The sequence below is a fragment of the Staurois parvus genome, unplaced genomic scaffold (genome assembly GCF_062004578.1).
Source record: "Staurois parvus isolate SC_StPar_1 unplaced genomic scaffold, SC_StPar_1.0 ptg000746l, whole genome shotgun sequence".
In the NCBI taxonomy this organism is placed as follows: Eukaryota; Metazoa; Chordata; class Amphibia; order Anura; family Ranidae; genus Staurois; species Staurois parvus.
Genome location: NW_028318542.1, coordinates 124,911 through 269,089, shown reverse-complemented (window position 1 = coordinate 269,089; position 144,179 = coordinate 124,911). Strand labels below are relative to the sequence as shown.

At 40.5% G+C, this 144,179-nt stretch overlaps 1 protein-coding gene across 1 annotated transcript; it reads left to right on the top strand.

The window, feature by feature from the left end:
• Positions 1-29,077: 29,077 nt before the first annotated feature.
• Positions 29,078-136,497, top strand: LOC149445087 (major histocompatibility complex class I-related protein 1-like). The gene is made up of 14 exons (XM_089654226.1): positions 29,078-29,188; positions 97,447-97,499; positions 97,573-97,727; positions 103,019-103,062; positions 106,666-106,767; positions 109,082-109,186; positions 118,265-118,408; positions 118,751-118,861; positions 121,210-121,473; positions 122,370-122,645; positions 125,993-126,265; positions 131,327-131,454; positions 135,504-135,614; positions 136,399-136,497. Exons 4-14 carry the CDS (start codon positions 103,035-103,037, stop codon positions 136,495-136,497), a joined length of 1,641 nt encoding a protein of 546 aa, XP_089510352.1. The 5' UTR covers positions 29,078-29,188; positions 97,447-97,499; positions 97,573-97,727; positions 103,019-103,034.
• The last annotated feature ends 7,682 nt before the right edge of the window (positions 136,498-144,179 follow it).

Sequence of the window (144,179 nt, the reverse complement as noted above, 5' to 3'; positions counted from 1 at the left end):
TAACACCCTGTTTGTCTCTTGGAGTTCCTCTCTCAGTTTTTTTAAGAAAACACATGTGGTTCTACTCACAAACTAACTGAATCACAAGGTTGTGTAATCACAGAATTCCAACAGTAACATTAGGCGGACCTGAGGACTCTGAGAAAGAGGGTATGTCTCTTGAAATGCCTTAGTACTTGCTTCTGCCATGGAGTATTGCCCAGGTTTGCCTATTAAAAGACTGATAAGCACGTTAGCCACTGGTCTTTCACACTTTAGCGCTGACATTGTGTATTCGTGTTCCTCCAAGTAACAGGAAAAGTGCAGCGCAAAAACAAACAGTCCCAAACAGAAGGTATAGCTATTTCAGTCCATATAAAACAAGGACCACCAGTGCAGAAAATCCAGTGCAAATACGGACCACCCATAAGTATAAAAAAGAGTGATGAATCATACATTTGGTAATTAGCTTATGCCAATGAAGAAGGTGCTAGATCCCATCATCCAAAGACACTCTTGGCTGCTCACCTTATAAGTATGACCCCTGAGCTAACAGGCAGGTCATACAACATTTTCTCATAAGGGTAGGAACTTCCAAGGGCACCTGTGCTGGTCTGGACAAACAATTCCTCCGATGTATGGTAATACCAAATATAATAAAAAATCAAAATGAATAGTGCTCTCTGCTATAGATAATAAAACTTTACTGAAATAAAAGCACACTCACAAGTAGTAGCATTTGCGTCCAAGTGCAAGAAAATTCTGAAGGGCCCTCTGCACACTGGTATATACCCTTTCAAGCAGATTTTGCAATAAATAGGGATATTTAGTTCACACATATTGCAATACATGTTTAAGCTGGCCAACTGCGTTAAAGCAATCCCTCTATGGCCAGTCCTACTCTGCCCTGCCTACGCAAATGCTACTGTGGACACAATGCTAGCAGAGGGGAAAAGACAAAGTGGGGGAGAGCTACCAGGTTCAGGTCTGGCTACTGACCCAACAATACAACAAATAAGAGATCCCTGTGCTCAAATCCCAACAGCTAGTGCATGCATTTATCCATCAGGTGCTAAAGGGGTGCAACCACATATTAACACTAGAAATTCTGAAGGACCCTTTGCACACTGGTATATACCCTTTCAAGCAGACTTTGCAAAAAATACGGACATTTAGTTCACACATATTGCAATACATGCTTAAGCTGGCCAAATATCCCTATTTATTGCAAAGTCTGCTTCAAAGGGTATATACCAGTGTGCAGAGGGCCCTTCAGAATTTCTAGTGTTAATATGTGGTTACACCACTTTAGCACCTGATGGATAAATGCATGCACTAGCTGTTGTGATTTGAGCACAGGTATATCTTGCTTGTTTCAAGTGCAAGAAAAAGCACTTGTGTACAAACACCATCAGAGACAAAGTCACAAGATGGGTGACCAGTGACGTCAGCGGGCATGACTCCTTCTCTTGTACATGTTACGTCTTGGGCGGGACTTCATCAGCGGGGATGGAGCCAAGCTACCACCTGCAAATATACCCAGTGCTGCCGTTGTGGAGACCACGATGCCAGACAGTAAAGTAATAAACCAATAAAAAACATATCAGATGGCAGAAACTGCTCATCAGAAAACATAGCATTTATAAAATAATTTGAAAAAAAAAAAAATCTTGCCTAAATCTCTGTGAAACCAGAAGTGGCACTATACGACCCCCAAGGAAGCAGAAACTGATAAAAGCACCTATGGAGACACAAATAAATCTAAATAAAATCATAATAAAATATGAATGACATGCTGAAAGACCTCCACAGCCATCTCATAACAGACTTAAAATAAAATAAAATAAAAAAATTTCACAACATTGATAACCGCTAATGATCAGAAATTTAAATCAAATTCAACATTCAAGCCAGCAGGGGCGAGAACCTTCATCTCATATATCCAGAACGATTGTCTGATAAAATCCCCTCCTCCCCGCCAATGTGCCCCTAGGGTCCCTGTTATGACATAGCCAAAAATGTTTAGAAACACTATGTGTTTTGAGTCCAAATATTTTTAACATGTTCTCCCAGTCTAATATGTAGGGATGTAGATGTCCTCCTAATATATTGTAGACCACAGTCACACTCCAGCATATTGACTACTCCCTATGTGCTGCATGTGATCAAATCATGTATTTTATCATTCGTTCTAGTAACTGTAGATACAAATTCATTTCATTTCTTATTATTGATTTTAGAATGTTTACAAGCTGTGCAACATCCACAGGCATAAAACCCAGACAAAAAAGATAATAACCTATTCTTGTTTTGTAAAGGGTGACCTACTACTCCTTGTGCTATTAAATTTCTAAGGAGCTTTCCTATAGATGAATTGCAGATGGGTAGGAAGATCAGGACCCAACGCTTTGTTTTTTTTCAATATATCCCAGTGTTTAACAATAATCTTCTCCAGTTTTCAGTATTGTACATTATAATCAAGAGTCATTTTAAACTCGTTAGAGGTTGTACTTCTAGAGGTTTGGAAACTAGAAACTAAAACACTCCTATCCATAACCCTGACCTTGTCAATCTCATTATCTATAACCAATTTGGAATAGCCTTTTTGCTGAAATCTGGTTGCTAGAACCTGGGATTGTGATTAAAAATCCTCTACTGATGAACAATTCCATCTAAGACGTATAAATTGAGCAGCTGTCAAAGGGAATATACCCATTATGATCAGTAGGTTTGAAATAATTAGGGGTCATAAATTGTCCATTTTCTTTATAGATTTCAAGATTTAAAAAGACCATAAAGTTGAGGTCGGTATTCCAAGTCAAAGTAATATTTTTATTATTATTCAGTCTATGCATAAATACTTTCAAGCTAGCCATTTCACATTCCCAAACCATAAAGAGGTCATCAATATAACTTTTATAACATACTAACTGGGTAGGGCGATCCCCGAATATTACTTCCTCCTCCCAGTGTGCCATGAAAAGGTTGGCAACGTTGGGAGCAAAATGGGCGCCCACAGCTACTCCCCGTACTTGTAAGAAATATTGTTGATAGTACCAAAAGTAGTTCTTACAAAGACAAAATTCCAGACAATCCAAAAGATACCTCCTATGTTTCCTAGTCATGCCGGAACTTGATAGAGCCCAAATGACAGAGGTTAAAGCATCCTCATGACTAATGATTGTATATAACGAGCTGACATCCGCAGTAATTACTATACTTGACAGAGTGCTCACTAAAGTATCAAAGATCTGTATGATTTGTTTAGTGTCATTCAAGAAAGCACAGGTGTCTGATACCAAGCATGCAAAAGTCAATATACTGGCCTAATCGGGCAGAAACAGATTCAATGCTGTTAACAATAGGTCTACCAAGAGGGCATTTAGTATTTTTATGGATTTTGGGCGAGAAGTATATAATCGGTGTCCTACAAGATAAGGGATCCAAGAAAAGCGCCTCTTTATTATTTAAGATCTTTTTCTTCTTGAATATTATAATCAGTTTATGTAATTCCTCTTTGTATTGTACTACAGGATTATTTCTCAATACCTGATATGTTTCTGTGTCCCCCAATAGGCAATTCATCTCTTTCTTGTAGTACAATTTGCTCATAAAGACTAAACCACCACCTTTGTCCGCCGGGCAGACAATGACATTTTTTTTATTCTCTAATGCCTTAATTCCTCTTTTAATGGAAACAGGGTCCCTCGCCCTCTTACTTTTAAGACCATCCAGGTCGCTAACAACCATATTTTTAAAAACCTCAGCATGTTTGTAATCCAAGTTGGGAGGATTAAAAGTGGACTTGTTCTAAAGATTAGAGTGCGTCCCCTCAAAAGAGGGCAACACCCGACTACCTGGATTCGCTAAGAAATATTTTTTAATATCAAGTGTTCTCACAAATTTCTGAATATTAATATAAGTCTGAAATGTATTCATATTGCGAACAGGGGTGAATTTTAGACCTTTATGAAGAACTAGTATTTCATCATCGGTAAAACAGTTCCCCTAAATTGTAAATCCCAGTACCTAACGGGGTCTTTTTTTCTTAATTCTTCTCCCTGCCCTTCTTCCTCTGGTTCTCTTTTTTTCCCCTTTGGCCACTTGCAACCGGTGTTAATGGTGGTGCTTCCCCTCTCAGGGCTCTCTGCCCCCCTAAAAAATTCCTCCCAGACATTTGTCCTTGGTCCTGTAATAGAGAATATCTGTTGTAGGTGGCATTTGATTATTCCCTCGATAAAGAAAACCTCCCCTCTTAGGCAAAAACTCCTCAAGGACCCATTCCTAAAGTGCCAAGGGTCCTCATCCCAACGAGGGGGTATATGATAGGAATTCCCCTGATGGGGAGGCCTATAAGAAGAGCAGAAATGGGGTTTCATTGGACCTGTCAGGAATGGACTGGCCAGCAATGGTGGGACTCACCTGCCTTTTGATCTGCAGTACCAGGGCTGGCCAGCGGGTGCTCCCAGCAATCAGAGACTCAACCTTTCAGCCAGCTAACACCTGGAACTGATGATACTGGTGTATTTAAGGGATGGCCAGACTTGCAGACTCTGCCTTGGTGTGTGTTTGTCCTGGGCCCTGTATCTGTCCTGCATCCTGTTTCTGTTCCTTTGCTACCTGTTCTGATCCCTGGCTTGTGACCCTGACCATCCCTCTGCCTTACCCTCTGTACTACGCTGCTTGCTACCTGTTCTGATCCCTGGCTTGTGACCCTGACCATTCTCCCCTTGCTCCCCCTGTACCTACCTGCCCAATTGATATTGACTCGGCCTGCCTGACGACGCTTGCTTGTATGTACTGTTATCTGTGGGTGGTTTGGTTGGGTTTGTTTGCACTGTATTATGTTTAGTATTGCACTGCGTTTATGTTTGTATTGTTAGTGTTAATAAATTACATTGTTAATCACATATCTGAAGTCTGCGTTTCCCTGCGTCAGTCACACACCTCTGGTCATACCTGGGAGCCCTGACATTACACCAAGGCCAATCCTGACCAGAAGTGGCTGCACAGGGAAGCCATCTTGGCTTGTTGATGGGAAGGATGGATCTGGATGAGGTTGCGTATTTATATCTGCTAGTGTTTGATGACAGGGAGTATGCTTATCAAACTCTGAAGGAGTATACCCGGGATGAACTGCTAGAATGTATACGGCTCGCTCATGTTCTAGTAGATCAGGGCACAGAGTTCTCTGAGGTGCAGCCTTTGATTGAGGTTTGTGCAGAGTTGGTTTCATCTGGTTCCCCCGAATGCAGAGATGAATTTTTGCCACCATTTAGTGCAGACCAGGTAGAGTCCCTGGTGTGGTTATTAGAGGATGATGTGGGTTACTTTCTGGAGCGTTATTCCACATGTTCACCACAGACACTAAGAGATTGTATAAACGCAGTGCAGTCATTGACCAGACAGGCTTTGTGTAAGCTCAGCTTTGTTCAACCCATACTGCAGACATGGACAGACTTGTTGCACCCAGCCTCAGTCAGCTTACAAAGACCCAGTCCTGCTTCTAACTCTACTCCTGTATTCCCAACAGCTCCTCCAGTTACAGCCCAGTATACTTGGCTATCTACCGCATGTCAGTACCCTGTTCCCACTCGCTGCACCTATCCTGCCTTTAACCCTGTAAAAAAGCCCTCTGTAGCAACTGCTCCCTCTCCTGTTCCATCCTCCAGTTCTTCTCTGTCTCCAGCTGCTCCATTCGTTTGCAGACCTGCGTTTACTTGCAGTGCTCCAGTAGTTAAAACCAGAAAAAAGCGAAAATTCTTTCCAACCAATACCATCCTGCCAGTATCCAAACCGGTGAGCCTGCCTTCCGTGGTTCAGCCTGAAGCCTCTACTCAGCCTGAAGCCTCTACTCAGCCTGAAGCCTCTACTCGGCCTGATGCCTGTACTCGGCCTGATGCCTGTACTCGGCCTGATGCCTGTACGCAGCCTGATGCCTCTCTTCAGCCTGATGCCGGTACGCAGCCTGATGCCTCTCTTCAGCCTGATGCCTCTACTCGGCCTGATGCCTCTACTCGGCCTGATGCCTCTACTCGGCCTGATGCCTCTACTCGGCCTGAAGCCTCTACTCGGCCTGAAGCCTCTACTCGGCCTGAAGCCTCTACTCAGCCGGACGCCGGCATTCAGCCTGATGCCTCTACCCAGCATGATGAACTGATCCAGCCTGACGATCCTATTAGGCCAGTTGACTCGATGCCCGCTGTTGATCCAGATGATCCGGTACCTGATCCGGTGCCCGCTGTCGTGCCAATTGACTCAGAGCCCGCTGTCGTACCTGGTGACTCGGTGCCCACTGCCTTGCCAGATGACGCGGTGCCCGCTGGCGAGCCAAATGACCTGATGCCTGGTGACCCAGTGCCCGCTGTCATACCTGGTGACCCGATGCCCGCTGTCGAGCCAAACGATCCAATGCCTGGTGACCCGGAGCCCACTGCCTTGCCAGATGACGCGGTGCCCGCTGGCAAGCCAAATGACCTGATGCCTGGTGACCCAGTGCCCGCTGTCATACCTGGTGACCCGATGCCTGCTGTCGAGCCAGACAATCCGGTACCTGATGACCCGGTGCCCGCTGTCGAGCCAAATGACCTGATGCCTGGTGACCCGATGCCCGCTGTCCAGCCAGACGATTCAATGTCTGCCCCAGTGCCCGCGGTCATGCCAGTTGACTCGGAACCCACTGCCTTGCCAGATGACGCGGTGCTCGCTGTCAAGCCAAATGACTTGATGCCTGGTGACCCGATGCCCGCTGTCCAGTCAGACGATCCAATGTCTGAGCCAGTGCCCGCGGTCATACCAGTTGACTCGGAGCCCACTGCCTTGCCAGATGACGCGGTGCCCGCGGTCGAGCCAAATGACCTGATGCCTGGTGACCCGATGCCCGCTGTCCGGTCAGACGATCCAATGTCTGACCCAGTGCCCGCGGTCATACCAGTTGACTCGGAGCCCACTGCCTTGCCAGGTGACACGGTGCCCGCTGTCGAGCCAAATGACCTGATGCCTGGTGACCCGATGCCCGCTGTCCAGCCAGACGATCCAATGTCTGACCTAGTGCCAGCGGTCATGCCAGTTGACTCGGAGCCCACTGTCGTGCCTGGTGACTCGGTGCCCGCTGCTCCGCCTGGGGGTCCGAGACCTGTCGCTCCGCCTGGGGGTCCAGCGCCCGCCGCTCCACCTGGGGGTCCGGCGCCCGCCGCCCCGCCTGGGGGCCCGAGACCTGTCGCTCCGCCTGAGGGCCCGAGACCTGTCGCACCGCCTGGGGGTCCGGCGCCCGCCGCTCCGCCTGAGGGCCCGAGACCTGTCGCTCCACCTGGGGGTCCGGCGCCCGCCGCTCCGCCTGAGGGCCCGAGACCTGTCGCTCCACCTGGGGGTCCGGCGCCCGCCGCTCCGCCTGAGGGCCCGAGACCTGTCGCTCCACCTGGGGGTCCGGCGCCCGCCGCTCCGCCTGAGGGCCCGAGACCTGTCGCTCCACCTGGGGGTCCGGCGCCCGCCGCCCCGCCTGGGGGCCCGATGCCTGTCGCCCCGCCTGGGGGCCCGATGCCTGTCGCCCCGCCTGGGGGTCCGATGCCTGTCGCCCCGCCTGGGGGCCCGAGGCCTGTCGCTCCATCTGGGGGTCCGGCACCCGCCGCTCCGCCTGAGGGCCCGAGACCTGTAGTTCCGCCCGGGGGCCCGAGGCCTGTCGCCCCGCCCGGGGGCCCGAGGCCTGTCGCCCCGCCCGGGGGCCCGGTGCCTGCCCCGGTGCCTGCCGCTCCGCCTGGTAGCCCGATGTGCCTCTGCCCGGGGTCCTGCCCGATGTGCCTCTGCCCGGAGTCCTGCCCGATGTGCCTCTGCCCGGAGTCCAGCCCGATGTGCCTCTGCCCGGTGTGCCTCTGCCCGGCGTCCAGCCCGATGTGCCTCTGCCCGGAGTCCAGCCCGATGTGCCTCTGCCCGGAGTCCAGCCCGATGTGCCTCTGCCCGGAGTCCAGCCCGATGTGCCTCTGCCCGGAGTCCAGCCCGATGTGCCTCTGCCCGGAGTCCAGCCCGATGTGCCTCTGCCCGGAGTCCAGCCCGATGTGCCTCTGCCCGGAGTCCAGCCCGATGTGCCTCTGCCCGGAGTCCAGCCCGGTGTGCCTCTGCCCGGTGTGGCTCTGCCCGGTGTGCCTCTGCCCGGTGTGGCTCTGCCCGGTGTGCCTCTGCCCGGAGTCCAGCCCGATGTGCCTCTGCCCGGTGTACCGCTGCCCGGAGTCCTGCCCGGTGTGCCAGTCTTTGATATCCCGCCAGTTACCAGACCCGGGCGGTGGAACATTTTTCCCAGCTAGGACTGTTTGGAGCGTCCTGAGGCCGCTCCTTGAGGGGGGGTACTGTCAGGAATGGACTGGCCAGCAATGGTGGGACTCACCTGCCTTTTGATCTGCAGTACCAGGGCTGGCCAGCGGGTGCTCCCAGCAATCAGAGACTCAACCTTTCAGCCAGCTAACACCTGGAACTGATGATACTGGTGTATTTAAGGGATGGCCAGACTTGCAGACTCTGCCTTGGTGTGTGTTTGTCCTGGGCCCTGTATCTGTCCTGCATCCTGTTTCTGTTCCTTTGCTACCTGTTCTGATCCCTGGCTTGTGACCCTGACCATCCCTCTGCCTTACCCTCTGTACTACGCTGCTTGCTACCTGTTCTGATCCCTGGCTTGTGACCCTGACCATTCTCCGCTTGCTCCCCCTGTACCTACCTGCCCAATTGATATTGACTCGGCCTGCCTGACGACGCTTGCTTGTATGTACTGTTATCTGTGGGTGGTTGGTTGGGTTTGTTTGCACTGTATTATGTTTAGTATTGCACTGCGTTTATGTTTGTATTGTTAGTGTTAATAAATTACATTGTTAATCACATATCTGAAGTCTGCGTTTCCCTGCTTCAGTCACACACCTCTGGTCATACCTGGGAGCCCTGACAGGACCATAGGCCCCATGCATTTGTTCCCTCTGACCTCGAAAGGGAGGAGCCTTATAAACACCCCGTTTAATCTTAGTTGAATGCATACCATTATTATATTGGTTGCTGTTAGGATAAGGGGAAGCATGAAATGAAGTGGGTACAGATGAACCTTCCAACGAAGTTGGTATATGGATGTTGGGCACATTCTGATTATCAACAATATTACTCTGCCACTTATATATCTCATTTTTATTAAAATCATTATAATCCCTTACAAAACTTTTCCTTTTCTTTTCTTGTGCCTCCTTATTCCATTTAATAAGCTTAGTTTTAAGATCCCCTGATAATTTGATAAATTCCTGATTATCCTTAAATGGTTCAATCTAATCTTTAATATATTTTATCTGTGTCTCTAATTACCGCATCTTCCTTTGTTTATGTTTGAGCAAAATATCCATCAACTCCAACCCTTTTTGGTTGAAAAATTCACACCATTCATGGATGCATGATCCACTAACTCATCCACATTGATTTATTACTTTATTTAGTTCCGGTGTCTGGCGCCCTGGTCTCCATGGCGGCAGCACTGGGTATATGCATGTGCCTGTGGTAGCGTGGCTCCATCCCCGCTGACGAAGTCCCACCCAGGATGTAACGCATACGGGAGCAGGAGTAGAGGAGAGAGCCCTGATCTGCTCTGCCTCCACTGTACCTGGCCACACTTCAGTCACAGCTTCTGAGAAGAGGGTGTGTGGGGAAATTGTATCCAGATCAGCCAGAAGCTCTGTGATGCTTCTGAATGTGGCAGTCAGCTGGGGACCAACCATGTGTGCCTTTCCTTTCCCCTTCCCTTTCCTTTCCTTTCCTTCCTCCATCCCCTACCTTCCTTCATTCCTCTCTCCCCTTCATTCCTTCCATTCCCTTCCTTTCTTCCTCCCCTCAACTCCTTTCCTTCCTTCCCTCTCTCATTCCTTCCCTCCCTCCTTCCTTTCTTCCTCCCTGCCTTTTTTTTCCTTCCTTCCTTCATTCCTTCCTTCCTTCCCTTCCCTTCTTTTCCTTCATCAATTTTCTTCATTCCTTCCTCCTACCATTCCCTCACCTTTCTTCCTTGCATTCTCTCTCCCTCCCTCCCTTCCTTCCTTTCTTCCTCCATCCATTTCCTTCCTCCCTGTCAGGAATGGACTTGCCAGTGGTGGTGGGACTCACCTGCCTTGTGGGCTGCAGTACCAGGGCTGGCCAGCGGGTGCTCTCAGCAACCAGAGGCTCACTACTGCAATGAGCCATCACCTGAAGCTGATTACAGCAGGTGTATTTAAATAATGGCCAGGCCTGTGATCAGGGCCTTGGTGTATGTTTCCCATGAGCCCCTGTACCTGCATCCTGTCTGCTTCCTGCCTGATCCTGATTCTGCATGAACTCTGCCTGTCCTGACCTCGGCTATTCCTGACTACGCTTCCGCCTGCTCCATGTACCTTGCCTGCCCGTTTGCTACCGACCCGGTCCACCCGACTACGTTTAGTATGGTTCTTATTGTTATCTGTTGGAGGTTTGGTTGCACTATGTTTATGTTTAGTCTTGCACTGCGTTTATGAATTGTTTAGTCTTTAATAAATTGTATTGTTTATACTATACCTGGAGCCTATGTTTCCCTGTGTCAGTCCACACATTTCTGGTCATACCCGGATCCCTAACAGAACACCAAGGCCTTTCCTGACCAGAAGTGGCTGCACAGGGAAGCCATCTTGGCTTATTGTTGCTGGGAAGGATGCACCTTGATGAGGTGATATATTTGTCTCTGCTAGTCTTTGATGACAGAGATTATGCTTATCAGACTCTGAAGGAGTATACCCGGGATCAACTACTAGAATGCATAAGGATCACTCATTGCCTAGTAGATCAGGGCACTGAGTTCTCTGAGGTGCAACCATTGATTCAGGTTTGTGCAGAGTTGACTTCATCTGGTACCCCCGAATGCAAGGATGAATTTTTGCCGCCATTTAGTGCCGACCAGGTAGAGTCCCTGGTGTGGTTATTGGAGGATGTGGATTACTTCTTGGAGCGTTATTCTGCATGTTCACAACAGGTGCTAAGAGATTGTATAAACGCAGTGCAGTCTTTGACCAGACAGGCTTTGTGTAAGCTGAGCTTTGTTCAACCCATACTGCAGACATGGTCAGACTTGTTGCACCCAGCCTCAGTCAGCTTGCAACGTCATTCCTCTGCTCAAGGCGCTCTTCCTGCATCCCCGACAGCACCCCCAGTGACGGCCCAGTATACTTTGCTAACTACCACATATCAGTCCCCTGTTCCCACTCGCTGCACCTATCCTATCTTTAACCCTGTAAAGAAGTCCTCTGTAGCAACTGCTCCCTCCTTTGTTCCATCCCTCAGCTCTTCTCTGCCTACAGCTGCTCTAGCCACTTACAAACCTGCGCTTACTTCCTGCGCTCCAGTAACTAAAACCAGGAAAAAGCGAATATTCTTTCCAACCAATACCATCCTGCCAGTATCCAAACTGGTCAGCCTGCCGTCTGAGAACCCGCCTTCCGTGGTTCAGCCTGATGCCTGATGACCCAGTGTACCCCACCCAGCTTGATGTGCCTACCCAGCCTGATGGTCCTATTATGCCAGATGACTCGGTGCCCGCTGTCGAGCCAGACGATCCAATGCCTGATGACCCGGTGCCCGCTGTCGTGCCTGGTGACCCGATGCCCGCTGTCGAGCTAGATGACCTGGTGCCCGCTGTCGAGCCAGATGACCTGATGCCAGATGACCCGGTGCCCGCTGTCGAACCAGATGACCCGGTACCCGCTGTCGAGCCAGATGACCTAATGCCAGATGACTCGATGTCTGCTGTCGAGCCAGATGACCCGGTGCCCACCGTCGAGCCAGATTACCCGATGCCTGATGACCCGGTGCCCGATGTCGGGCCTGGGGACCCGATGCCTGATGACCCGGTGCCCGCTGTCTTGCCAGATGACTCGGTGCCCGCTGTCATGCCAGTTGACTCGGAGCCCGCTGTCGTGCCTGGTGACTCGGTGCCCGCTGTCTTGCCAGGTGACTCGGTGCCCACTGTCTTGCCAGATGACTCAGAGCCCGCTGTCCTGCCAGTTGACCCGGTGCCCGCTGTCTTGCCAGATGACTCGGAGCCCGCTGTCCTGCCAGTTGACCCGGTGCCCGCTGTCGTGCCAGATGACTCGGTGCCCGCTGTCTTGCCAGATGACTCGGTGCCCGCGGTCTTGCCAGATGACTTGGTGCCCACGGTCTTGCCAGATGACTCGGTGCCCGCTGTCGTGCCAGTTGCTCCGCCTGATGGCCCGGTGCCCGGTGCTCCGCCTGATGGCCCGGTACCCGCTGCTCCACCTGATGACCCGGTGCCCGCTGCCTTGCCTGCTGCTCCGCCTGATGGCCTGGTGCCCGCTTCTCCGCTGATGGCCCGCTGCCTTGCCTGCTGCTCCGCCTGATGGCCCGGTGCCCGCTGCTCCGCCTGATGGCCCGGTGCCCACTGCTCCGCCTAATGGCCCGGTACCCGCTGCTCCGCCTGATGGCCCGGTGCACGCTGCCTTGCCTGCTGCTCCGCCTGATGGCCCGGTGCCCGCTGCTCCGCCTGATGGCCCGGTACCCGCTGCTCCGTCTGATGGCCGGTGCCCGCTGCCTTGCCTGCTGCTCCGCCTGATGGCCCGGAGCCTGCTGCTCCGCCTGATGGCCCGGTGCCCACTGCCTTGCCTGCTGCTCCGCCTGATGGCCCGGAAGCCCGCTGCTCCGTCTGATGGCCCGGTGCCCGCTGCCTTGCCTGCTGCTTCGCCTGATGGCCCGGTACCCGCTGCTCCGTCTGATGGCCCGGTGCCCGCTGCCTTGCTTGCTGCCCAGCCTGACGTGCCTCTGCCTGTTGCCCAGCCTGACGTGCCTCTGCCTGCTGTCCCGCCTGACGTGCCTCTGCCTGCTGTCCCGCCTTACGTGCCTCTGCCTGCTGTCCCGCCTGACGAGCCTCTGCCTGTTGTCCCGCCTGACGAGCCTCTGCCTGTTGTCCCGCCTGACGAGCCTCTGCCTGCTGTCCCGCCTGACGAGCCTCTGCCTGCTGCCCAGCCTGACGTACCAGCTCCTGATGCCCAGCCTGCTTCTGGAAATCCTCCAGCAATCTGCCTTCCTGCAGTCTCCTACAAATAGATAGGCCTATCAGCAGGAGACCCAGCCAATCGCTTGATTCCGGCAGTGGGATGTCTATCCAGTTGCCGGACCCAGGCGGTGGAACATTTGGGCCATTACGGACTGTTTGGAGCGTCCTGACACCGCTCCTTGAGGGGGGGGGGTACTGTCAGGAATGGACTTGCCAGTGGTGGTGGGACTCACCTGCCTTATTGGCTGCAGTACCAGGGCTGGCCAGCGGGTGCTGTCAGGGATCCCCGCGATCCGTCCCTCGATGGTCCCGGCGCAGGCGCACTGCTCCTCCCAGTACACGGGCACTAGGTCCGGGCCGGCCGCGGCGTTCGAGTTCGCGCATGCGCAGTAGAAGCCGCGGCCGCCCGCTGGGCACCAATGGCAGCGCAGGGCGGGATATTTAAAGGTCCCTGAGCTGTCATTTCGTTGCCTTCTGGTCTTACCTGCATTCCTGATCCTGTGAACCTGTATCCTGTAAGTTATTGACCCGGATTGCTCTTGACCTTGCTGATTTCTCCTGCCCAGACCCTTGCTTGCCTGACCTCTCTCCCTGGATGCCCCTCTGTAGATCTGACCTCCTGTTGCTGACCTGGCGTGTGACCCGACGATTCTCTGCCTGCTCCCTTGTACCTTACCGTCCTCTACATTACCGACTCGGCCTGTCTGACTACGCACTTGCTCAGCCATCCATCCATCCCATCAGGGTCACCCGACCTCCTCACATTTGGCTCTCCCTGGTTGGAACCCCTGGCGGACACCCCTACCACTGACAGGTGTGCTCAGTAGAGGCGACCTGGTCTCAGGGTACTACAAGTCCATCCCCACCATCAGGGGCCCTGGTGAACAAGTACCCTGGGGCTTAGATTCCGCGCTCTGGGCACGCCTGACCGGTGGAGTGCTAGTGGTGCCGCTCGGCGGTCCCTCACAGTACCAGAAGGCCATGACTGAGCCTCGAGGAGGACTCACCCCGTTGGACGAGGTGTGCAGGCACCTGTCTACCCTGACGCAAGCTGTAAACACATTACAGGACAGATGTCTGCAGATCGAGAATCGGTTTCAGGCCTGCACCATATCTGTTCCTGTTTCACAGGCCCCGGCTCCTGCACCTCCAGTCGCAGCAGCCCACGAGCCGGCTCCTGGGCCTCCCACATCACTCCCTATGGCGGAACCCCGAGTACCCTTACCCGAGCGCTTCCATGGGGATCGCACACGTTTTCGGTCATTTCGTGACTCTTGTCTGCTCTTTTTTGAACTACAGCCACGGACCTTTTTGACAGAGTCAGTGAAAGTGGGGTTTGTTGTCTCCCTGCTGCAGGGTGAACCCCAAGACTGGGCCCACCGACTAAGGGGAAACAATGACCCTCACCTGGTTTCGGTCGACAGTTTCTTTAACGCTATGGCCATCTTATATGATGACCCACAACGGGCGGCCTCGGCCGAGGCCACGTTATACGCACTCCGACAAGGTCGGCGGACGGCTGAGGAATACGCCTCTGACTTTAGGCGCTGGATGGGTGACACTCGTTGGAACGAGTTCGCCCTTTTACACCAGTTTCGTATGGGCCTATCTGAGGCTCTGAAAGACGAGCTCGCCCGGGTAGAGGTGCCCGAGATATTAGAGGACTTGATTGCACTCACTATTAAAATTGACCGTAGGCTACGGGAGCGCAGATTGGAGAGGTCTGGTCAGGGTCGCGGAAATCCCTGGGGGTCATTTCAGGGATCCGGTCAACATACTAGGCCAAGCATCCAGAACCTGCCGGCTGAAGATGCCCCCGAACCCATGCAGCTAGGCCTGGCTCGGCCTAAACTATCGCCTGAGGAACACCAGCGCAGACGCTCCCAGAATCTGTGCCTGTACTGCGGCGAAGCTGGTCACATGGTGCGTTCCTGCCCGCAGAAACTGAGTAAGTTCACTTCATCTTCTTTATCTGTTGGCGATATGACCCCGTCCCAGTACTTAGTTGTTCCCCTCTCCTTTCAGCTTTCCGAAAGGACCGTGGAGGTGTCGGCCATAGTTGATTCGGGGGCATGCAGCTGTTTTGTGGATATCAATTTTGCTCACCAGCAGGGTATTCCCCTCCGCCCAAAGGAGAAGGGGTTTCATATCTTTTTAGCTGATGGTTCCCGGATAAAGTCAGGAGTAGTCAACCAGGAGGCCCCTTCCATTATGACTTCCATTGCCGGTCAGCACCGGGAACTCCTCCGCCTGGATGCTATTGCATCACCCCTTTTCCCAGTCATTCTGGGGCTCCCTTGGTTGCGGGCCCATAACCCCCAAATTGACTGGGAAACTGGGGTTGTCTCGTTCCCTTCCCCATATTGTCGGGAACTGTGTCGAACTTCGGGCCCGGGGGTCCCCCAGGTTCTTCTGTGCTCTGAAGGGGATGACAGCCTGAAACAAGTGGTTCCTGCAGCCTATCACAAGTTCCTTGACGTGTTCAGTGAACGGGGAGCAGATGCTCTACCCCCCCACCGCCCATATGACTGTCCGATTGATCTGTTGCCCGGTTCTGAAATCCCGTTCGGACAAATTTTTCCCCTTTCTGAGCTGGAATTAGGGGCCCTGAAGGACTATATTGAGGATAGCCTCCGTAAGGGATTCATCCGTCCCTCCACTTCCCCAGCAGGTGCAGGGATCTTCTTTGTAGAAAAGAAGGACAAGACTTTGAGGCCATGCATTGACTATCGGGAGCTGAATAGGGTCACCATTAAAAATCGTTACCCATTACCTCTGGTACCTGAATTGTTCCAGAGCTTAAAGGCTGCGGTAGTATTCACCAAGTTAGACTTAAGGGGAGCCTACAATTTGGTTCGCATAAGGGAGGGGGATGAGTGGAAGACGGCCTTCCGCACCCGATTCGGCCATTTTGAATACCTGGTCATGCCTTTCGGGTTATGCAATGCGCCAGCCACCTTCCAGCACTTTGTAAACGACATCTTTAGGGACTTCCTGGACATCTTTGTCATCGTCTACTTAGACGACATTTTGATTTTCTCATCCTCCCTGGGGGAGCACAGGGTACATGTAACAAAGGTGTTGGGGCGGTTGCGGCAGCACGGGTTGTACGCTAAAGCAGAGAAATGCTGCTTTGAACAGACTAGCGTTACATTCCTGGGTCTGATTATCTCCACCACGGGGGTCGCAATGGACCCTCAGAAGGTCTCAGCGATCCTAGATTGGCCTGAACCCACGGACAGGAAAAGTGTCCAGCGTTTTATTGGGTTCGCAAATTTCTACCGGAAGTTCATCAAGAACTTCTCGGGTCTGGTCTCCCCTATCACTCAATTAACTAAGCTTGGGACGCGATTCAGATGGACGCCCGAGGCACAGGAAGCCTTTGAGGCACTAAAAAGGTTATTTACCTCGGCACCCATTCTGGGTCATCCCGACGCCTCCCTGCCCTACATCTTAGAAGTAGATGCATCTGAAAACGCGGTTGGCTCCATCCTTTCCCAGCGGAAGGGCGCCAAGGAATTACTTCACCCAGTAGCATTCTTTTCACGGAAACTTACCCCGGCGGAGAGGAACTACGACATTGGGGATCGCGAGCTACTGGCTATCAAAACCGCTTTAGAGGAATGGAGGTACCTGCTGGAAGGTGCCTCCCATCCCATCCTGATATTCACGGACCACAAGAACCTGGAATATCTGAGGACGGCCAAACGTCTACGCCCACGACAAGCAAGATGGGCATTGTTTTTCTCGAGGTTCCAGTTCCACATCACATACAGGCCCGGCTCAAAAAACACGAAGCCTGACGCATTGTCGCGCATGTATGAGGACACCAAGGAGATCCCAGTGCCTGACACTATTCTTCCGGCAGGGAATTTCTTGGCCCTTCAGACAAACCTTCGCTCCGAGATCCTGAGGGCGTCCACAGCAATGTCTACCTCCGATGGGGCCCCCCTCCAGAACAAGGAGGGACTCCTATGGAGGGAGGACCGGATTGTGGTGCCAGAGGATGCCCGAACCTTAGTCTTGGGACATTGCCATGATCACCCACTGGCAGGGCATTTTGGACCGGTCAAGACCCTGGAACTTCTCCGGCGTTCCTTCTGGTGGCCGGACATGGCCAAGGATTGTAAGATCTACGTGGGCTCCTGTGCCATCTGCCAGCGGAACAAGCCTTCAAGGAACAAGGCATGGGGCCTGCTACGTCCATTGCCCATCCCTGAACGGCCCTGGCAGAGAATCTCCATGGACTTCATAGTCGAGCTCCCTCCTTCGCTGGACCACACAGCAATTCTCGTGGTTGTGGACCGCTTATCCAAGATGGCCCATTTCATCCCCTTACGGAAGACTCCATCTGCAGCCGAGACGGCACAAGTCTTTATTCGAGAGATCGTTAGACTGCATGGGGTTCCCGAAGACATCGTCTCGGACCGAGGGGTGCAGTTTACCTCGCGGTTTTGGAGGGCGCTGTGCAAAGCCCTGGATATCAAGCTGTCTCTTTCCTCGGCATTTCACCCTCAGACCAATGGCCAGACCGAGAGGACCAATCAGACCCTGGAGCAATACCTGCGATGCTACACATCATTCTCTCAGGACGACTGGGCGCCACTCCTCCCTTTGGCAGAATTCGCGTACAACAACGCTTGCCATTCAGCAACTGGGCAGTCCCCGTTCTTCGCCAACTATGGGTTTCATCCGGTCTTCCTCCCGGACTTGGTCCCGGAATGCCCGATTCCAGCGACGCAGGATGCACTGACCTTCTTCACCTCCAACAATAAGAAATTACAGGAAGCCATCCGTCAAGCCCAAGAAAACTACAAGAAGGCTTTCAATAGGAAGCGAAGAGGGAACCTGGTGTTGCAGCCCGGAGAGAAGGTTTGGCTGGCTACGTCAAACTTGAGGATGCTTTGCCCGTCGAAGAAGTTGGGACCTAAATTCATAGGCCCTTTTTGCATCAAACGGATGGTCAATGAGGTGGCCTATGAACTTGTTCTCCCTGACACGCTCAAGATCCACCCTGTCTTCCACGTGTCCCTGTTGAAACCGGTAGTCCCTGATGCCTTCCCGGAACGGGAATCCAGGCCCCCGGAGGCCATAACGGTTGAAGAGGAAGAGGAATTCGAGGTGGAGGCAATCTTGAAGTGCCGTCGAAGGGGGGGCCAGACCCAATTTCTCATCAAGTGGAAGGGCTACGGCCCTGAGGACAATTCGTGGGAACCAGCCCATAATGTCCATGCACCTAGGCTTGTCCGGAGGTTTCTTTGTGATCACCCGTGGTGGAGAGATCGGGTGGGCATCCGGAGGTTGCCCGTAGGGGGGGGGGCAATGTCAGGGATCCCCGCGATCCGTCCCTCGATGGTCCCGGCGCAGGCGCACTGCTCCTCCCAGTACACGGGCACTAGGTCCGGGCCGGCCGCGGCGTTCGAGTTCGCGCATGCGCAGTAGAAGCCGCGGCCGCCCGCTGGGCACCAATGGCAGCGCAGGGCGGGATATTTAAAGGTCCCTGAGCTGTCATTTCGTTGCCTTCTGGTCTTACCTGCATTCCTGATCCTGTGAACCTGTATCCTGTAAGTTATTGACCCGGATTGCTCTTGACCTTGCTGATTTCTCCTGCCCAGACCCTTGCTTGCCTGACCTCTCTCCCTGGATGCCCCTCTGTAGATCTGACCTCCTGTTGCTGACCTGGCGTGTGACCCGACGATTCTCTGCCTGCTCCCTTGTACCTTACCGTCCTCTACATTACCGACTCGGCCTGTCTGACTACGCACTTGCTCAGCCATCCATCCATCCATCCCATCAGGGTCACCCGACCTCCTCACATTTGGCTCTCCCTGGTTGGAACCCCTGGCGGACACCCCTACCACTGACAGGTGTGCTCAGTAGAGGCGACCTGGTCTCAGGGTACTACAAGTCCATCCCCACCATCAGGGGCCCTGGTGAACAAGTACCCTGGGGCTTAGATTCCGCGCTCTGGGCACGCCTGACCGGTGGAGTGCTAGTGGTGCCGCTCGGCGGTCCCTCACAGGTGCTCTCAGCAACCAGAGGCTCACTACTGCAATGAGCCATCACCTGAGGCTGATTACAGCAGGTGTATTTAAGGAATGGCCAGGCCTGTGATCAGGGCCTTGGTGTATGTTTCCCATGAGCCCCTGTACCTGCATCCTGTCTGCTTCCTGCCTGATCCTGATTCTGCTTTAATCCTGACTCTGCATGAACTCTGCCTGTCCTGACCTCTGCTATTCCTGACTACGCTTCCGCCTGCTCCTTGTACCTTGCCTGCCCGTTTGCTACCGACCCGGCCCACCCGACTACGTTTAGTATGGTTCTTATTGTTATCTGTTGGAGGTTTGGTTGCACTGTGTTTATGTTTAGTCTTGCACTGCGTTTATGTATTGTTTAGTCTTTAATAAATTGTATTGTTTATACTATACCTGGAACCTGTGTTTCCCTGTGTCAGTCCACACATTTCTGGTCATACCCGGGTCCCTAACACTACCATCCTCCATCCATTCCCTCTCTCCCTTTTCTTCCTTCCCTTCCTTCCACCATCCCCTTCCTTCCTGCCTTCCTTCCTTCCTTTCTCCCCTTCATTCCTTCCTTCCATTCTCTTCCTTCCTCCCTTCCTTTCATCCCTTCCTCCCTCCCCTCCTTCCTTCCTTTCATTCCCTTCCTTTCTTCCTCCCTCAACCCCTTTCCTTCCTTTCCTCCCCCCCTACTTCCCTCCTTCCTTTCTTCCTTCCTACCTTCCTTCCTTCCTTTCTTCGCTCCCTCCCCTTCCTTCATTCATTCCTCCATACATTCCCTCCTTCTCTTTTCTTTCTTCTCTTCCTTCCACCATCCCCTTCCTTCCTTCCTCCCTTCCACCCCTTCATTCCTTTCTTCCTTCCTTTCTCTTCCTTCCTTCCTTCCTTCCTTCCCTCCCTCCCCTTCATTCATTCCTTCATTCCTACATCCATTCCCTCTCTCCCTTTTCTTCCTTCCTCTCCTTCCTTCCTTCCTTCCTTCCTTCCTTCCTTCCTTCCTTCCTTTCCCTTCATTCATTCCTTCATTCCTCCATCCATTCCCTCTCTCCCTTTTCTTCCTTCCCTTCCTTCCACCATCCCCTTCCTTCCTTCCTTCCTTCCTTCCTCCCCTTCCTCCCCTTCCTTCCTTCCCTTCCTTTCTTCCTTCCCTCCCCTTCATTCCTCCATCCATTCCCTCTCTCCCTTTTCTTCCTTCCTTCCCTTCCTTCCACCATCCCCTTCCTTCCTTCCTTCCTTCCCTTCCCTCCCTCCCCTTCATTCATTCCTCCATCCATTCCCTCTCTCCCTTTTCTTCCTTCCACCATCCCCTTCCAACATCCCCTTCCTTCCCTTCCCTTCCTCCCCTTCATTCATTCCTTCATTCCTCCATCCATTCCCTCTCTCCCTTTTCTTCCTTCTCTTCCTTCCTCCCTTCCTTCCTTCCTCCCTTCCCTTCCTCCCTTCCTTTCCCTTCCTTCCTTCCTTCCTTCCTTCCATTCCTTTCTTCCTCCCTCAACTCCTTTCCTTACTTCACTCCCTCCTTCACTCCCTCCTTCCTTCCTTCCTTCTTCACTCCCTCCTTCCTTCAATCATTCCTTCCTTCCTCCATCCATTCCTTCTCTCCCTTTTCTTCCTTCCTGATGTTAAAAAAAAAAATACACACACCAGCCCAAACATTTAATGCAAATCTACACTGTATCTGTAAATCACAAAACAAGAATGCTATTTAATTCATTTTTAGTATTTAAAGCAAACTCCCCCATCCATCCATGTCTCCATACTTTATTTTGCTAAAAAAATCACTTAGAAAAACACCCCCTAGCATTTTTGGCAGTGGCCATCTTGGGTAAGGGTAGATGATTCATGTAGTATTTATTCCTGGAATTCCTCTGCACTTTGTTCAGGCACTCAGGCAGGAGAATGTGCTTAGCTGAGAAAGCCCCTCCTCCCATCCTGAAGGTTCCTGGGATGTATGACATAATTTGCCTCGGCATAGAAACCAAGAAGTAACTGTAGAAACGAATATAAAGTTTAAAACAAGTAAATATAATATACCTTCCTATCTATGTACTAATGAGAGCAGCATAAGGATTAAAAATAGTCCCTGTTGATTGAGAGAGTGAAGTTCCACTTTAATGTCATTGGTGGAATTGACTTTGACTTACTTTACATTCACTCCTCCCATTGCCACAAATATCTGTGCCAAACCCCAGAATTTCTTTTGATTTTAAATTCATTTGTGGCTCTAACATATAAATCTTTTATGTTGCTATTTGATTTCCAGGATCTTGTCACAATGAATATATATTTTATACAAATCAGCTGTTTATTATGGCTTTTAGCACGCAGAATCATCAAGTACATGGGTGTTTGGTAAGTACCTTTTTTTGCTTTCAGTTATGTTCTATGCCCATGGGAATTTTCTAGCACATGCATATGGCCCTTTCTGTTCTTCTTTTTCTTAACACAATACAATTTAACCCTTTGAAGCCGTTTTGGAATAAATCTGTTTCTGAATAAAAGCAACATAAATCCATGGTTGACCTCACCAACACATATGTAATTGGAGACTACAGTAGACTTAACTATCCAGCCCTGCAATTAATGTACCAGAAGCTAAATCCATTGGAGGCCTTTCACATCTATTGAACCAGGAAGGTCATGCCATAATCAACAAAACTAATCAGAAATGGACGCATGGTTAAAAAAAACTGTACGTAATAGCAGAATTATTTAATGTCATGGGTGCAACTGACTTTAACTTAATTTGCATTCACTCTTCCCATTACCTATACCAGGGGTCCTCAAACGTTTTATACAGGGGGCCAGTTCACTGTCCATCAGACCATTGGAGGGCCGGACTATAGTTTAAAAAAAAAAACTAGGAACAAATGCGGACACAGTACAGGAGATGACCAGAGACTGCGGACATACAACGGCGGCGGGAATACTGGGCCGGCCGCTCCATAAGACGCACAGACATTTCCCCCAAGTGTGTCTTATGGAGCAAAATATACGGTAAATGCAGGACATCTTCATTTGTGTCAGCGGGAGGAACAGTGCCCCATCATTGGTGTCAGTGGGAGGAATAGTGCCCCATCATTGGTGTCAGTGGGAGGAATAGTGCCCCATCATTGGTGTCAGTGGGAGGAATAGTGCCCCATCATTGGTGTCAGTGGGAGGAATAGTGCCCCATCATTGGTGTCAGTGGGAGGAATAGTGCCCCATCATTGGTGTCAGTGAGAGGAATAGTGCCCCATCATTGATGTCAGTGGGAGGAATAGTACTCCATCATTGGTGTCAGCGGGAGGAATAGTGCCCCATCATTGGTCTCAGTGAGAGGAATAGTGCCCCATCATTGATGTCAGTTGGAGGAATAGTACTAGTAGTAGTATAGTAATAGTAGGGAGAGATATCATTTCCCCGGTACAAATCATTAGTAACACCTCATGTGGAATATGCAGTTCAGTTTTGGGCACCAATTCACAAAAAGAACATTGGGGAACTGGAGGAAGTACAGAGAAGGGCAACCAAACTGATAAGAGGCATGGAGGAGCTCAGCTATGAGGAAAGATTAGAGGAACTGAATTTATTCTTTCTAGGCAAGAGGAGATTAAGAGGGGATATGATCACCATGTATAATACATAAGGGGGGATATGATCCCCATGTATAATACATAAGGGGGGATATGATCTCCATGTATAATACATAAGGGGGGATATGATGTCCATGTATAATACATAAGGGGGGATATGATGTCCATGTATAATACATAAGGGGAATATGATCTCCATGTATAATACATAAGGGGGATATGATCTCCATGTATAATACATAAGGGGGATATGATCTCCATGTATAATACATAAGGGGGGATATGATCTCCATGCATAATACATAAGGGGGGATATGATCACCATGTATAACACATAAGGGGGATATGATCACCATGTATAATACATAAGGGGGGATATGATCACCATGTATAATACATAAGGGGGGATATGATCACCATGTATAATACATAAGGGGGGATATGATCACCATGTATAATACATAAGGGGGGATATGATCACCATGTAAAATACATAAGGGGGGATATGATCTCCATGTATAATACATCAGTGGCTCATATAGTGCACTCGGTGTTGAGTTATTCATCCTGAGGTCATCACAGAGGACAAGGGGGCACTCTTTACTTCTGGAGGAAAAGAACTTTAATCTCCAAACACGGAAAGGTTTCTTCACAGTGAGAGCTGTGAAAATGTGGAATAGACTCCCTCAAGAGTTGGTTCTGGCCAGCTCAGTGGATTGCTTTAAAAAAAAGTCCTGGATTCTTTCTTAGATACACAGAATATAACTGGATACTAACATTTATAGGTAAAGTTGATCCAGGGAATATCTGATTGCCTCTCGAGGGATCAGGAAGGAATTTTTTTCCCCTGCAGCAGCAAATTGGATCATGCTTTGCTGGGTTTATTTTTGCCTTCCTCTGGCTCAACTGTGGGTGTAGGATTATAATTTTTTTTTTTTTTTTAATGGATGAATTGGATGGATTTTTGTCTTTTTTTCAGCCAGACTAATTATGTAACTGTGAGGGCGCTGGTGAGCATCCTCATAGTTCATTTGTTCCTCCTGCTCTTCAGTAACTGTCTGCCCACATGGGATGTACAGGCAGGCAGCTGTACTGACAGTCTGCAGAAGCCTGACATTGCAATCACGTTCTGCTGGCTGTGGGTGTAATGCTCTGTAAGCTCCAAAGATTAAAAAAAATAACTAAATGCACATTTTTACCTACAAAAAAATGTGCATTTATTTATTTATTCTTTTTACAAAAGTGAACTTATCCTTTAACTGCAGCTAAAAAAATCTATCACTGGCCATACAGATGGTGATTTTCAAAAAATTTCAACAGCCTTCTTCTGCAAAAACTTTGTGTTGAAGTTATGTAATTATCATAGAGTAGCTGTGTGGTGTAGAAATAGATCTTAAGCTATTGCAGCACTTGGGCTGCTTGGCCATTTTATCTGGTTAAAGAAATGAGACCTCTCTTGCACATTTATGATTGCTTAAAAAGAAATATTTCTTCACATCGATTTAGTAATTTACCCCTTTGTGTTCTGTTCATTTACCAAAAAAACATTGGGAAGTATCTTTATGTTAATCAGAAAATCCTTTAACAGAAGAGCTTATGAATAATAAGGATGAACTGAAATGATAAACTACATACCAAAAGTATATCAGAGGGAGACTCATAATACCACCATTAGGCCATATCTACCCTCAGCACTTTCTATTCCGCCGTAACAAAATTGGAGCAAAAAAAGTGGAATTTAATGGCCATATCAGCCTTTTATTACAAAGTATAGTTACAATTAATAAATAATAATGAACAATAAATGTAAACAGTAGGTTAATGGTCCTTGAAGGCCCCTGAAAGAAACATTCAACCAGAACATTGTATCTGTCACCCAAATTCTGTTAAGTGAGAGGCCCCCAGCTGTACAACAGCACCTCAGGCACAGTAACAGAAACCTACCCCAGAAAATACATCCATGGAAAGAAAATATACACTCACTGGTTACTTTATTAGGTCCACCTGTTCAATTGCTTGGTAGCACAAATTGCTAATCAGCCAATCACATGGCAGCAACTCAATTCATTTAGGAATCTAGACGTGGTGAAGACAACTTGCTGAAGTTCAAGCCAAGCATCAGAATGGGGAAGGAAGGGGATTTAAGTGACTTTGAATATGGCATGGTTGTTGGTGCCAGATGGGCTGGTCTGAGTATGTCAATAACTGCTGATCTACTGGAATTTTCACGTACAACCATCTCTAGGGTTTACAGAGAATGATCCAAAAAAGAGAAAATATCCAGTGAGAGGCAGTTGTGTGGATGAAAATGCCTTGTTGATGTCAGAGGTCAGAGGAGAATGGGCAGACTGGTTTGAGATGATAGAAAGGCAACAGTAACTCATGTCAATATAGACCAAAATCTCTGAGGAATGTTTCCAACACCTTGTTGAATCTATGCCATGAATAATTTAGGCAGTTCTGAAGGCAAAAAGGCATCCAATCCAGTACTACCAAGCAGGGCTACTGTTATAAACCACAGGGCCCCATACATCTAAGCTGACAGTCTTGATTTAACACACTGAGTGATTGGTACCAATCACTCATTGTGTTCATTCGGGAAAGACACATTTACCAGTCTTTTCCCACACTCTACATCCTGCAGGATCTGATTGTGTGCTTGCAGCTATCAGTGAGAAGGAGAGGAGGGAAGCCGGCAGTACTGCAGGGAGGCCTGGGCAGCAGGTGGAAACATATGGTGCACAGGGAGGGTGATTGGTGCAGGGGGAGCGGCTATTACTGGAACTGATCCCCTGTATGGCTCTCCCTGCAGCTTTCAGCAGCTGCAGAGAAGCCATACAGGGGATTGCCCCTCCCCCACCGAGCTCATCACCATCCCTGCCCACGTCCAATTCACCCAGCTGCATAGGCCCCTCTGCTGGCCTGGGCCCCGTACAGGATGACTGGTGGTACCCCCTTATCCATGGTCCTGATAGCAAGGTGTACCTAATAAATTAGTCGGTGTGTGTCTGTGTATGTAAAAACAGAACATGAAACAGTATAGTCGGGGTGGGAGGGTTGGAAATTCTTCAGATACTGGGCAGCTTGACAATGCCACCACCTCTCTCCTTCCTACAGCTTGGTTCCGAAGAACCCATTCACCAATCCAGTAAGTACAATTTTCTGTTTAACTATTGCCTTAACCATCTCAGTGCCTGGCACCCCTTCTACCCTGTCATGTGGTCCCTTTGTTTAAGTCCTTACCTTATTTTTCAAACAACCTTTTTACAGAATGCAGAGGATTAACCCCTTAGGTTCCACAGTGAGTATATCAAGCATGCTTTACTGCATATACAGACTGATTTTACTGTCATGGGATTAGTAACACTTTAAAGCTGAACTGCAGGAATTCAGCCACTTTGTAAAATATGCAGGATACTATGGGTTAAGTCCAAAGAGGTGCAGGTCACCTCGCGGACTTACTGTATGTCTTTTATTTACATCTGACAGGTTTATAAAGCTCCAGGAGGAAAGCTATCTTAACACTCTTGGAGCTCTGACAGAAGAGGTGCTGTCATCTCACACACAGCAGCTCTGCCCACCCCTACCCTCTGCTGCACATTCAAAGGAGCCTTTGTATTTTAGGAATGAGTTCACATGATACAAATCATTCCATGATTGAGCAGGAGGAGGGGAGAGACAGGCACAGCAGCTGCATGCAACTTTGCAGCTGAAAGAGCTGAGATCAGCTGGTTCATCATCGGAGCTCCAGAATTTTTTTCCCGAGTCATCTTCTAGGACAGCTTCACTTGAGAGATAGGGCTCCTCCCAGGAAACACCCGCTCCACCTTTTTCCCCCTTATAGGTGTCCTCTCCCCCAGTATTAGTGTTTCCTCCGGCCAGGACGGAGCTACGCCCGTTTTTTGTTTTTTCTGGCTCCCTGGCGCGGTACAGAGGGTCCCTGGCTGAGGCCCCCCCCCTACCTCCTTTCCCTGAGCAAGGCAGGGGCCTTGTGGGGGCGGCCTTCAGCCAGATTTATCCCATGTTTAGACCCTTCGGGGTGGGGGTGACAGACCCCAGATGGTCCCAGGGGGGCTCTCCAGGGGGGTAGAGCCCGCTCCGCCGACCCGGGCAGTGGTGCCTTTCCCTGGGAGGGCTCAGGTAAGTCCTACCTGCTCCTGGATCCCGGCAGCATGACCAGATGGTGAGGCTGCATGGGGTTAGGACGCCGCGACCGCGTCACTTTCAGGCGCCGGGGGAGGCGTCACTTCCGGGCGCCGAGGTCACTTCCGGCGCAGGGAGCATGGAGCGGCCACCGCCATGCTGGAAATGGGCGGCGGACCGCGGAATAAGCCCGTGCCACGGCCGCTTCTCCACCGGCGGCCGTGAGAGGGAGGTCGGCGCGCAAGGACCCCAGGGAGGGGGCGGAGCCCCCAGTCCCTGAAAAACCGCCGCACCGAGAAGGAGTTTGTGGCAGGATGGAGGCAGATCTGTCAGGGCTGGGGGAGGCCTGCGGCAAGGTAAGGGCCTTCTTCTCACCTCCTCCCCCCTCTCCCTCCCCCCCCTTTCCGGGATCCTTGAGCCCACACACACACACGCACCCCCCCCCCCCACACTGCTGGCCCTTTTTATGGTGTTGGGGGGGAGTGCTTGGGGGGCTATCCTGGGGGGGGGGGGGGACTCTACTGTTGACGAACACCTGTGTCTCCTTGTCCCCAGATGGGTCCACAAGAGGAGGACAGAGGGAAGAGAGAGAGAGAAGTTCCTTGCGAGCCAAAAAAGAAGTGCGCCACTCGCAGGAAGAACCTTTGGACTTAATAACTGGTTGACCCTCCTTTGGCAGCAATAACCTCAACCAAACGTTTCCTGTAGTTGCAGATCAGACCTGCACAACGATCTGGAGTCATTTTGGACCACTCCTCTTCACAAAACTGTTTCAGTGTAGCAATATTCTTGGGATGTCTGGTGTGAATCGCTCTCTTAAGGTCATGCCACAGCATTTCAATCGGGTTGAGGTCAGGACTCTGACTGGGCCACTCCAGAAGGCGTATTCTGTGCTGTTGCAGCCATTGTTTTGTTGAATTACTTGTATGCTTTGGGTCATTGTCCTGTTGCACCACCCATCCTCTGCGGAGCTTCAGTTGGCGGACAGATGGTCGTATGTTTTCCTGCAAAATGTCTTGATAAACTCTGGAATTCATTTTCCCATCAATGACAACAATCCGTCCAGGCCCTGAGGCAGCAAAGCAGCCCCAAATCATGATGCTCCCTCCGCCATGTTTTACAGTGGGGATGAGGTTTTGATGTTGGTGTTCTGCGCCTTTTTTTCTTCACACATAGTGTTGTGTGTTCTTCCCAAACAACTCAATCTTGGCTTCATCTGTGACTCACGGAAAGGTCCCGATCTCCCACTGCTGATCACGTGATGTGGTAAAAGGCCAATCACAGCGGCCTTTCACCCCGTGATCAGCTGTGTGCAATGACACGCTGATCACAGGGAAATGCAATTGCCGGTTCTCGGCTGCACTTTTCTCACGCTGTCAGATCGTGAGGAAAGTACTGCCGAGAACCGGCAGTTGTTAGAGCAGGGATCGGTGATGATCAGTGCCCTGATGATCAGTGCCAGCAGTGCCACCCACCAGTTCTGCCCACTTGTGCCCAGCAGTGCACCCACCTGTGCCCAGCAGTACAACCACCTGTGCCCAGCAGTGCCCACCAGTGCCACCCAGCAGTGCCACACACCTGTGCCCACCAGTGCCCACCAGTGCCACCCAGAAGTGCCACCTACCTGTTCCCAGCAGTACCACCCACCAGTGCCCATCAGTGCAGCCCAGCAGCGCTGCCAGTCAGTGCCACCAGTCAGTGCCCAGCGGTTGCGCCAGTCAGTGCCCAGCAGTTGCGCCAGTCAGTGCCTAACAGTGCCACCAGTCAATACCTAGCAGTGCCACCAGTCAGTGCCCAGCAGTGATGACAGTCAGTGCCACCTATCAGTGCTGTCTATCTGTACCCGTCATCAGTGCCGCCTATCAGTGCCACCTCTCCGTGCCACCTCATTAGTGCTGCCTATCAGTGCCGCCTATCAATGCCCTTCAGTGCTGCCTATCAGTGCCCATCAGTGCTGCCTCATCAACGCACATCAGTAAAGGAGAAAAATTACCTGTTTGCAAAATTTTATAATAGAAACAAAGAAACTTTTTTATTTTTCAAATTTTTTGCACTTTTTTTGTTTATAGCGCAAAAAGTAAAACACCCAGTGGCGAGTAAATAAAACCAAAAGAAAGCTCTATTTATGAGAAAAAAATGATAAAAATTTCATATGGGTACAATCTTGCATAATCGCACAATTGTCAATCAAAGTGAGACAGCGCTGAAAGCTGAAAATTGGCCTGGCAAGGAAGGGGGTATAAGTGCCCGGTAGGCAAGTGGTTAACTAATATACTGAACATGTGGTTTGTTTTTGCGGTATAGATATTTTCACTGTTGAGCATGCAGGAAGTTTCCTCCTTCGGTTATCTAAACCACATGCACATAACTTTCTGAGAAGCTATTTCTTGAGATCGTTTAACTGTTTCTTGTTGTCGCCATCATGGAGGACTGTTTCCTATAAGGTATATGTCTATTGTTTATTGTTCCTTGAATATCATGTGTATATTTTCTATTGGTTCCGGGGACTAATGTCTCATCCCTTTTCTCTAATGTATATAAGCTGTCCTGACCTGAATACAGTTGAATATAGACTGAGTGATCATATGTGTCTGAAGTCTTATTCCCGAGCGCTCATTACAGGTTGAATGGAGGCTGGCCAGCAAAAGAGTACCTACCGAAGGGTACTAACCTATCTGGGCGGTATTGGTAGGTTGGCTTGGGTTGGGACCAAGGGACAGTGCTCAGAGGTGGGTAGGGGGCTGAGCTGAGAAGTGACTATTCTCCTGCATAGAACGATCATATAGGATTTCTGAGGACATTTTACTGACTGGTAAAAAACATGAGAAAGAACCACAGAATGAATATTTTGTTCACTTTATGGAACCTTTTTTACTTTTTGCTTATTAGTTTGATTCAATAATAACTTTGAGTTTTTTTGTTAAATGTTTATTTTATATTAGATTTGCCATAGGCGCTTATTTAGATTTATTTTGTTTAGTTGGGCATCACAAAAAGCATATTATCAATGTAGTGCTACCCCCATAGAAGCCACTGTAGATGTACACAGGTTCTCTCTGTTATCAGTGCATGGCAGCCAGGCACACAGCAACAGTTCATCCACTCTGCCTCAATAAACAGTCTACGGGCGTCTTTTTGAAGTTTATTGCTAAGTAACTAGTAACTTGGGAGGACAATGGGGTATGAGATACTCCAAAATGCTTGATGCACAAACTGCAGAGGACTCTTCCCTTTCTCTAATCAGCAGCAATACAGTCATTCACTCCCAGTTGAGGACCAGGACAAATTGCTGGGCACATGTAGCAGAACTAGGCTGAAGTAGTCTAGATTCTTGTAGCTGGGAACCATAAGATATTGCAGCACAGGGGTCTGGCTTTACTCACAGATCCTGGCAATGATCAGTCCAGAGAAGAGAGTCATCCAGCTGCCATTCCAAGAATGGGGGGCAGGAACAAGTAGTCCCCCTTCCCATGAGCATGTGTATCGGTCTCCACAGGAAGAAAGGCAAGAACTTTCAGGGTTCCAGACTATTTAACAGTAACACAGCCATCCTCTGAGCACACCTGCCCAGGGATTGGCTAGATCCTGCTAAATATTTAGACTGGGGATTTGAATCCGCCCTAAGCTGTAGAAGCTTCTTCTAGAGGCGGGGAGAAATAACCAAACTCCCAGAATGTGAAAGCATGGACAGGCTATAATCAACCATTACTGCTTCTATGACAACAGAAGAAGCCAAAACATTTGCCTACCAGCCTAGTGGGATGGGTGCTACATAAGTATTTCAGGTGCATTTGTCAGGGATCCTACAGCGGTAGCCTCTAGCACTCCACAGACCGGATTCCCCCAAGGCGCGGAATCTAAGTCCCTACCTGCTTGTTTCAACAGGGCCCCTGATGGTGGGGATGGACTTGGAGCAGGCCGAGACCAGGTCGCGGCCCTTGAGTTCACCCAGCTGTGGTAGAAGCACCGTTGGAGGTGTATAGCAGGTGAGTGTCTGATGTGAGGAGGTCACAAGAGCAGCGTCAGGCAGGCTGGGTCGGTAACAGTGGTGGCAGCGTGGTACAAAATCAGCAGGCAGAGGAATAAACAGGTCACAAGCCGGGTTCGTTAACAGGAGATCAGAACGTGCAGGGTTAAGCAGGAGAATGGTCAGACAAGCCAGGGATCAGAGCAGGAGAAGACAGCAGTATCAGGAACAGGCTGGGTCGGCAACAAGGTATTCAGGAACACTGGATCAAACAGGAACACAGGTAACAGGTAAGACCATACGGCACTTGAGCATTGCAAGAGCTGGGTTTAAATAGGCCGCCCAACTCCTGACAGGCGCTCCTGGGTCCTAGTGCCTGCCTGCATGTCTTGTCAGGATTCTACGCATGTGCAGATTCGATTGCCGAGGCGATCTTCCCATTCCCTGACATTGCCCCTCCCTTACGGGCAGCCTCCGGATGCCCACCCGATTCCTCCTTTGTGGCTGGCTATGACGGAATTCTCGTACTAATCTGGGGGCATGGACATTCTGGGCTGGTTCCCACGAATTCTCCTCCGGCCCAAAGCCTTTCCACTTGATCAGGTATTGTACCTGACCACCCCTCTTCCTACAATCCAAAATTGCCTCCACCTCGAATTCCTCCTCCCCGTTGATATCTATAGCTTCTGGAGGTCTAGACCTGCGGTCTAAAAAGGGGTCTGGAACTGCAGGTTTTAATAATGATACGTGGAAGACTGGATGTATTTTGAGGGACTCGGGGAGAGTCAGTTTAAATGCCACTTCATTAACCTTGCGTTCTACTGGGAAAGGTCCCACAAATTTGGGTGCCAATTTTCTGGATGGGCATGTCAGTTTTAGGTTGGCTGTTGACAACCAAACCCGATCCCCAGGGTGTATGACCAATTCTCCCTTCCTCCTCCTGTCACAGAACCTCTTACTGTCTTCTTGGGCCTTAGCCATTGTTTCCTGTAATACCTTGTTATTGGTAGTAAAGAACTCTAAGGTGTCCTGGGCTGCCGGGACTGAGTTCTCAGGAACCAGGTCTGGCAGGAAGGTAGGATGGAACCCATAATTGGCAAAGAATGGGGATTGGTTGGTGGCGGAATGATTCGCATTATTATATGCAAATTCTGCCATTGGTAGAAGTGTCAGCCAGTCATTCTGCAGGAATGATGTGTAGCATCTCAGATATTGCTCGAGAGTCTGATTGGTTCGTTCTGTCTGCCCGTTTGTCTGTGGGTGAAATGCTGACGAAAAAGATAACTTAATCTCCAGCCCCTCACATAGCGCTTTCCAGAATTTGCACGTAAATTGCACCCCCCGGTCTGAGACAATCTCTCTTGGCACTCCGTGAAGCCTCACAATCTCTCTAATGAACACTTGGGCTGTTTCGGAGGCAGATGGTGTCTTGGCTAGTGGAAGGAAATGGGCCATTTTAGAAAGGCGATCCACTACCACAAAGATCACGGTGTGATCTTGCGAGGGTGGCAATTCTACAATAAAATCTAAGGAGATCATACTCCAGGGACGGTCAGGTATTGGTAAAGGTCTCAATAGGCCCCAGGCCTTGTCTCTGGTAGGTTTATTCCGGTTGCAGATGGGGCAAGATCTCACGTACGCTTCACAATCCTTGGCCATGTTTTGCCACCAAAATGTGCGTCGTGCCAGATCTATAGTCTTATGTATCCCAAAGTGCCGCGCTAGGGGATGGTCATGGCAGTAACCTAACACCAGGGACTGGACCTCCTTGGGTACCATGATTTGTTCCCCCTTCCAGAAGAGTCCCTCCTTATTCAGTAGTGAGACTCCAGGCAGGTCAGAGACCCGGGTGGAAGCAGCCTGCAATTTAGACAACAGCTCAGATTGAAGCAGTAGGAAGCTACCTGCTGGCAGGATGGTGTCTGGCTGGGGGTTCTCTCCAGGGTCCTCAAACATCCGGGAAAGAGCATCTGGCTTAGTGTTTTTGTACCCAGGACGATACGTTATGTGGAGGTTAAACCTTGCAAAAAACAATGCCCATCTGGCCTGGCGTGGACGGAGGCGTTTAGCGGTTTTCAAGTACTCGAGGTTTTTGTGGTCGGTATAGACCAGAATGGGATGTGGGGCCCCCTCTAGCAGATATCGCCATTCCTCCAGAGCGGTCTTAATGGCCAGTAATTCCCGATCCCCAATATCATAATTCCTTTCCGAAGGGGAGAGCTTCCTAGAAAAGAAAGCCACTGGGTGCATCAGCTCCTTGGCCCCTACCCTCTGTGATAACACTGCTCCTACAGCCACTTCCGATGCATCTACCTCTAGTATGTAGGGCAATGATGCATCAGGATGGTTCAGAATGGGAGCCGTTGTGAATAGCTTTTTCAATGCCTCAAAAGCTGCCTGTGCTGCTGGGGTCCATTGGAAACGTACTCCCACTTTGGTGAGCTGAGTAGTGGGTGCTACCAGGCCTGAAAAGTTCTTTATAAATTTTCTATAAAAATTGGCAAACCCAATAAACCTCTGGACGCCCTTCTTATCCGTGCGGGCAGGCCATTCCAGGATGGCCGAGATCTTTTGAGGGTCCATAGCGATCCCCGTGGTGGAGATAATTAGACCAAGAAATGAGATGCTTTTCTGTTAAAAACAGCATTTCTCAGCTTTAGCGTAGAGTCCATGCTGACGGAGACGTTCTAGCACACTCCTAACATGTCCCCGATGTGCTTCCAAAGACGAGGAGAATATCAAGATATCATCCAAGTAGACGATTACAAAAATGTCAAGGAAGTCCCTGAAAATGTCGTTGACAAAGTGCTGGAAGGTGGCTGGTGCATTACATAACCCGAAAGGCATGACTAGACACTCAAAATGCCCGAACCGAGTGCGAAACGCCGTTTTCCACTCATCCCCCTCACGTATCCTTACCAAGTTATAGGCACCCCTGAGATCCAGTTTAGAAAAAATGGATGCTGATTTTAACCTCTGAAACAACTCTGGAACCAAAGGAAGGGGGTAGCGGTTTTTGACCGTAATCTTGTTGAGGTCCCTGTAGTCAACACAAGGTCTCAGGGATCCGTCCTTTTTCTCAACAAAGAAAATCCCTGCCCCGGCCGGTGATGTGGAAGGGCGGATAAATCCCTTACGGAGGCTCTCATCAATGTATTCTTTTAGTGCCCCTAGTTCTCGCTCAGATAGTGGAAAAATGCGGCCAAAAGGGATTTCTGAACCTGGGAGCAGATCAATGGGGCAATCATATGCTCGATGTGGGGGAAGAACTTCTGCCCCCCGTGGACTAAATACATCCAAGAATTGGTGGTAGGCCGCAGGCACAATTTGGGCTAACTCGGCATCAGGGCTTACAGCCAGTAGGGCCTGTGTATTTAATGATAACTTAGATAAACAATGTTCCTGACAGTATTGTGAGGAAAACTGGACTGACCCGGTCTTCCAGTCAATATGGGGGTCGTGAGCTCGTAGCCAGGGGAGCCCCAGAATAACTGGAAATAGGGGGGACGCGATGGCGTCCAAATGGAGGAACTCCTGGTGATGTCCCGCCACTGTGGTGTGTATGGGAGGAGTCTCCCGATCTACCGTCCCCGATTTTATTTGAGACCCATCTGCCAAGAAAATATTCAACCCATGTTCTTTGGTGAGTAACGGTATCTGATGCTGGGTAGCAAAACTGAGATCAACAAAGCAGCTACATGCCCCGGAGTCAATAATAGCCGTCACCTGTATGCTTCCTCCTGGGAGCTGAAAAGACACAGGTACAGCCAAGTGAGTGGGGTTGCCTGTGCACACAGTAGATATATTAGAGAAAATAGAGGACTTACAGTATTTCTCCGGACAGGAGCGCACCATATGACCCGCTGCTCCGCAGTACAGACACAGGTTGTTTGCCCGACGCCTCTGTCGTTCCTCAGTAGAAAGGGAAGGCCGCATCAAGCCGACACTGACCCTTGGCATGACTGGTACTCTTGGCAGCATCCATGAGGTTCTTTGCCCCTGGCTGGACCTCTCCTGTCTCCTTTCCCGCAGTCTGCGATCGATTTGGATCGCACGATCTATTAGACCTTCCAAGGAGTCTGGAACCCCTATTCTTGCCAACTCGTCCTTCAGTGGTTCCGACAGTCCCAACCGGAACTGGTGGCGCAAGGCTGCGTCGTTCCATTGTGTATCTCCACTCCAGCGCCTAAACTCCGCAGCATAATCCTCTGCAGCCCGGCGTCCCTGTTGTAGAGAATAGAGGGCTGCCTCAGCCGAGGCAGCTCGATGCGGGTCATCGTACAGCTGTGCCATTGCCTTAAAGAAGGTGGCCACAGTGTTCAAATGTGGGTGGTGGGCCTCCATCAGGCGATGGGCCCATCCCTGAGGTTCGCCCTGCAACAGGGATATAACAAATCCCACCTTCACCGATTCTGAAGAGAAGGTCCGGGGTTGCAGGTCAAAGTATAGCTGGCAGGAGTTTTGGAAGGCCCTGAACTTTCCTCGATCCCCACTGAGCCGCTCAGGGGTCGGTACTCTTGGTTCTGGCGGAGGAATTGTAAATGCTGCTCCAGTGGAAGGCCCTGCTGAACCCGTGGCGGGAGGTGTTCCCACTGAGCCCAATGTTGTGGGTGTTGGTGCGGCCAGGCTCTGAACCTGTCCCTCCAGGTGCTTGTATCCCTCTTCCAGGGTCTTCACCGCTCGTGTGAGTGCTGCCAGATGTTGGCACATCTCTTCCCAGGGTGAAGGTCCTCCTCCAGACTCTGTCATGGCCGTATGGTTCTGTCAGGGATCCTACAGCGGTAGCCTCTAGCACTCCACAGACCAGATTCCCCCAAGGCGCGGAATCTAAGTCCCTACCTGCTTGTTCACCAGGGCCCCTGATGGTGGGGATGGACTTGGAGCAGGCCGAGACCAGGTCGCGGCCCTTGAGTTCACCCAGCTGTGGTAGAAGCACCGTTGGAGGTGTATAGCAGGTGAGAGTCTGATGTGAGGAGGTCACAAGAGCAGCGTCAGGCAGGCTGGGTCGGTAACAGTGGTGGCAGCGTGGTACAAAATCAGCAGGCAGAGGAATAAACAGGTCACAAGCCGGGTTCGTTAACAGGAGATCAGAACGTGCAGGGTTAAGCAGGAGAATGGTCAGACAAGCCAGGGATCAGAGCAGGAGAAGACAGCAGTATCAGGAACAGGCTGGGTCGGCAACAAGGTATTCCGGAACACTGGATCAAACAGGAACACAGGTAACAGGTAAGACCATACGGCACTTGAGCATTGCAAGAGCTGGGTTTAAATAGGCCGCCCAACTCCTGACAGGCGCTCCTGGGTCCTAGTGCCTACCCGGCGCCGTCATCGGTGACAGGCGCGCCTGGGTCCTAGTGCCTGCCTGCCTGTATGTCTTGTCAGGATTCTACGCATGTGCAGATTCGATTGCCGAGGCGATCTTCCCATTCCCTGACAGCATTTCTCACTACTCTTCTAGTGGGTTGTGTTGCAGTTCACAGTGGATGGTACCACAACGCACTATGTGCACTACATTACCACAATGCATAAGAGTAAATAAAAAATACAGACCTTATTTGTGAAGCATTATTTTGACAGCAGGCAGAACCATAGCATTCCTGCTATGAAAATTAGTCCCATCAGAAACTATTAGGGAGGGACTAAAGTGCAGAGTAGATAGACTGACTCTGAGTTCCAGTGTCACACCAAAGTTCCTGCTAGTGAGAAGCTGAATTCCAGGCTGGTTGGACAACAGTTGGAGGATCTCACCATCACTGCTGATCTTGTCTTGATCTTGTGGGCAGCACAGTGGCTAAATGGTTAGCACTTCTGCCTGGCAGTACTAGGGTCGTTGGTTCAAATCCTACCCCGGCACCACCTGCCTGGAGTTTGCATGCTCTCCCTGTGCCTGCGTGGGTTTCCTCCAGATACTCCGGTTTCCTCCCACACTCCAAAGACATGCTGGTAGGTTAATTGGATCCTGTCTAAATTGTCCCTAGTATGTATATGTATGAATTTGAGTTAGGGACCTTAGATTGTACACCCCTTGAGGGTTAGGGACTGATGTGAATGTACAATATATATATATGTGTAAAGCGCTGCGTAAACTGACAGCGCTATATAAGTACCTGAAATAAATAAATCTCCAACACAAAGACAGATGCCACTTTATCCTCAGGGGGCCCTGCAACTGGAATTTGCTACAACATTCATCTGGAGGTATCTCTATTAATAACTATATATACCTGGGCATATGTACACAATTCCACCTGGACTCCTATACAGCCTTTTGCTGTTTCAGGATGTTAGAACAATTAATTAAGTCAGTGATAACAATCATTTAACTGATGTATGGCAGTGCCTCCAATATGAAAATAAAATATTTTAAATAATTACACTGATCAGTGAATTATTCCTGAAGTTTGTTGCTCTATGCAGATATAAATGGCATAAAAGTATGAACTACGAAAGTAGCAATATAAATTAAGATGTATTCTACAATCACTAACAATAACAGATAGCAGTCAGAGTGATAGTGGAAAACAGACACTGAAATTATATTCAACAAATAATCTTTAACTTTAAATGGCTACACAGATATAGATACCAGGAACTTATACTGTATTGCCAAAAAGAATTTGGCCCCCTGCCTTTACACACACATGAACTTTAATGGCCCCCCAGTCTTAGTCCGTAGGGTTCAATATTGAGTTGGCCCCGCCCTTTGCAGCTATAACAGCTTCAACTCTTCTGGGAAGGCCGTCCACAAGGTTTAGGAGGGTGTCTATGGGAAGGTTTGACCATTCTTCCAGAAGCACATTTGTGAGGTCAGGCACTGATGTCGGGTGAGAAGGCCTGGCTCACAGTCTCCGCCCTAATTCATCCCAAAGGTGTTCTATGGGGTTGAGGTCAGGATTCTGTGCAGACCAGTCAAGTTCCTCCACCCCAAACTCGCTCCCCCATGTCTTTATGGACCTTGCTTTGCGCACTGGTGCGCAGTCATGTTGGAACAGGAAGGGGCCATCCCCAAACTCTTCCCACAAAGTTGGGAGCATGAAATTGTCCAAAATGTCTTGGTATGCTGATGCCTTAAGAGCTCCCATCACGTTTATAAGGTAAAGCCTTGTGAATGAGCTGTGTTTTTACTGCCCCCAAACCACTCCCTCTTTTGCTGAAGAGAAATGGCTGGGGTGTACACATGCAGCAACTGCAACACTTTGCTTTGTGTCTGCGGCAGGAACTATACCTCCTGTTGTGCTCAGTGGGCACTATTATCCAGTAACACAACCCATTCTAGCGAGTGGAGCCGCTCTGCAACCACACTGCAACTGCACAAAATGTCTGCCAATTAGGCGGTTAAAATAAGTGATGAGGAGGTGATACAAAACCTCCACACTGCCTTTCAACTGCTCACCAAAGAGCGATCCAAATGCAGATTGCTCTTCATTCAGCAAAACAAGTGTAAATGAGTAAAAAAAAAAGGCATTGTTCATGTGTCATACAAACAAATGATCTATGCTGGTATTGATAATTCCATTCATTTCTAGTGAAAAAAAGTTGGAATTCAGCTTTAAGGCCCCATCCATTCATCCCAAGCGATCCATTTCGTCAACTCCTCAGGGTAACTAATAGTATAATAATATCTAGATAATATTTGGTTCGTCATTCCTGGTGACGCATGTCTGGATGCCGCGGCCATATTGGATTCCCCAGTGCATGCAGATTTACCCATAGGTTGTGGTAAAAACGCTTGTTAACCAAGAAGACCATGTGAGTGTAATTATTTGTGGTATTTTACCCTTTCTTAATAAATATACTACACTATGGAAAGTTTTATGTCTTTCTATGATTCTGAATAAGAGAGGAGGAGAAATAAGGAGTCTGCCAGAGGAGATACACCACTGAGGTGGAAACTGCTTTGGGGCCCTTTGTGGGTCAAGGAGGGGAGGTGAGCAGGCATTGCTGCCATTTGGAGGAGATTATTTGCACCTAGAAGTGGAGATCACGTGTGTTTTTCCAAAAGCACAGAGTCACATGCATGGACATTTTTTCTTTTTCACTTATGATGTATATGAAATGTGTATGAATTAGGCACCATTTTATGTGGATAATTAATTTCATATTCACTAATTTATTCACATTTGGTTATGTATTGAAATTTGTTATATGCACGGTATAATAAGTTTTTTTTTATAGTGTGTGTTGAATCACTAAAGCTTAATTACATTCGATTGCACTATTTTTTTCTCCCACCAGAGGGAGGTATTAGTGTTTATTATATAGATTTGTCACACAGGAGTATCAGATTTATATTAATTAATTTTTATTAATTCTTTTTTGAATGCACTTTATTTATTTATGAGATATAAGCGCTTCACTATTTTTTTCTTTTTCTTTTTATCTAGATAATATTTGTTTCATTTAATATTACAATTGGAATAATGTTTGTTGGGTTAATTTGATATTCTGCTGGTAGTAACATAACCTCTAAGGTTAGATATTCTTTTTCCCTATTATTTTTAAGTGTTCTTGCATAGCAAGGAACACTTATTGTTATCTCACAAGTATATTCTTATTCTTATTAAGTGTTCTTGCATAGCAAGGAACACTTATTGTTATCTCACAAGTATATTCTTATTCTTATTAAGTGTTCTTGCATAGCAAGGAACACTTATTGTTATCTCACATATATATTCTTATTCTTATTCTTATTATAGCCATATTTGCCACGCTAACTCCTCCCACAGTTTTTACACTACAAAGACAAGTAATATATCAAAACGTGCGCATTGATCCCGATCGGATTGCTATTACTTTGTAGAACGTTTCGCCGAATCGTTCAAGAAATATCGCGGTTTTTGCGGCGAAATTTTCCCATAGGAATGCATTGAGCAGCACAGCACAGCTAGAGTGTGCAAAGGAAAAATCAGAAAAATCAGAACATGATTTGTAAACTGCCATCACTCTTTCATTTTCAAGCTCACCTACACATATCTTATATCAAAACGTTCAGCTAACCCTGCTGTCACTAAAAATGTTCACGGCTAAGCCATACTCCTGATAGTTTTCAGAATATGACCATTTGTTTGCACATCACCCCTCCCATTGACTTTCATTGAAACTCCACTCTAGACACCAGACATTTTAAGGGACGTTTTTAAACTGCGACTGTGCCTTCATTTTTTATCTTTCAGAGACATACTATACATCAAAATTTAGGCCTTTTTCTTGTGATTGTCGCAATATAAGCCTTTTCACGGTAGCATTTATACTTTTAAAACTACAAGCGTTTGAAGATGGCAATCGCCAGTGAACTTGGCAAGTTTAAACAGCCTGTTTAGAGCAGACCTTCTCACACACCTGTGACTGACTGAGGTAACAGGTGCAAGCAAAGGTCACTCAGGGGGCAGCTGAGTCACATTAGAGTGAGAAAGCTACAGTGTGAAAGGAAAAATCAGAACATGATTTGTAAACTGCCATAACTATGTCATTATCAAGCCCACCTACACATATCTTATATCAAAACGTTCAGCTAACCCTGCTGTCACTAAAAATGTTCACGAATGCCAGTAGTGTACCGCGCTCCAATATATTCTACCTTATGTGATATAATGAATTCATAAGTGTACCACCGATAATCAAATAATTACATCAATTAATTATACTTAAATATATGATTTGTGTAAATATATAAAATAAATTAATTTATCAATGTGAAAAAACAAAAACTATGAATGCAAAATATAAATAAAAAATAAAAAATATTTGCAGTGGGAATGACAGTTCCTTCTGTATAAATGAGATGGTGTTATTATTCAGTCTGGATAAAAATAAAATAAAATTAAAATAAAAAAATAAAATAAAATAAAATTAAAATAAAAATAAAATTAAAAATTAAAATTAAAATAAAAATAAAATGAAAAATAAAATAAAAATTAAATTAAAATTAAAATAAATAAAAAATATTTGCAGTGGGAATGACAGTTCCTTCTGTATAAATGAGATGGTATTATTATTCAGTCTGGATAAAAATAAAAATAAAATAAAAATTAAATTAAAATAAAAAAAAAATAAAACTAAAAGTAAAATAAAATTAAAAATAAAAATAAAAATTAAAATAAAAAAATTAAAATTAAAATAAAAAATTAAATAAAAATAAAATTAAAAATAAAATTAAATTAAAATAAAATAAAAATAAAATTAAAATTAACATAAAATTAAAATTAACAAAAAATTAAAATAAAAATAAAATTAAAATAAAAAAAAAAATTATATTAACATAAAATTAAAATTAAATTAAAATAAAAGTAAAAATAAAATAAAAATAAAATAAAATTAAAATTAAAATTAAAATAAAAAAAAATTAAAATAAAAATAAAATTAAAATAACATAAAATAAAAATAAAAATAAAATTAAAATTAAAATAAAATTAAAAATAAAATAAAATAAAAATTAAAATTAAAATAAAAAAAAATAAAAATTAAAATTAAAATAAAAAAAAATTAAAATTAAAATAAAATTAAAATAACATAAAATAAAAATAAAATTAAAAATAAAATAAAATTAAAATAAAATAAAAATTAAAATAAAATAAAAATAAAATTAAAAATAAAATAAAATAAAAATAAAAATTAAAATAAAAAAAAAATTAAAATAAAAATAAATAATTGATATCCCGGATAAGACACTATGTTTCTTTTCTTTAATATTTAATTAATACTAATTTTAGCACGCAATTGAACTTGGCAAGTTTAAAAAGCCTGTTTAGAACAGGCATGCTGACATTCCTCTCAGAGTGAGTTGTCATAGCAACCCAGCTGTCTCAGCACAGTGAGCCTACTCCGCCCTCTCCAGGTGCAGCAACCAAAGGTCACTCAAGAGGCAGATGACTCATGAGGCTGGACTGTGAGGTTCAAAATACAAGCTGAAATGCATTTCTCACTATCAGGCTTGCAATGTGCACTGCTTACATTTCATCAATCATTTGGTAAAGGTTGCGGCAAGAACACTTTACACAATTTCCCCAGAAATTGTAGATTGTCTAGTTAAGTGTTCTTGCATAGCAAGGAACACTTATTGTTATCTCACAAATATATTCTTATTCTTATTAAGTGTTCTTGCATAGCAAGGAACACTTATTGTTATCTCACAAATATATTCTTATTAAGTGTTCTTGCATAGCAAGGAACACTTATTGTTATCTCACAAATATATTCTTATTCTTATTTTTATTCTTATTCTTATTATTATAGCCAAATTTGCCACGCTAACTCCTCCCACAGTTTTTACACTACAAAGACAAGTAATATATCAAAACGTGCGGATTGTTCCCGATCGGATTGCTATTACTTTGTGGAACGTTTCGCCGAATCGTTCAAGAAATATCGCGGTTTTTGCGGCAAAATTTTCCCATAGGAATGAATGGTGCATCTAGAGTGGCAGCAGAGCACAGCTAGAGTGTGCAAAGGAAAAATCAGAACATGATTTGTAAACTGCCATCACTATGTCATTTTCAAGCCCACCTACACATATCTTATATCAAAACGTTCAGCTAACCCTGCTGTCACTAAAAATGTTCACGGCTAGGACATACTCCTGATAGTTTTCACAATATGACCATTTGTTTGGACCTCACCCCTCCCATTGACTTTCATTGAAACTCCACTTTAGACACAAGAAATTTTAAGGGACGTTTTTAAACTGCGACTGTGCCTTCATTTTTAATATTGCAGAGACATACTATATATCAAAATTTAGGTCTTTTTCTTGTGATTGTCACAATATAAACCTTTTCACGGTAGCATGTATACTTTTAAAACTACAAGTGTTTGAAAATGGCAATCGCCAGTGAACTTGGCAAGTTTAAACAGCCTGTTTTCAGCAGAGCTTCTCACACACCTGTGACTGACTGAGGTAACAGGTGCAAGCAAAGGTCACTCAGGGGGCAGCTGAGTCACATTAGAGTGAGAAATCTACAGTGTGAAAGGAAAAATCAGAACATGATTTGTAAACTGCCATAACTATGTCATTTTCAAGTCCACCTACACATATCTTATATCAAAACGTTCAGCTAACCCTGCTGTCACTAAAAATGTTCACGGCTAGGACATACTCCTGATAGTTTTCAGAATATGACCATTTGTTTGCACCTCACTCCTCCCATTGACTTTCATTGAAACTCCACTTTAGACACAAGAAATTTTAAGGGACGTTTTTAAACTGCGACTGTGCCTTCATTTTTAATATTGCAGAGACATACTATACATCAAAATTTAGGTCTGTTTCTTGTGATTGTCACAATATAAGCCTTTTCATGGTAGCATTTATACTTTTAAATCTACAAGCGTTTGAAGATGGCAATCGCCAGTGATGTCAGCAACTTGGAGCAGTTTGTTTATAACCATGACTCTGCCCTTGGTGTGGAGGGAGTTGCCATAGGAACCCAGCTGTGTGAGCAGGAAGCAGAGAGACAAAAGCTAACCTGCCCACTCCAGTTGTGTGGAGGCCAGAACACCACACAATTTCCACAGAAATTGTGAAAACGCCAGTGAAGTGAGCAATTTGAAGCAGTTTGTTTTTAACCGCTCTTCTCTGCCATATTTGAAATCTAATTCTTATTCCTATTATAGCCATATTTGCCACGCTAACTCCTCCCACAGTTTTTACACTACAAAGACAAGTAATATATCAAAACGTGCGCATTGATCCCGATCGGATTGCTATTACTTTGTAGAACGTTTCGCCGAATCGTTCAAGAAATATCGCGGTTTTTGCGGCGAAATTTTCCCATAGGAATGCATTGAGCAGCACAGCACAGCTAGAGTGTGCAAAGGAAAAATCAGAAAAATCAGAACATCATTTGTAAACTGCCATCACTCTGCCATTTTCAAGCCCACCTACACATATCTTATATCAAAACGTTCAGCTAACCCTGCTGTCACTAAAAATGTTCACGAATACCAGTAGTGTACCGCGCTCCAATATATTCTACCTTATGTGATATAATGAATTCATAAGTGTACCACCGATAATCAAATAATTACATCAATTAATTATACTTAAATATATGATTTGTGTAAATATATAAAATAAATTAATTTATCAATGTGAAAAAACAAAAACTATGAATGAAAAATATAAATAAAAAATAAAAAATATTTGCAGTGGGAATGACAGTTCCTTCTGTATAAATGAGATGGTGTTATTATTCAGTCTGGATAAAAATAAAAATAAAATAAAATTAAAATAAAAATAAAATTAAAAATTAAAATTAAAACAAAATAAAAATTAAAAATAAAATAAATATTAAATAAAAATTAAAATAAATAAAAAATATTTGCAGTGGGAATGACAGTTCCTTCTGTATAAATGAGATGGTATTATTATTCAGTCTGGATAAAAATAAAAATAAAATAAAAATTTAATTAAAATAAAAAAAAAATAAAATTTAAATTAAAATAAAATTAAAAATAAAATAAAAATAAAAATTAAAATAAAAATAAAATTAAAATTAAAAAAAAATTAAAATAAATAAAAAATATTTGCAGTGGGAATGACAGTTCCTTCTGTATAAATGAGATGGTATTATTATTCAGTCTGGATAAAAATAAAAATAAAATAAAAATTTAATTAAAATAAAAAAAAATAAAATTAAAATTAAAATAAAATTAAAAATAAAATAAAAATAAAAATTAAAATAAAAATAAAATTAAAATAAAAATTAACATAAAATTAAAATTAACATAAAATTAAAATAAAAATAAAATAAAATTAAAATAAAAATAAAAATAAAATTAAAAATAAAAATTAAAATAAAATTAAAAATAAAATAAAATTAAAATTAAAATAAAAATAAAATTAAAATTAACATAAAATTAAAATAAAAATAAAATTAAAATTAAAATTAAAATTAAAATAAAATTAAAATTAAAATTAAAATAAACATAAAATTAAATTTAAAATAAAATAAAATAAAATAATAAAAATTAAAATTAAAATAAAATTAAAATAAAAAAAAAATTAAAATAAAAATAAAAATAAATAATTGATATCCCGGATAAGACACTATGTTTCTTTTCTTTAATATTTAATTAATACTAATTTTAGCACACAATTGAACTTGGCAAGTTTAAAAAGCCTGTTTAGAACACACATGCTGACATTCCTCTCAGAGTGAGTTGTCATAGCAACCCAGCTGTCTCAGCACAGTGAGCCTACTCCGCGCTCTCCAGGTGCAGCAACCAAAGGTCACTCAAGAGGCAGATGACTCACCAGGCTGGACTGTGAGCTTCAAAATACAAGCTGAAATGCATTTCTCACTATCAGGCTTGCAATGTGCACTGCTTACATTTCATCAATCATTTGGTAAAGGTTGCGGCAAGAACACTTTACACAATTTCCCCAGAAATTGTAGATTGTCTAGTTCTTATTCTTATTCTTATTATAGCCATATTTGCCACGCTAACTCCTCCCACAGTTTTTACACTACAAAGACAAGTAATATATCAAAACGTGCGCATTGATCCCGATCGGATTGCTATTACTTTGTAGAACGTTTCGCCGAATCGTTCAAGAAATATCGCGGTTTATGCGGCGAAATTTTCCCATAGGAATGCATTGAGCAGCACAGCACAGCTAGAGTGTGCAAAGGAAAAATCAGAAAAATCAGAACATGATTTGTAAACTGCCATCACTCTTTCATTTTCAAGCTCACCTACACATATCTTATATCAAAACGTTCAGCTAACCCTGCTGTCACTAAAAATGTTCACGGCTAAGCCATACTCCTGATAGTTTTCAGAATATGACCATTTGTTTGCACATCACCCCTCCCATTGACTTTCATTGAAACTCCACTCTAGACACCAGACATTTTAAGGGACGTTTTTAAACTGCGACTGTGCCTTCATTTTTAATATTGCAGAGACATACTATACATCAAAATTTAGGCCTTTTTCTTGTGATTGTCGCAATATAAACCTTTTCACGGTAGCATTTATACTTTTAAAACTACAAGCGTTTGAAAATGGCAATCGCCAGTGAACTTGGCAAGTTTAAACAGCCTGTTTAGAGCAGACCTTCTCACACACCTGTGACTGACTGAGGTAACAGGTGCAAGCAAAGGTCACTCAGGGGGCAGCTGAGTCACATTAGAGTGAGAAAGCTGCAGTGTGAAAGGAAAAATCAGAACATGATTTGTAAACTGCCATAACTATGTCATTTTCAAGCCCACCTACACATATCTTATATCAAAACGTTCAGCTAACCCTGCTGTCACTAAAAATGTTCACGAATGCCAGTAGTGTACCGCGCTCCAATATATTCTACCTTATGTGATATAATGAATTCATAAGTGTACCACCGATAATCAAATAATTACATCAATTAATTATACTTAAATATATGATTTGTGTAAATATATAAAATAAATTAATTTATCAATGTGAAAAAACAAAAACTATGAATGCAAAATATAAATAAAAAATAAAAAATATTTGCAGTGGGAATGACAGTTCCTTCTGTATAAATGAGATGGTGTTATTATTCAGTCTGGATAAAAATAAAATAAAATTAAAATAAAAAAATAAAATAAAATAAAATTAAAATAAAAATAAAATTAAAAATTAAAATTAAAATAAAAATAAAATGAAAAATAAAATAAAAATTAAATTAAAATTAAAATAAATAAAAAATATTTGCAGTGGGAATGACAGTTCCTTCTGTATAAATGAGATGGTATTATTATTCAGTCTGGATAAAAATAAAAATAAAATAAAAATTAAATTAAAATAAAAAAAAAATAAAAATAAAATTAAAATAAAATTAAAAATAAAAATAAAAATTAAAATAAAAAAATTAAAATTAAAATAAAAAATTAAATAAAAATAAAATTAAAAATAAAATTAAATTAAAATAAAATAAAAATAAAATTAAAATTAACATAAAATTAAAATTAACATAAAATTAAAATAAAAATAAAATTAAAATAAAAAAAAAAATTATATTAACATATAAAATTAAAATTAAATTAAAATAAAAGTAAAAATAAAATAAAAATAAAATAAAATAAAAATTAAAATTAAAATAAAAAAAAATTAAAATAAAAATAAAATTAAAATAACATAAAATAAAAATAAAAATAAAATTAAAATAAAAATAAAATTAAAAATAAAATAAAATAAAAATTAAAATTAAAATAAAAAAAAATTAAAATAAAAATAAAATTAAATTAACATAAAATAAAAATAAAATTAAAATAAAAATAAAATTAAAAATAAAATAAAATTAAAATTAAAATTAAAATAAAAAAAAATTAAAATAAAAATAAATAATTGATATCCCGGATAAGACACTATGTTTCTTTTCTTTAATATTTAATTAATACTAATTTTAGCACGCAATTGAACTTGGCAAGTTTAAAAAGCCTGTTTAGAACAGACATGCTGACATTCCTCTCAGAGTGAGTTGTCATAGCAACCCAGCTGTCTCAGCACAGTGAGCCTACTCCGCCCTCTCCAGGTGCAGCAACCAAAGGTCACTCAAGAGGCAGATGACTCATGAGGCTGGACTGTGAGGTTCAAAATACAAGCTGAAATGCATTTCTCACTATCAGGCTTGCAATGTGCACTGCTTACATTTCATCAATCATTTGGTAAAGGTTGCGGCAAGAACACTTTACACAATTTCCCCAGAAATTGTAGATTGTCTAGTTCTTATTTTTAAGTGTTCTTGCATAGCAAGGAACACTTATTGTTATCTCACAAGTATATTCTTATTCTTATTCTTATTCTTATTATTATAGCCAAATTTGCCACGCTAACTCCTCCCACAGTTTTTACACTACAAAGACAAGTAATATATCAAAACGTGCGGATTGTTCCCGATCGGATTGCTATTACTTTGTGGAACGTTTCGCCGAATTGTTCAAGAAATATCGCGGTTTTTGTGGCGAAATTTTCCCATAGGAATGAATGGTGCATCTAGAGTGGCAGCAGAGCACAGCTAGAGTGTGCAAAGGAAAAATCAGAACATGATTTGTAAACTGCCATCACTCTGCCATTTTCAAGCCCACCTACACATATCTTATATCAAAACGTTCAGCTAACCCTGCTGTCACTAAAAATGTTCACGGCTAAGCCATAGTCCTGATAGTTTTCAGAATATGACCATTTGTTTGCACATCACCCCTCCCATTGACTTTCATTGAAACTCCACTCTAGACACCAGACATTTTAAGGGACGTTTTTAAATTGCGACTGTGCCTTCATTTGTTATCTTTCAGAGACATACTATACATCAAACTGTAGGTCTTTTTCTTGTGATTGTCACAATATAAACCTTTTCACGGTAGCATTTATACTTTTAAAACTACAAGCGTTTGAAGATGGCAATCGCCAGTGAATTTGGCAAGTTTAAACAGCCTGTTTAGAGCACAGCTCCTCACACACCTGTGACTGACTGAGGTAACAGGTGCAAGCAAAGGTCACTCAGGGGGCAGCTGAGTCACATTAGAGTGAGAAAACTGCAGTGTGGAAGGAAAAATCAGAACATGATTTGTAAACTGCCATAACTATGTCATTTTCAAGCCCACCTACACATATCTTATATCAAAACGTTCAGCTAACCCTGCTGTCACTAAAAATGTTCACGGCTAGGACATACTCCTGATAGTTTTCAGAATATGACCATTTGTTTGCACCTCACTCCTCCCATTGACTTTCATTGAAACTCCACTTTAGACACAAGAAATTTTAAGGGACGTTTTTAAACTGTGACTGTGCCTTCATTTTTAATATTGCAGAGACATACTATATATCAAAATTTAGGTTTGTTTCTTGTGATTGTCACAATATAAGCCTTTTTACGGTAGCATTTATACTTTTAAAACTACAACCGTTTGAAGATGGCAATCGCCAGTGATGTCAGCAACTTGGAGCAGTTTGTTTATAACCATGACTCTGCCCTTGGTGTGGAGGGAGTTGCCATAGGAACCCAGCTGTGTGAGCAGGAAGCAGAGAGACAAAAGCTAACCTGCCCACTCCAGTTGTGTGGAGGCCAGAACACCACACAATTTCCACAGAAATTGTGAAGACGCCAGTGAAGTGAGCAATTTGAAGCAGTTTGTTTTTAACCGCTCTTCTCTGCCATATTTGAAATCTAATTCTTATTCTTATTATAGCCATATTTGCCACGCTAACTCCTCCCACAGTTTTTACACTACAAAGACAAGTAATATATCAAAACGTGCACATTGATCCCGATCGGATTGCTATTACTTTGTAGAACGTTTCGCCGAATCGTTCAAGAAATATTGCGGTTTTTGCGGTAAAATTTTCCCATAGGAATGCATTGAGCAGCACAGCACAGCTAGAGTGTGCAAAGGAAAAATCAGAAAAATCAGAACATGATTTGTAAACTGCCATAACTCTTTCATTTTCAAGCCCACCTACACATATCTTATATCAAAACGTTCAGCTAACCCTGCTGTCACTAAAAATGTTCACGAATACCAGTAGTGTACCGCGCTCCAATATATTCTACCTTATGTGATATAATGAATTCATAAGTGTACCACCGATAATCAAATAATTACATCAATTAATTATACTTAAATATATGATTTGTGTAAATATATAAAATAAATTAATTTATCAATGTGAAAAAACAAAAACTATGAATGAAAAATATAAATAAAAAATAAAAAATATTTGCAGTGGGAATGACAGTTCCTTCTGTATAAATGAGATGGTGTTATTATTCAGTCTGGATAAAAATAAAAATAAAATAAAATAAAATTAAAATTAAAATAAAATTAAAAATTAAAATTAAAATAAAAATAAAATTAAAAATAAAAAAAAATTAAATTAAAATTAAAATAACTAAAAAATATTTGCAGTGGGAATGACAGTTCTTTCTGTATAAATGAGATGGTATTATTATTCAGTCTGGATAAAAATAAAATAAAAATTAAATTAAAATAAAAAAAAATAAATTAAAATTAAATTAAAATTAAAAATAAAATAAAAATAAAAATTAACATAAAATTAAAATAACATAAAATAAAAATAAAAATAAAAATAAAATTAAAATAAAAATAAAATTAAAAATAAAATTAACATAAAATTAAAATAAAATTAAAATTAAAATAAAATTAAAATGAAAATAAAAATAAAATTTAAAATAAAAAAAAAATTAAAATTAAAATAAAATTAAAATTAAAATATAATTAAAATAAAAATAAAATTAAAATAAAATAAAAATAAAATTAAAATTAACATAAATAAAAATAAAATTAACATAAAATAAAAATAAAATTAACATAAAATAAAAATCAAAATAAAATTAAAATAAAATTAAAATAAAAATAAAAATAAAAATAAAATTAAAATAAAATAAAAATAAAATTAAAATTAACATAAAATAAAAATAAAAATAAAATTAACATAAAATAAAAATAAAATTAAAATAAAAATAAAATTAAAAATAAAATAAAATTAAATTAAAATTAAAATAAAATTAAAATAAAAAAAATTAAAATAAAAATAAAAATAAATAATTGATATCCCGGAGAAGACACTATGTTTCTTTTCTTTAATATTTAATTAATACTAATTTTAGCACGCAATTGAACTTGGCAAGTTTAAAAAGCCTGTTTAGAACAGCCATGCTGACATTCCTCTCAGAGTGAGTTGTCATAGCAACCCAGCTGTCTCAGCACAGTGAGCCTACTCCGCCCTCTCCAGGTGCAGCAACCAAAGGTCCCTCAAGAGGCAGATGACTCACCAGGCTGGACTGTGAGCTTCAAAATACAAGCTGAAATGCATTTCTCACTATCAGGCTTGCAATGTGCACTGCTTACATTTCATCAATCATTTGGTAAAGGTTGCGGCAAGAACACTTTACACAATTTCCCCAGAAATTGTAGATTGTCTAGTTATTCTTATTCTTATTATTATAGCCAAATTTGCCACGCTAACTCCTCCCACAGTTTTTACACTACAAAGACAAGTAATATATCAAAACGTGCGGATTGTTCCCGATCGGATTGCTATTACTTTGTGGAACGTTTCGCCGAATCGTTCAAGAAATATCGCGGTTTTTGTGGCGAAATTTTCCCATAGGAATGAATGGTGCATGTAGAGTGGCAGCAGTGCACAGCTAGAGTGTGCAAAGGAAAAATCAGAACATGATTTGTAAACTGCCATCACTCTGCCATTTTCAAGCCCACCTACACATATCTTATATCAAAACGTTCAGCTAACCCTGCTGTCACTAAAAATGTTCACGGCTAGGACATACTCCTGATAGTTTTCAGAATATGACCATTTGTTTGCACATCACCCCTCCCATTGACTTTCATTGAAACTCCACTCTAGACACCAGACATTTTAAGGGACATTTTTAAACTGCGACTGTGCCTTCATTTGTTATCTTTCAGAGACATACTATACATCAAACTGTAGGTCTTTTTCTTGTGATTGTCACAATATAAACCTTTTCACGGTAGCATTTATACTTTTAAAACTACAAGCGTTTGAAGATGGCAATCGCCAGTGAATTTGGCAAGTTTAAACAGCCTGTTTAGAGCACAGCTCCTCACACACCTGTGACTGACTGAGGTAACAGGTGCAAGCAAAGGTCACTCAGAGGGCAGCTGAGTCACATTAGAGTGAGAAAGCTGCAGTGTGAAAGGAAAAATCAGAACATGATTTGTAAACTGCCATCACTATGTCATTTTCAAGCCCACCTACACATATCTTATATCAAAACGTTCAGCTAACCCTGCTGTCACTAAAAATGTCCACGGCTAGGACATACTCCTGATAGTTTTCAGAATATGACCATGTGTTTGCACCTCACTCCTCCCATTGACTTTCATTGAAACTCCACTTTAGACACAAGAAATTTTAAGGGACGTTTTTAAACTGCGACTGTGCCTTCATTTTTAATATTGCAGAGACATACTATATATCAAAATTTAGGTCTGTTTCTTGTGATTGTCACAATATAAGCCTTTTCACGGTAGCATTTATACTTTTAAAACTACAACCGTTTGAAGATGGCAATCGCCAGTGATGTCAGCAACTTGGAGCAGTTTGTTTATAACCATGACTCTGCCCTTGGTGTGGAGGGAGTTGCCATAGGAACCCAGCTGTGTGAGCAGGAAGCAGAGAGACAAAAGCTAACCTGCCCACTCCAGTTGTGTGGAGGCCAGAACACCACACAATTTCCACAGAAATTGTGAAGACACCAGTGAAGTGAGCAATTTGAAGCAGTTTGTTTTTAACCGCTCTTCTCTGCCATATTTGAAATCTAATTCTTATTCTTATTATAGCCATATTTGCCACGCTAACTCCTCCCACAGTTTTTACACTACAAAGACAAGTAATATATCAAAACGTGCGCATTGATCCCGATCGGATTGCTATTACTTTGTAGAACGTTTCGCCGAATCGTTCAAGAAATATCGCGGTTTTTGCGGCGAAATTTTCCCATAGGAATGCATTGAGCAGCACAGCACAGCTAGAGTGTGCAAAGGAAAAATCAGAAAAATCAGAACATGATTTGTAAACTGCCATCACTCTGCCATTTTCAAGCCCACCTACACATATCTTATATCAAAACGTTCAGCTAACCCTGCTGTCACTAAAAATGTTCACGAATGCCAGTAGTGTACCGCGCTCCAATATATTCTACCTTATGTGATATAATGAATTCATAAGTGTACCACCGATAATCAAATAATTACATCAATTAATTATACTTAAATATATGATTTGTGTAAATATATAAAATAAATTAATTTATCAATGTGAAAAAACAAAAACTATGAATGAAAAATATAAATAAAAAATAAAAAATATTTGCAGTGGGAATGACAGTTCCTTCTGTATAAATGAGATGGTGTTATTATTCAGTCTGGATAAAAATAAAAATAAAATAAAATTAAAATAAAAATAAAATTAAAAATTAAAATTAAAATAAAATTAAAAATAAAAATAAAATTAAAAATAAAATAAAATTAAAATTAAAATAAAAATAAAATTAAAATTAACATAAAATTAAAATAAAAATAAAATTAAAATAAAATTAAAATTAAATAAAAATTAAAATAAATAAAAAATATTTGCAGTGGGAATGACAGTTCCTTCTGTATAAATGAGATGGTATTATTATTCAGTCTGGATGAAAAAAAAAAATAAAATAAAAATTTAATTAAAATAAAAAAAAAATAAAATTAAAATAAAATTAAAAATAAAATAAAAATAAAAATTAAAATAAAAATAAAATAAAAATTAAAAAAAAATTAAAATCAAAATAAAATTAACATAAAATTAAAATAAAAATAAAATTAAAATAAAAATTAAAATAAAATTAAATTAACATAAAATTAAAATAAAAATAAAAATAAAAATAAAATTAAAAATAAAAATAAAATTAAAAATAAAATAAAATTAAAATAAAAATAAAAATAAATTTAAAATTAACATAAAATTAAAATAAAAATAAATATAAAATTAAAATAAAAATAAATATAAAATTAAAATAAAAATAAATATAAAATTAAAATAAAATAAAAATAAAATTAAAAATAAAATAAAATAATAAAAATTAAAATTAAAATAAAATTAAAATAAAAAAAAATTAAAATAAAAAAAAAAATAAATAATTGATATCCCGGATAAGACACTATGTTTCTTTTCTTTAATATTTAATTAATACTAATTTTAGCACGCAATTGAACTTGGCAAGTTTAAAAAGCCTGTTTAGAACACACATGCTGACATTCCTCTCAGAGTGAGTTGTCATAGCAACCCAGCTGTCTCAGCACAGTGAGCCTACTCCGCCCTCTCCAGGTGCAGCAACCAAAGGTCACTCAAGAGGCAGATGACTCACCAGGCTGGACTGTGAGCTTCAAAATACAAGCTGAAATGCATTTCTCACTATCAGGCTTGCAATGTGCACTGCTTACATTTCATCAATCATTTGGTAAAGGTTGCGGCAAGAACACTTTACACAATTTCCCCAGAAATTGTAGATTGTCTAGTTCTTATTATTATAGCCAAATTTGCCACGCTAACTCCTCCCACAGTTTTTACACTACAAAGACAAGTAATATATCAAAACGTGCGGATTGTTCCCGATCGGATTGCTATTACTTTGTGGAACGTTTCGCCGAATCGTTCAAGAAATATCGCGGTTTTTGTGGCGAAATTTTCCCATAGGAATGAATGGTGCATCTAGAGTGGCAGCAGAGCACAGCTAGAGTGTGCAAAGGAAAAATCAGAACATGATTTGTAAACTGCCATCACTCTGCCATTTTCAAGCCCACCTACACATATCTTATATCAAAACGTTCAGCTAACCCTGCTGTCACTAAAAATGTTCACGGCTAGGACATACTCCTGATAGTTTTCAGAATATGACCATTTGTTTGGACCTCACACCTCCCATTGACTTTCATTGAAACTCCACTTTAGACACAAGAAATTTTAAGGGACGTTTTTAAACTGCGACTGTGCCTTCATTTTTTATCTTTCAGAGACATACTATATATCAAAATTTAGGTCTGTTTCTTGTGATTGTCACAATATAAGCCTTTTCATGGTAGCATTTATACTTTTAAAACTACAAGCGTTTGAAAATGGCAATCGCCAGTGAACTTGGCAAGTTTAAACAGCCTGTTTAGAGCAGACCTTCTCACACACCTGTGACTGACTGAGGTAACAGGTGCAAGCAAAGGTCATTCAGGGGGCAGCTGAGTCACATTAGAGTGATAAAGCTGCAGTGTGAAAGGAAAAATCAGAACATGATTTGTAAACTGCCATCACTCTTTCATTTTCAAGCTCACCTACACATATCTTATATCAAAACGTTCAGCTAACCCTGCTGTCACTAAAAATGTTCACGGCTAAGCCATACTCCTGATAGTTTTCAGAATATGACCATTTGTTTGCACATCACCCCTCCCATTGACTTTCATTGAAACTCCACTCTAGACACCAGACATTTTAAGGGACGTTTTTAAACTGCGACTGTGCCTTCATTTTTAATATTGCAGAGACATACTATACATCAAAATTTAGGCCTTTTTCTTGTGATTGTCGCAATATAAACCTTTTCACGGTAGCATTTATACTTTTAAAACTACAAGCGTTTGAAAATGGCAATCGCCAGTGAACTTGGCAAGTTTAAACAGCCTGTTTAGAGCAGACCTTCTCACACACCTGTGACTGACTGAGGTAACAGGTGCAAGCAAAGGTCACTCAGGGGGCAGCTGAGTCACATTAGAGTGAGAAAGCTGCAGTGTGAAAGGAAAAATCAGAACATGATTTGTAAACTGCCATAACTATGTCATTTTCAAGCCCACCTACACATATCTTATATCAAAACGTTCAGCTAACCCTGCTGTCACTAAAAATGTTCACGAATGCCAGTAGTGTACCGCGCTCCAATATATTCTACCTTATGTGATATAATGAATTCATAAGTGTACCACCGATAATCAAATAATTACATCAATTAATTATACTTAAATATATGATTTGTGTAAATATATAAAATAAATTAATTTATCAATGTGAAAAAACAAAAACTATGAATGCAAAATATAAATAAAAAATAAAAAATATTTGCAGTGGGAATGACAGTTCCTTCTGTATAAATGAGATGGTGTTATTATTCAGTCTGGATAAAAATAAAAAAAAATTAAAATAAAAAAATAAAATAAAATAAAATTAAAATAAAAATAAAATTAAAAATTAAAATTAAAATAAAAATAAAATTAAAAATAAAATAAAAATTAAATTAAAATTAAAATAAATAAAAAATATTTGCAGTGGGAATGACAGTTCCTTCTGTATAAATGAGATGGTATTATTATTCAGTCTGGATAAAAATAAAAATAAAATAAAAATTAAATTAAAATAAAAAAAAAATAAAAATAAAATTAAAATAAAATTAAAAATAAAAATAAAAATTAAAATAAAAAAATTAAAATTAAAATAAAAAATTAAATAAAAATAAAATTAAAAATAAAATTAAATTAAAATAAAATAAAAATAAAATTAAAATTAACATAAAATTAAAATTAACATAAAATTAAAATAAAAATAAAATTAAAATAAAAAAAAAAATTATATTAACATATAAAATTAAAATTAAATTAAAATAAAAGTAAAAATAAAATAAAAATAAAATAAAATAAAAATTAAAATTAAAATAAAAAAAAATTAAAATAAAAATAAAATTAAAATAACATAAAATAAAAATAAAAATAAAATTAAAATAAAAATAAAATTAAAAATAAAATAAAATAAAAATTAAAATTAAAATAAAAAAAAATTAAAATAAAAATAAAATTAAATTAACATAAAATAAAAATAAAATAAAAATAAAATTAAAAATAAAATAAAATTAAAATTAAAATTAAAATAAAAAAAAATTAAAATAAAAATAAATAATTGATATCCCGGATAAGACACTATGTTTCTTTTCTTTAATATTTAATTAATACTAATTTTAGCACGCAATTGAACTTGGCAAGTTTAAAAAGCCTGTTTAGAACAGACATGCTGACATTCCTCTCAGAGTGAGTTGTCATAGCAACCCAGCTGTCTCAGCACAGTGAGCCTACTCCGCCCTCTCCAGGTGCAGCAACCAAAGGTCACTCAAGAGGCAGATGACTCATGAGGCTGGACTGTGAGGTTCAAAATACAAGCTGAAATGCATTTCTCACTATCAGGCTTGCAATGTGCACTGCTTACATTTCATCAATCATTTGGTAAAGGTTGCGGCAAGAACACTTTACACAATTTCCCCAGAAATTGTAGATTGTCTAGTTCTTATTTTTATTAAGTGTTCTTGCATAGCAAGGAACACTTATTGTTATCTCACATATATATTCTTATTAAGTGTTCTTGCATAGCAAGGAACACTTATTGTTATCTCACATATATATTCTTATTCTTATTCTTATTCTTATTATAGCCATATTTGCCACGCTAACTCCTCCCACAGTTTTTACACTACAAAGACAAGTAATATATCAAAACGTGCGGATTGTTCCCGATCGGATTGCTATTACTTTGTGGAACGTTTCGCCGAATCGTTCAAGAAATATCGCGGTTTTTGCGGCGAAATTTTCCCATAGGAATGCATTGAGCAGCAGAGCACAGCTAGAGTGTGCAAAGGAAAAATCAGAAAAATCAGAACATGATTTGTAAACTGCCATCACTGTGTCATTATCAAGCCCACCTACACATATCTTATATCAAAACGTTCAGCTAACCCTGCTGTCACTAAAAATGTTCACGGCTAGGACATACTCCTGATAGTTTTCACAATATGACCATTTGTTTGGACCTCACCCCTCCCATTGACTTTCATTGAAACTCCACTCTAGATACCTGACATTTTAAGGGACGTTTTTAAACTGCGACTGTGCCTTCATTTTTTATCTTTCAGAGACATACTATACATCAAAATTTAGGTCTTTTTCTTGTGATTGTCACAGTATAAACCTTTTCACGGTAGCATTTATACTTTTAAAACTACAAGCGTTTGAAGATGGCAATCGCCAGTGAACTTGGCAAGTTTAAAAAGCCTGTTTATAGCAGAGCTCCTCACACACCTGTGACTGACTGAGGTAACAGGTGCAAGCAAAGGTCACTCAGGGGGCAGCTGAGTCACATTAGAGTGAGAAAGCTGCAGTGTGAAAGGAAAAATCAGAACATGATTTGTAAACTGCCATAACTATGTCATTTTCAAGCCCACCTACACATATCTTATATCAAAACGTTCAGCTAACCCTGCTGTCACTAAAAATGTTCACGGCTAGGACATACTCCTGATAGTTTTCAGAATATGACCATTTGTTTGCAAATAACCCCTCCCATTGACTTTCATTGAAACTTCACTCACAGCCACCTGAAATGTTAAGGGACGTTTTTAAACTGTGACTGTGCCTTCATTTTTAATATTGCAGAGACATACTATACATCAAAATTTAGGTCTGTTTCTTGTGATTGTCACAGTATAAACCTTTTCACGGTAGCATTTATACTTTTAAAACTACAAGCGTTTGAAGATGGCAATCGCCAGTGAATTTGGAAAGTTTGAGCACTGTGTTTAGAGCAGAGCTTGTCACACACCTGTGACTGACTGAGGTAACAGGTGCACCAAAGGTCACTCAGGGGGCAGCTGAGTCACATTAGAGTGAGAAGTGAGAAAGCTGCAGTGTGGAAGGAAAAATCAGAACATGATTTGTAAACTGCCATCACTCTTTCATTTTCAAGCCCACCTACACATATCTTATATCAAAACGTTCAGCTAACCCTGCTGTCACTAAAAATGTTCACGAATGCCAGTAGTGTACCGCGCTCCAATATATTCTACCTTATGTGATATAATGAATTCATAAGTGTACCACCGATAATCAAATAATTACATCAATTAATTATACTTAAATATATGATTTGTGTAAATATATAAAATAAATTAATTTATCAATGTGAAAAAACAAAAACTATGAATGAAAAATATAAATAAAAAATAAAAAATATTTGCAGTGGGAATGACAGTTCCTTCTGTATAAATGAGATGGTGTTATTATTCAGTCTGGATAAAAATAAAATAAAATTAAAAAAAAAAATAAAATAAAATTAAAATAAAAATAAAATTAAAATTAAAATAAATAAAAAATATTTGCAGTGGGAATGACAGTTCCTTCTGTATAAATGAGATGGTATTATTATTCAGTCTGGATAAAAATAAAAATTAAATTAAAATTAAATTAAAATTAAAATAAAATTAAATTAAAAAAAAAAATTAAAATAAAAATAAAATTAACATAAAATTAAAATAAAAATAAAATAAAAAAAAAATAAAAATAAAATTAAAATTAACATAAAATTAAAATTAAAATAAAATTAAAATAAAATAAAAATAAATAATTGATATCCCGGATAAGACACTATGTTTCTTTTCTTTAATATTTAATTAATACTAATTTTAGCACGCAATTGAACTTGGCAAGTTTAAAAAGCCTGTTTAGAACAGGCATGCTGACATTCCTCTCAGAGTGAGTTGTCATAGCAACCCAGCTGTCTCAGCACAGTGAGCCTACTCCGCCCTCTCCAGGTGCAGCAACCAAAGGTCACTCAAGAGGCAGATGACTCACGAGGCTGGACTGTGAGCTTCAAAATACAAGCTGAAATGCATTTCTCACTATCAGGCTTGCAATGTGCACTGCTTACATTTCATCAATCATTTGGTAAAGGCTGCGGCAAGAACACTTTACACAATTTCCCCAGAAATTGTAGATTGTCTAGTTCTTATTTTTATTCTTATTCTTATTATAGCCATATTTGCCACGCTAACTCCTCCCACAGTTTTTACACTACAAATACAAGTAATATATCAAAACGTGCGCATTGTTCCCGATCGGATTGCTATTACTTTGTGGAAGGTTTCGCCGAATCGTTCAAGAAATATCGCGGTTTTTGCGGCGAAATTTTCCCATAGGAATGCATTGAGAAGCAGAGCACAGCTAGAGTGTGTAAAGGAAAAATCAGAAAAATCAGAACATGATTTGTAAACTGCCATCACTCTTTCATTTTCAAGCCCACCTACACATATCTTATATCAAAACGTTCAGCTAACCCTGCTGTCACTAAAAATGTTCACAGCTAAGCCATATTCCTGATAGTTTTCAGAATATGACCATTTGTTTGGACCTCATCCCTCCCATTGACTTTCATTGAAACTCCACTCTAGACACCAGACATTTTAAGGGACGTTTTTAAACTGCGACTGTGCCTTCAGTTTTTATCTTTCAGAGACATACTATACATCAAACTGTAGGTCTTTTTCTTGTGATTGTCACAATATAAACCTTTTCACGGTAGCATTTATACTTTTAAAACTACAAGCGTTTGAAAATGGCAATCGCCAGTGAACTTGGCAAGTTTAAATAGCCTGTTTAGAGCAGAGCTGTCACACACCTGTGACTGACTGAGGTAACAGGTGCAAGCAAAGGTCACTCAGGGGGCAGCTGAGTCACATTAGAGTGAGAAAGCTGCAGTGTGGAAGGAAAAATCAGAACATAATTTGTAAACTGCCATCACTATGTCATTTTCAAGCCCACCTACACATATCTTATATCAAAACGTTCAGCTAACCCTGCTGTCACTAAAAATGTTCACGGCTAGGACATACTCCTGATAGTTTTCAGAATATGACCATGTGTTTGCACCTCACCCCTCCCATTGACTTTCATTGAAACTCCACTCTAGATACCTGACATTTTAAGGGACGTTTTTAAACTGCGACTGTGCCTTCATTTTTAATATTGCAGAGACATACTATATATCAAAATTTAGGTCTTTTTCTTGTGATTGTCACAATATAAACCTTTTCACGGTAGCATTTATACTTTTAAAACTACAAGCGTTTGAAAATGGCAATCGCCAGTGAACTTGGCAAGTTTTAACAGCCTGTTTAGAGCAGAGCTTGTCACACACCTGTGACTGACTGACGTAACAGGTGCAAGCAAAGGTCACTCAGGGGGCAGCTGAGTCACATTAGAGTGAGAAAGCTGCAGTGTGGAAGGAAAAATCAGAACATGATTTGTAAACTGCCATAACTATGTCATTTTCAAGCCCACCTACACATATCTTATATCAAAACGTTCAGCTAACCCTGCTGTCACTAAAAATGTTCACGAATGCCAGTAGTGTACCGCGCTCCAATATATTCTACCTTATGTGATATAATGAATTCATAAGTGTACCACCGATAATCAAATAATTACATCAATTAATTATACTTAAATATATGATTTGTGTAAATATATCAAATAAATTAATTTATCAATGTGAAAAAACAAAAACTATGAATGAAAAATATAAATAAAAAATAAAAAATATTTGCAGTGGGAATGACAGTTCCTTCTGTATAAATGAGATGGTGTTATTATTCAGTCTGGATAAAAATAAAATAAAATTAAAATTAAAATAAAAAAATAAAATAAAATTAAAATAAAAATAAAAATAAAATTAAAATTAAAATAAATAAAAAATATTTGCAGTGGGAATGACAGTTCCTTCTGTATAAATGAGATGGTATTATTATTCAGTCTGGATAAAAATAAAAATTAAATTAAAATTAAATTAAAATTAAATTAAAATTAAAATAAAATTAAAAATAAAATTAAAATAAAAATTAAAATAAAAATAAAATTAAATTAAAAAAAAAAATTAAAATAAAAATAAAATTAACATAAAATTAAAATAAAAATAAAATTAAAAAAAAAATAAAAATAAAATTAAAATTAACATAAAATTAAAATAAAAATAAAAATTAAATTAAAAATAAAATAAAATTAAAATTAAAATTAAAATTAAAAAAAAATTAAAATAAAAATAAAAATAAATAATTGATATCCCGGATAAGACACTATGTTTCTTTTCTTTAATATTTAATTAATACTAATTTTAGCACACAATTGAACTTGGCAAGTTTAAAAAGCCTGTTTAGAACAGGCATGCTGACATTCCTCTCAGAGTGAGTTGTCATAGCAACCCAGCTGTCTCAGCACAGTTAGCCTACTCAGCCCTCTCCAGGTGCAGCAACCAAAGGTCACTCAAGAGGCAGATGACTCACGAGGCTGGACTGTGAGCTTCAAAATACAAGCTGAAATGCATTTCTCACTATAAGGCTTGCAATGTGCACTGCTTACATTTCATCAATCATTTGGTAAAGGTTGCGGCAAGAACACTTTACACAATTTCCCCAGAAATTGTAGATTGTCTAGTTCTTATTCTTATTATTATAGCCAAATTTGCCACGCTAACTCCTCCCACAGTTTTTACACTACAAAGACAAGTAATATATCAAAACGTGCGGATTGTTCCCGATCGGATTGCTATTACTTTGTGGAACGTTTCGCCGAATCGTTCAAGAAATATCGCGGTTTTTGTGGCGAAATTTTCCCATAGGAATGAATGGTGCATGTAGAGTGGCAGCAGTGCACAGCTAGAGTGTGCAAAGGAAAAATCAGAACATGATTTGTAAACTGCCATCACTCTGCCATTTTCAAGCCCACCTACACATATCTTATATCAAAACGTTCAGCTAACCCTGCTGTCACTAAAAATGTTCACGGCTAGGACATACTCCTGATAGTTTTCAGAATATGACCATTTGTTTGCACATCACCCCTCCCATTGACTTTCATTGAAACTCCACTCTAGACACCAGACATTTTAAGGGACATTTTTAAACTGCGACTGTGCCTTCATTTGTTATCTTTCAGAGACATACTATACATCAAACTGTAGGTCTTTTTCTTGTGATTGTCACAATATAAACCTTTTCACGGTAGCATTTATACTTTTAAAACTACAAGCGTTTGAAGATGGCAATCGCCAGTGAATTTGGCAAGTTTAAACAGCCTGTTTAGAGCACAGCTCCTCACACACCTGTGACTGACTGAGGTAACAGGTGCAAGCAAAGGTCACTCAGAGGGCAGCTGAGTCACATTAGAGTGAGAAAGCTGCAGTGTGAAAGGAAAAATCAGAACATGATTTGTAAACTGCCATCACTATGTCATTTTCAAGCCCACCTACACATATCTTATATCAAAACGTTCAGCTAACCCTGCTGTCACTAAAAATGTCCACGGCTAGGACATACTCCTGATAGTTTTCAGAATATGACCATGTGTTTGCACCTCACTCCTCCCATTGACTTTCATTGAAACTCCACTTTAGACACAAGAAATTTTAAGGGACGTTTTTAAACTGCGACTGTGCCTTCATTTTTAATATTGCAGAGACATACTATATATCAAAATTTAGGTCTGTTTCTTGTGATTGTCACAATATAAGCCTTTTCACGGTAGCATTTATACTTTTAAAACTACAACCGTTTGAAGATGGCAATCGCCAGTGATGTCAGCAACTTGGAGCAGTTTGTTTATAACCATGACTCTGCCCTTGGTGTGGAGGGAGTTGCCATAGGAACCCAGCTGTGTGAGCAGGAAGCAGAGAGACAAAAGCTAACCTGCCCACTCCAGTGTGTGGAGTCCAGAACACCACACAATTTCCACAGAAATTGTGAAGACACCAGTGAAGTGAGCAATTTGAAGCAGTTTGTTTTTAACCGCTCTTCTCTGCCATATTTGAAATCTAATTCTTATTCTTATTATAGCCATATTTGCCACGCTAACTCCTCCCACAGTTTTTACACTACAAAGACAAGTAATATATCAAAACGTGCGCATTGATCCCGATCGGATTGCTATTACTTTGTAGAACGTTTCGCCGAATCGTTCAAGAAATATCGCGGTTTTTGCGGCGAAATTTTCCCATAGGAATGCATTGAGCAGCACAGCACAGCTAGAGTGTGCAAAGGAAAAATCAGAAAAATCAGAACATGATTTGTAAACTGCCATCACTCTGCCATTTTCAAGCCCACCTACACATATCTTATATCAAAACGTTCAGCTAACCCTGCTGTCACTAAAAATGTTCACGAATGCCAGTAGTGTACCGCGCTCCAATATATTCTACCTTATGTGATATAATGAATTCATAAGTGTACCACCGATAATCAAATAATTACATCAATTAATTATACTTAAATATATGATTTGTGTAAATATATAAAATAAATTAATTTATCAATGTGAAAAAACAAAAACTATGAATGAAAAATATAAATAAAAAATAAAAAATATTTGCAGTGGGAATGACAGTTCCTTCTGTATAAATGAGATGGTGTTATTATTCAGTCTGGATAAAAATAAAAATAAAATAAAATTAAAATAAAAATAAAATTAAAAATTAAAATTAAAATAAAATTAAAAATAAAAATAAAATTAAAAATAAAATAAAATTAAAATTAAAATAAAAATAAAATTAAAATTAACATAAAATTAAAATAAAAATAAAATTAAAATAAAATTAAAATTAAATAAAAATTAAAATAAATAAAAAATATTTGCAGTGGGAATGACAGTTCCTTCTGTATAAATGAGATGGTATTATTATTCAGTCTGGATGAAAAAAAAAAATAAAATAAAAATTTAATTAAAATAAAAAAAAAATAAAATTAAAATAAAATTAAAAATAAAATAAAAATAAAAATTAAAATAAAAATAAAATAAAAATTAAAAAAAAATTAAAATCAAAATAAAATTAACATAAAATTAAAATAAAAATAAAATTAAAATAAAAATTAAAATAAAATTAAATTAACATAAAATTAAAATAAAAATAAAAATAAAAATAAAATTAAAAATAAAAATAAAATTAAAAATAAAATAAAATTAAAATAAAAATAAAAATAAATTTAAAATTAACATAAAATTAAAATAAAAATAAATATAAAATTAAAATAAAAATAAATATAAAATTAAAATAAAAATAAATATAAAATTAAAATAAAATAAAAATAAAATTAAAAATAAAATAAAATAATAAAAATTAAAATTAAAATAAAATTAAAATAAAAAAAAATTAAAATAAAAAAAAAAATAAATAATTGATATCCCGGATAAGACACTATGTTTCTTTTCTTTAATATTTAATTAATACTAATTTTAGCACGCAATTGAACTTGGCAAGTTTAAAAAGCCTGTTTAGAACACACATGCTGACATTCCTCTCAGAGTGAGTTGTCATAGCAACCCAGCTGTCTCAGCACAGTGAGCCTACTCCGCCCTCTCCAGGTGCAGCAACCAAAGGTCACTCAAGAGGCAGATGACTCACCAGGCTGGACTGTGAGCTTCAAAATACAAGCTGAAATGCATTTCTCACTATCAGGCTTGCAATGTGCACTGCTTACATTTCATCAATCATTTGGTAAAGGTTGCGGCAAGAACACTTTACACAATTTCCCCAGAAATTGTAGATTGTCTAGTTCTTATTATTATAGCCAAATTTGCCACGCTAACTCCTCCCACAGTTTTTACACTACAAAGACAAGTAATATATCAAAACGTGCGGATTGTTCCCGATCGGATTGCTATTACTTTGTGGAACGTTTCGCCGAATCGTTCAAGAAATATCGCGGTTTTTGTGGCGAAATTTTCCCATAGGAATGAATGGTGCATCTAGAGTGGCAGCAGAGCACAGCTAGAGTGTGCAAAGGAAAAATCAGAACATGATTTGTAAACTGCCATCACTCTGCCATTTTCAAGCCCACCTACACATATCTTATATCAAAACGTTCAGCTAACCCTGCTGTCACTAAAAATGTTCACGGCTAGGACATACTCCTGATAGTTTTCAGAATATGACCATTTGTTTGGACCTCACACCTCCCATTGACTTTCATTGAAACTCCACTTTAGACACAAGAAATTTTAAGGGACGTTTTTAAACTGCGACTGTGCCTTCATTTTTTATCTTTCAGAGACATACTATATATCAAAATTTAGGTCTGTTTCTTGTGATTGTCACAATATAAGCCTTTTCATGGTAGCATTTATACTTTTAAAACTACAAGCGTTTGAAAATGGCAATCGCCAGTGAACTTGGCAAGTTTAAACAGCCTGTTTAGAGCAGACCTTCTCACACACCTGTGACTGACTGAGGTAACAGGTGCAAGCAAAGGTCATTCAGGGGGCAGCTGAGTCACATTAGAGTGATAAAGCTGCAGTGTGAAAGGAAAAATCAGAACATGATTTGTAAACTGCCATAACTATGTCATTTTCAAGCCCACCTACACATATCTTATATCAAAACGTTCAGCTAACCCTGCTGTCACTAAAAATGTTCACGGCTAAGACATACTACTGATAGTTTTCAGAATATGACCATGTGTTTTCACCTCACCCCTCCCATTGACTTTCATTGAAACTCCACTCTAGATACCTGACATTTTAAGGGACGTTTTTAAACTGCGACTGTGCCTTCATTTTTAATATTGCAGAGATATACTATATATCAAAATTTAGGTCTTTTTCTTGTGATTGTCACAATATAAACCTTTTCACGGTAGCATTTATACTTTTAAAACTACAAGCGTTTGAAAATGGCAATCGCCAGTGAACTTGGCAAGTTTAAACAGCCTGTTTAGAGCAGAGCTTCTCACACACCTGTGACTGACTGAGTCACAGGTGCAAGCAGAGGTCACTCAGGGGGCAGCTGAGTCACATTAGAGTGAGAAAGCTACAGTGTGAAAGGAAAAATCAGAACATGATTTGTAAACTGCCATAACTATGTAATTATCAAGCCCACCTACACATATCTTATATCAAAACGTTCAGCTAACCCTGCTGTCACTAAAAATGTTCACGAATGCCAGTAGTGTACCGCGCTCCAATATATTCTACCTTATGTGATATAATGAATTCATAAGTGTACCACCGATAATCAAATAATTACATCAATTAATTATACTTACATATATGATTTGTGTAAATATATAAAATAAATTAATTTATCAATGTGAAAAAACAAAAACTATGAATGAAAAATATAAATAAAAAATAAAAAATATTTGCAGTGGGAATGACAGTTCCTTCTGTATAAATGAGATGGTGTTATTATTCAGTCTGGATAAAAATAAAAAAAAATTAAAATAAAAAAATAAAATAAAATAAAATTAAAATAAAAATAAAATTAAAAATTAAAATTAAAATAAAAATAAAATTAAAAATAAAATAAAAATTAAATTAAAATTAAAATAAATAAAAAATATTTGCAGTGGGAATGACAGTTCCTTCTGTATAAATGAGATGGTATTATTATTCAGTCTGGATAAAAATAAAAATAAAATTAAAAATAAAATTAAAATTAACATAAAATTAAAATTAACATAAAATTAAAATAAAAATAAAATTAAAATAAAAATAAAATAAAAATAAAAATAAAATTAAAATTAACATAAAATTAAAATTAAATTAAAATAAAAGTAAAAATAAAATAAAAATAAAATAAAAATTAAAATTAAAATAAAAAAAAAATTAAAATAAAAATAAAATTAAAATAACATAAAATAAAAATAAAATTAAAATAAAAATAAAATTAAAAATAAAATAAAATTAAAATAAAATAAAAATAAAATTAAAATTAACATAAAATTTAAATTTAATTAAAATAAAAATAAAATTAAAAATAAAATAAAATAAAAATTAAAATTAAAATTAAAATAAAAAAAAAATTAAAATAAAAATAAAAATAAATAATTGCTATCCCGGATAAGACACTATGTTTCTTTTCTTTAATATTTAATTAATACTAATTTTAGCACGCAATTGAACTTGGCAAGTTTAAAAAGCCTGTTTAGAACAGGCATGCTGACATTCCTCTCAGAGTGAGTTGTCATAGCAACCCAGCTGTCTCAGCACAGTGAGCCTACTCCGCCCTCTCCAGGTGCAGCAACCAAAGGTCACTCAAGAGGCAGATGACTCACGAGGCTGGACTGTGAGCTTCAAAATACAAGCTGAAATGCATTTCTCACTATCAGGCTTGCAATGTGCACTGCTTACATTTCATCAATCATTTGGTAAAGGTTGCGGCAAGAACACTTTACACAATTTCCCCAGAAATTGTAGATTGTCTAGTTAAGTGTTCTTGCATAGCAAGGAACACTTATTGTTATCTCACATATATATTCTTATTCTTATTCTTATTATAGCCATATTTGCCACGCTAACTCCTCCCACAGTTTTTACACTACAAAGACAAGTAATATATCAAAACGTGCGCATTGATCCCGATCGGATTGCTATTACTTTGTAGAACGTTTCGCCGAATCGTTCAAGAAATATCGCGGTTTTTGCGGCGAAATTTTCCCATAGGAATGCATTGAGCAGCACAGCACAGCTAGAGTGTGCAAAGGAAAAATCAGAAAAATCAGAACATGATTTGTAAACTGCCATCACTCTTTCATTTTCAAGCCCACCTACACATACCTTATATCAAAACGTTCAGATAACCCTGCTGTCACTAAAAATGTTCACGGCTAAGCCATACTCCTGATAGTTTTCAGAATATGACCATTTGTTTGCACATCACCCCTCCCATTGACTTTCATTGAAACTCCACTCTAGACACCAGACATTTTAAGGGACGTTTTTAAACTGCGACTGTGCCTTCATTTTTAATATTGCAGAGACATACTATACATCAAAATTTAGGCCTTTTTCTTGTGATTGTCGCAATATAAACCTTTTCACGGTAGCATTTATACTTTTAAAACTACAAGCGTTTGAAAATGGCAATCGCCAGTGAACTTGGCAAGTTTAAACAGCCTGTTTAGAGCAGACCTTCTCACACACCTGTGACTGACTGAGGTAACAGGTGCAAGCAAAGGTCACTCAGGGGGCAGCTGAGTCACATTAGAGTGAGAAAGCTGCAGTGTGGAAGGAAAAATCAGAACATGATTTGTAAACTGCCATCACTATGTCATTTTCAAGCCCACCTACACATATCTTATATCAAAACGTTCAGCTAACCCTGCTGTCACTAAAAATGTTCACGAATGCCAGTACTGTACCGCGCTCCAATATATTCTACCTTATGTGATATAATGAATTCATAAGTGTACCACCGATAATCAAATAATTACATCAATTAATTATACTTAAATATATGATTTGTGTAAATATATAAAATAAATTAATTTATCAATGTGAAAAAACAAAAACTATGAATGCAAAATATAAATAAAAAATAAAAAATATTTGCAGTGGGAATGACAGTTCCTTCTGTATAAATGAGATGGTGTTATTATTCAGTCTGGATAAAAATAAAATAAAATTAAAATAAAAAAATAAAATAAAATTAAATTAAAATAAAAATAAAATTAAAAATAAAAATAAAAATAAAATGAAAAATAAAATAAAAATTAAATTAAAATTAAAATAAATAAAAAATATTTGCAGTGGGAATGACAGTTCCTTCTGTATAAATGAGATGGTATTATTATTCAGTCTGGATAAAAATAAAACTAAAATTAAAATAAAATTAAAAATAAAAATAAAAATTAAAATAAAAAAATTAAAATTAAAATAAAAAATTAAATAAAAATAAAATTAAAAATAAAATTAAATTAAAATAAAATAAAAATAAAATTAAAATTAACATAAAATTAAAATAAAAATAAAATTAAAATAAAAAAAAAATTATATTAACATAAAATTAAAATTAAATTAAAATAAAAGTAAAAATAAAATAAAAATAAAATAAAATAAAAATTAAAATTAAAATAAAAAAAAATTAAAATAAAAATAAAATTAAAATAACATAAAATAAAAATAAAATTAAAATAAAAATAAAATTAAAATAAAAATAAAATTAAAAATAAAATAAAATTAAAATAAAATAAAAATAAAATTAACATAAAATTAAAATTAAAATAAAATAAAAATAAAAATAAAATTAAAATTAACATAAAATTAAAATTAAATTAAAATAAAAATAAAATTAAAAATAAAATAAAATAAAAATTAAAATTAAAATAAAAAAAAATTAAAATAAAAATAAATAATTGATATCCCGGATAAGACACTATGTTTCTTTTCTTTAATATTTAATTAATACTAATTTTAGCACGCAATTGAACTTGGCAAGTTTAAAAAGCCTGTTTAGAACAGGCATGCTGACATTCCTCTCAGAGTGAGTTGTCATAGCAACCCAGCTGTCTCAGCACAGTGAGCCTACTCCGCCCTCTCCAGGTGCAGCAACCAAAGGTCACTCAAGAGGCAGATGACTCATGAGGCTGGACTGTGAGGTTCAAAATACAAGCTGAAATGCATTTCTCACTATCAGGCTTGCAATGTGCACTGCTTACATTTCATCAATCATTTGGTAAAGGTTGCGGCAAGAACACTTTACACAATTTCCCCAGAAATTGTAGATTGTCTAGTTAAGTGTTCTTGCATAGCAAGGAACACTTATTGTTATCTCACATATATATTCTTATTAAGTGTTCTTGCATAGCAAGGAACACTTATTGTTATCTCACAAATATATTCTTATTCTTATTTTTATTCTTATTCTTATTATTATAGCCAAATTTGCCACGCTAACTCCTCCCACAGTTTTTACACTACAAAGACAAGTAATATATCAAAACGTGCGGATTGTTCCCGATCGGATTGCTATTACTTTGTGGAACGTTTCGCCGAATCGTTCAAGAAATATTGCGGTTTTTGCGGCAAAATTTTCCCATAGGAATGAATGGTGCATCTAGAGTGGCAGCAGAGCACAGCTAGAGTGTGCAAAGGAAAAATCAGAACATGATTTGTAAACTGCCATCACTATGTCATTTTCAAGCCCACCTACACATATCTTATATCAAAACGTTCAGCTAACCCGGCTGTCACTAAAAATGTTCACGGCTAGGACATACTCCTGATAGTTTTCACAATATGACCATTTGTTTGGACCTCACCCCTCCCATTGACTTTCATTGAAACTCCACTTTAGACACAAGAAATTTTAAGGGACGTTTTTAAACTGCGACTGTGCCTTCATTTTTAATATTGCAGAGACATACTATATATCAAAATTTAGGTCTTTTTCTTGTGATTGTCACAATATAAACCTTTTCACGGTAGCATGTATACTTTTAAAACTACAAGTGTTTGAAAATGGCAATCGCCAGTGAACTTGGCAAGTTTAAACAGCCTGTTTTCAGCAGAGCTTCTCACACACCTGTGACTGACTGAGGTAACAGGTGCAAGCAAAGGTCACTCAGGGGGCAGCTGAGTCACATTAGAGTGAGAAATCTACAGTGTGAAAGGAAAAATCAGAACATGATTTGTAAACTGCCATAACTATGTCATTTTCAAGCCCACCTACACATATCTTATATCAAAACGTTCAGCTAACCCTGCTGTCACTAAAAATGTTCACGGCTAGGACATACTCCTGATAGTTTTCAGAATATGACCATTTGTTTGCACCTCACTCCTCCCATTGACTTTCATTGAAACTCCACTTTAGACACAAGAAATTTTAAGGGACGTTTTTAAACTGCGACTGTGCCTTCATTTTTAATATTGCAGAGACATACTATACATCAAAATTTAGGTCTGTTTCTTGTGATTGTCACAATATAAGCCTTTTCACGGTAGCATTTATACTTTTAAATCTACAAGCGTTTGAAGATGGCAATCGCCAGTGATGTCAGCAACTTGGAGCAGTTTGTTTATAACCATGACTCTGCCCTTGGTGTGGAGGGAGTTGCCATAGGAACCCAGCTGTGTGAGCAGGAAGCAGAGAGACAAAAGCTAACCTGCCCACTCCAGTTGTGTGGAGGCCAGAACACCACACAATTTCCACAGAAATTGTGAAGACGCCAGTGAAGTAAGCAATTTGAAGCAGTTTGTTTTTAACCGCTCTTCTCTGCCATATTTGAAATCTAATTCTTTTTCTTATTATAGCCATATTTGCCACGCTAACTCCTCCCACAGTTTTTACACTACAAAGACAAGTAATATATCAAAACGTGCGCATTGATCCCGATCGGATTGCTATTACTTTGTAGAACGTTTCGCCGAATCGTTCAAGAAATATCGCGGTTTTTGCGGCGAAATTTTCCCATAGGAATGCATTGAGCAGCACAGCACAGCTAGAGTGTGCAAAGGAAAAATCAGAAAAATCAGAACATGATTTGTAAACTGCCATCACTCTGCCATTTTCAAGCCCACCTACACATATCTTATATCAAAACGTTCAGCTAACCCTGCTGTCACTAAAAATGTTCACGAATACCAGTAGTGTACCGCGCTCCAATATATTCTACCTTATGTGATATAATGAATTCATAAGTGTACCACCGATAATCAAATAATTACATCAATTAATTATACTTAAATATATGATTTGTGTAAATATATAAAATAAATTAATTTATCAATGTGAAAAAACAAAAACTATGAATGAAAAATATAAATAAAAAATAAAAAATATTTGCAGTGGGAATGACAGTTCCTTCTGTATAAATGAGATGGTGTTATTATTCAGTCTGGATAAAAATAAAAATAAAATAAAATTAAAATAAAAATAAAATTAAAAATTAAAATTAAAACAAAATAAAAATTAAAAATAAAATAAATATTAAATAAAAATTAAAATAAATAAAAAATATTTGCAGTGGGAATGACAGTTCCTTCTGTATAAATGAGATGGTATTATTATTCAGTCTGGATAAAAATAAAAATAAAATAAAAATTTAATTAAAATAAAAAAAAATAAAATTAAAATTAAAATAAAATTAAAAATAAAATAAAAATAAAAATTAAAATAAAAATAAAATTAAAATAAAAATTAACATAAAATTAAAATTAACATAAAATTAAAATAAAAATAAAATTAAAAATAAAAATTAAAATAAAAATAAAAATAAAATTAAAATAAAATTAAAATAAAATTAAAATTAAAATAAAATTAAAATTAACATAAAATTAAAATAAAATTAAAATTAAAATTAAAATAAACATAAAATTAAAATTAAAATAAAATAAAAATAAAAATAAAATTAAAAATAAAATAAAATAAAATAATAAAAATTAAAATTAAAATAAAATTAAAAAAAAAAAAAAATTAAAATAAAAATAAATAATTGATATCCCGGATAAGACACTATGTTTCTTTTCTTTAATATTTAATTAATACTAATTTTAGCACACAATTGAACTTGGCAAGTTTAAAAAGCCTGTTTAGAACACACATGCTGACATTCCTCTCAGAGTGAGTTGTCATAGCAACCCAGCTGTCTCAGCACAGTGAGCCTACTCCGCCCTCTCCAGGTGCAGCAACCAAAGGTCACTCAAGAGGCAGATGACTCACCAGGCTGGACTGTGAGCTTCAAAATACAAGCTGAAATGCATTTCTCACTATCAGGCTTGCAATGTGCACTGCTTACATTTCATCAATCATTTGGTAAAGGTTGCGGCAAGAACACTTTACACAATTTCCCCAGAAATTGTAGATTGTCTAGTTCTTATTCTTATTCTTATTATAGCCATATTTGCCACGCTAACTCCTCCCACAGTTTTTACACTACAAAGACAAGTAATATATCAAAATGTGCGCATTGATCCCGATCGGATTGCTATTACTTTGTAGAACGTTTCGCCGAATCGTTCAAGAAATATCGCGGTTTTTGCGGCGAAATTTTCCCATAGGAATGCATTGAGCAGCACAGCACAGCTAGAGTGTGCAAAGGAAAAATCAGAAAAATCAGAACATGATTTGTAAACTGCCATCACTCTTTCATTTTCAAGCCCACCTACACATATCTTATATCAAAACGTTCAGCTAACCCTGCTGTCACTAAAAATGTTCACGGCTAGGACATACTCCTGATAGTTTTCACAATATGACCATTTGTTTGGACCTCACACCTCCCATTGACTTTCATTGAAACTCCACTCTAGACACCAGACATTTTAAGGGACGTTTTTAAACTGCGACTGTGCCTTCATTTGTTATCTTTCAGAGACACACTATACATCAAACTGTAGGTCTTTTTCTTGTGATTGTCACAATATAAACCTTTTCACGGTAGCATTTATACTTTTAAAACTACAAGCGTTTGAAGATGGCAATCGCCAGTGAATTTGGCAAGTTTAAATAGCCTGTTTAGAGCACAGCTTCTCAAACACCTGTGACTGACTGAGGTAACAGGTGCAAGCAAAGGTCACTCAGGGGGCAGCTGAGTCACATTAGAGTGAGAAAGCTACAATGTGAAAGGAAAAATCAGAACATGATTTGTAAACTGCCATAACTATGTCATTATCAAGCCCACCTACACATATCTTATATCAAAACGTTCAGCTAACCCTGCTGTCACTAAAAATGTTCACGGCTAGGACATACTCCTGATAGTTTTCAGAATATGACCATTTGTTTGCACCTCACTCCTCCCATTGACTTTCATTGAAACTCCACTTTAGACACAAGAAATTTTAAGGGACGTTTTTAAACTGCGACTGTGCCTTCATTTTTAATATTGCAGAGACATACTATATATCAAAATTTAGGTCTGTTTCTTGTGATTGTCACAATATAAGCCTTTTCACGGTACCATTTATACTTTTAAAACTACAACCGTTTGAAGATGGCAATCGCCAGTGATGTCAGCAACTTGGAGCAGTTTGTTTATAACCATGACTCTGCCCTTGGTGTGGAGGGAGTTGCCATAGGAACCCAGCTGTGTGAGCAGGAAGCAGAGAGACAAAAGCTAACCTGCCCACTCCAGTTGTGTGGAGGCCAGAACACCACACAATTTCCACAGAAATTGTGAAGACGCCAGTGAAGTAAGCAATTTGAAGCAGTTTGTTTTTAACCGCTCTTCTCTGCCATATTTGAAATCTAATTCTTTTTCTTATTATAGCCATATTTGCCACGCTAACTCCTCCCACAGTTTTTACACTACAAAGACAAGTAATATATCAAAACGTGCGCATTGATCCCGATCGGATTGCTATTACTTTGTAGAACGTTTCGCCGAATCGTTCAAGAAATATCGCGGTTTTTGCGGCAAAATTTTCCCATAGGAATGCATTGAGCAGCACAGCACAGCTAGAGTGTGCAAAGGAAAAATCAGAAAAATCAGAACATGATTTGTAAACTGCCATCACTCTGCCATTTTCAAGCCCACCTACACATATCTTATATCAAAACGTTCCACTAACCCTGCTGTCACTAAAAATGTTCACGAATACCAGTAGTGTACCGCGCTCCAATATATTCTACCTTATGTGATATAATGAATTCAGAAGTGTACCACCGATAATCAAATAATTACATCAATTAATTATACTTAAATATATGATTTGTGTAAATATATAAAATAAATTAATTTATCAATGTGAAAAAACAAAAACTATGAATGAAAAATATAAATAAAAATAAAAAATATTTGCAGTGGGAATGACAGTTCCTTCTGTATAAATGAGATGGTGTTATTATTCAGTCTGGATAAAAATAAAATAAAATTAAAATTAAAATAAAAAAATAAAATAAAATTAAAATAAAAATAAAATTAAAAATTAAAATTAAAACAAAAATAAAATGAAAAATAAAATAAAAATTAAATTAAAATAAAAATTAAAATAAATAAAAAATATTTGCAGTGGGAATGACAGTTCCTTCTGTATAAATGAGATGGTATTATTATTCAGTCTGGATAAAAATAAAAATAAAATAAAAATTAAATTAAAATAAAATTAAAATAAAATAAAAATAAAAATTAAAAAATAAAATAAAATTAAAATTAAAAAAAAATTAAATAAAAATAAAATTAACATAAAATTAAAATAACATAAAATAAAAATAACATAAAATAAAAATAAAATTAAAAATAAAATAAAATTAAAATAAAATAAAAATAAAATTAAAATTAACATAAAATTAAAATTAACATAAAATTAAAATAAAAATAAAATTAAAATAAAAATAAAATTAAAATTAACATAAAATTTAAATTAAATTAAAATAAAAATAAAATTAAAAATAAAATAAAAATTAACATAAAATTAAAATAAAAATAAAATTAAAATAAAAATAAAATTAAAATTAACATAAAATTAAAATTAAATTAAAATAAAAATAAAATTAAAAATAAAATAAAATAAAAATTAAAATTAAAATAAAAAAAATAAAAATAAAAATAAATAATTGATATCCCGGATAAGACACTATGTTTCTTTTCTTTAATATTTAATTAATACTAATTTTAGCACGCAATTGAACTTGGCAAGTTTAAAAAGCCTGTTTAGAACAGTCATGCTGACATTCCTCTCAGAGTGAGTTGTCATAGCAACCCAGCTGTCTCAGCACAGTGAGCCTACTCCGCCCTCTCCAGGTGCAGCAACCAAAGGTCACTCAAGAGGCAGATGACTCACGAGGCTGGACTGTGAGCTTCAAAATACAAGCTGAAATGCATTTCTCACTATCAGGCTTGCAATGTGCCCTGCTTACATTTCATCAATCATTTGGTAAAGGTTGCGGCAAGAACACTTTACACAATTTCCCCAGAAATTGTAGATTGTCTAGTTCTTATTAAGTGTTCTTGCATAGCAAGGAACACTTATTGTTATCTCACATATATATTCTTATTCTTATTCTTATTATAGCCATATTTGCCACGCTAACTCCTCCCACAGTTTTTACACTACAAAGACAAGTAATATATCAAAACGTGCGCATTGATCCCGATCGGATTGCTATTACTTTGTAGAACGTTTCGCCGAATCGTTCAAGAAATATCGCGGTTTTTGCGGTGAAATTTTCCCATAGGAATGCATTGAGCAGCACAGCACAGCTAGAGTGTGCAAAGGAAAAATCAGAAAAATCAGAACATGATTTGTAAACTGCCATCACTCTTTCATTTTCAAGCCCACCTACACATATCTTATATCAAAACGTTCAGCTAACCCTGCTGTCACTAAAAATGTTCACGGCTAAGCCATACTCCTGATAGTTTTCACAATATGACCATTTGTTTGGACCTCACACCTCCCATTGACTTTCATTGAAACTCCACTCTAGACACCAGACATTTTAAGGGACGTTTTTAAACTGCGACTGTGCCTTCATTTTTAATATTGCAGAGACATACTATACATCAAAATTTAGGTCTTTTTCTTGTGATTGTCGCAATATAAACCTTTTCACGGTAGCATTTATACTTTTAAAACTACAAGCGTTTGAAAATGGCAATCGCCAGTGAACTTGGCAAGTTTAAACAGCCTGTTTAGAGCAGAATTTGTCACACACCTGTGACTGACTGAGGTAACAGGTGCAACCAAAGGTCACTCAGGGGGCAGCTGAGTCACATTAGAGTGAGAAAGCTGCAATGTGGAAGGAAAAATCAGAACATGATTTGTAAACTGCCATAACTATGTCATTATCAAGCCCACCTACACATATCTTATATCAAAACGTTCAGCTAACCCTGCTGTCACTAAAAATGTTCACGAATGCCAGTAGTGTACCGCGCTCCAATATATTCTACCTTATGTGATATAATGAATTCATAAGTGTACCACCGATAATCAAATAATTACATCAATTAATTATACTTAAATATATGATTTGTGTAAATATATAAAATAAATTAATTTATCAATGTGAAAAAACAAAAACTATGAATGAAAAATATAAATAAAAAATATTTGCAGTGGGAATGACAGTTCCTTCTGTATAAATGAGATGGTATTATTATTCAGTCTGGATAAAAATAAAATAAAAATTAAATTAAAATAAAAAAAAAATAAAATTAAAAATAAAATAAAATTAAAATTAAAATAAAAATAAAATTAAAATTAACATAAAATTAAAATAAAATTAAAATAAAAAAAAAAATAAAAAAAAAATTAAAAAAAAAATAAATAAAAATAAAATAAAAATAAAATTAAAATAAAATTAAAATAAAATTAAAAATAAAATATAAAATAAAATAAAAATTAAAATTAAAATTAAAATTAAAATAAAAATAAAATTAAAATTAAAATAAAATAAAATAAAATATAATAAATAAAAATAAAAATAAATAATTGATATCCCGGAGAAGACACTATGTTTCTTTTCTTTAATATTTAATTAATACTAATTTTAGCACGCAATTGAACTTGGCAAGTTTAAAAAGCCTGTTTAGAACAGTCATGCTGACATTCCTCTCAGAGTGAGTTGTCATAGCAACCCAGCTGTCTCAGCACAGTGAGCCTACTCCGCCCTCTCCAGGTGCAGCAACCAAAGGTCACTCAAGAGGCAGATGACTCACGAGGCTGGACTGTGAGCTTCAAAATACAAGCTGAAATGCATTTCTCACTATCAGGCTTGCAATGTGCCCTGCTTACATTTCATCAATCATTTGGTAAAGGTTGCGGCAAGAACACTTTACACAATTTCCCCAGAAATTGTAGATTGTCTAGTTTTTATTCTTATTCTTATTATTATAGCCAAATTTGCCACGCTAACTCCTCCCACAGTTTTTACACTACAAAGACAAGTAATACATCAAAACGTGCGGATTGTTCCCGATCGGATTGCTATTACTTTGTGGAACGTTTCGCCAAATCGTTCAAGAAATATCGCGGTTTTTGTGGCGAAATTTTCCCATAGGAATGAATGGTGCATCTAGAGTGGCAGCAGAGCACAGCTAGAGTGTGCAAAGGAAAAATCAGAACATGATTTGTAAACTGCCATAACTATGTCATTTTCAAGCCCACCTACACATATCTTATATCAAAACGTTCAGCTAACCCTGCTGTCACTAAAAATGTTCACGGCTAGGACATACTCCTGATAGTTTTCACAATATGACCATTTGTTTGGACCTCATCCCTCCCATTGACTTTCATTGAAACTCCACTTTAAACACAAGAAATTTTAAGGGACGTTTTTAAACTGCGACTGTGCCTTCATTTTTTATCTTTCAGAGACATACTATACATCAAAATTTAGGTCTTTTTCTTGTGATTGTCACAGTATAAACCTTTTCACGGTAGCATTTATACTTTTAAAACTACAAGCGTTTGAAAATGGCAATCGCCAGTGAACTTGGCAAGTTTAAATAGCCTGTTTAGAGCAGAGCTCCTCACACACCTGTGACTGACTGAGGTAACAGGTGCAAGCAAAGGTCACTCAGGGGGCAGCTGAGTCACATTAGAGTGAGAAAGCTGCAGTGTGAAAGGAAAAATCAGAACATGATTTGTAAACTGCCATAACTATGTCATTTTCAAGCCCACCTACACATATCTTATATCAAAACGTTCAGCTAACCCTGCTGTCACTAAAAATGTTCACGAATGCCAGTAGTGTACCGCGCTCCAATATATTCTACCTTATGTGATATAATGAATTCATAAGTGTACCACCGATAATCAAATAATTACATCAATTAATTATACTTAAATATATGATTTGTGTAAATATATAAAATAAATTAATTTATCAATGTGAAAAAACAAAAACTATGAATGAAAAATATAAATAAAAAATAAAAAATATTTGCAGTGGGAATGACAGTTCCTTCTGTATAAATGAGATGGTGTTATTATTCAGTCTGGATAAAAATAAAATAAAATTAAAATTAAAATAAAAAAATAAAATAAAATAAAATTAAAATAAAAATAAAATTAAAAATTAAAATTAAAATAAAAATAAAATGAAAAATAAAATAAAAATTAAATTAAAATTAAAATTAAAATAAATAAAAAATATTTGCAGTGGGAATGACAGTTCCTTCTGTATAAATGAGATGGTATTATTATTCAGTCTGGATAAAAATAAAAATAAAATAAAAATTAAATTAAAATAAAAATAAAATAAAACTAAAATTAAAATAAAATTAAAAATAAAAATAAAAATTAAAATAAAAAAATTAAAATTAAAATAAAAAATTAAATAAAAATAAAATAAAAATAAAATTAAAATAAAAATAAAATTATAAATAACATAAAATTAAAATTAAATTAAAATAAAAATAAAATTAAAAATAAAATAAAAATTAAAATTAAAATTAAAATAAAAAAAAATAAAAATAAATAATTGATATCCCGGATAAGACACTATGTTTCTTTTCTTTAATATTTAATTAATACTAATTTTAGCACGCAATTGAACTTGGCAAGTTTAAAAAGCCTGTTTAGAACAGGCATGCTGACATTCCTCTCAGAGTGAGTTGTCATAGCAACCCAGCTGTCTCAGCACAGTGAGCCTACTCCGCCCTCTCCAGGTGCAGCAACCAAAGGTCACTCAAGAGGCAGATGACTCACCAGGCTGGACTGTGAGCTTCAAAATACAAGCTGAAATGCATTTCTCACTATCAGGCTTGCAATGTGCACTGCTTACATTTCATCAATCATTTGGTAAAGGTTGCGGCAAGAACACTTTACACAATTTCCCCAGAAATTGTAGATTGTCTAGTTTATTATTGTTATCCTTTTACTATATTGGCAGAGCCCACAGACAGATCCGGCCCTTAATATTTCTGTAGGGGAATAACGGTTGTAATCTGTCAAACGCAGATGAATGTCTGCTAGTTTTAGTTATACTGGTTATGGTATCTACAAGAAGAAATTAATTACTTGATTCAGTATATACTAAGTTGCCAAAGGTTTTGGGCCAGCCCTTCCAGTCATGTGATTCAGGTGTTCCAATCCCGTAGAATAAACGTAGTATTCACCTTTAGGCTCCACGCACACGGGGCATTTTAATAATGCTGGTAGCATTAGCTGTGTAAAGTTGCGTTAAAAACGTGAGTTTGTTCGCATTTGTTAGCATTTTCGCATTAGCGTTTAGCCGCGTTTTAACACACAAAAAAAGTTTGCTAAGAAAAGTCCAAAACCGCTGGTTTGCCGCATTTTACCACATTTTTCAGTGTTAGAGCATTTTTACAGCTAAAAGCTGTCAGCAGTTTTCCATGAATTACCACAGGCTGTGGAGAACCATGGTAGTTCATTGAAGCTTCCTGTCAGAATATACATCCCGTACATACCATATATCCCGTACATCCTGTACATCCCATACATCCTGTACATCCCGTACATACCATATATCCCGTACATCCTGTACATCCCATACATCCTGTACATCCCGTACATACCATATATCCCATACATCCTGTACATCCCATACATCCCGTACATCCTGTACATCCCATACATCCTGTACATCCCGTACATACCATATATCCCGTACATCCTGTACATCCCATACATCCCGTACATCCTGTACATCCCATACATCCTGTACATCCCGTACATACCATATATCCCGTACATCCCGTACATCCTGTACATCCCGTACATACCATATATCCCGTACATCCAGTACATCCCTTACATATTATATATCCTGTACATCCCATACATCCTGTACATCCCGTACATACCATATATCCCGTACATCCAGTACATCCCTTACATACCGTACATCCTATACATCCCGTACGTCCCATACATCCCGTACATACCATATATCCCGTACATCCAGTACATCCCTTACATACCGTACATCCTATACATCCCGTACATCCCATACATCCCGTACATGCCATATATCCCGTACATCCAGTACATCCCGTACATACCATATATCCTGTACATCCTGTACATCCCATACATCTCGTACATACCATATATCCCATACATCTAGTACATCCCGTACATCCCGTACATACCATATATCCCATACATCCCGTACATACCGTACATCCCGTACATCCTGAACATACCGTATATCCCGTACATACCATACATCCCGTAAATACCATACATCCCGTACATCCCATACATCCCGTACATACCATATATCCCATACATCCCATACATCTTGAACATACCATACAATCCGTACATACCATATATCCCGTACATACCATATATCCCATACATCCCATACATCTTGTACATACCATACAATCCGTACATACCATATATCCCGTACATACCATATATCCCGTACATCTCGTACGGCAAGCAGATAACCTGACAGATCTGCAGGAGACCTGCATGGCATCAGCAATCTACTGATTGCTGGTGCAATGCTTTCTAGGCTCCTTTGGACAAAAATAATAAATGCACATTTTTTACCTGCAAAAAAATGTGCATTTATTATTTTTGTCCAAAAGTTGAACTTATCCTTTATTATCTGCTATGATTATAAAGGGTAACCCTGCTGAAAAACTTAGGTGTGGTGTTCCACTTTAATATCCATACCAGACCCTCATCCAGGATTAGTGTCTGATGCGTATAAATGGGAGCTTTGCAGCTTACAAAAAATGAAAATCTGTGTGGAGTTCCTCTTTAATATTGTAGAAGACCCTCCTTTCAGGGATAGTGGGCTTCATTCCCTAAAGCAGACCGCATGCAGTATATATTTGTTTTCTTAAATACTGCCTGTGATACTGAAAATGTCAATTCATTATTGCTTTATGCGGTATTTACCTACAAAAAGCAAAAAAAACCTCAGTAAATACGGCATAAAACGGCATAAAAAATTCACAAAAGGAAATAAATAAATGCGTGCGGTAAATAAGTAGTGGTCCAGGCATGTTAAGGAACCTGTTTGATTTTAACTGGTTAAGGAGTGGAGGGAGTCCTTAACAATCATGACAACAATGGAATTCCCCACTGACAGCAGAAGTAAACAAAAGAATTGCATTTAACCACTTCAAGTCCGGACACTTTTACCCCCTTCCTGTCCAGGCCAATTTTCAGCTTTCAGCGCTGTCACACTTTGAATGACAATTGCGCGGTCATGCAACACTGTACCCATATGAATTTTTTAGCATTTTTTTGAGACAGATAAAACTTTATTTTGGTGGTATTTATTCACCACTGGGATTTTTTTTTTTTTTGCTATATAAATGAAAACGTCCAAAAAATTTTTAAAAAAGTGTTTTTCTTATAAAATTTTGCATTTTTATTTTTTTTTAAATATTATTATTTATGGGTTTTTGCTTTTTTTAAAACATACTGTCACCCTAGCAGTACAGTGTCACCATAGTGACACTGTACTACTTGTGGGGGGGTGATGAAGAATTTTTTTTTTTTACACTGATTGCTTTTACACCCATAAAGGCTGTAAAAACAATAATTTCTCCTTCTCTCTAGCTGTATTCTTGCAGGCATTGAGAAATACTGAGAGCTGTGATTGGTCACAGCCTGTCACATGGTACAAGACTGTTGTGAATAGCCTTGTACCGTGTGACCTCTGTGATCATTCACATACTGTATTTCACATGTAGTAAGAAATGATGTCAGGAAGTGACATCTTGCTTACTACTATTCATGTGATTACTGATTGGCCAATCAGTGATCACATGATCGGGACTTCCCACAGAGGTCGTGTACAGCGATCAGTGTTCCGCTGGGAGCGCACACAAGCTGAAAATGCGGGCACCCTTTATGAATGGCAACCCACTCCTGCAATGCTCCCTTCCAGCCGTTTATGTACATGGGCCGGGCGGGAAGTGGTTAAAAATTTAGAAAAAAAATGCCAAAATAAGAACAACAAAAAAAATGGTGTGAGGTCCCCCAAAAATATTTACCAGACCTTTATCTGAGCATGCAGCCCGGCAGGCCAGGAAAGGGGTGGGATGAGCGAGCACACACCCCCTCCCCCAAACCATACCTGGCCACATGCCCTCAACATCGGGGGATGCTTTAGGTTAGTAGGCTTACCCCAAAGGACCTTATCCCCATGTTGTTGATGAGGACAGGGGCCTCTTCCCCACAACCCTGAGGTGGTTGTTGTGGGGGTCTGCAGGTGGGGGGTTATTGGAATCTGGAAGCCCCCTTTAACAAGGGGGCCCGCAGATCCCAGTTCCTCCCAGCCATATGAATGAGTTTCATTTATAAAAAAAACAAAAGAGTAGTGTAAATGAAGACAGGAGTCAGTTTTTGACAAGTTCTTTATTAAAAAATAATAATTAAAAAAAGTGATCCATCATCAAACACGATAAATGCCGATCGGCCGACCCAGATTAAAAAAAAAAAGAGGTCCTGTGGGGAATAGGCCCTTGTCTGCATCAACATGGGGGCAGGGTGCTTGTGCCTGCCCCAAAGAACCCCCCACATGTTGAGAGTATGGTTCAGGAGGGGGGGCGCTCACTCATCCCCCCTTCTTCCCTGGCCTACCAGGCTGTATGCTTGGGGCCTGATAAGGATTGGGGGGACCCCACAGCATTTTTTTTTCTTAATTCTTAAATGCCGGCAATTCTTTTGCTTACATTCTGTGGTCAGCGGGGAATCCCATTGATAGCAGATGCCACGATTGTGAAGGTTCCCAGCCACCACTGGCATTAAATACCACAAGCTTCCACTACTAAAATATCGCATTACTTCATAAAATAGCTCACGCCGTAGTTTAGTGAATGCCAAAAAAATGTGAAAACCGCTAAGCAGTATTTTACCGCAGTTCTTAATGCTTCGTGAATGGAGCCCAACGTCTGATATGAATACCTTAGATTGTACGCCCCTTGAGGGTTAGGGACTGATGTGAATGTACAATATATATGTAAAGCGCTGCGTAAATTGACGGCGCTATACAAGTACCTGAAATAAAATAAATAAAATATAAAGAGGAACTTCGACCACAAAACTAAAGTGTGGGGCTCCCCTTTAACCCCTTGGCGCCGAGCGTATGCAAATTAGCAGCCCCACTGAACTGTGTTTTTTTCCGTGGGGCCACTCATTTGCAAACCTGTCTTTGTGCCGGTAGCACGTCGCACAATACGCTCCCAGCACAAAAGCCGGGTGTCAGTGAAAGCCCCGGGTCCCGTTCTAACATTTTTCACATGATTGCTGTGATAGCATCTGATTGGATGTGACAGTGATCAGTCACTGTGAAGCCCGCCTTGTGTTCTCTCTCTGAATGGAGGAGAGAGATACATTGTATCTCTCTGTCCTTCACAGAGAAAAAAAGTGTTTGTAAATAAATGTAAATACAAATAATAATAATAAAATAAATAAGTAAATAAATAAATAAAAATACCTAGATCAATGTTTGATCTAGGTTAGTGCCAGGGTTAGTGTTTAGGTCAAGTAAGGGGCAAAAGTCAAGGGTTGTGGACAGTTTTTTTTTTTTCATCAGCATTTTTTTATTTTATTTTTAAATTAGTATCAGTGTCAGTTAGGGGTAGGATAGAAAAAAAAATCTAAATTTGCCCTATTGTTATTGGGCTGTACTACGGGTACAAACAACAACTAGCATACACATATGTGGTATCACTACGATCGACAGGAGCAGGAGAATTTATTTTGGGTTGTTCTTTGGTAGTTGGTTATGGTAGTTGCAAGAAATATACAACTAAATTTTAAAAGATGTTTTTGGGGGTTTTTGTTTACTACTTTTGGTCAGTTTTCCTTTGCTAATAATAAAAAAAAAAAAAAATCAGGAGATATCTATTACCATTGACCACCAAATGGAAGCCCAATTTGTCCTGAAAAAAAAACAAGGTATAATCTACCTGGATGCACAAAGTAGTTGTGATGATATGTATGTGATGTTATGTGATGGTATGTGATGATATGTATGTGATGGTATGTGATGATATGTATGTGATGATATGTGATGGTATGTGATGATATGTATGTGATGGTATGTGATGGTATGTGATGATATGTATGTGATGGTATGTGATGATATGTATGTGATGATATGTGATGATATGTATGTGATGATATGTATGTGATGTTATGTGATTAAATGTATGTGATGATATGTATGTGATGATATGTGATGGTAATGTGATGATATGTATGTAATGATATGTATGTGATGTCATGTGATTAAATGTATGTGATGATATGTGATGGTAATGTGATGATATGTATGTGATGATATGTGATGGTATGTGATGATATGTATGTGATGTTATGTGATGGTATGTGATGATATGTATGTGATGATATGTATGTGATGGTATGTGATGATATGTATGTGATGGTATGTGATGATATGTATGTGATGATATGTGATGATATGTATGTGATGATATGTATGTGATGATATGTGATGGTATGTGATGATATGTATGTGATGATATGTGATGGTATGTGATGATATGTATGTGATGTTATGTGATTAAATGTATGTGATGATATGTATGTGATGATATGTACAGTTTTGCTAACACATGCCAAAGTTGCAAAATTGTGCTTAGGCTTTAACATTTGTTTAACCTTTATGCTTAGGGGTCAATATCCCTACCTCCCTCATCCAGGATTAAGGTCAGCTATGATCATAAATGGGAACTCCGCTGTATAAATAAAGTATGGTTCCCCTTAACCTCCCTGGCGGTATTCCCGAGTGTAGCTCGGGGTAAGGTTTCAGTACCACAAGCGGTAACCCCGAGCTACACTCGGGAATACCATGCGGCGCTGCTCCACGATCCCTGTATCACTTACCTTGTCCTGCGCTCCCACGATGTCCCTCCTGCAGTGTCCCCGACAATGTAATCCGGCGGATGACAGCATCTGTCATCTGGGTTCCGTCCCCTGTGAGCGTCGGGACGTACGGGGGACGGAACGGCGGGAAATTCAAAAATGACAAAAAGTGACATTCACTAAAATCACTAAAATCACATAGTATAACATTCCTGTATCAAACCATTTCACATACATTTTGTCCCGAGTGCTTTGTCCTGTGTCCTGCCTGCATTTTTACTGTTCTTATTGCCTGGAAACTGAGAAATGTCCATGGCGTCCAAAAAGCGTCACTTTAGGTCAAAAGCGGTTTTAGACCGGCTAGAGAACAGCGATAGTAAATTAGAATCACTTGCAGAATTGAGTGATAATGATTCGTGAGGAAATTCGTCATCAGACACTGAAAACGATTTTGCGACTTTGCTCAGTGATGTGGGAACTTGACGCTATATTTCAAATTTAAGTGTTTTTGGTTTGATTATATTATTAAATTAAATTTATTATTATTATATTATTATTTTTATGATTATTTATTAAATTATAATTTATGATTTAGTGTTTCAAATTTTATCATACCCGGGATGTTTACTAGACTCTTGTTCGGACAGATTTCAGTGAGTTATTCCTAAAAATTACAGCCTACAATAAAAAAAAAACATATTTCCATGCAAAAAAAATGGTACCGCTTTCAGCACCAAAAATCTGAAATAATCATACCGCCAGGGAGGTTAATATAAGTAACAGACACTCTTTCGGAATTTAGGGTCTGATATCAATATGAAGGGTTACCCAGCAGAAAATATTAAAAAATAGAGGTAGGCTTCCTAAGCATTCACAGTAGACCGTAATTCAAGCATGCAGTCTGTCTGGCAAGAATAGGGGGGCAGCAAATGTACAGCCCACATCCTGAACTGTAAAACCTGTGGATCATCTTAGAAATCGCTTCTAGAAGGGTCGCACAGGCACAGCAACATACCCGTACGTCGCTCGCCTCCGTTGGGTTTAGGCCGTGCGCATGCGTTCCTTGTCGTGATTAGACACAGCAGGATTTCACCAGTGGGTACCGGACAACGATTCATGGCCGCACCTGCTGACCGGCTGTGTCCAATCAGAGCCCAGAGCCCTGTGTTGACAAACCTCAGTGTCAAAGTAGCCCAAGTCTATGTTCATACATAGTTTTTCCATTGTGTTTTGCAGAAACACACAACATTCCACTTAACATAATTTCCTATGGGACAGGTTCACATCTCCGTGTTTTCACCCCGTGCGTTTTTGGGAAAGGGTCAGAGACTTTTTTAAATGCAAAATATTGCATTTTTGGTTCAAAAGACTTTAATGGAGACACTACAGAAATGCATGTAGTGCATTTTTGATGCATTTTTGACACATTTTTGATGTGTTTTGCATTTTAATCTGCCCGGCAACAAGTTGGGAAAAAAAAGTAAATCGCATTAAGCACCACAAAAAGCACAGCTGAAATGGATCAAACGCAAACTGCATAAGTGTGAACCTAGCCTAATGCAGGCCATAGACAGGCCGTTTATCGGCTGAATTGTCGGCCGATAAACGAAAAATCAGTCGTTCCTGCTATGGATGCTGCCACCAATGGTGACGAAAAACTACCGTTTTTCGTGGATTTTCCAGCATGAACGATAAAAAGAAAAGGGAAGAACCGCGAAAAATGGCTGATGGCATTGCCCCACTAATGGCATGAATATTGGCCGATTTTTAGTGCACACGAACATTCGGCTGATAAACGACCCGTCTATGGCCTGCATTAGGCTCTATTCACACTTGTGCGACTTGTCATGCGACTTTGGCCCTCAAAGTCGAATGACAAGTTGCAGCCCATTCTTTTCAATGGCACCCGTTCAAATCGGTGCAACTTAATGTCTCAGCCACTTTAAAAAGGTGGATGCACTACTTTGATGGGACTTTTGATGCAACTTTGATTCAGAGAGTACAAAAGTACATGAAAGTCTTGATGTCTTGGTTCTGGAGCTGAATTTTAAAAAAAGCTGTGGACAGTGTTTTTTTTTTTTTAATCCAAACAACTTTTATTGTCAAGACAATGAACCAAAATGGAACAATGTGAACAGTGTTTAAAGTGCTGGATATTTGCATTATATGTGTATAATTTGTTGCATTTGCAGTTTATAATTTCTGGATGTAATTCTGGCGTTACACTTTATATATTTAGGAATTGCAGCCCTAGCTTATCTGTCCTGGAGAAGCAGCCTGTCCTCTCCTCTGCTGACATTATTATTTATTACAGGTACTTATATAATGCTGTCAATTCATTCGCTTCTACTAGCCCAGCGTATAAAATTCAAAATACTAACCACAACATGCAAATCCATCCACAACACTGCCCCTAGCTACATCACCAGCCTAATCCATAGATATCATCCAAATCGCCCGCTCCGCTCCTCCCAAGACCTCTTCCTCGTCACCTCCTCTCACGCTCGCCTCCAGGACTTCTCAATAGCCTCTCGCATCCTCTGGAACTCCCTACTGTAGTATGTTCGCTCAGCCCCCACCCTGTCTGCCTTTAGGCAATCTTTGAAAACTCACTTATGTAGGGAAGCCTACCCCACCTCCACCTAAGAACTGTACTTGAGCCACCTGCATCAGATCATCCCCCGCAGCTATCACCTTTTGTATCACCTCCCCCTTCCTTTAGATTGTAAGCTCCACGAGTCGGGCCCTCCTATTCCTTCTGTACTGAAATGTATTGTAATTGTACTTTCTCCCTTATATTGTAAAGCGCTGCGCAAACTGTTGGTGCTATATAAATCCTGTATAATAATAATTTAATCATACATATATATTGTACATTCACATCAGTCCCTAACCCTCAAGGGGCGTACAATCTACGGTCCCTAACTCACATTCATACAGTACATACACTAGGGACAATTTATACAGGAGCCAATTAATGCCCCGTACACACTATAAGAATATTGTACGAAAATTTTCGTACGAGGACCGATCATCCAATAATCGGATCATTAGTACACAGCTTTTGAGAGTCGATCACGACAATTTCCGAAGGGACAAGCACGAAAAATTTTCTCACATGATACCAGATCGTACAATTTTCGTTTAATCAGTACAGTAGTCATCCGAAAATACAATACCAATACAATACAATACATGACATCACTTTCAACATTCTTTTCTTTCATAGGAGAATTTTTGTATCTTTAATAACCTTTTCACGTTCGATGTGAGACTAGCAGGCAAAAAAACAGGCGATTGTTCGTCCGATATTCTCATCGTGTGTACGGGGCTTGACAGCATGTCTTTGGAGTGTGGGAGAAAGCCCACACAGGCACAGGGAGAACATGCAAACTCCAGGCAGGTGGTGCTGTGGTTGGGATTTGAACCAATGACCCTAGTACTGCCAGGCAGAAGTGCTAGTGTGGAGTATGGGAGAAAGCCCACACAGGCACAGGGAGAACATGCAAACTGCAGGCAGGTGGTGCTGTGGTTGGGATTTGAACCAATGACCTTAGTACTGCCAGGCAGAAGTGCTAGTGTGGAGTGTGGGAGAAAGCCCACACGGGCACAGGGAGAACATGCAAACTCCAGGCAGGTGGTGCTGTGGTTGGGATTTGAACCAATGACCCTAATACTGCCAGGTGGAAGTGCTAGTGTGGAGTGTGGGAGAAAGCCCACACGGGCACAGGGAGAAAATGCAAACTCCAGGCAGGTGGTGCTGTGGTTTGGATTTGAACCAATGACCCTAATACTGCCGGGTGGAAGCCACTGTGCTGTCCCAAGAAATGGAGTGAGAAGCAGAGGACGCCACCCTCAGAACTGCCCTGTTTCTGCCCCCCAGTGACTTCCAATCACAAAGACCATGTGTCTTCTGTACATATAGGTTTTCTTGTGTACATGTCACACTGATGGCGTTGTTTGTATTCTTGATCCGTTGACATTACCATGGGGATGTATAAAAAGTGTCCTAGCAGCATGCAAACACTACACTCACGTGAGATGGCTGCTGGAGAGGTAATGATCTCGTCTGTCTGGACATATCAATTCTAAATGTATTATCACAGGGCATTGACTAAATATTCACCCCATAATAAGTCATTGCATGCAACTTTTTTTAGTACATAGCTTGTAGGAGGAGTTTTCATTCTCCCGTGATTGTCCTATTTTTATTTATTTCAGGTACTTATATAGGGCTGTCAATTAATGCAGTGCTTTACATATATATTGTACATTCACATCAGTCCCTAACCCTCAAGGGGTGTACAATCTAAGGTCCCTAACCTACATTCATATACTAGGGGCAATTTAGATAGAATTCAATTAACCTACCAGCATGCCTTTTGAGTGTGGGAGGAACCCAGAGAAAACCCACACAGGCACAGGGAGAACATGCAAACTCCAGGCAGGTGATGCTTTGGTTGGGATTTGAACCAACAACCCCAGTACTGCCAGGTGGAAGTGTTAACCATTTAGCCACTGTGCTGCCCAGTGTTGGTCATGTTTGAATGCCTTGAACCCATTTCTTTGTAATAATGCTGCCTGTAAGTGATGGTAGATTCTACAAGGGGACATAGAGGGATGTGTCTGTCCCAGAATAAATTAAATCCTTATCCGCAATATTTCATGCCCATTGACATGTGAAGTCTGCCTTCCCCTCTACTGACCACTGACATCGGCATCCGTCTTCCGATCACTGAAAACAGTCATCTATGAGAATTGAAGTTACAAGGGTTAGCGCTGCCTTCCCTTTACAAGGCAATAGATAAAAATGTGACGGGAACGCAGAGCGAACCTCTTAGAACAGCGTTTTAGTTGTCTAAATTACCAATCGGGCAGCAGCGGCACCCCTGAATAGTGTCCATTGTCTAGGCACATTCTATATGTGATACGTATTTATTCAGCAACGCGTTTGAGGTGAACGGGAAGTAGAAACTCATTGTGACGCAGGTTTTTTATTATTATTATTATTACTATTATTATTATTATACAGTATTTATATAGCGCCAATAGTTCGCTCAGCACTGTACATTACAAAGGGGGACAGTACATGAGACAGTACAATAACAATTACCACATCCAACAATACCAATACAATGCGATACACGAGGGGATTGAGGGCCCTGCTCCTTGGAGCTTACAATCTAGCAGGGAGGGGATGGTGGTACGGGAGGAAAAGTTGTGGGGGATGGAGTGGAAGGAAGAGTGGAGGAGATCGGCAGTTAGCAGAGGGCGGGGTAGGCTTCCCTGAAGAGGTGGGTTTTCAGGGTGCGCCTAAAGGAGAGGAGAGTAGGTGATAGTTTGATGGATTGGAGTAAGGAGTTCCAGAGGATGGGTGATGCCCTGGAGAAGTCCTGGAGGTGGGCATGGGAGGAGGAGACCAGGGAACTAGAGAGAAGGAAGTCTTGTGAGGAGCGGAGTGTGCGTTTTGGGTGGTATTTGGATATTAGGTCAGTGATGTAGTTCGGGGCAGTATGGTGGACAGCTTTGTACGTCAGTGTTAGGATTTTGAATTTGATCCGTTGGGCAATCGGAAGCCAGTGGAGGGATTGGCAGGGGGGGGGTGAAAACGGAGCGGATGGAAAGGTGAATGAGTCTGGCAGCCGTATTCAGGATCGACTGAAGCGGGGATAGCCTGTGGCGAGGCAGGCCAGTGAGGAGGGAGTTGCAGTAGTCGAGTCGTGATATGATGAGGGAGTGGATGAGCTGTTTAGTGGTTTCTGGGGTTAGGAACGTGCGGATTTAGTGGTTTCTGGGGTTAGGAACGTGCGGATTTTGGCGATGTTGCGGAGGTGGAGTCTGCATGAGTTTGTTAATGATTGGACTTGGGGCTGGAAGGGTAGATTGGAGTCTAGGATGACACCAAGTACTCTGTCCTGCGGGGTGGGCCTGATGGCGGCATTGTTGGACGTGATGGAGAAGTCAGTGGGGGGGGGGGTGCGCGGGCAGGGGCGAAAACTAGGAGCTCGGTTTTGGAGAGGTTCAGTTTAAGGATTACACATCTGATTGTGATAGATGAGCCAGTGCTAGAAATATAGGAGCTGGTTTACTAAGGCCATACAGGCTGTTCTCTTTGCAAAGTTAATTTTAATTGATAATTAAAGTATAACTAAAGGCAAAACTTTTTTTTTTTGTTTAGGATAGAGTGGAGAAGGATTAGAACCCCGGTCCATTTTTATTGCTGTCTGTGCCCCTGTTAGACTACGTTCAATCCATGGCAGCATACATGTGATATAGCTCCACCCCTATAGCCACCCACAGGACCAGTGTAAATCTATAAAAGTCTGACTGAGAGCAACCTCCCCCATACTCTGCACAACAAGATCAAACAAGGGAGGGTTCGTATGCTGCCATGGATTGGCGTCAGGGAAGGAAAATTACAGTAAGCATGATACAATTTTCTGTTTTCCTGATGCCAACATGGCCGCATACATGTGATAAATAACTAGCTAAACAGGGAGGGCTAAACTGTATAATCATCAATCTGCATTACAATGGGTATGGAAGCCTGGACTACCATTCTGTTGAAGTCCAGCTACATCACCAATCTTGTCTCCAAATACCACCCAAACCATCCTCTCTGCTCCTCCCAAGACCTCCTGCTCTCTAGTTCCCTTGTCTCCTCATCCCATGCTCGTATCCAGGACTTCTGCAGAGCCTCTCCCATCCTCTGGAACTCTCTACCCCAATATTTCCAGCTATGTCCTACTCTGGTTGCTTTTATGCAGTCCCTGAAAACTCATCTCTTCATGGCTCCAACTAACTGAACTTTTATCTCATCCCCGACACTTGTAACCTTTTGTACCTCTTGCCCCACCCTATTAGATTGTAAACTGTTATGAGCAGGGCCCTCTTAACCCTCTTGTATCTTATTGTATTGGAAATTAATTATCTCCCTTATTGTAAAGCGCTGTGCAAATTGTTGGCATTATATCCTGTATAACAGTAATATAAAAGTAATTTCACAAAAAAATACATAAATTAACTAGTTGCTGATCGCAGATAGCTGAATGATGGCTGCACTGCGGCCGGCCAGTTCTGAGAGGCCGTCATATGACATCCTCCCACAACGCGCTCTCCTACGGACACAGCTGATCACGTGATGTGGTAAAAGGCCAATCACAGCAGCCTTTTACCACGTGATCAGCCGTGTCCAATGACGCTGTCAGAGCGTCAGAGCGTGAGGAAAGTACAGTTGTTAGAGCAGGGATCAGCACCGGTCATTATTGCACTGATGATCAGTGCCCTGACGATCGGTGCCCAGCAGTGCCATCCACCAGTTCCACCCACCTGTGCCCAGCAGTGCCACCCACCTGTGCCCATCAGTGCCCAGAAGTGCCACCCACCTGTACCACCCACCTGTGCCCAGCAGTACCGCCCACCTGTGCCCAGCAGTGCTGCTAGTCAGAGTTGCCAGTCAGTGCCACCCCATCAGAAAAAATGAGGAAGGGTTGTAACAGTGCAAACACTGCAAAGTCCTGGGAAGTGGTAGTATGGGGGTGATCGTGGTATTGGTGGCTACTGTATGAAGAGCGTAGGATTCCGTGTGGCACTGAGGGCAAGGCTTCCAAATAAGCTGTAGCAACTTCAGTAGATGAGAAAAGGAGAGAAGCGCCTCTAAGTGCAATAAGTCTTTTTATTCAAGTCTAAATGTAGAAACACTCACATGTGTGAAGTAATCATAAGCTTAAAAAGCGTGGTTAACAATAGTTAACGGTGGGGTGGTAACCCGGGTGAAGAGCCGTCATCTCTCTGCGATGTGGGGAGGTCAGCTCTCGGCTGGAACAGCGTGATGGCTGGAGGGGAGCAGCGGTGAGGCCGGCCGGCATGCACGTCCTCCCTCAGAGCTGGATGGAACGCACGCTGGAACGTAGCGGCGGTGTGGCCGTGATGATGTCAGATCCCAGGGTGCACTGCGACGCGTTTCGGAGTATGCACTGGCCATTGAAAAGCAGCTTGAAAAAGGAGTGCACTTCTGCCTTCCACGGCCAGTGCATGCTCTGAAACGCGCCGCAGTGCACCCTGGGATCTGACGTCATCACGGCCACACCGCCGCTACGTTCCAGCGTGCGTTCCATCCGACTCTGAGGGAGGACGTGCACGCCTGCCGGCCTCACCGCTGTTTCCCTCCAGCCACCACGCTGTTCCAGCCGAGAGCTGACCTCCCCACATCGCAGAGAGATGACGGCTCTTCACCCGGGTTACCACCCCACCGTTAACTATTGTTAACCACGGCTTTTAAGCTTATGATCACCCAATCAGTGCTGCCCATCAGTGCCGCCTATCAGTGCCCATCAGTGCTGCCTATCAGTGAGGCCTCATCAACGCACATCAGTGAAGGAGATAAATTACCTGGTTGCAAAATTTTATAATAGAAACAAAGAAACTTTTTTTTTCAAATGTTTTGCTCTTTTTTGTTTATAGCGCAAAAAGTAAAACACCCAGCAGTGAGTAAATACCATCAAAAGAAAGCTCTATTTGTGAGAAAAAAAATTATAAAACTTTCATATGAGTACAATGTTGCATGACCGCGCAATTGTCATTCAAAGTGCGACAGCACTGAAAGCTGAAAATAGGCCTGGTAAGGAAGGGGATATGTGTCTGGTAGGCAAGTGGTTAAATAATTTGCGGTCTAGCCATGTGCTATTTAATGGACGTATCCAAGAAAATTGACCAACCATGAAACAACCATGACTCATCCCCACTGGGGATTCCTCACTGACAGTAGTATGTAAACAAATGTAATCAGGTACATTTAATACATTTATTTTTCTTTCTAAATTATTTTGATAATCTGTTTATCTCTACATAAAAAACAATATTGGTGAAGCGCTTCACATGAAAAACTAAATAAGTAGGTGCAATGATATAAAAATACATATAAAGTGACCTCACTGTATTGAAAGGTATTGATAACTAATGCTAAATAATCCCCCCCAAAAAAAATATACAAGTGCCAAGTGCTGGGAGTGCAAAACAGGTCATGCGTTTGCTGACTAGATCGTGTCAAAATAAAATATAAAATATATGCACAGTAAACATAATACACAATAACATTACACACTCTAACTGAAAGTGGAACGTGCTCAGTGTGGGTATGAATATAGGTTAAAAGTAAAATCCACAATCTGTGCTGTGATTCGGTCAGTCAGCATGTCCCAGCCAATGACGTATGGCCGGAACCTGCTGACCACGATTGGCACCTTTTTACTTCTTGCCTCTGTTTTTATGACCTTTATGGCTTGTGAGTATGTTTTTGCATCTTTTTAATACATTTTTGCGTTAATGCACGAGGAGAGTGCGCCCTGTTTTTTTTTTTTTTGCTACTATCAAGATTCCCCAGTCTATCATGGGCGACACCTCAGCAAGTGCACTATTCCATTTTGAGTGCATCAAGAAAGGTTTGAGCGCTGGTTTCTGGTTACTGTTGGTGTTTACACACAATGTGGAGGCCAAGCCACCTCAAACTTGTGTTCCTCAAACCATTCTTGAACCATTTTGGCAGTGTAGCAGGGCACATTATCTTGCAGAAAGAGGCCACTGCTATCAGGGAATACCGTTTCCATGAAGGGGTGTTCTTGGTCACCCACAATGTTTAACCAGTTGCCGCCCAGCCTATAGCTAGATGGCGGCCGGGCGAACAGCTTGTCCCTCCGGGTGGACGCCATATGGTGTCCTTTCAGGCACGCGCAGTGCGCCTGCCTGCAGGGCCGCTCTGCGGCGCGATCTGACACCGGCCATGTACCTTGGATAATGATAGATCTGTGCACAGGCCCCATTGCCAGTACCAGGTGACCTGCTGTGACCAACCACAACAGGTCACATGACAGTTGTATACAATGGATGGCTTCCTTTCATGCAATCCATTGTATACAAGTGTGTCTAGCTGTGAATGGTCACAGCAATCACATGCACAAGCTGGGCCAATCACAGCCCATCTTTGTCATGTGAGTTGCCGTGGCCCCATCACAGCTAAGCACGAAAAAAAAACCCCGAATGAATCAATGTCATTCAGGCAAATGCTTGCTTATAGCGAAGTAATTCTTTGCTATAAGCAAATTGTGTAAAAAAAAAAAAAAATACTGATCACTTCTCCAAAGTAGTACAATGTCACTATGGTAACATTATACTACTTTGGACATAGTGAAATATGAAAAAATAATCTTAAAAAAAAAGAAAAAATGTTTAATAAAAAATTAAAACATAAAAATTTTAAAAAAGTTATACTTTTTTTTTTTCGTGCTGTCACCAGTCAGTGTCCCTGATCACCGCCATGCCAGTTATATGATGGCGCTGTACTGCACTGGTGACAGTATGTAAAAAAAAAATAGTGAAAATAATTTAATTTTCTGAAAAAATATGACAAAAAAATTACAACTTCAAAAAAACATGCCTCTGATCAAATACGTCGGACTGTCTACTCTGCAAAAAGGGGTCATTTGGGGGATATCTGTACTGTTCTGACATTCTTGGACCTCAAGAAATTAGATTGGCTGTCAGTGCTTCAGGATTGATCAATATTCAGATCTATACCATAGTTTGTGAACTCTATAACTTTCCTACAAACTAAATAATACATCCTAATTTGGGTTATTTTCACTAAAGAAATGTAGCAGAATACAACTTTGCCTAAATTTATGAAGAACAATTATTTATTTGCAAACTTTTAAAACAGAAACAAAGAAAAACGTGGGTTTTTTTTCCAAAATGTTTGGTCTTTTTTTGTTAATTTAGCAAAAAATTAAAACCCCAGTGTTGATTAAATAACACCAAAAGAAAGCTCTACTTGTGTGAAGAAAATTATAAATTTTAGTTTGGGTACATATGGGTACAAATGACCGCGCAATTGTCATTCAAAGTGTGAGAGTGCTGAAACCTGAAAAATGGCCTGGGCAGGAAGGGGGTAAAAGTGCCCGGTATGGAAGTGGTTAAGTAGGTGGTAAGTATCAAAGTAATATCCCCATGAATGGCAGGACCCAAGGTTTCCCAGCAGAACATTGCCCAAAGCATCAAACGTCTTCCCATACTGCATCCTGGCTCCATCTCTTCACAGGTAAATGATAGACACGCACCCACGTATGATGTAAAAGAAAAAGTTATTCATAAGATTAGGCCACCTTCTTCCATTGGCTTCATGGTCCAGTTCTGATGCTCTCATTCCCATTGTAGGCGCTCCTAGCTGTGGGCACCGGCCAGCATGGAGAACTCTGACTGGTCTGAGGCTACACTGGATCCGTGCTCCACTAGCTTCAGTGTTAGGCAGGGGAGACATCAGGGGTCTAAAATGACCCTGATGTCTCATTAAAGAGAACATGTCAATGCAAAATGATATCGCTTAGGGAAGTTTGGTCCTACAGTATATGTGATAAAAAGTAAAGTTAAGTAAAAAAAAAAAAGTGTAGAAAGTTAAAGTTGGGGGGGTGCTCCACTAGCTTCAGTGCTAGGCAGGGGAGACATCAGGGGTCTAAAATGACCCTGATGTCTCATTAAAGAGAACATGTCAATGCAAAATGATATCCCTTAGGGAAGTTTGGTCCTACAGTATATGTGATAAAAAGTAAAGTTAAGTAAAAACAAAAAGTGTAGAACGTTATAGTTGGGGGGGGGGGTAGTGCTTACCGGTGGTCCATGGAAGTATTGGATTACTTCTACCTGACAACAGTCTGCTCGACAGATCTGCTCTGTGTTTTTGCTTTTATATTTCATTATCATGTTGTGTTATTTCTGGCCTGTATCTACCATAAAGCTTGGGATGTAGACAAACAGACAGTGTTTGTTTGTTTGTTTGGTTTTATGCTTGACAATAAATATTTACATGCTCTTGTTTGTCTGGTCTGCCCTATTTCTCTAGGTACTTCGAACTTCACAGATATTTTCAAGAGAGAATACAAAGCGCATCACCAGGTATGTCTTATAAAAAGTGATCAAAATGATTAAAAGTGGATATAAAAAGTAATGCCATTGTTTCTCCAAATAGAATCTGGGATATTGATCTAATCCTTCCTTGGAGAGAGGCAGAGCTGAAATCTTCAACCCAGCTGGACGCCAAACCATTGTCATTGTCTGCTTTGTCTGAGCCCAAGCGCTGAAGAAGAGGGATCCTCAACTGGCAGAAATACTTTATATTTTCAGGTATTTATAGCTTCTACCGCCTACAACACCCTCATGCTTCTTATGTATTAAAATGTGCTGACCTGCAAATCCCTTCTAGCAACTATTCAGAATCCTTCTCTCCTCTTCCACTCCGCACAGCATACATGACAGCGTAAAGCTTGCTGAATGTGGGGGCAACAGGAAATGTACTTATTAGTCATTTTATACTTACCTACTCTACTTGCTCTATGCCTTACAGCTATGCGTTTTCTGCAGTGTTTTGCAGAAACGAACTACAGTCCATTTAACATGATTTCCTATGGGACAGGTTCACATCTCTGCATTTTCACCCGCTGCGTTTTTTGGAAAGGGTCAGAGACTTTTTTGAAAGCAAAAAGTTGCAGTTTTGGTTCTATAAAGTTTAATGGAAATGCTGCAGAAAAGGATGTAGTGTGTTTTTGCTGCAATTTTGATGCATTTTTGCCACGTTTTTTGCATTTTAAATCTGCCTAGCAACAAGAAAAATTTTAAAAAATGAAAAAAAAAAAACACAACGCGTCAAAAAACGCAAAGCACATGACAGAAACGGCTATAACGCAACCTGCATAGGTGTGAACCTAGCCTAAAAGCGGGGGCCAGCAACCCACAGACCGCAATCTACCTGCAGATTGCAGCCAGGTGACTGGTGGATCAAAACCTAGGTTCCTGAATGCAGGAGTTTTGGTGCACTTTCAGAAAGTGCACCACACCTGCAGAATATAATAGGAGTCTAAGGCAAAGCACAGCCAACCCATAAAAGTCGCAGATACACTGCACTGAACCCATGGTGCAGGTAAACTGCACCACGTCAGTGTGAAAGCAACCTTCTAGGGAGATCAGAACAGTAAGGGTTCATTTACATTTGCAGTTTGGGGGGTATCACCCCATAGTTAAGACGTATTTTTACCGCCGCAACCGCACCCCCTTTAGCTGCAGTGGCCAGGGGTGTAGACATGTCACAGCTGCGGAAAGCATTATACACCCTGTCATGGTTGGTGGGTGTACCACCTACCAAGCATGAGCCATTCGAGTGACTGGCAGTACTAGGGTCGTTGGTTTGAATCCCAGCCACGGCACCACCTGCCTGGAGTTTGCATGTTCTCCCTGTGCCTGCGTGGGTTTCCTCCGGGTACTCCGGTTTCCTCCCACACTCCAAAGACATGCTGGTAGGTTAATTGGATCCTGTCTAAATTGTCCCTAGTATGTAAGAATGTAAGTTAGGGACCTTAGATTGTACACCCCTTGAGGGTTAGGGACTGATATGAATGTACAATATATACTGTATGTGTAAAGCGACGGCGTTATATAAGTACCTGAAATAAATAAAATAAATGAGTCCGCTCTGCAAGTGCCCTGCAACCATGTGCACTACAGCAAAAAAGGGTTAAAGCAATCAGTGTTGTGTTGCTTTCTCACCACCTGATTTAACCCCTTGGACCCCATAGAAGCATGCAGTTGCAGGGCACTTGCAGAGTTTCCCCATTTACTTGAGTGGTTTCATGGCTGGCCAAACATTAGCACTCACCAAAAGCAACGGGGTTTTATTCCTGCTGCGGCATGTGCACACCCGCTACAGGGCAGTTGGCAAGTAGTTAAAAACCTAAACCATATATAGACCTATATTTCCAGAGGACAGTCCCTTACAATATGATTCAGCCCGGGTTCACACTGATGCTGTGCTGAATTTGCAGCATTTTTTTGTGCGAATTCCACACCGCATCAGAATGGCACCCCATTCATGCACACCGCTGCGGGTGTGTATGTTAACAACACCCCGAAATCAGTCTGCAAAACGTGGTGCGATGTGCAGAATCGGATCACATAGGTGTGAATACCCATGCGATCCGATTCTAGTGTAGACCCAAGAATGGCTCCTGCACCTCTTTGGTGTGGATGCAGTGCGATTTGAGCCATACTTGACGGAACTGAACATGCACAGAATTCGCATGTGATTTGCGCAGGAATGCAGTGTGGTTCCTGTGGGAATCACATACGCTGTACCGCACCGTATATATGTGAACGTAGCCTCAATTCCTTGTCTTTCTGAGTTCAGTGCAGTCCCCCATCCTTATCCTGATGAATATAAAAACAAGGCTAGGAGCCCCTTCTGTGGGTCTTTTTGGGCTGGGGTAGTTCCCAATTATGCAGGTCTCTCCTGATACATTTCTTTTTTTATGCGGCTTTTATCTGTGGGGATCTCTGTTCCAAGAACTTTGCAGCCAATCCTGAGTGAGGAGACTCCTATTTCTAAAAGGGCCCCACACACAGCAAAACTGATCTGCTTCCAAACACTCATTCCCTGGATGAAACGTCAGACAGTGCTGTATGGAGGAAGGGGTGGTTTACTTCTCTAACACATGTAGCCCTACCCCCATAGGAGCCTCTTGTATCTTGCCTGAGCTTTCCCCTAGATCTTCACACACAGTATTTCCTATAGCCAGGTGCACACAACATCTGCTTGTTACTACAGTGATCAGTCCACAGGTTGTAGTTTTTGTTGTTTTTTTTATATTATTTTATAACTGGGATAGGGAAGGGATATAGTGGGATACTCCAAATTAAACTATGAACACTTGAGGACAGCTTTCTCTAAGTAGATCTGTGTAGCAGACTACAAAAAATGGAGAAAAGTTCCTCTACAGATATGCAGACTTGGTGGACAATTGCTCTTCTGGACACCAGCCTCTAGCTTACACCCAGCAGCTGACTATATGGATCCCAAGGGGGCTAAACAAGTCCCAGAATCCCTGTAGAACAGTCTGTACTCACAAGGTCCTTGCTGCAGGTCACCTTCCTCCGTAATACCAGACAGGATCTGTAGACATCCCCCTCAGTCAGCTTTCAGAAGCACCCTGGGTCCAAGCATTATGGCCCTCAGGTCGCCCACCCGAGCCCTCCTGGCAGCGTGAGCCAGGGAGGGCAGCTGCCTCCCTGGCTGGAACTCCCTTCTCAGAGGAAGAAGAACCCAGATCACATGAGCTCACTGAATATAAGTTCTAGTACCAGGGGCGGACTGACCATTTGGAAACTCGGGCGCTGCCGGAGGGCCCGGGGTCAGTAAGGGGCCCCATGAGATTCCCCTGGTACCTTTTTCATAGGCTTTTTTGAGTTTGGGCAAGGACACAGGGCCCCATGATCCCCTATTGCCCGGGGGCCCCATGAGTTGTCAGTTCACCCCTGTCTAGTACCCAGCATGCTTGTAGCATGTAGCAGAACACATAACAGAAAGTAAACAATATTGTTTTTTTTTTTCAAAATGTTCTCTTCTTTCATTTACATCGCAAAAAATTAAAAACCCAGTGGTGAACAAATACACCAGAAGAAAGCTCTATTTGTGTGAAAAAAATAAAAAAGTAATTCGGGTACAGCGTTGCATGACCACACAGTTGCTAGTTAAAGTAGCGCAGTGCCGAATATCAAAAAATGGCCTGGTCATGAAGGGTGCAAAACCTTCCAGAGGTCAAGTGGATATATAGAAAATGTAAAGAAAAGCACTATGCATTGTCCCTGAGGACTGGCTGTTTAGAGGGAGATTTAGGCTGGCCATACATTATACAATTTTCTTGAGAATTTTACTTTAAATTTACCAAAAACCATATAAAAGGAGGTCAAACCTAAACAACACTTTCAATTGTATCCAATTAGGCAGGCCCTTGCACTACAGAGCTGAAGGTAAATCTAAAGGAAATTGGGCAGAAATTGAACAGAAAATTGTATAGTGTATGGCCAGCCTTACTCACTGGTTTAGCTGTGCATGGGAGCCAATCAGCTTCTAACTTCAGTTTGTTCAATTAAGCTTTGACAACAAGCCTCCATTCACACACAATTTGACAGTTCAAATAAAATCCTATGATCAGCAATAGAATTGTTCTAATCAGTGCAACTCCAACTACGTCGGAGTCACACATATTTGAAAAGCAGTTTCTGCATTATTTTTGCTGATTATTGGTGCAGTTTGCATTGACATCTGGCATGAAGTTGCACAGATGTCTTACAACTGAAGTCACACGGACATGCGACTTTGAAATTGTGCAACTTCAAGTGAAGTCGAACGATTTCAAATTCGTAGTTAGTGTGGACCAGGGCTAAAACCTGGAAGTTGATTGGTTTCTAATGATGGGCTGCATGTTCGAGTCGAACGTAAGCTGTTCGCCCGCCGTGCCCCACCACAGGTCAGGTGCAATGCTTTGGCCAATCACAGGTCATAATGACATCACAAGGAGGCAGGGTGATCCTGCCCCCTTGTGACATCATCACCCTGTTTAAGAACTGTCATTGTGGCGCAGCTGTCAGGCGTCGGGAGCCAGAGCCGAGGGCGGAGTGGATTTTTTTTCTTTTTTTTCAGGTTGGTGGTGGTGGCAGGCATTGTGATTGATTTTGGATCTACTTTGGGGGACATTTTTCTTATTTTTAATAAAGGACTTGACAAAGACTGTCTCCTGTCATTTTTTTGCACTACACTTTTTTTTTGTGAATGAGTAGCGGTACCATGTACCCCATACTCATTAACATAGGGGAGCCGGGATCTGGGGGGCCCCTTGTTAAAGAGGGCTTCCAGATACTGATAAGATCCCCACCAACAGACCCCCACAACCACCAGCCAGGGTTGTGGGGAAGAGGCCCTTGTCCCAAACAACATGGGGGCAAGGTGCTTTGGGGGGGAGCCCCCCTGCCCTAGAGCATCCCCCCCCCATGTTGAGGGCATGTGGCCTGGTATGGTTCAGCAGGAGGGTGGGGTGCTCACTCCACCCCCCCCCCCCCCCCCTTTCCTGACCTGCTAGACTGCATGATCGGATAAGGGTCTGGTATGGATTTTGGGTGGATCCCACGCCATTTTTTTAAAACGATTTTGGCATGGGGGGTTCCCCTCAAAATCCATACCAGACCCGAAGGGTCTGTTTTAATTGTCAGGCAATGCCGACAATTCTTTTGACATTCAGCTGTCAGTGGGGACAGCTGAATGTCAAAACATGAATGGATGTGTCACTACTAAAATACCCCATGACTTAATAATATAACTCATGCCACATTTTAGTAACTGAGCGATATCCTACCACGTACTCAGATGCCGTAAGCTACCGATCAGTACATTGTTTCTGTTCAAAGTCCTCAGCCCAACTTTACATAGTTACATAGTAGGTTCAAATGTTTGACCGCAAATCAAACAGGGGTGTGTTCAGCCCATCTCTATTGGTTTCTATGCAGAGTAGATTTTGCACCACACAGTTTTAGTATATAACCCCCCTTAGTGTTCTAAATAAACTAATTTCATTCTGGATCTTTGTTGACAGGTTACTTCATAGAGAGATGGAGCCTGATGTTTGTTTCGAACCATGTAAGTTGAGTTACATCTGTTACCTGTTGTCATTAGAACTCTCTGTTGTACTATAGCAAATGATTTGTTTCTGCTTTTGATTTTTTTTTAACTTGTACCAGAATCACGGTGTTCAGAGAGGAGGTGCATTGTGATGTTGTTGATTTTGAAACAAATTTGCTTTAAACCAGAAACTTGCATTGCTCTTATTTGCATAGAGACTATTGGCATTTTAATTTTGTTTTGTTTTTTAATCCACGATATTAGCAAACCTCCTCAAACTAAATGCTGGTAGCAAAAAAAAAAAAACCTATCCAAATGCCCATTAAACGTACCTGAAGCTACAATACTATGATAGTCCTCTTTTCTTCTGCTTACTCCCTGGGATCCTTGTTTCGGTGCAGGGGCGGACTGACCATTTGGAAACTCGGGCACTGCCTGAAGGCCCAGGGTCAGTAGGGGGCCCCATGAGATGCCCCTGGTACCTTTTTCATAGGCTTTTTTTGAGTTTGGGCAAGGACACAGGGGCCCCATGATCCCCTATTGCCTGGGGGGCCCCATGAGTTGTCAGTCCACCCCTGTTTCGGTGTTCACTGCCTGCTTGATGTGGACATCTCTTATAGGTGAAGGTAACACTCCCAGTGCCTGAGTGCTGTCTCATGGGTTCCAGAGGCTGGAGAGCTCACAGGGACAGTGAGGGGACCAGTGCCCAAAAAAGATAACAAGCAGGGAAAAGAGTCTGGATGTTAGCTTTTTTCACTTAGAAAACTGTGACTTTTATACATTACACTCAGGGGCGTATTTACCACAAGGCAATCAAGGCACTTGCCTAGGGTGGCATTTTTCAGGGGTGGAAGCACCTCCCCCCAGAAGAAGGGATGGGAGAAGAGACACGGACGCCATGGGAACCAGGTGGGATCCGAGAGAGGCTGTGGGCTGCTTGATGGATGTCCAGAGCTGTGAAGATGAGTGTCTTTCTCTCTATCGCTGGGGGGCTTAGTGGAAGGCTCTCCCAGGTGGGGGGCAGGGGTGTTGTTGGGCAATGTCAGGCTCTCTCCCCGGGAGGGGGAAAGGGGGGATGTTGGTTCATGTCTGTGGGGCACTGGGTTCGGGCAGCGGCTGCAGCATTGGGAACATGTTACATGTTCCACCCTAAAAACGAGTGGAACATGTTACATATTCCCAAAGGTGAACTTATCCTTCAAGAAAGGGGTCTCCAAACTTTATAAACAAAGGGCTAGTTTACTGTCCTTCTGACTTAAGGGGGGGGCAGACTGTGGGCATTGGGAGTAGAAAAGGTCCCAAAAAGGTCCTTATGAATAAATAATGCTGCATCTTTGGTGTCAGAGGGAGAAAAAGCGCACCATTGTTGGTGTGATTGGGCTTCATTGTTGGTGTCATTGGAAGGAATAGCGCCTCATTGTTGTTATCATTGGTCCCCATTGTTGGTGTAATTGGGAGGAATTGTACTCCATCTTTGGTGTCATTGGGATTATCTCTGCCCCTTCATTGGTGTCAGTGTTGGTGTGTGGAATTATGCCCCATTGTTGGTATCAGTGGATGAAAATAGTGCCCCAAGGGCCAGATAAAAGCAAGCAAGGGGCCGCATCTGGCCCTCGGGCCACAGTTTGGAGACCACTGTTTTAAGAAGAGGTTTAGAATAATTAATGCAGAATTTAGTATTTACATTTCATTTCTTCCTGGAGTTGGGCTTTAAGATATTGTTCACATTAGGGCTGCACCCATACTAGTATGGGTATCGATACTAAGCATTTGCATAAGTATCAATACTTGTGCAAATGCTCCGATACCTGAAACCAATGCCTTCAGACTAGGTTCTTTCAACTGTCAGCAGGACTTGTCAGTGGGATTCCTCCACTGATAGATGAAATGCAAATGTTAAAAAGTGACAATCACTGTTTATTAAGGACTGATGACTCATTAAGCTGTCAGTGGGGTTCCCCTGCTCACAACTGAAGTGTAAAAAAGTCCTGGTGTCTGGAGCTGTCAAAAAAAAGTAAGAAGCCAGACAATGTTTATCAACAACATTGTTCAGCAGAAAAAAAGAAAAAAAACAGAAAGATATATATATATATATATATATATATATATATATATATATATATATATATATATATATATATATAGATCAAAGGCAACTGTCAAGTAAAAAAAAAAGTTTTTTGGGGTTTTAGTTATTAAAAAAAAATGTTATTCTGGTTAACCCCTTTTTAACCCTTAATTTACGCTAATTAACTCCTTACTCTTCTTCTCCAATTAATTATTTTCCTTTCAAGTTTTTTTTTGCTCATTTTCTATTTTATAAACTATTAATAGTTAAAATGTTTTCTTTGTAATTGTTTGTGCTTTGTACGTTAATATTTTAACCCTTTAACATATATTTACATGTTTCACATTGAAAAAAGCACAAATTTGAAAAAATGTATTGCATTAGTAAATTGCTTTTCAATGTTTTGTACCAAAATCATAATTTTAGTGTAATTTTAAACAGGACAAATTAAAGAATAAAATGCACACTTTCTATATGCAGTAATACTATTTTTAATCTAGCACTGCTCAAAAAAATGTGCATTTTTTTTAGTTTTGTTACATTTAATTGTCTAAGAATTGTGAAAAAATTATAATTGTTGGAAGACAATATTCACGAAAAGAAAGCCTTCTTTGTTCTTTAAAAAAAATGTATATATATATATATAACGGTGTCATCTTAAGTAATTACAAAGTAATCGCCGAATAAACAGAAATGTATACATTTCTTTGGTCCATAAGGCCTGGTTTACACCAATGCATTGTGCTTTTTGTCCATTTTGTAGTGCTTTTTGCAGCGTGTTTATGTGTTTGTGCCACAGTTTTACCACGTTTTGCATTTGTTCCAGCTTTTTTTTTGGTTAAAGTGGATTTTTTTTGTTTCTGGGCAGAATAAAAATGCAAAACGCGGCAGTAAAGCTGCAAATATGCACTACATGCATTTCGGCAGTTTCTCCAATGAGCTCTATTGAAGCAAAAAAGCTGCTTTTTGCAGCAGCTCAAAAAAGCATAGATGTGAACTTGTCCCATAGGAAACCATGCTAAGTGGACTGTAGTGCGTTTCTGTAAAAAGCACTAAAAACCGCATGTGCAAAAATGCACCGCAAAACGCAATGCAGAAATGGATCAAACGCTAACTGCATAGATGTGAACCTAGCCTCAGGGCTTGTGCGGTGTCGGACCTATTATGGATCTTGCTTATTCCACCACAGTATGCGGAGGTTTCTCCTCCCATCTACAGCGTGTTGTAAAGTGTACATCTCCTGTATAAATGAGTTTTTCTAGTTTTCAAAATTACATACTGTGCCTTATTTATGAAGATGTCTATTTGTATGTACATGCTCTTGTGTCTTCATACATAAAAAATTAAATAAAAATTGTCTGACAGAAGAAAGGATAGCAGTAAAAACCTGACAGGACTTCTAACTCTTCCCCATTTTATGCAAAGCTAAGAAAATAAGTTTTACACTTTAACTCTTTTCCACTCTATCCAAAATAAAAAATAACTGGAGTTAAACTTCAGATGTACTGTATGTGTCTGAATACCTGTAATAAAATGTTTCTATTCCTATGCAGCCATCGACTTCAGCACATTAAAACACCTAGTGACTGATGTTCCGGATCCACCAGAATCACATTCTCTACAGCCGACAGGGAGTCCACAGCGACTAAATAACTGTGAGTATTCATTTTTGTGCCCTGAAATTTACTTATTTATACAATTGAGCAAATTCAGTAGAAAAATAAAAAACAAATACACACAAAGTAAATTGAAATTTGTATGCAATAAATAAAAGAATTTAGTGATTTAAAACACACACACACACATTATATCTCAGTCAGTGTTTTTTATTTTACGATGTAGGTAATGTTGTTAAGCATTAAAAAATATAGCTTCTGTTACACTTTAATAAATTGTCACTTTGGAACATTTATGTTGTTGTAAGAGGGCATCGATCCTTGAAAATCATCAGACCACAGGGCTGGATCTAGGGACTTGCTGAGGGTGGGCTGTGCCCCCCACACCCCAATCTCTGAGAGTGCATCCACTGATCCATGAGCCAATCTGATGTAAGGGGCACTCTGATGGGGACACCTGATATAAGGGGGTATACAGATGGGGATAACTGATCACATGTAAGGGCACAATTGATGTAAGAATGGGCTCTATTAGGGACACTGATGTAAAGGAGCACTCTGATGGGGACATCTATTGTAAGGGGGCACTCTGATGGGGACACCTGATATAAGGGAGTATACAGATGGGGATAACTCATCATATGTAAGGGGGCACTTTGTAAGGGGAAAATTGATGCAACAAGGGGCTCTATTAGGGACACTGATGTAAGGGGGCACTCTGATGGAGACACTGATGTAAGGGGGCACTCTGATGGAGACACTGATGTAAGGGGGCACTCTGATGGGGACACCTGATGTAAGGGGGTATACAGATGGGAATAACTGATTATTTGTAAGGGGACAATTGATGTAAGAAGGGGCACTATTAGGGACACTGACATAAAGGAGTGCTCTGATGGGGACATCTAATCTAAGGGGGTATACAGATGCGGATAACTGATCATTTGGAAGGGGACAATTGATGTAAGAAGGGGCTCTATTAGGGACACTGATGTAAGGGGGCACCCTGATGGAGACACTGATGTAAGGGGGCACTCTGATGGGGACACTTGATGTAAGGGGGTATACAGATGGGAATAACTGATTATTTGTAAGGGGACAATTGACGTAAAAAGGGGCACTATTAGGGACACTGACGTAAAGGAGTGCTCTGATGGGGACATCTAATGTAAGTGGGTATACAGATGGGGATAACTGATCATTTGTAAGGGGACAATTGATGTAAGAAGGGGCTCTATTAGGGACACTGATGTAAAGGAGCGTTTTGATGGGGACATCTGATGTAAGGGGGCACCCTGATGGGGACACAGATGTAAGGGGACACTCTGATGGGGACATCTAATGTAAGGGGGAACTCTGATGGGAACCTGATGTAAAGGGGGACTTTGATGAGTAGTCATGATGTAAAGAAGGACTTTGATAAGGACTTCAAAAGATATATTTTACATTATAATGAATTCTCATTAGAAAAAAGCTCCTTGTTATAATGGTAGGCCACCTGTTTAACCACCTGACCTCTGGAAGTTTTACTTCCTTTATGACCAGGGCATTTTTTGCTATTCAGCACTGTGATACTCTAACTTATACTTTTTTATATTATTATATATACGTAAAAAAGACAGATTGTTTTTTTAAAAAAGGATGTTTTCTGTTATTAAACATATCCAATACAAAAAATGTATTCTGCTACATGTCTTTGGTAAAACAAACAAAAAAAGAACCCCAATAAATGTAAATTAATTGGTTTGTGTGAAAAGTATAGCGTCTACAAACTATGGTGTATATATACTGGAATTTACGCAGCAATAAACGCTATATTAATAATGGCCATGATCCACAACTTATAGTGTGACTGTAATTGTGTGGCAGGCAACCTGGCGCTAACAGACACTAATTGACATTGGTGTTGCTAGTGACACTGATACAGTGATCAGATATAATACTGTACACTGTACTTATAACACTGTGTGGGAAGGGGCTAACATTAAGGGGCAATCAAGGGGTTAACTGTGTGCCCAACAAGTGTAATGTGTGCCACTTTTCCTCACAGATCTGGCTTTTTTTCCTGCTTTTCAGGAAGAAGAAACAGCCAGATCGCAGTTCTCTCTGTACAAATTGTGTTTGTAAATCATACCGACAAAATAATTGGCTAAAATCTGCTGAAAAACTCATGCTGTGTCCAATCACAGCACAGGACAGTAGATGTACTGTGGGTGAGCGGCAAGAGGTTAAAATGTATTTTTGGTGTACTGAAGACACTGGATCAATAAACCATGTCCCCAGTCTTTACAGACTTGTATATAATTTTACACTTCTAGAAAATGTCAATTAAAATGTTCTCATTTGTCTTTAGCTGTCAGCTCCAGGACCTTAAAACATCTTGTAACTGATGTTCCCGACCCACCAGAGGAGTCTGTACCAGCATGTAAAATAAATAAACATTTATTGCATTTGGGTAGTGAGTATTCACTATTTGTATCTAAAATGAAATCATACCATATAGTTATTGTTATTTTATAATGACACAATTTAAAAAGTCTATGGGCATTATTTACTAAAACTGCACGGTGCAAAATCTGGTGCAGCTCTGCATAGAAACCAATCAGCTTCTGGGTTTAATTACCAAAGCCTAACTGAACAAGCTGAAGTTAGAAGCTGATTGGCTACCATGCATAGCTGCACCAGATATTGCACTCTCCAGTTTTAGTATATTTATTTATTTATTTCAGGTACTTATACAGCGACTTCAATTTACACAGAGCTTTAGATATATATTGTACATTCCCATCAGTCCCTAACCCTCAAGGGGCGTACAATCTAAGGTCCCTAACTTATATTCATACATACACATACTAGGGCCAATTTAGACAGGATCCAATAAACCTACCAGCATGTCTTTGGAGTGTGGGAGGAAACCAGAGAACCCGGAGGAAGCCCATGCAGGCACGAGAACATGCAAACTCCAGGCAGGTGGTAAAATCAATCCCAATGCCTTTAAAAAAAGGGTGTGGCCTTTGGTGCTTTCTGCAGTCCAGCCAGAAAAAATCTGGAGCTGAGCTGTCAACACCTGCTCACTAACATGCCAGAGACATCAGCAGAGCCTACCCATATTACAGGAGCAAATTCCCTTTCAAATCTATAGGAAGTTAGTGTGCAGGTGCTGGCAGGGTTGTGTTAGGCTAGGTTCACATCTGTGCGGATGATGCCGCTGTGGATCCGCATGAAAATCCACCCACACAGAGAAATGCGGACCCGCGGGTGGGTACCATTAGTTCTAATGGCACGCCGCCTGCACTGGAAAATGCAACCGTACTGGGAACCGAAGTTCCCGTGCGGGCTTCAATTTCGGAAGAAGTGCAGGGACTTCTTTTCTGTGTGTCACGGGTCACGGAAGTTCATTCAAATGAATGGGCTCTCGTGCCCACGCAAAACGCAGCCTGTACAGCCGCATATATGTGAATCGGGGCTTAGATCTTTACTGGCTGGACTGATCTCCAGCCTTGTCCTATTCAACACTGACACCTGTGCTAACAAGAGAATCACTGACATGTTGTCAGCTGGTCGTTTTGTGGCATTGCTGAAATGCAGTGGACATTTTTTCAGGGGGATTAAGTTCATTTTCATGGCAAAGAGGGACTTTGCAATTAATTGCAGTTCATCTGATCACTCTTCATAACTTTCTGGAGTATATGTAAATTGCCAAAATAAAAACCGAGGCAGCAGACTGTGAAAATGTAATATTTGTGTCCTTCTCAAAACTCTTGGCTACGGCTGTATGTAGCCTATCTTTGCCACCTGCCCACAGTAGATAAAATGTGGGTATGCGGCAAGCGGTTAAAGTGTCTTTTCATCATACTGGAGACACTAGATAAAAAAACTGCATCTAATGGATGATAAGCTGCAATATATTACATTTTTGGTTTTGGGTTTAGTATAGCTTTTAACTATTTAAAAAATAAATGTAAAATCAATGTAGGGGCTGTACTGTATATTTTAGTAATGGTTATTTGTGTCCTTCCCAAAACTCTTGGCTACGGCTGTATGTAGCCTATCTTTGCCACCTGCCCACAGTAGATAAAATGTGGGTATGCGGCAAGCGGTTAAAGTGTCTTTTCATCATACTGTAGACACTAGATAAAAAAACTGCATCTAATGGATGATAAGCTACAATATATTACATTTTTGGGTTTAGTATAGCTTTTAACTATTTAAAAAATAAATGTAAACTCAATGTAGGGGCTGTACTGTATATTTAAGTAATAGTTATTTTCATACCCTAGCCTCCTTTTTTAATCAAATGTAGAGTTCATTATCTATGAATGTAATAGGTTGCTGTGTGTCATTTTATGGTTTTATAAGTTTGCCATGTTATAGTTTTCATTTAATTTAAAGTATGTTTTAATTTTAAAGAACCGAGATGCAATATGTGCACACAGCATTACATAATATATATAGCTAATAAGGTTCATACCAGCGCATGATATCCATCCCATATAAGTATGCAGAGTAGAGGAACATACTCTGTACATACTATAGTAGAATTATGTTAATTTTTTTAACATTTGTTCAATTTTCTAATTGTTAGTGGGGTCAAATCCTTTGCAACCGCAGTTGGAGCAGAGGAGCAAAAGGGACATTTTTTTCTCAAACAAATTAATTTTCAACAGTGTAGGTGGCTTTTGTTCGGGTAACTATGCTCATTTCATAATCAAATGTTGAAAGCAAACGAAATTTTGAACTAATTTTTGTACAAATTTTCATTTAAAAATCCAATAGCTTTTAACCAGCTTAAAAGTCTTTTCAATGGTCTAAATCAGCCTTTCTCAACACGGTGCCCAGGCACCCTGGGGTGCCTTGAGGGTTCCTCAGGGGTGCCTCCGCAAAATGTCTAAAAATTGCCCAAAACTTGTATACAAGTCAGCAGGTGGAACAAGCCTGCCTTTTAGTTACACAAAGCAAAGGGTTTCATTGTGAACCATTGCGACCTTCCAGCTGCCGACATTCTGACAACCAATGACATCAGTTAATAAGAAGGATGTCTGTTACCTGTGCAGCATCCTTGTTTGATCCTCCCCCGCCCCTCTCCATCAGTGCTGGAGTCACATCAACTCAGAGATGGACAAAAGCTGAGGGAGATGAGAAACATGTGTGTACTAGTCAGTACCAGTGTACAAAAGTGTATTTGCTTTGAAGGAATAAATCCCTTTTAATGCTGGGTGTCCTACGTGTGTGGATGTTGCTGCGTTATATAAAACTATTAGAATAGTTTTTCACATTTTAGAATGGGGTGCCTCAAGACTGTTTTAGAGGGTGACTTGACTGAAAAAAGGTTGAGAAACACTGGTCTAACTCAAGCAGAAAAACACACTTCCTTCCTGAAAATGATATCCTCTTCTGAGTGACAACATACACGTTTTCTTCTGTTGTTGTACATTCTTGTTGATCTCAGTCTCAGGTAGTACAATTCTTTATACACAGCACGATTTGCACAGCTTCACAGGATCACACAATGTAGCACCTCCTAGTCAGCTAGGGGGAGCTAACCTTCAATTGTTAGTGAGGATGGCTGAGTAGCAGTCTGGGTGTGATAGCTAGCAGGGGTCAAACTTCAGTTTAAGCTGAAAGGCTCTGCAGACCAGCCCTCTGGAATTTCCCCACTCTAGAACTTTGGCGTAAGGTCTAGAAGCAGTGGGTGGATTTGAGGAGTAGCTGATCTGCACTGTTGAGAGATACCCAAAAGGAGGCTTGGCAAGGGGCCAGGACAACCCTTAAAAGAGAGCCTGCTCAGCTGCAGGATAATTCAGGTGGAAGACAGAGGATGTGAGGCTGAAGGCAGGAGACTGGGAGAGGGCCCAGATGGAGAGGTGCTCACCTACAGGCAGTGGAGCTGAGAAGGAAATAAACTCAAACCCTCACCGTCCCCCTGAGAGAGGATCACCTGTGTAGCAGGGAAGGAGCGGCCCAGATAGAAGTCCTGGTATCAGCCACCGAACCACCAGCAACACAAGAGGACTGATTGAATAGACCTGCATCCCCTGGGCCAGATAAGGGAAGGAGCACTTTGGTGGGAAACCAGATTTGCCACCTACTGGGACTGTCTTATTCCTTAAAATGACAGGTACTGGATCCCCTTCTTGAGTATTCCTCCAGACAGCTGGGTAGAGAAGAGAATTTATCTGGGATCTGGGATGGTACTACAGGAGATGCTGGCTAGCTTTCCAAAAGAGACTGTTTGCTATAGAGGCTTGTAAATAGTTCCAAGAAGTTGTCCTCGGTTTCTTGGTTCTATTGGGCATCCCATACACCCCCTTGCCCCATCCAAGTTGAAATTCCTCTAATAAAACAAAAAAAACAAGCTCAAGGACTGGTTACTGACTCCTGGATGCAAGTCTGTGAGAAATGCATGTTGCCTGGCCGTGCAGGACTATAGGGGGACCCAAATAATGAGCAACTCTTAAGAGGGTAGTCCTACAGAAAATTAACCATTAAGGCATGATACAATTGTGATGCAACCACGGGTTGCAGGAAAGAAAATTGCTTGGTTCCCCATCAACACAGTCAGTGTTGATGGGGGAGTCCCTCCTATGGAGCTATTGTGTTCTCCGTTCCCACCAGCTAGCAATAATCACATGTAAAATACAACATGCTGGTTGTATCTGCCCATAGATGGTTCGAAAGGACTGGCCGAGATTCGAACCATCTATGGTTGGCTTTACACTCTCACACCTGTATAGTAGAGCTGTTTTTACATTTCTGTAATTTCTGTTAAAAAAACAAAGTAACACTTTTTTTTTTTGGTACTAACAAGCTTTCTCTTGGTAATCTTGTCTTGCACAAATGTATTTATTTTAGAAAATTATTTTATTTTCCATACAATCTAAAGACCATTGTGTGCTTTATTTTGACCAGTGTTCGTTTTAAAATTAGTGTTACTTTAGATTAAAAAAGTAAATTTTTTTTTTAATGAAACTAAAATTACTTTTCTATTAAAAAGCACAGTGAAGTTATCTATAAATTAAATACAGGTGTTTTTTTATGTGTCACTAAAAAAAATGAATGACAAAAATATTTATTTTCAGCCTGCTGTGGACCAGTCACATAAGTGTCTGCTGTGTCTGCAACAGGGCTGGACTGACAACTCCTGGGGCCCTCGGGTAATAGGGGATCATGGAGCCCTGTGTCCTTGCCCAAACTCAAAAAAGCCCATGAAAAAGGTACCAGGGGCATCTCATAGGGCCCCCTACTGACCCCGGGCCCTCGCGCGGTGCCCGAGTTTCCAAATGGTCAGTCCGCCCCTGGTCTGCAAGCAGGGGCTGGTAGTGATGACATCACCAATAGGCTCTCATGGCCCATGTCAGTGCTCCTTCCTCTCCTCTGCTGACACCAGGGAGCCAGATCACGTGACTGGAACAGAGCAGGCTGAAAATAGGTAAGTACATACATCTTTCTTAAGTTAGTCAGCATAGGTGTTGCATGGGGAGGGATGCATTTTTAAGACTTTTTAGGTTATGCCTGCAATTCTACCTTAAGTATTAATAGTAAAAAATTTAAATAAAAAAAAGCTTTAAAAATATAAAAAGGGGAGAGGGGAAGGAAAGAGTTAAGCCATAAATAGGGGTATCAAGAGTTTATATAGGAACACAATTTAATGATGAATTTGTTTTGCTTAATTTTATAAATAAATCAGTTAATAAATAAACTGATACATTTTTTAAAGTGACTCTAAAATTACATTTCTATTATTATAAAGAATGACAAAAATATTTATAAATTAAATAAAAATATTTTTAATGCATCACTGAAAAATTAAAACAACAAAGAAAACTAAAATAACTAAAAAGCTTAAATAGTAATAATAAAAAAAAAATAAACAAAAAAAAGCAGAAGCAAGATAATAGTTAATAAAAAAAATGTGAGGAAGTAGTTTATTAGGGTTGAGTTGCGTTAATTAAGGTTTAGCAAAGGGTTAAATAGGAACACAGTATATGTATCTAATAATTTTTATACTTGATCAGCAAAGGTCACTTTAACTGATATCATGTGCAGCTCAAAGGTCAGCCCTTTGATCTATGAATGAGACATTTTATTTTTATTTTTTTACAATATGTGTACATCATAAATTTTCTTGACACTGTTCTGCTAGTTTCAATTTAGATATTATAAGTGTAAATAACACCTGCACTGCGCAAATGTTCCAAACATATAAATTACACTTACACAGTGCCACAGACTAAACACTTAAATGTGCAACTGTGTAAAAATATCATGCTTACAAAAAAAAGCTTGCTAAGTGTAAATATTAAAAAATGCAATAATAAATGAATAATAAACAAAAAAATGTGTGGTGCTGGTGCTTCTTTAAAAATATTAAAAAAATGTCTGAAAAAGTACCAAATAAACAGACAGGTGGAGCTGAAAATCCTCATACCTCCAATATAAATACATAAACAATTGAATCAAACTATACCCAATTAACAATCTTTTTTAAGAAAGTAAAAAGTAGAAGCAAACGAAAGTCCTAAGACATCTTCCCCATTGTGTATTATAAATCACCTATAGTGTTCACATACATTCCAATAATTTCCTTCTTCATGCAGTGCTTGTGACCACCACTCCCTCAATGTGAATGACTCACCACAACTCAATGCCTCACATCTATGATGATCAGCATGCAGAGCTGAAATGGTTAATGATACCTCCACACATGCACTATATTGCCAAAAGTATTGGGCCAGCCCTCCAAATCATTGGATTCAGGTGTTCCAATCACCTCTATGGCCACAGGTGTATAAAATCAAGCCCCTAGGCATGCAGACTGCTTCTACCAACATTTGTGGTCGCTCTCAGGAGCTCAGTGAATTCAAGAGAGGTACCGTGATAGGTTGTCACCTGTGCAATAAGTCCATCCATGAAATTTCCTTGCTACTAAATATTCCATGGTCAACAGTGCGTAGAGAGCTTCATGGAATGGGTTTCCATGGGCGAGCAGCTGCATCCAAACCTTACATCACCAAATGTAATACAAAGTGTTGGATGCAGTGGTGTAAAGCACGCTGCCACTGCACTCTAGAGATCTGGAGACATGTTCTCTGGAATGACAAATCATGCTTCTCTGTATGGCAATCCAATGGACGTGTCTGGGTTTGTCAGGAGAACGATACTTTGCCTGACTGCATTGTGCCAAGTGTAAAGTTTGGTGGGGGGGGGGGATTATGGTGTGGGGTTGTTTTTCAGGGCTTGGGCTTGACCCCTTAGTTCCAGTGAAGGGAACTATTAAGACGTCAGCATACAAGACATGTTGGACAATTTCATGCTCCCAATTTTGATGGCCCCTTGCTTTTTCAACATGACTGCGCACCAGTGCACAAAGAAAGGTCCATTAAGACATGGATGAGCCAGTTTGGGGTGGAGGAACTTGACTGGCCTGCACACAGTCCTGACCTCAACCCGATAGAACAACTTTGGGATGAATTAGAGCAGAGATTGCAAGCCAGGCTTAGTGCCTGACCTCAGTGTCTGACCTCACTAATGCGCTTCTCGAAGAATGGTCAAACCTTCCCATAGACACCCTAAACCTTGTGGACAGCTTTCCCAGAAGAGTTGAAGCTGTTATAGCTGCAAAGGGCGGGGCCAACTCAATATTGAACCCTACGGACTAAGACTGGGATGCCATTAAAGTTCATGTGCGTTTAAAGGCAGGCGTCCCATATTGACTTATTAACGTGGAAGAAAATATGGGATAATGCATCTAAATCCTCTATTTTTGTGGTTTTTAAGGAAAATATATACAAGATTATGATGTTGTGGTACAAAACACCGGAAGTTCTTCATGTTTATAATCCGAGTGCTTCTCCTGCCTGCTGGCACTGTAGTAGAGCTTCTGGCTCTCTTTATCATATTTTTTGGACCTGCAGCTCCATTGCTCCTTTTTGGGAAGAGGTCCGCTCCTTGTTGCAATCGTTGTTGCATGTTTCTCTCCCATTTGACCCACTGCATTTTTTGCTGGGCTTGCCATTCCCGGGTCTACCTAAACTAGCCAGAAAACTTGCTGCACATGTGCTAACCACGGCCAGGAGAAGTATTCCTATGTGTTGGTTATCCTCTACCCCACCTTCATTGCCAACTTTGTATAGACTTATTACCGATGTAAGACAGATGGAGTGTTTGACTGCTTCACATAGTGGTTCGTTTGCTGTATTTGAGATGATTTGGCTCCCGTGGGATACCTTCTCTTCCTCTATGCCAGCCCAAATTGTAAGACCCTGATTTTTCTCACACTGTTACTATATGACTCCACTGGTCTTGACCAAATGTAATCTTAGCCATCGATGTACCTCTCTGTTTTGCTTGTTTTTTTTTCTCTTTGTTTTCTGTAACACATGATTTACTTGAAAACCAATAAAAATTGTTAATATAAAAAAAAAGGCAGGCGTCCCAATACTTTTGGCAATATAGTGTATCTCATGGTTTTCTTGCTCTAGAAAGAAAGATCCTGTAAAACATTCACCTTCCGACCATCACCCATGAAAACAGAGAGGCTCACAATAGTGCAGTACCTTTACGCCTTCAGAATTTATTAAAGTGGTAGTAAAGTCTGTGTTTACTTGTACCTGTAGGTACTGTAAATATCTCCTAAACATGCACCGTTTAGGAGATATTACTTGTGTAGCAGCACCGGCACATGCGCTTTAATGTAACAACATATCCAGGCAGAGCTATGTGTTGTAAACATTGACTCCCATGCCAAGCCAAGGTCAGGTAGACCAAGCAAGATTGCAGCCACAACTGCCAGAAGAACTGTTTGGGATACAAAGAAAAACCCACAGGTAAGCTCAGAAGTGCAGGCTGCTCTGGAAAAAGATGGTGCGGCTGTTTCAAGGGGCACAATAAGGCAACAAAAATGAGCTGCATGGTCAAGTTGCCAGAAAGAAGCCTTTGCTACATCTATACCACAAAAAAGCCTGGTTACAATATGCCCGACAACACCTTTAACATACCTCACTGGGCTTTTTTGTGGCATTGGCAGAATAAAATATAAGTATAAAGTCTAAGTATAAATACCTTATTTTTATTTTGTGAGTGATCACATGACCTCGGTTCTCAGCTGCATAAGCGGCTTGGAGAGCTGGGGATGGAGACTGCAAGGGGGTGTCAGCAGGAGGTAGAGAAACAACAGTACACTGATATTTCTAGTGAACAGCTGTGCAGGGGAGTGTATCCAAATGAGTCTGAGCACTGGAGTAGCTGGCTGTGTTCCAAAGTAGAATGCAAAGAGGAAACCTGACAACATTGGGTTGGATGCGCTTCCATGCCCTGGCGTCATCAGTTTTAAAAGGGGATTGGCAGAATCATCAGGTGCTTCACACAAAGGAAGCAATGCAAAGAGATCAGGATACATTTTAATACAAGTACATGGTAACACAGAGATATATCATGAAAATGAAATGTTGGGGTAACATACACTAAAGTTCAATACTGATTAAGAGCCTTTTAATTGTGGCTTTGTACAAAGGGGTTAATATTTTTCTTTACACAGAAAGTGGCTGGTCATCATCAGTGAAACATTTGGATGTGGATCTCTCAAGCTTTGCTGGGTTTGGAAAAACATTTTCTGGTTTTGCCAGTTTCCAAGATTTTTATGCCAGAGGCCTTGCAGTTGTGGGTCACTTGTTGCATGCAGGTAAGTACAAAACAACTGTTGGATGTTAAAGGACAATATACTGTAAAACAGTCAACATTTTGTTGGAGGGAATTCCTAATTTGCAGTAATAAGACTATTTATCAAGGCGACAAGGGGCAGTTTGTAAAATGTGCCCCTTTAAGCCCCTCCCACTGTCAACAATTGGACTACAGCTCCACTTTATTCCTTCTCTCCAAACCAGTTTTTTTTTTTTTTGGGGGGGGGGGGGAGGTTGTCTCTAAGTGAATATTTCCTTAAAGTGGAACACTCTGCATGCTCTTCATATTAGTAGTATGTACTACCCTATTCTTTATTAACTGTACCTAGCACTTCCCATTCTAGGACTTTTGAGCATACATCAGAAGGCAGAGAACAAGAAGACTACATCACCCTGGGACAAAACAGGCATTGTGTTCCTGTGCATATCCTTCTTCCTACCCATCACACTTTGTGGTATGTTAACATTTACTTTATTTTAAGCATAACATACATTATGCAGAGAATCTGGTATATAAAGCTCATTCAGAACATTTGCATATCAGTTACCCTGGTTTAGGTGACTGCCATATCTATAGAAAGCATCAGACCCCCTTGATCAGTAATTTTAAGGGACATCTATTGTTACCCTCAAGATAACCATGACCCATTTGATAGGAATCAATTCATTGCACTATTGTTTCCTTTAAGAAAGTGTTTTTTTCTTTCTATCTTGACCTTTATACCTTAAGTGCACTTTAAAACAAAGTTCACTTATCCCTTTTGCCCCTTTACTCTAAGCTACCCCACCATCCCCTTTCACAGATGCATACTTACCTCAGTCCATTGGCCATGGTCACCTGTGTTTGTTTATATCCTGGATGCACTTGTGCATTACAGCCCCATAAACTTATATGGGCATATCTCCTATCATTTCCCTTTGTCTCCAGCCTTGGGACACAGCCCCATAGAAGATTTCAGGCAACAATGCACAGACATGGCCAGGACATTAAATCTTCAGTGCTATATTTAAACACACACTGGAAGGCTGAGCCATTGACTCTAAGTGGGCATGTGTGGAAGGGAAGGGTGGGTTAAGTGAGGTCAGGGTGAAGAGTTAAAAGGGATAAGTGCAATTTGTTTTAAAAGGAGACCTCTCTTTAGGTCAACATTAACCAATAAAAATATAGACAGGTCACCAAATTTCAAACAAGTCCAGCACCATTATTACAATACCTACACATCTGAGGGGAGTAGTCTTGGAAAATAATCCAGCATAAATCCATTTACACTTTAGCATGTTTGATATAAAAGATACAAATCCCTCTTAAAATACTTCCTGGAAGGACCCTTCATCATCCTCGATGGAACAATGGATAGAAATGTATTTGCCTCTGGAAATCACAAAGAAGAAAGGTTTAGGAAAACATGGTTTTATGGGCATGCCTTTACAATTACTGATGAATTCTAACAGCTACTCCAGGTTTAAGAGGGATACCTGAATCCATAAAACACACTTGCACTACCCGCACCCTAACTAACCCTTGTGCCCCATAAACCGCATAAACCCATATTAAACATGAGATTTTATCCAATATTATGAAGAACCTCAAGTTATTTTGAAACCAGTAGTTGCCATACGAGGCATATTTTTTGGACTTGTTGGACATCTCAAGGTTGTTACTCTACAGTGAAAGTTTATTTAACTGCAAGCTCTGTTTCTAGTTGTACTAGATATTCAAAATATGTACTTGATGTGCCATGCCAAAATAAGGAATTTATTTTAAAAAATTAAGCAAACAACTACTTGATAAACCATGACCTGGTTTATCGGGAACCTTCACAAATGTATACAGCCCAATTCCTAAATTCACTATCCCATAGGATAGGAGCCAGTCAGCATTTACTCTGCTAAAAGTGTTACTGCACTTTCTGTAGAAAAAACAAGTAAACACTTATCTGTCCCTAGGCCTGAACTGCTAATGTTTGCTCTGATATGAGCTTCCACTGCAGAAGAGTCTTCACTTTTGGCTGTGTCGGATGCTTGGTTCCCTACTGTGTACTGTGGTTCCATTTGCTGGCCCCCATGTCACTATTGTATCCAGTAGGGATGCAGGGGCCAGTGTGAGGAACCACAGTGTGCACCGCGGGATGTAAGCATCTGATATTCTCAAAAGTGTTAGATGCGTGAGATTCTGCCAGAGGTCATAGCTCTGCAAAAGAACAATAGAATTGCCCATTCATTGGAGAAGCAAGTATTAAGTGTCTTATTTTGAGGGGTAATTTTTTTGATTTTTTGATTTTTAAAGGCAACAAATTTACCTAATAATTGGCACCTAAGAAATATAACTTTATATACTAAAGCCATCATTGTCCAATCTGATGTACTTTAGCTTTTTTTTTTTAACATAATCTTCAAAGGTCCCTTTACAGATGTTTTAAAAATCGGTTATCAGCAGTAAGGCAGAGAATTGCAGTAACAGGCACTGAATGAGGGATATCTATTATAGTGGCCATACAAGCAGAGATAAAAAATACTTGATCGATGTTCAATTTGACTAAACTGTCCAATTGATCAATGATCAAATTCAGCAACAGGCCAAATTAGTAGATATGTCCACTGTGACTGCAAACAAAATGGTTGTCACTGAGGCTCTTAAAAGTATGGCAGACTAAAAAATTTTTGAACAGCTGCTTAAATATCAAATTTAATGTTAAATGCTGAAGTCTCTTTTAAATTTTAGCCTAGGAACAGTGAAAAATATGGAGGCTACTTGTATTCAATAGAGATATAAAACACTCACAATACTCTGTACATTCTTTAGATGACCACATGCTCCGTTACTATCACACTGGCTTGTACTACCCCGAGGAAGGTCGGTATCACTTTGAGACAGTCGGGTATGTGGATGATCAGGAGATCGATATGTACAGCAGTGAAAGTCATGTGGACATTCCAAAGACAGCATGGATGGAGGAGAATGAGGACGATGATTACTGGGAGAGGCAGACATTTTTACGCAGAGGATGGGAGAAAGTCTTTAGAGACAACTTAATGATCCTGGCCAGTCGGTTCAACTACACAAGAAGTAAGTAGTGGAACCCTTCAGCTGTTATTTTTAATATTAAAATAGTCCTTAAAGCAGTATTAAACCCCACAACTCTCCTACACTCTCTAATCCACATCTTCAGTCTCTCCCTCTGCTCTGGCACCCTTCCCGCTTAAATTGCACTGGTTACCCCCATACTTAAAAAATGTGACTGGACCCCACCTATTTGAATAATTTAAGACCCAGTTCTCTGCTCCTATTTGCCTCCAAGCTTCTTGAATGCTGTGTCCACAACCGTATGAGTTGCTACCTCCCCTTCTCAATCCCCTAGTCTGGCTTCTGCCCACAACAATCCACTGAAACTGCCCTACTAAAACTCACTAATGACCTACTAATGCTAAAACCAACGGCCATTACTCCATAGTCATACTTTTAGACCTTTCCTTTTTAGACCCTGCTTTTTCATGGTTCTCCTCTTACCTATCTCAGTGTCCTCAGTTTACCTTCAGTGTCACCTACAACACCATCTCCTCCGTTCCTCTCATACTTTCTTTTGGGGTTCCAACCTCAGGCCCCTCCTATTCTCTCTCTACACCTCTTCCCTGGGCCAGTTGATAACATCCCACGGCTTCCAATAGCACCTCTACACGACTTCCAATAGCACCTCTACATGACTTCCAATACCACCTCTTGCTGTAACTGATTGAAAATTGTTAGCTGTAATTTGTTGTCCTTTTAAATCTGACAGATAATGCTGCTGTCCGAATGTGTGTCTGTTGCTCCTCTAGTGGACTGGAGACATCCTACGACAGAAAGTGTGTTACTGGACAGATCAATGGTTGAAAAACCCTAAAACCCCTTTAAGTAGATTTGGTGTATTATTGGAATGTTATTGTCTTACATTTATATTACATTGGAACTCTTGCTCTCTACAGGGTCCCACACTCTCCAGCTCAGCTATGGCTGTGTAATGCATGATGATGATGTCAGCAGTGGATATTATCAGTATGGCTTTGATGGGAAAGACTTCTTGACATTCCATACAAACACCTTGCTGTGGATTCCTTCCATGCAGAAAGCAGAGATCAGTGCTCAGAGGTGGAACAGTGACAGTGACATCGGTAAGGGTGTGAAATTCTACCTTACTGAACACTGCATAAGTGCTCTCAAGAAGTACATTGTCTATGGGAGAGAAGATCTGGAGAAGAGAGGTGAGAATAAAATCTGTAACAGTCTGAGATTCCTCTACTGTGATACAGGCAGATCTAGTATCAAACTGAAGATTAACTTAGAGCCAATACATTACTATACTATGGATTTTACTATACTGTAGATTCCTTCTAAGGTCATCAAATATTCTGTTCAGTTCAGTTTGTGTAAGTTCCTAATATTTGCCTTTGTAGTCAGTTGCCACACACCATATAAAAGTCAAAATGACAGTTGCAGTGAGAAACCTCTCTCTCTAAACTCCAACATGGAAGAGTTCTATATGGGTGAACTTTCTAAAGCCCAATAATAAACCAGCAGAAGAATAGAGGTTGTTGATTAGAGGCCTAATATTCTGGAGCCTCCGGGGCTTAAACCCAACCAATAATCATTAAAGCATTCTGAAGTATAGAAAATTACATCATCTTTATTGGGTTAATAAACTCACATTTATTTATGCAACCAACCCTCCACCACCATTAAAATAAGACAAGGTTGTCTTCACATATGAGCAGCCATCTAGATGTCACTCATTCATCCACTTAACCTCATATATAGCTTGACCAATTCTCATGAATACTCTAAATTTCAAGTCTATTTCTTACCGTGAATGGTTACCATACCAGTTAATATTTTATTCATAGCTGCAGATTTTAAAATCTTGAAAATTACTTTTGAAATTACATTTAAACAATAAAGATAATGAGATTTTAGAGGTTGGGTTTACATGTACCTTAAAGCTCTGTGAGGGCATCATAAGTGCATTAATATTCACTAATAGTCCAAAGACTTGTGCCTGTTGTTTACAGACTTTCCATTAAAATGAATAGAGATAATTGTGGTAAAAGGCTGTGAAGTAGTGGGCACATAGAGAAGATCTAGCAAACTAGGAACAGGTTAGTATTGGCCCTGCACGTGCAGCGGGGCTTACTAGGGATAAGTGCTCAAATATAGCATTCACTTTTTACCTGTGCACTTAAAGGACATGTTCCTCAGCTGCCATTTCAGGCACTGCTTCTTCCAAGCTTGAACTTTCATTGACCAAGTTGGAAAACTTCTGAAGCAGTAGCTGTGTATAGGCCTCTGAGCCACGAAGTGAATATCTTGCAGGAGCAGAGACATATAAGATTTTGGAGGGATGCTGGAGAATGGGGCTTTGAAAGGATATCCTTTACCAAAACTAAAAATGGTTTCACAGTTATTAGGGAATACAAAGGTGAATGGCAAGTACATTTTTGTTCACCTGCCCAGAGGCCCATACTGTTCTGATAAACTGCTTTTATTTTAAAATAACTATTTATGACAACATTTGTGTAGGGGAACTGCCAAAGTTGGAGTAACGCTAGTCTAAATTTAATGTTTGCAGCTAGGCTATAGTCAGCCTGAGCTCTGATTGTTAATGTTTTCTGCATTCATTGGGTTTCCCTTAAAGTGTTACTAAACCCCGGACCCTGCATTCACTATATCTGGTCTCCCACAGAACATGAAAATGTAATTATTTTAGTACATATAAAATGCTACATACCTTTTCCCATCAGCAGTTAGAGCAGTCTTGCGACTTCTATTAGTGTCCAGCAGAACACTGGTTAAAGCTTGTAGGAGGAGTTTTCTGTAGGAGAATGCAGAACCTCTGACCTCTGTCTGGGCAGTGCTGATTGGCCCTGTGCTGATCAGATGCACTCTTCCAAGAAAAAGAAAAACCTCTCTACCAATACACACCAAATTGAGCATGTGCAGTGTCTCCACATCATCAGGAGATAAGAAGGGGCTACTGGAATGAGGGGAGGAACAGAGAAGAAAGGATCAAACAGTATTTTTGCACAATGCAGATGATTAACCCCTTAGGTTCCACAGGGAGTATAACAAGCATGCTTTACTGCATATACAGACTGATTTTACTGTTGTGGGTTTAGTAACAGTTTAAGATCAAAGTATGATTTGCTTCTGCCTGTTGCAGGAGAGTGTTCTCCCATAGATAGAACAAGAAGAAACAATGTTGGGGCGTTATGAATAGTTATTTAATTCGGCCAGTGATATGGGCTGGGGAAGGAGATACATATTGTTATGGACCTGCCGGCAGTAGCCTCTAGCGTTCCACAGACCGGAATTCCCCAAGGCGCAGAATCTAAGCCCTGACCTGCTTGTTCACCAGGGCCCCTGATGGTGGGGATGGACTTGGAGAAGGCCCAAACCAGGACGCGGTGCACCCAGCTGTGGTAGAAGCACTTACCGGAGGTGTATAGCAGGTGAGAGCCTGATGTAAGGAGGTAGAGAGAGAGAGTGGAGTCGGGCAGGCTCGGTCGGTAGCGGTGGAGGCAGGACGGCACAAAACAGTAGACAGAAGGATAACTGGTAACAAGCCGGGTTCGGTAACAGGAGATCAAAACGCGCAGGATTAGACAGGAGAATGGTCAGACAAGCCAGGGTTCAGAGCAGGAGACAATCACCAAATCAAGGTCAGGCAGGGTCGGCAACAAGGCAATCTAATTCAGGAAACACAGGATACAGGTAAGACCATACTGCAATTGGAGTGTAGATCTGACCTGTTTAAATATGGTGCCCTGCGCCCTCATTGGTGCCAGGTGCGCGTCCGCGATCGCGAGTGTGCATGTGCGACCGCCGCTGCCGTCGCGGGTGCCCAGGTCCTAAAGCTCACATGCTAATGCGGCCTGGCACACCGCGCATGCGCAGACCCGCGCGCGATCGCGGAAAGATCTGGATTCCCTGACACATTTATGGAGCTCTTCTAGAAGGGTTTTACCTGGAGAGGATGCAAGTTAAGTGAACCAATCTGTGCCTGCCCAGTTTTGTCTGGGGAGGAGGTCCACTGTGAGGAGCCTTTTTGTGCCTTCCAGGTCTGCTGTCAAGGGAGGCCTCATGAGCTTCAGAATTAAGTCCTTAAAGTTTGGAAATGGACCTATGCTATGGCCTGGAAGAAATAAATGTGGCTAGATTAGGGGAGTACCTTCAGAAAGCTTGCTGTGCGTCTAAAGGTACACAATGAAGAACTGCTGGTCTCAGCTTAAAGGCACACCTTTTGATTTTTGAGAGGGTCTGAAGGTATTTGAGCAGGAGTACTAGTCGCTATTTGGGGTATCCTGTAAAATCTATTCCTATCTCCCCTGGACACTTAACCAATAAAACCTACAACAGAGATTAAAAATATGGATTTTGGTCATTTGGACACTGCTTGTGGGTAGGAGAGTGATTTTGGGCAGCTAGAAGGCTTAATTCAGCAGCTCCTTTGGGGGTCATTACTATAGTTGGATGCCAGTCACATAATCTATTAATTATGCCTAATGAATCATCAACTTAGATAAGCTATAAAAAAAATGTTCTTTGTACCTTTCAGTTGCCCCAAACGTGAAGATCACAAGTCAGGAATTTCATGGAACTGCAAGACTTCATTGCCTGGCGTACGGGTTTCACCCCCGAGATGTGGATGTGAAGTGGATGAGGAATGGGGAGGACCATGTTCCTTCAGATGAAATGACTCCAATTCTCCCCCATCCTGATGGCACCTATCAGATCAGAGTCAGTGTGGAAGTGCCAACCAAGGAGGGAGACACTTACTTCTGTCATGTGGACCACAGCAGCCTGGAAGAGACTCTCACTGTGAAATGGGGTGCGTGTTTTAATTGACACCTGTCAGAGACATACTGTACTTAATATATGTTAAGCAAATGTCCTAAAATAAACCATATGGCCACAAATTTGTGAATTCTGATCATCACGCCTGTATGAGCTTGTTGGACATTCCATTTCAAATCCACGAGCAATAATAAGTAGATGTCCCTTCCCTACCTTTGCAGCTATAAGAACCTCTATTCTAATGGGAAGGCTTTGCACAAGATTTTGGAGCGTGTCTGTGGGAATTTGTGAGAATTCAACCAAAAAAAAAGCATTTTAGAGGTTGGGTTCAATGAGAAGTCCTTGTGGGGCTGGCAAGAACCCTGGGGTGCCTTGAAGTTTCTTCAGGGGTGCCTTTGCAAAATGTCTAAAAAATTGCCCAAAACTTGTATACAAACCAGCAGGTAGGATAAGCCTGCCTTTTAGTTACACAAAGCCACAGGTTTTCATTGTGCACCATTACGACTTTCTACCCGCTGGCATCCTGACAACAATGACATCATCAGTTGATAAGGAAGATGTCTGCCTGCGCAGCATCCTAGTTTGCTCCTCCCCTGCCCCTCTCCATCAGTGCTGGGGTCACATCAGTTCCGTGATGGAGAAAAACTGAGGGAGAAGAGAAACATTGGCATACTAGTCAGTACCCGTGTGCAAAAGTGTGTTTGCTTTGGAAGAATAAATCACCTCTAACGTTGGGTGTCCTACATGTGTGGATGTTGCTGCATTATTTAAAACTATTAGTATAATTTTTCACATTTTAGAAAGGGGTGCCCTTTTAAAATTATGGACTGGAATGGGGTGCCTCAAGACTGTCCATAATTTTAAAGGGTGCCTTGACTGAAAAAAGGTTGAGAAACACTGGTCTAAAATACCTTTTATATGATGTAGCATAGACAGTATCCTTCAATGGAAACACTTGAACCTTTAGGCATATAGTAGGTGCTGTGCTTCAGGGTGCACACACTTTTGCTCATATACTTTTAACATTACCAATGTTTCTGAGAGGAGAAAACAATCAATACAGTAACCTTTAATTGTAAAGGTTCAATATTGCCACACTCCAGTTATAAGAAACCTGGGAAATATTGAAACCAGTCATATCACGTGACATCCAACTTTCCATTAAGCAGTAGATATGTGCAGAACGGAAAAATTAGTTTAGTTTTGTTTCAGATAAATTTGTTAAGTCACTAATTTTGTTTCGTGGATTCATTTTGGAATTCATTTCATTTTTTCATTTTCTAACAAATTCCAAATTTTCAGAACGATTTGAATTCAAATCAGTCGAAAATGTATCGACCAATCCAAATTCTGTGTAATGAATAGGTGGTTGTTAAGGAGTGGGCCGGGATGCCAGCCGCCATGTCCTCATCAGCTATCAGTTTCCCCACTGACAGCTGAAAGTAAACAAAGGAATGTTGCTAGGGAAAATAAAGAAAAAAAAACAGCGTGGGGTTCCCCCCCATCCATACCAGGCCCTTCAAGAGGTTAACAAAATTTGTTGCAGCTTCCTACCTGTTTCTTCTCTGAAAAAATAGATTTTTGTTTGACCATCATAATCACCTGGTGTGCTCCCAGTATTCTGATGAGAACATTTGCAGGGTCTGCATCCTTTTAGAAGTATTTCAAGTTCTTGTAAATGATCACCTTGTAAAACAACCCATTTAGTTTAAAATAGAAATGAAAGACAAAACCTTTGTGTATAGATATTAAAAAAAAAAGGAACATTTTAACAGCCTCCCGCCCGCCATATAAGGAAATGACGGATGGGAGGCGGTTCTCTTGTTCTGAGAGGACATCATATGATTTCCTCCAACTCTAACCGCGTGTACACGCCCCCGGGGGCGCGCAGCGTGGCGATCAGTGGTGTGCTGTGTCCCTGGGACACAGCGGGTCACCAATCACTGGAAAAAGCTGATGACGTCCGCTCTGTCATGTGATTAGCTGTTTCCAATAACAGCTGATCGCATGTAAATAAGGAAATGCTGGTTATCGGCATTTCTGTCCTCTCGAGCTGTCACGCTGACAGCTCGTGAGGAGAGGAGAGCCGGTAATCGGCATTCCTCGGAGGGGATATGTACACTGCTCATCAGTGCCCTGATGATCAGTGTGCCCTGATGATCAGTGTAGCCCCATCAGTGCCACTTGTCAGTGTCCATCAATGCTACCTGACAGTGCTCATCAGTGCCACATCAATACCACATATCAGTGCTTACCAGTGCACATCAGTGCCCATCTGATCTGCCTTTTAGTGCCGCCTATCAGTGCTGCCAATCAGTGCCACCTATCAGTGCCTGTCAGTGCTGCCTATCAGTGTTGCCTCTCAGTGTCATATATGAGTGCTGCCTTTCAGTGCCCATCAGTGATGCCTGTCAATATCCATCAGTGACACCTACCAGTGCCTCCTCAGTGCCCATAAGTGCCACCTCTCAGTGCCCATCAGTGGTGCCTATCAGTGCCCATCACTGCAGCCTGATTAATGCACATCAGTGAAGGAGAAAAATCACTTATTTACAAAATTTTATAACAGAAACTAAGAAAAAACTTTTTTTTTCAAAATTTTCAGTGGCTTTTGGTTTGTTCAGCAAAAGATAAAAAAAACCCGAGGTGATTTACATACCACCAGAAGAAAGCTCTATCTGTCTCCAAAAAATGATAAAAATGTCATATGTGTACAATGTTGCATGACCGCGCAATTGTCATTCAAAGTGCAACAGTGCTGAAAGCTGAAAATTGACCTGGGCAGGAAGGGGGTATAAGTGCCCGGTAGACAAGTGGTTAAATACCTTTTTCCGTTTTTTGCAAGTAATCACATTCCCTCTGATTCTCTCTGTTTTCAGCTGCAGAAAAGCTGGGAGGGAGGAGAAGTAACACTACACTGAGCTTCCCAGAGAAAGGCTGTGTGGAGTAGGGGGGTGTCGGGAGACGTCTGATCATTGGAGGAGAGCAGGCTGAGTTCCCAGCATAACTAGAGGACTGCTCATGTGGTGTCCTCATGCTTAAGGTGGGAATACATGATTAGGAAATCGACCGATCGGTCATCCGACGACTGAGAGGCGTTCGTACGTTGGTCGAAATCGTGGCCCACATTAACCAATCTTAAAAAATCGTTCGTCTGCCAATACGTAGTGTTAACGTCTTCCGTACAAGTGGAAGTGATGCGGTGCGCGTGTCACCTTGTAGCCACGCCCTTCCGGCCAGAACGATCGATATACACAACAATTACCAGCAATGAGGATATCGTTTATTACATGACCTTTATACATAAATAGTGATACATAAAATATAATTTGCAGAATTCTGGTTTCATTATCTCATTAGGCCGATCTATTTGGAGTTTTCGTTCGTGTTTGCGAAGATTCCTTGGACATAAACATCCGAGTCATCTTCTGTTTCCGCTCATGCGTGATAGCGCTTGATAGATTTTTCTTCGTACGACCGTCATACCACCGCATAGAAAATCGGTCGTTCGTATGCAAAATTACAACATTTTTCACTGTTGTTCAATCTGATTTTTTCATTCACAATATCGTTATCGGTTGAAACATCCTGCTCATCAATGAAGAGAAAATCGTTCGATCGGTGGTTCCGCAAAATTTTTCGTACAATTTTCTTATCGTGTGTACAGGGCATTAGTGCGATCAGTTTTTAATAGGAAAGCAGGGGAACTGTCAGGATCATCAGGGATTCAAACAAAGGAAGCAATACGAAGAGAACAAGATACATTTTCATACAAGTACATGGTACAGCAGGTATCAGGACTATGAAATGCTGGCTTTACAACCACTTTAACCCTTAGGAAGAATCTCACCTAACCGTCATTTCTGTTGCAGAATTTAAATCCTGTATTAGAAGGAGCCTAAAATTTGACTTGCATCTTATGAAGACTTTGGGGTAAATCAGTGAATCAATCACACAAGCAGGAAATGACATTTTCCAGGCTGCCATATTGCACTGACTTTTGCTGAAAATTACAGCGCAGCAGATTGCAATGGAATGAATGTAGAAGGAAATGTCATTTCTGATGTTAAATTACAATATGGCTCATGTAACAATAGTATATGGTATATTATTTTTTTTCGATGAAAGTGGAATAGACATAAGACTCAAATCCAGGCAGCTCTGTATTCACCAGCACATTATTACTTTTGTTTTCTTTTTTTCAATGAAACCAGTGTAAGTATCCTAATTGTACTTGGTATCAGTCTGTTGCATTCCTCGTGCAGCAGAGCTCAGATCGGGACCTAGAAAAGCAGCAGAAGAAGTCAATTCACTGTGATGCTGTACACTGTAGGAGAGAGCAGAGTGCAGGGGTGGACTGACAACTCATGGGGCCCTCGGGCAATAGGGGATCATGGGGCCCCTGTGTCCTCGCCCACACTCAAACCACACCCAAAAAAGCCTATGAAAGGTACTAGGGGCATCTCATGGGGACCACTACTGACCCCAAGCCCTCGGGCAGTGCCCGAGAGCTCGAATGGTCAGTCCGCCCCTGGCAGAGTGACAGAGAAAAGCAGTGCCACTCAGCAGTGCTATCAGTCAGTGCTGCCAGACAGTGCATCATCATCAGTGCCTCCTCAACTCCCATCAGTGCCACCTCATCAGTGCTACCTATCAGTGCCCATCAGTGCTACCTATCAGTGCCCATCAGTGCTACCTATCAGTGCAGCCTCATCAAGGCACATCAGTGAAGGAGAAACATTACCTGTTTGCAAAATTTTATAATAGAAACAAAGAAAAACTTTTTTTTTGCTCTTTTTTGTTTATAGTGTAAAAAATAAAAACCCCAGTGGCGATTAAATACCATCAAAAGAAAGCTCTATTTGTCCGAAAAAATGCTAAAAATGTAATATGGGTACAATGTTGCATGACTGCACAATTGTCATTCAAAGTGCAACAGCGCTGAAGGCTGAAACTTGGCCTGGGCAGGAAGGGGGTAAAAGTGCCCTGTAGGCAAGTGGTGGTTAATGTTAGTGTAACTACTTTGATTTTTGTTCTATGTTGCTTATAGTATTGCTGTCTTTTCTGGTTACTATGATATCATTCTGTTCTGCAGTTCCTGATCACGTAGGAATACTGAACATAGAGTCCATTGCGGGCATAGCTGTCGCAGGAGTTGTTTTTCTACTTGTTCTGGTGGCTTGTATTGGAGTTTTAGTCCTGAAGAAAAAGTCAGATGAGTTTGTGAATTATGCACTTTTTTTTGCAACCTTGGTTTTAATTCAGAATTTTATTTTTGCATTAATCAGTATTTTAAAGGCTTTGAAGGGGTTTTAGGGTGGGACTTGCATCAAAATGTAAGGTTCGCTTATTGGTTAGACCCATTCCCCCCATATAAGAGTGCTGCATGAAACCAAATTATGAAATCCACATCTGAGGAAAAAACTTAAAGAGCAACTCCACTTTTGCTGAGAAAAAAACCTCTACCCTCCAGGTGATCTGTGTACATTGCAGGCATTGTAACAAACATATAGGAGTGATTTTCTAATTGTCAGTCAGCTGCTGCACCTGCTGGACATTTTTATTGCAGGGGATGCCTAAAATCTTACATAGTTAGTCTGGCTGAAAAAAGACAAAAGTCCATCCAGTTCAACCATTAAAAAAAAAGTTATAATCCTACACCCACAGTTGATCCAAAGGAAGACAAAAAAACCAGCAAAGCACGACCCAATTTGCTCCTGCAGGGAAAAAAAATTCCTTCCTGATCCCCCGAGAGGTAATCGGATATTCCCTGGATCAACTTTACCTATAAATGTTAGTATCCAGTTATATTCTGTGTATCCAAGAAAGAATCCAGGACTTTTTTAAAGCAATCCACTGAGCTGGCCAGAACCAACTCTTGAGGGAGTTTATTCCACATTTTCACAGCTCTTACTGTGAAGAAACCTTTCCGTGTTTGAAGATTAAATCTCTTTTCCTTCCGATGTAAAGAGTGCCCCCTTGTCCTCTGTGATGACCTCAGGGGGAATAACTCTACACCGAGTTCATTATATGAACCACTGATGTATTTATAAATGGAGATCATATCCCCCCTTATGTATTTATACATGGAGATCATATCCCTCCTTATGTATTATACATGGAGATCATATCCCTCCTTATGTATTATACATGGAGATCATATCCCCCCCTTATGTATTATACATGGTGATCATATCCCCCCTTTATGTATTTATACATGGAGATCATATCCCCCTTATATATTATACATGAAGATCATATCCCCCTTATGTATTATACATGGAGATCATATCCCCCCTTATGTATTTATACATGGAGATCATATCCCCCCTTATGTATTATACATGGAGATCATATCCCCCCTTATGTATTATACATGGTGATCATATCCCCCTTATGTATTATACATGGAGATCATATCCCCCCCTTATGTATTTATACATGGAGATCATATCCCCCCTTATGTATTATACATGGAGATCATATCCCCCTTATGTATTATACATGGTGATGATATCCCCCCTTATGTATTATACATGGAGATCATATCCCCCCTTATGTATTATACATGGAGATCATATCCCCCCTTATGTATTATACATGGAGATCATATCCCTCCTTATGTATTTATACATGGAGATCATATCCCCCCTTATGTATTATACATGGTGATCATATCCCCCTTATGTATTATACATGGAGATCATATCCCCCCCCCCTTATGTATTTATACATGGAGATCATATCCCCCTTATGTATTATACATGGAGATCATATCCCCCCTTATGTATTATACATGGAGATCATATCCCCCCTTATGTATTTATACATGGAGATCATATACCCCTTATGTATTATACATGGAGATCATATCCCCCCTTATGTATTATACATGGAGATCATATCCCCCCCCTTATGTATTATACATGGAGATCATATCCCCCCTTATGTATTATACATGGTGATCATATCCCCCCTTATGTATTATACATGGAGATCATATCCCCCCTTATGTATTTATACATGGAGATCATATCCCCCCTTATGTATTATACATGGAAATCATATCCCCCTTATGTATTATACATGTTGATCATATCCCCCCTTATGTATTATACATGGAGATCATATCCCTCCTTATGTATTATACATGGAGATCATATCCCCCCTTATGTATTATACATGGAAATCATATCCCCCTTATGTATTATACATGTTGATCATATCCCCCCTTATGTATTATACATGGAGATCATATCCCTCCTTATGTATTATACATGGATATCATATCCCCCCTTATGTATTATACATGGTGATCATATCCCCCCTTATGTATTATACATGGTGATCATATCCCCCTTATGTATTATACATGGAGATCATATCCCCCCTTATGTATTATACATGGTGATCATATCCCCCTTATGTATTATACATGGAGATCATATCCCCCCTTATGTATTATACATGGTGATCATATCCCCCCTTATGTATTATACATGGTGATCATATCCCCCCCATGTATTATACATGGAGATCATATCCCCCCTTATGTATTATACATGGAGATCATATCCCCCCTTATGTATTATACATGGAGATCATATCCCCCTTATGTATTATACATGGAGATCATATCCCCCCTTATGTATTATACATGTTGATCATATCCCCCCTTATGTATTATACATGTTGATCATATCCCCCCTTATGTATTATACATGGTGATCATATCCCCCCTTATGTATTATACATGGTGATCATATCCCCCCTTATGTATTATACATGGAGATCATATCCCCCTTATGTATTATACATGTTGATCATATCCCCCCTTATGTATTATACATGTTGATCATATCCCCCCTTATGTATTATACATGGAGATCATATCCCCCCTTATGTATTATACATGTTGATCATATCCCCCCTTATGTATTATACATGGTGATCATATCCCCCCTTATGTATTATACATGGAGATCATATCCCCCCTTATGTATTATACATGGTGATCATATCCCCCCTTATGTATTATACATGTTGATCATATCCCCCCTTATGTATTATACATGGAGATCATATCCCCCCTTATGTATTATACATGGAGATCATATCCCCCCTTATGTATTATACATGGAGATCATATCCCCCCTTGTGTCTAAGAATATAATGATGCAAGCATAAATCTTTTGTGCATTAACCCCTCGCCCTCCAGAGGATTCAACCCCCTTCCTGACCAGGCCATTTTTTGTAACACGGCGCTGCGTTACTTTAAATGACGATTTCGTGGTCATGCAATAATATACATAAATAAAATTTATGTCATTTTCTTCCCACAAATAGAGCTTTCTTTGGTGGTATTTGATCACCTCTGCGTTTTTTTTATTTTTTGCGTTATAAACAAAAAAAGACCAACAATTTTGAAAAAAAAAATTTTTTTTACTTTTTGCTATAAAACATATCCAGTACAAAAATGTAAAAATAAAATGCCTTCATAAATTTAGGCCAAAATGTATTCTGCTACATGTCTTTGCAAAAAACAAAATCCCAATACATGTAAATTAAGTGGTTTACATGAAAGTAAAATGGTGGTGTGAATATATACAAAAAAATTTTTTTTTTTTTTTTTACTAGTAATGGCGGCGATCAGTGACTTATAACGGGACTGCGGTGGGCATTCTGACACTGCGTGGTTACTAACTGCCACTGACATACCCAGTAACATTAATACAGTGATCAGCGCTAATAAAAAACACTCTCACTGTACTAATGACACTGGGCAGGAAGGGGTTAACATCTGGAGCGAATAAAGGGTTAACTGTGCTGTGTTGTGTTTTACATAGTGTGCGTTGTGTGGTTTACTATGTAGACATGCTGCTTTGTAGTGTTCTCCTGTGCAGAGTACTACAAAGCAGCATGTTCGTGCTGACAGGGGAGAGATCTGTGTTGTTTATACACAGACCTCTCCCCTGTCAGCTCCGCCAATGATCACCGAGTCCCGGACGAGAATCGATGACCGGGACCCAGTGATGGACATGCCAAGGAGCTATTAGCAGCACGGAAAGGGAGCGCGCATGCACATGCCCCCTACCTGGAAATGCAAATCACATATATATATGTGATTTTGCGCATCCCTGCCGCTCTGTAGCAGTACTTCTGCTACAGGGCAGTCAGGAAGCGGTTAACTACCTTCTAGGGAAAAACAATCACAAAAACGACTGTAACCCTAACCGAAACAATTTTTCATTCAACTCTTTTTCTTTTTGCAGCAAAATACTACAATGCTGTTTTTTCGAGCGTGTTGTGATTCTGAAGATGTCTCCATCGCACATCAAGCTGTGATCGGTGTAGAAACCTGTAGATGGCATGATATCAAGCAGGTACAACATATGTTGCCAGCACACTTTATCCTCCAACATGTAAGATTATATCATTGTATACTTAGCATATCAAACAGAAGTGCAACATTTTTGAATCATGGTGGGTTCCTTCATCAGGCACTTTGATGAAGGAACCTACTACATGCTGATGAAGGAACCCACTACATGTTGATAGATAAAATGTATGCTGGCAACGTATTTTAGACCTGCTGTGATTCTGGCTTGGAATCTACAAAGTCATTTATGAGAGCAATTAAGATATGAATATTAATCCACGATATGACAATGGGTGAGCTGAGCAAAAAATGAACCCTTCAAAAAAGAAGTATGGATTTTTTTTGTTTCTTTTAATGTCTGCAAATACAGTTTTATTAGGTGCTGGCAGCATTTGAGATGTGTGTGTGTGTGTATATACTGTATATATGTGTGTATATATATATATATATATATATATATACATATATATATGTAGATATATGTATGTGTGTGTGTGCATATATATATATATATATATATATGTGTGTATATATATATATATATATATATATATATATATATATACACACACACACACACACTCACCGGCCACTTTATTAGGTACACCTGTTCAATTGCTTGCAGATTAAAAAGGAGAGGTAATTTTTAATATCAATCAATTACAATATAATGTGTGTTGCAATTGTATACACAATATTATTTTTTATTACTTTCTTAGGAAAGCGGAGTTACCCTTTCAGTTTAATCTTGAGCTATTGAGCTTCATTACAGCTTTTTTTTTATCAAGGCAGATGAGGATGTCCTTCTGCTACAGGGCAGTCGGGAAGTGGTCAACTACCTTCTAGGAAAGCAGAGTTACCCTTTCAGTTTCATCTTGAGCTACTGAGCTTCATTACAGCTTTTTTTTATCAAGGCAGATAAGGATGTCGTGGCCGTACCTTATTTTTTGTGCTCTATCTCTTGAACCAATACTTCTTTAGTCTTTTATGTGCTGATTTTCTTGCATATGCCAGGAATTTTTTAGGCCTCATTTACACCTGAGAATTTTATACCCTGAAGTTCCAAAATGCTCAACATCCAGAATCCTGTGGTTTTCTATTGTGCTTTTTCATACCTGAAATTTGAAGTTTTAAAAAGTTCAAGGGCTTCTTTTGAGCTTCAAGCAATTTTGGCCTCAATTGACTTCAATGAGAGTGCCTGAAAAATGTATTATGCCCAAAAAAACATGCAAAAGCACATTTTCCCTAATAACAGGCTATCTCTTAGCAAACAAGACTCCATGCACTCCGGGCTTAAAAAAACACCAGCTCTCTTGACAGATAAAAATGCTGAATTAGAGTGTTTTTGAACACAGTTTAGGCAAGTTTAGCCCTTTTTTTTGCTGCCAGAAATCTCCAATCAAAAACACAAACCAAAAGAGTTTATTTTCCTGCCTCTAAATGTTGAGCTTAAAATCTGCCTCTAATCATTCTAATGCGTATGGACACATAGGATAACACTGCTTCTACAGGCAAAACACAAAACTCCTGTACAAGCAGCGATTTCTAAGCCAGTGTGCATGGAGCATCATTTTTTTAAAAAGCTCAAACCTCAGACACATGCAAAAAATAGCAATACGAATTTACAAATGCATAAAAAGAATTAGCCTAAGTGTGAATGCAGAGCTTTTTTTTTTTTTTTTACAGCTTTTGATATTCTATTTTTGTATCTTTGTTATAAATGTGATAGAATTATTTTTAATACATAATGTTAATAAAAACTTGTGGCAATAAACTGGCTTCCAACAATTACTTGCACTTTTGTCCATCCCCATCACACAGCTCAAAAAGCACTATGGGAATGTTTTAAACTAGACTAGAGACAAAGGATCCTTGAAATGTAGCAATGACTGCCATCACAGCCTTGATCTGGAAGTGGGAGGAACTTTCATATTCTCTAGGTCTCTGGACACTGCCCTCTGCAAGTTATGATATCAAGAACCTATCCCAGCATCCTGGACATCTTTTATTTCCAACCCCACAGCTGGCAGCGGCTGGATGGGCAGACTAGACTGGACACAGTCTACCATCCTGGGCCACAGAGAAAAGATGATCACATTCTGCCTTTGTGAGCGCCTCCTATCCTTACTGTGATCTTTATTAACCACTTGCCCTCCAGAGGATTTACCCCCCTTTCTGACCAGGCATTTTTGGTGACACAGCACTGTTACTTTAACTGACGATTGCGCAGTCATGCAGCACGGCACCCAAATGAGATTATTGTCGTTTTTCCCCACAACTGGAGCTTTCTTTCGGTGGCATTTGATCGCCTGTCTGGTTTTTATTTTTTATGCTACATAAAACCAAAAAGCATATAACAAAAAATTGTCAGCTTACATAAACAGCTGGACGAAACACGTCGGGGAAGAGTTTTCAGTGCTGACGTCACGCCGCTGCACGATTCTGGGTCGGCAGCACCTGTTTATGTAAGCAGACAATTTTATTTTATATGCTTTTTGGTTTGTATTTATATCCACTTGTCACTTAATAAATACTACACTATTGGAAGTATACTTTTTGCTCCTGGCGAGCTTTATTTCACCGCAGCCCGGCCAGATAGAATGACACGCATTCACAGAGTTTCACGTCAAGACATGTGTTCCTGCTTAAATATATGGGCGTTTATGCTGTTGTAGTGGCAGCCATCATTTCTGGTGAGTTTTCAATGCACTGGGAGACGGTGACGGCATATATAGAGTGGAGTTGTTTTTGTGCAAGAGCACTTTTATGGTGGTGGAAGGACATTATTTTAACACATTTTTTTTATTTTAATTTACTTTGGTTTGCATCATCGGTTCTTATGGATATTTATTTTGATACCTTGTATTATATCATTTTTATATGCTTTAATCATTTTATCATATGTTTAGCGCTGTACTTCACATTCTCAGATACATTTTATATATAAATATACACTACAATAAGAAGATAATATAACACTCAAAAAACAGTGGTCTAAATGCACCCTCAATACAATGCAAATACAAAAAAAAAAAAAAAAAAAGAATCCGTGCAATTCCAACATCATTCTTAGTGTCACAAAAGTAATGTGATTTTTCATAGTTCATTGAGCCCTGGTTCACACTGATGCAAATTTTCATGCGACTTGTTCGGCAATGGAACTGTTCTAAGTAGTGTGACTCTGACTTCCTTGGAGTTGCACTAATTAGAAAAGTAGTTTCTGCACTGCTTTTGCTTATTTGGGGTGTTACTCATGAAGTTGCACAGATGCCTATCAAGTCGCACCGCCATCCGACTTTGAAATCGTGTGACTTCAAGTGAAGTGAAGTTGGATCCAGTGTGAATAGGGGCTTAGTACTACAAAGTGTCCATAGTAAAGTGAAACTACAATCTTCCCATTCTTGTTCACCATCGCGCACAAACACAATTATAGATGGACTCTCACCAGCAGTTATTGACTCACACAGATATCGCTCTCTTTCACAGATAAGAAGATAAGATAGGAAGGCCTTTTATTGTCATTGGAAAATACGCTATATTGCCAAAAGTATTGGTCGGCCTGCCTTTACACACACATGAACTTTAATGACATCCCAGTCTTAGTCCGTAGGGTTCAATATTGAGTTGGCCCCGCCCTTTGCAGCTATAACAGCTTCAACTCTTCTGGGAAGGCCGTCCACAAGGTTTAGGAGGGTGTCTATGGGGAGGTTTGACCATTCTTCTAGAAGCACAATTGTGAGGTCAGGCACTGATGTCGGATGAGAAGGCCTGGCTCACAGTCTCCGCTCTAATTCATCCCAAAGGTGCTCTATGGGGTTGAGGTCAGGACTCTGTGTAGGCCAGTCAAGTTCCTCCACTTCAAACTCGCTCATCCATGTCTTTATGGATCTTGCTTTGTGTACTGGTGCGCAGTCATGTTGGAACAGGAATGGGCCATCCCCAAACTCTTCCCACAAAGTTGGGAGCATGAAATTGTCCAAAATGTCTTGGTATGCTGACGCCTTAAGAGTTCCCTTCACTGGAACTAGGGGGCCAAGCCCAACCCCTGAAGAACAACCCACGATAATCCCCCCTCCACCAAACTTTACACTTGGCACAATGGTAACTTTACCCTTAGCAAGTACCGTTCTCCTGGAAACCGCCAAACCCAGACTCATCCATAGGATTGCCAGAAAGGGAAGCGTGTTTAGTCATTCCAGGGAACACGTCTCCACTGCTCTAGAGTCCAGTGGCGTGCTTTACACTACTGCATCCGACGCTTTGCATTGAACTTGGTGATGTAAGGCTTGGATGCAGCTGCTCGGCCATGGAAACCCATTCCATGAAGCTCCCTACGCATTGTTGAGCTAATCTGAAGGCCACACCAAGTTTGGAGGTCTTTAGCCATTGACAATGCTGACAGTTGGTGACTTCTGTACACTGAGCGCTTCAGCATGCGCTGACCCCACTCTGTCATGTGACGTGGCCTACCACTTGGTGGCTGAGTTACTGTTGTTCCCAGTTGCTTCCACTTTGTTATAATCCCACTAACAGTTGAGCGTGGAATATTTAGTAGCCAGGAAATGTCACGGATGGACTTATTGCACAGGTGACAACCTATCACAGTACCATACTTGAATTCACTGAGCTCCTGAGAGCGACCCATTCTTTCACAAATGTTTGTAGAAGCAGTCTGCATGCCTAGGTGATGATTTTATACACTTGTGGCCATAGAGGTGATTGGAACATACCTCAGGATAGGTTCACATCTAGCCATTTCCTGTGTGCCACATTAATGGCACCCCCCCATGTCTTCTAAAGAGCAGTACGTTGTGCCTGTGGGAATGTGTGCAATTTGCATGCATTCCTGCAACTTCATAAGTATAAACCTAGCCTTAAAGTGGTTGTAAACTTTAATATACATAGTGAAATGACTGGCCTGAGATTATATAAGGAAATGAAACAGAGCCTCCTATATAAGTTGTACCTGTTTATCTGCAATCTCTCCTTTACAGCTATTCAAAGTGCAAAATGTATACACCTTGTCTGACCTTTCACAAAACATGGGGCAGGGATATGAAGTTCAGCTGTGCAGATCTCATTGAGATGAGCCCTGAAAGTTGAAAGGAGGGAAGGCACACCCCTTCAGACAGCACACAGGAACAGTATTGGAGTTGTCAATCACAGGCTGTGTGTCGGAGCTCCCTCCCCTTTCACCTTTTTTTCTCTTGGTGTTAGGAAATCTTGGCAGATGTGACTCATGCAGATAGCAGAGAAATGAAGCAGTGGAGATAAATGACACTTAGTGCTCTGGATTGAGACACGTACACACTATAGAGGGATATACTTTGTTCATATTTCAAGTATAAGGTTTACAACTATAGCTCCCTCAATTGGAGCAAAGTGCCACTGTCCCTCCTTCCTCCTCATTTGTCCCTCATTTTGGTCTGATCTATATAGTTGTATATAAAATGAACTACTTAACTATCAAAAAGTGTTTCCCAGTGCTAAACCTTTCTTCCTATTTCTAAAATGCTGCTTTTGTAAATCCAAAAAGCCAAGATAAAGGAATAGAAGTGGTAAAAAAGCACTTGTGGGTTTAACTAATCTTTTTTTTCTGTACAATTCTACGGGGGGGGGGGGGGGGCGTGGCAGAGGTGTGTCCTATGCCTACATATTTTGTTAATAGGTGTCCCTCATTCCCATCCCAGAAACAGAAAGGACACAACACAGCCTTCACTGTTATGTACACAGATGTGCCTCAAATTAAGATAATGTATCAGTATAGAACAGAAAGACACAGACCTCACTGTTGTGTATTTCTGATATCCTCAAGGCCGTGGATAAGGGGGTACCACCAGTTATCCTGTACGGAGACCAGTCCAGCAGGAGGGGGCCCATGCAGACAGGTAAATCTGTTTCGGGCAGGGATGGTGACCGTTTGGGGGGGGGGTGCCCTGTATTGCTCTCAGCATCTGAAAAAGAGCCATACAGGGGATTGCTTCCAGTAATTGCCCCTCCCCCCATACCCACCCCTCTCCTTGTTTCCCCCTGCTGCCTAGGGCCCTCACCCCCATGTGCCCCTGCCCCTGTAGTGCTGCTGGCTTCTCTCTTCTCCTTCCCACTGGCAGTTGCAAGCACACAATCGGATCCTGCAGGATGTAGAGTGGGAGAAAGGTCTGGTAAATATGTCACATTTACCAGTCCCTTTCTTTCCTGAACGAACACAATGAGTGATCAGTACCGATCACTCACTGTGTTCATTCATAACTGAAGCATAGTAGACTTTTTTTTTTTTTTTGGAGAGGGGAGCTGTCAGGTTGGCTGTATGGATTCTAACAGCAGTCCTGGATATAAAGAACCAGCAAACACAAATGCTCCTGCGCTTGGGGATGGACTCGATGCAGGCTACAACCACATTAAGAATGTCCTGGAACATGCACACCTTGCTGCCCTCAAATGGACCGGGGAAATCCAAATATACTGAATGAGGAAAGAAAAAACAGAGGGCGCACAGGCCTAGTGCATTACCATAAAAAATGTTTAATAAAAAATAAAGTATGTGTTGTACTCACAAACGACAATATAGTCAAGGCACAACATAAAGAACAGCTGGATCAACACCGCGCTGAGTAACAGTCCGTAATAGGGAGTATAAACATCCAAAAGGCTGACGCGTTTCGAGGACTTGCCTCTTCCTCAGAGCAGTCCTGGATATCCTTGTGTATTTCTGACATGCAACTAGAGTAATATAAAACAGAAGAGACACAGACAAACTTCAGTGCTGTACAATTCTGATGCACCACCAGCTAAGGTAATATAACAGATATAAACAGAGAGGCCACAAACAGCCATCCATGTTGTGTATTTTTGATGTGCAGCATATTAACCACTTGCCCTCCTGAAGATTTACCCCCTTTCCTGACCAGGCCATTTTTTGCGTAGCGGCACTGCGTTACTTTAACTGACAGTTGCACGGTCATGCAACGCTGCCCCCAAATGAAGGGGTTAATATGAGGGGGAATCAAAGGGTTAACTATGTGTAGGGAGTGTTTTACAAGGGGGCAGTGTCTGTGTGCTTCACTGTGCACAGCCATACAGAGCAGTGTGCCCGAGTTGACAGGGAGGAAGACTGTTAGTAAACAAAACATTGAATCACCTCCACCAGATCATCCCCTGCAGCTATCATCTTTTGTATCATCCCCCCCTTCCTTTAGATTATAAGCTCCACAAGCAGGGCCCTCCTATTCCTTCTGTACTGAAATATATTGTAATAATACTAATAAACACCAAGGCACCGAGTGGGTAATTGCCAGCCAGGACCCAGTGATTGACAACCGTGACAGCGAATGGTGGTGCGGGTAGGGCGTTCGCCCCCTACCCGGAAATGCAAAATCATGTATATATACATGTGATTTTGTGCACCCCTGACGCCCTGTAGTAATATATCTGCTATAGGGCAGCGAGGAAGCGGTTAAAGTGATATAACAGCTATAAACAGAAAAGACACAAACTTATTTCAATGTGTATTTCTGATGCGCCGCCAGCTAAAATATTACAACTCATATAACCAGACAGGACACAAACAAACTTCAGTGTTGTGTGCATTTCTGACGTGCAGGAAAATACTACAAACAGAAGAAACACAAACCTCAATGTTGTGTATTTCCGAAGTACAACTGGGTAAACAGGCACAAATACCGCCAAAACATAAAGTCCCAGTCATGGTGGATTTGTCTAAGAAATACCCTACAAACAGCACTACCTATCATAGGTATGGCCTGGACCCTGGATACTCATCATCTATCTATCTACAGTTGAAAGAAAAAGTATGTGAACCCCTTGGGATTACATGGAATTTTGCATGAATTGGGCATAAAATGTGCTCTGAATGTCATCTAAGTCACAACAATAGAAGAACACAGTCTGCTGAACATAATACTACACAAACATTAGATGTTGCCATGGTTTAATTGCACATAACATGTAAACATTCACAGTGCAGGGAGGAAAAAGTATGTGAGGCCCTAGCTTAATGACTTCTCCCAGAGCTAATTGGAGCAAGGAGTGAGCCAACCTTGACTCCAATCAGTGTGATGATATTGGATGTGTTGCTGACAGCTGTCCTGCCCTTAAAAAACACACACCTGTTTTGGGTTTACTGGTTTTAAGAAGCACTGTCTGATGTGAACCATGCCTCGCAGAAAAGACCTCTCAGAAGACCTACGATCAAGAATTGTTGACTTGCATGAAACTGGAAAGGGTTACAAAAGTATCTCCAAAAGCCTTGATGTTCATGTGTCCACGGTAAGACAGACTGTCTACAAATGGAGAAAGTTTAGCACTGTTGCTACTCTCCCTAGGCGTGGTCGTCCTGTAAAAATGACTGCAAGAGCACAGAATGCTGCATGAGGTTAAGAAGAATCCCAGAGTGTCAGCTAAAGACCTACAGAAATCTCTGGCACATGTTAACATTTTTGTTGACACATCTACAATAAGGAAAACATTAAACAAGAATGGAGTACATGGGAGGACATCACGGAGGAAGCCATTGCTGTCCAAAAAGAATATTGCAGCACGTTTGAAGTTT

Bases quoted from the DNA above. Each gene is read 5' to 3' on its own strand.
- LOC149445087 (XM_089654226.1), top strand. From the start codon at position 103,035: ATGGAGCCTGATGTTTGTTTCGAACCAT. The intron at 106,768-109,081 runs GTGAGTATTCAT...ATTTGTCTTTAG, and splicing joins TCCACAGCGACTAAATAACT to CTGTCAGCTCCAGGACCTTA. The intron at 118,409-118,750 runs GTAAGTACAAAA...TTCCCATTCTAG, and splicing joins GGGTCACTTGTTGCATGCAG to GACTTTTGAGCATACATCAG.